The sequence below is a fragment of the Oncorhynchus kisutch genome, linkage group LG7 (genome assembly GCF_002021735.2).
Source record: "Oncorhynchus kisutch isolate 150728-3 linkage group LG7, Okis_V2, whole genome shotgun sequence".
NCBI lineage: Eukaryota > Metazoa > Chordata > Actinopteri > Salmoniformes > Salmonidae > Oncorhynchus > Oncorhynchus kisutch.
The window spans coordinates 54,685,542-54,829,720 of NC_034180.2; the positions used below are offsets into that span (position 1 = coordinate 54,685,542).

At 46.3% G+C, this 144,179-nt stretch overlaps 5 protein-coding genes across 10 annotated transcripts in view; 1 reads left to right on the forward strand and 4 right to left on the reverse strand.

Moving 5' to 3' along the window:
• Window positions 1–15,539, reverse strand: part of LOC109886951 (papilin-like) — a 94,325-nt gene extending 78,786 nt beyond the window's left edge. The window contains 3 exon segments of the mRNA XM_031828099.1: window positions 3,122–3,225; window positions 10,246–10,308; window positions 15,058–15,539. Of these exon segments, the coding sequence (XP_031683959.1) occupies window positions 3,122–3,225; window positions 10,246–10,296 (155 nt within the window). The 5' untranslated portion in view covers window positions 10,297–10,308; window positions 15,058–15,539.
• A 32,146-nt stretch (window positions 15,540–47,685) lies between these two features.
• Window positions 47,686–83,158, reverse strand: psen1 (presenilin 1). The gene is made up of 11 exons (XM_031829365.1): window positions 82,935–83,158; window positions 77,793–77,873; window positions 72,099–72,382; window positions 70,632–70,773; window positions 68,892–68,959; window positions 68,344–68,564; window positions 63,687–63,785; window positions 59,786–59,890; window positions 59,280–59,459; window positions 51,435–51,553; window positions 47,686–48,136 (listed from the first exon to the last, which is right to left on the reverse strand). The coding sequence occupies exons 2-11, from the start codon at window positions 77,826–77,828 to the stop codon at window positions 47,981–47,983; spliced, it is 1,410 nt and encodes a 469-aa protein (XP_031685225.1). The 5' UTR covers window positions 77,829–77,873; window positions 82,935–83,158; the 3' UTR covers window positions 47,686–47,980.
• A 6,377-nt stretch (window positions 83,159–89,535) lies between these two features.
• On the forward strand, window positions 89,536–96,012 carry LOC109882487 (enhancer of rudimentary homolog). 2 transcript variants are annotated; one of them, XM_031829368.1, is made up of 4 exons: window positions 89,536–89,690; window positions 91,221–91,308; window positions 92,513–92,633; window positions 95,454–96,012. In XM_031829368.1, the coding sequence occupies exons 1-4, from the start codon at window positions 89,688–89,690 to the stop codon at window positions 95,554–95,556; spliced, it is 315 nt and encodes a 104-aa protein (XP_031685228.1). In that variant the 5' UTR covers window positions 89,536–89,687; the 3' UTR covers window positions 95,557–96,012. The 2 variants fall into 2 exon arrangements, with proteins under 2 accessions (XP_031685228.1, XP_031685227.1); XM_031829367.1 differs by having other exon boundaries at window positions 89,569–89,690; window positions 91,218–91,308.
• A 12,975-nt stretch (window positions 96,013–108,987) lies between these two features.
• Window positions 108,988–122,703, reverse strand: LOC109882482 (exonuclease 3'-5' domain-containing protein 2). 4 transcript variants are annotated; one of them, XM_031829369.1, is made up of 11 exons: window positions 121,887–122,703; window positions 117,720–118,265; window positions 117,325–117,453; window positions 117,062–117,189; window positions 115,468–115,594; window positions 114,857–115,155; window positions 114,471–114,577; window positions 113,405–113,540; window positions 112,415–112,577; window positions 111,710–111,912; window positions 108,988–111,540 (listed from the first exon to the last, which is right to left on the reverse strand). In XM_031829369.1, the coding sequence occupies exons 2-11, from the start codon at window positions 118,104–118,106 to the stop codon at window positions 111,324–111,326; spliced, it is 1,896 nt and encodes a 631-aa protein (XP_031685229.1). In that variant the 5' UTR covers window positions 118,107–118,265; window positions 121,887–122,703; the 3' UTR covers window positions 108,988–111,323. The 4 variants fall into 4 exon arrangements, with proteins under 4 accessions (XP_031685229.1, XP_031685232.1, XP_031685231.1 ...); XM_031829372.1 differs by lacking the exon at window positions 121,887–122,703 and having other exon boundaries at window positions 117,325–117,621; window positions 117,720–117,836; XM_031829371.1 differs by lacking the exon at window positions 121,887–122,703 and having other exon boundaries at window positions 117,325–117,565; window positions 117,720–117,831.
• Window positions 122,704–127,662: 4,959 nt separating this feature from the next.
• LOC116374726 (protein numb homolog) overlaps window positions 127,663–144,179 on the reverse strand; it is a 113,907-nt gene continuing 97,390 nt past the window's right edge. For both annotated transcript variants that reach the window (XM_031829374.1, XM_031829373.1), the window contains 5 exons: window positions 134,020–134,221; window positions 133,578–133,868; window positions 131,982–132,140; window positions 131,266–131,367; window positions 127,663–130,363 (listed from right to left, as the gene is read on the reverse strand). In XM_031829374.1, the coding sequence (XP_031685234.1) occupies window positions 129,426–130,363; window positions 131,266–131,367; window positions 131,982–132,140; window positions 133,578–133,868; window positions 134,020–134,221 (1,692 nt within the window). In that variant the 3' untranslated portion in view covers window positions 127,663–129,425. The remainder of the gene's footprint in view (window positions 130,364–131,265; window positions 131,368–131,981; window positions 132,141–133,577; window positions 133,869–134,019; window positions 134,222–144,179) is intronic.

A 144,179-nucleotide genomic window follows, 5' to 3' on the forward strand; every position in this document is an offset into this window, starting at 1 on the left:
TATCCCTCCTCTCTCTATCCCTCCTCTCTCTATCCCTCCTCTCTATCCCTCCTCTCTCTATCCCTCCTCTCTCTATCCCTCCTCTCTCTATCCCTCCTCTCTCTATCCCTCCTCTCTCTATCCCTCCTCTCTCTATCCCTCCTCTCTATCCCTCCTCTCTCTATCCCTCCTCTCTCTATCCCTCCTCTCTCTATCCCTCCTCTCTCTATCCCTCCTCTCTCTATCCCTCCTCTCTCTATCCCTCCTCTCTCTATCCCTCCTCTCTATCCCTCCTCTCTCTATCCCTCCTCTCTCTATCCCTCCTCTCTATCCCTCCTCTCTATCCCTCCTCTCTCTATCCCTCCTCTCTCTATCCCTCCTCTCTCTATCCCTCCTCTCTATCCCTCCTCTCTATCCCTCCTCTCTATCCCTCCTCTCTCTAACCAGCTCACTCACATAATCATATTGGTTATAGACCATCATAGTCATCGTCAATACTCCATCACAACAAGCCACAACCACATGAGAACACAAGACAACACCCAACTTAAAAGATAGAGATCCTATTCAAAGTTAAAGTGCCACTCCCTACAATCTTGCCTGGACACAGTACAATCATAACCACATCCATAACACCTGGGTGTTCTATATAACCTGATACCATCATAACCACATCCATAACTCCTGGGTGTTCTATATAACCTGATACCATCATAACCACATCCATAACTCCTGGGTGTTCTATATAACCTGATATCATCATAACCACATCCATAACTCCTGGGTGTTCTATATAACCTGATATCATCATAACCACATCCATAACTCCTGGGTGTTCTATATAACCTGATATCATCAAAACCACATCCATAACTCCTGGGTGTTCTGTATAACCTGATATCATCATAACCACATCCATAACTCCTGGGTGTTGTATATAACCTGATATCATCATAACCACATCCATAACTCCTGGGTGTTCTATATAACCTGATATCATCATAACCACATCCATAACACCTGGGTGTTCTGTATAACCTGATATCATCATAACCACATACATAACTCCTGGGTGTTCTATATAACCTGATACCATCATAACCACATCCATAACTCCTGGGTGTTGTATATAACCTGATATCATCATAACCACATCCATAACTCCAGGGTGTTTTATAGAACCATATAGAACCAAGAAATGTGATCATATTACTCCAGTGCTAGCCTCCCTACACTGGCTTCCTGTCAAGGCAAGGGCTGATTTCAAGGTTTTACTGCTAACCTACAAAGCATTACATGGGCATGCTCCTACCTATCTCTCTGATTTTGTCCTGCCGTACATACCTACACGTACGCTACGGTCACAAGATGCAGGCCTCCTAATTGTCCCTAGAATTTCTAAGCAAACAGCTGGAGGCAGGGCTTTCTCCTATAGAGCTCCATTTTTATGGAACGGTCTGCCTACCGATGTGAGAGACGCAGACTTGGTCTCAACCTTTAAGTCTTTATTGAAGACTCATCTCTTCAGTGGGTCATATGATTGAGTGTAGTCTGGCCCAGGAGTGGGAAGGTGAACGGAAAGGCTCTGGAGCAACGAACCGCCCTTGCTGTCTCTGCCTGGCCGGTTCCCCTCGCTCCACTGGGATTCTCTGCCTCTAACCCTATTACAGGGGCTGAGTCACTGGCTTACTGGGGCTCTCTCATACCGTCCCTGGAGGGGGTGCGTCACCTGAGTGGGTTGATTCACTGATGTGGTCATCCTGTCTGGGTTGGCGCTCCCCCCTTGGGTTGTGCCGTGGCGGAGATCTTTGTGGGCTATACTCGGCCTTGTCTCAGGATGGTAAGTTGGTGGTTGAAGATATCCCTCTAGTGGTGTGGGGGCTGTGCTTTGGCAAAGTGGGTGGTGTTATATCCTGCCTGTTTGGCCCTCTCCGGGGGTGTCGTCGGACGGGGCCACAGTGTCTCCTGACCCCTCCTGTCTTAGCCTCCAGTATTTATGCCGCAGTAGTTTGTGTCGGGGGGCTAGGGTCAGTTTGTTATATCTAGAGTACTTCTCCTGTCTTATCCGGTGTCCTGTGTGAATTTAAGTATGCTCTCTCTAATTCTCTCTTTCTCTCTTTCTTTCTCTCGAAGGACCTGAGGACCATGCCTCAGGACTACCTGGCATGATGACTCCTTGCTGTCCCCAGTCCACCTGGCCGTGCTGCTGCTCCAGTTTCAACTGTTCTGCCTGTGGCTATGGAATCCTGAACTGTTCACCGGACGTGCTACCTGTCCCAGACCTGCTGTTTTCAACTCTCTAGAGACAGCAGGAGTGGTAGAGATCTTAATGACCGGCTATGAAAAGCCAACTGACATTTATTCCTGAGGTGCTGACTTAATGTACCCTCGACAACTACTGTGATGATTATTATATATAACCTGATATCATCATAACCACATCCATAACTCCTGGGTGTTCTATATAACCTGATATCATCATAACCACATCCATAACTCCTGGGTGTTCTATATAACCTGATATCATCATAACCACATCCATAACTCCTGGGTGTTCTATATAACCTGATATCATCATAACCACATCCATAACACCTGGGTGTTCTATATAACCTGATATCATCATAACCACATCCATAACTCCTGGGTGTTCTATATAACCTGATACCATCATAACACCATCCATAACTCCTGGGTGTTCTATATAACCTGATATCATCATAACCACATCCATAACACCTGGGTGTTCTATATAACCTGATATCATCATAACCACATCCATAACACCTGGGTGTTCTATATAACCTGATATCATCATAACCACATCCATAACTCCTGGGTGTTCTATATAACCTGATATCATCATAACCACATCCATAACTCCTGGGTGTTCTATATAACCTGATATCATCATAACCACATCCATAACTCCTGGGTGTTCTATATAACCTGATATCATCATAACCACATCCATAACTCCTGGGTGTTCTATATAACATTGGCCATCTCACTATGTGACTTTCTGTCAAGCTAAACATTTTGGTCCTTGTAAAACACAGCTAAGCTCTGTTGGAAAGACTATAGTGCAAGAGTAGAGTCACGTCCAACAAAGAAAGAAAGAAAGAAAGAACCAATCTCTTACCTCTGGGTAACACATCTCCTGGTTCTCATGGTAACCCCACTGCCACAGCTCCTGCTACATTCTCCATAGGGACTCCATTCCTCCCAGTGGTCCCCACTAGGCAGCTGGACATTTAAAACAACACATAGTGGTCGGAGTCTCAAATGGTACCCTATTCCCTATGTAGTGCACTACTTTAAATGGTACCCTAGTCCATATATAGTTCACTACTTTAAATGGTACCCTATTCCCTATGTAGTGCACTACTTTAAATGGTACCCTAGTCCATATATAGTTCACTACTTTAAATGGTACCCTATTCCCTATGTAGTGCACTACTTTAAATGGTACCCTATTCCCTATATGGTTCACTACTTTAAATGGTACCCTATTCCCTATATAGTGCACTACTTTAAATGGAACCCTATTCCCTATATAGTGCACTACTTTAAATGGTACCCTATTCCCTATATAGTTCACTACTTTAAATGGTACCTTATTCCCTATGTAGTGCACTACTTTAAATGGTACCCTATTCCCTATATAGTGCACTACTTTAAATTGTACCCTATTCCCTATATAGTTCACTACTTCAAAAGGTACCCTATTCCCTATATAGTTCACCACTTCAAATGGTACCCTATTCCCTATATAGTTTACTACTTTAAATGGTACCATATTCCCTATATAGTTCACTACTTGAAAAGGTACCCTATTCCCCATATAGTTCACTACTTTAAATGGCACCCTATTCCTTATATAGTGTACTACTTTTGACAAGAGGCCATAGGGCTCTATAGGACTAGGTTGCCATGTGCCGGACTGGTGTAGTGGTAAAAGCTTCTGACTCCAGATCCCATATACCCCCCCCCCCCCCCCCCCCCGTCACCTCTCTCACCACTGTCCTGTCATCCACCTCACCACTATCCTGTCATCTACCTCACCACTGTCCTGTCATCCACCTCACCACTGTCCTGTCATCCACCTCACCACTATCCTGTCACCACTGTCCTGTCACCACTGTCCTGTCATCTACCTCACCACTGTCCTGTCATCCACCTCACCACTATCCTGTCATCTACCTCACCACTATCCTGTCATCTACCTCACCACTATCCTGTCATCTACCTCAACACTGTCCTGTCATCTACCTCACCACTGTCCTGTCATCCCTATCCTGTCATCTACCTCAACACTATCCTGTCATCTACCTCAACACTATCCTGTCATCTACCTCAACACTATCCTGTCATCTACCTCAACACTATCCTGTCACCACTATCCTGTCATCTACCTCACTACTATCCTGTCACCACTATCCTGTCATCTACCTCAACACTATCCTGTCATCTACCTCACTACTATCCTGTCACCACTATCCTGTCACCACTGTCCTGTCACCACTGTCCTGTCACCACTATCCTGTCACCACTGTCCTGTCATCTACCTCACCACTATCCTGTCATCTACCTCACCACTATCCTGCCATCTACCTCACTACTATCCTGTCATCTACCTCACTACTATCCTGTCATCTACCTCACCACTATCCTGTCATCTACCTCACCACTATCCTGTCATCTACCTCACCCCTCTCCTGTCACCACTATCCTGTCATCTACCTCACCCCTCTCCTGTCACCACTATCCTGTCATCTACCTCACCCCTCTCCTGTCACCACTATCCTGTCATCTACCTCACCACTGTCCTGTCATCTACCTCACCACTATCCTGTCACTACTATCCTGTCATCTAACTCACCACTATCCTGTCATCTACCTCACCACTATCCTGTCACCACTATCCTGTCACCACTATCCTGTCATCTACCTCACCACTATCCTGTCACCACTATCCTGTCATCTACCTCACCACTGTCCTGTCATCTACCTCACCACTATCCTGTCACTACTATCCTGTCATCTAACTCACCACTATCCTGTCATCTACCTCACCACTATCCTGTCATCTACCTCACCACTATCCTGTCATCTACCTCACCACTATCCTGTCACCACTATCCTGTCATCTACCTCACTACTATCCTGTCACCACTATCCAGTCATCTACCTCACCACTATCCTGTCACCACTATCCTGTCATCTACCTCACCACTATCCTGTCATCTACCTCACCACTATCCTGTCACCACTATCCTGTCACCACTGTCCTGTCATCCACCTCACCACTATCCTGTCATCTACCTCACCACTATCCTGTCATCTACCTCACCACTATCCTGTCACCACTATCCTGTCATCTACCTCACCCCTCTCCTGTCACCACTATCCTGTCATCTACCTCACCCCTCTCCTGTCACTACTATCCTGTCATCTAACTCACCACTATCCTGTCATCTACCTCACCACTATCCTGTCATCTACCTCACCACTATCCTGTCATCTACCTCACCACTATCCTGTCACCACTATCCTGTCATCTACCTCACTACTATCCTGTCACCACTATCCAGTCATCTACCTCACCACTATCCTGTCACCACTATCCTGTCATCTACCTCACCACTATCCTGTCATCTACCTCACCACTATCCTGTCACCACTATCCTGTCATCTACCTCACCACTATCCTGTCACCACTGTCCTGTCATCTACCTCACCACTATCCTGTCATCTACCTCACCACTATCCTGTCACCACTGTCCTGTCATCCACCTCACCACTATCCTGTCATCTACCTCACCACTATGCTGTCACCACTATCCTGTCATCACTATCCTGTCATCTACCTCACTACTATCCTGTCACCACTATCCTGTCATCTACCTCACCACTATCCTGTCATCTACCTCACCACTATCCTGTCACCACTATCCTGTCATCTACCTCACCACTATCCTGTCACCACTGTCCTGTCATCTACCTCACCACTATCCTGTCATCTACCTCACCACTATCCTGTCACCACTGTCCTGTCATCCACCTCACCACTATCCTGTCATCTACCTCACCACTATCCTGTCACCACTATCCTGTCATCACTATCCTGTCATCACTATCCTGTCATCTACCTCACTACTATCCTGTCACCACTATCCTGTCACCACTGTCCTGTCACCACTGTCCTGTCACCACTATCCTGTCACCACTGTCCTGTCATCTACCTCACCACTATCCTGTCATCTACCTCACTACTATCCTGTCATCTACCTCACCACTATCCTTCATCTACCTCACCACTATCCTGTCATCTACCTCACCCCTCTCCTGTCACCACTATCCTGTCATCTACCTCACCCCTCTCCTGTCACCACTATCCTGTCATCTACCTCACCCCTCTCCTGTCACCACTATCCTGTCATCTACCTCACCCCTCTCCTGTCACCACTATCCTGTCATCTACCTCACCACTATCCTGTCATCTACCTCACCACTATCCTGTCACCACTATCCTGTCATCTACCTCACTACTATCCTGTCATCTACCTCACCACTATCCTGTCATCTACCTCACCACTATCCTGTCACCACTATCCTGTCATCTACCTCACCACTATCCTGTCATCTACCTCACCACTATCCTGTCACCACTATCCTGTCATCTACCTCACTACTATCCTGTCATCTACCTCACCACTATCCTGTCATCTACCTCACCACTACCCTGTCACCACTATCCTGTCATCTACCTCACCACTATCCTGTCACCACTGTCCTGTCAACACTGTCCTGTCACCACTATCCTGTCACCACTATCCTGTCACCACTGTCCTGCCACCACTGTCCTGTCACCACTGTCCTGTCACCACTATCCTGCCACCACTGTCCTGTCACCACTATCCTGTCACCACTATCCTGTCACCACTGTCCTGTCACCACTGTCCTGCCACCACTGTCCTGTCACCATTATCCTGTCACCTACCTCACCACTATCCTGTCACCACTGTCCTGTCACCACTGTCCTGTCACCACTATCCTGTCACCACTTTCCTGCCACCACAGTCCTGTCACCACTGTCCTGCCACCATTGTCTGCCACCACTGTCCTGCCACCACTGTCCTGCCACCACTGTCCTGCCACCACTGTCCTGCCACCACTGTTCTGTCACCACTATCCTGCCACCACTGTCCTGTCACCACTGTCCTGCCACCACAGTCCTGTCACCACTGTCCTGCCACCACTGTCCTGCCACCACTGTCCTGCCACCACTGTCCTGTCACCACTGTCCTGCCACCACTGTCCTGCCACCACTGTCCTGCCACCACTGTTCTGTCACCACTGTCCTGCCACCACTGTTCTGTCACCACTGTCCTGCCACCACTGTCCTGTCACCACTGTCCTGCCACCACTGTCCTGCCACCACTGTCCTGCCACCTACCTCACCACTATCCTGCCACCACTGTCCTGCCACCACTGTCCTGCCACCACTGTCCTGCCACCACTGTCCTGCCACCACTGTCCTGCCACCACTGTCCTGCCACCACTGTTCTGTCACCACTGTCCTGCCACCACTGTTCTGTCACCACTGTTCTGCCACCACTGTCCTGTCACCACTGTCCTGCCACCACTGTTCTGTCACCACTGTCCTGCCACCACTGTTCTGTCACCACTGTTCTGCCACCACTGTCCTGCCACCACTGTCCTGCCACCACTGTCCTGCCACCACTGTCCTGCCACCACTGTCCTGTCACCACTGTCCTGTCACCACTGTCCTGCCACCACTGTCCTGCCACCACTGTCCTGCCACCACTGTCCTGCCACCACTGTCCTGCCACCACTGTCCTGTCACCACTGTCCTGCCACCACTGTCCTGCCACCACTGTCCTGTCACCACTGTCCTGCCACCACTGTCCTGCCACCACTGTCCTGCCACCACTGTCCTGTCACCACTGTCCTGCCACCACTGTCCTGCCACCACTGTCCTGCCACCACTGTCCTGTCACCACTGTCCTGCCACCACTGTCCTGTCACCACTGTCCTGCCACCACTGTCCTGCCACCACTGTCCTATCACCACTGTCCTGCCACCACTGTCCTGTCACCACTGTCCTGCCACCACTGTCCTGCCACCACTGTCCTGCCACCACTGTCCTGCCACCACTGTCCTGCCACCACTGTCCTGCCACCACTGTCCTGTCACCACTGTCCTGCCACCACTGTCCTGTCACCACTGTCCTGCCACCACTATCCTGCCACCACTGTCCTGTCACCACTGTCCTGCCACCACTGTCCTGCCACCACTGTCCTGTCACCACTGTCCTGCCACCACTGTCCTGCCACCACTGTCCTGCCACCACTGTCCTGCCACCACTGTCCTGTCACCACTGTCCTGTCACCACTGTCCTGCCACCACTATCCTGTCACCACTGTCCTGCCACCACTGTCCTGCCACCACTGTCCTGCCACCACTGTCCTGCCACCACTGTCCTGCCACCACTGTCCTGCCACCACTGTCCTGCCACCACTGTTCTGTCACCACTATCCTGTCACCACTGTTCTGCCACCACTGTCCTGCCACCACTGTCCTGCCACCACTGTCCTGCCACCACTGTCCTGCCACCACTGTCCTGCCACCACTGTCCTGCCACCACTGTCCTGCCACCACTGTCCTGTCACCACTGTCCTGCCACCACTATCCTGTCACCACTGTCCTGTCACCACTGTCCTGTCACCACTGTCCTGCCACCACTGTCCTGCCACCACTGTCCTGTCACCACTATCCTACCACCATAATACATGTTCAGCAGACATCCTAAGTATTGTACAGCTAGTGTCTACATGTTTACTGTGTGGTCTCTGTGGGGACCTATATAACACAGTACTGTAACACATACACTACATGGCCAATAGTATGTGGACACCTGCTCGTCCAACATCTGATTCCAAAATCATTGGTGTTAATCTGGAGTTGGTCCCCCCTTTGCTGCTATAACAGCCTCCACTCTTCTAGGAAGGCGTTCTACTAGATGTTGGAACATTGCTGCTATAACAGCCTCCACTCTTCTGGGAAGGCTTTCCACTAGATGTTGGAACATTGCTGTGGGGGGACTTGCTTCCATTCAGCCACATGTGCATTAGTGAGGTCAGGGACTGATGTTGGGCTATTAGGCCTGGCATGCAATCAGCGTTCCAATTCATCCCGAAGGTGTTCGATGGGGTTGAGGTCAAGGTTCTGTGCAAGCCAGTCCAGTTCTTCCACACCAATTTCTACAAACCATTGACCTCTCTTTCTGCAAGGGGACATTGTCATGCTGAACAGAAAAGGGCCCAGATAAGTCCGTAGGACTGCCAGATGGACTGCAAGTGTGACTGCAAGTGTGATTCATCACTCCAGAGAATGCGTTTCAACTGCTCCAGAGTCCAATAGCAGCGAGCTTTACACCACTCCAGCCAACGCTTGGCATTGCGCATGGTGATCTTAGGCTTGTGTGCGGCTGCTCAGCCATGGAAACCCATTTCATGAAGCTCCCGACCAACAGTTCTTGTGCTGATGTTGCTTCCAGAGGCCGTTTGGAACTCAGTAGAGTGTTGCAACCGAGGACAGACGTTTTCTAAGCGCTATACACTACAGCACTCGGCGGTCCCGTTCTGTGAGATTGTGTGGCCTACCACTTCACGGCTGAGCCATTGTTGCTCCTAGACGTTTCCACTTCACAATAACAGCACTTACACTTGACCGGGGGCAGTCCCAGCAGGGGTGGCTGGTGAAGCAGGGGAGGCTGGTGAAGCAGGGGTGGCTGGTGAAGCAGGGGAGGCTGGTAGAGCAGGGGTGGCTGGTGAAGCAGGGGTGGCTGGTAGAGCAGGGGTGGCTGGTGAAGCAGGGGAGGCTGGTGAAGCAGGGGAGGCTGGTGAAGCAGGGGTGGCTGGTGAGCCCCAGCAGGGCAGACATTTGACATACTGTCTTGATAGAAAGGTGACATCCTATGACAGTACCATGTTGAAAGTCACTGAGCTCTTCAGTATGGGGCCATTCTACTGCTACTGTTTGTCTATGGAGATTGCATGGTGGTGTGCTCGATTTTATAAACCTGTCAGCAACGGTTGTCCACATACTTTTGATAGTGTAGTGTAGGTTGGATGTGTTACCTGTGCCACACTGCTTTTTCCCCCACGTAACAATTTGTCTTCACTGAATACAATAACAACGTAATGCAACACTATTCATATGGACATCATGTCTGCTTACCAGGAGAGCTGGCACCAAGAACAGCTGCACAGCAACCAGACACCACAGCATCTTCCTCTTTCACTGATGGGGACGACAAAACCAGTTAGTCTGATAAAGGCGATTATAATAACTATGTTTACTTACATTTACAAAATGTGAGAGCAATGATTAGTAAATGGTGGGAAGATGTTTTTGTAAAATGCCTTTATAAATGGTTTATTTACCGAACGTTATGATAAAAGTGTTAGCTTCTAGTAGTTCTACAATCATTATTATAAAGTGATTTTCAAATCCTATGTGTCTTGTGAGATGTTTAAGTTAATGGTGTTATTAAAAAAAATTACAAAACAGAAATAATTATTATTCATTTGTCTATGTTTTTTCTACGTTTGTTTTTTTTCTCAACACTCTGAGAACGGAGGTGTTCTGTTCTGAGAATGGAGGTGTTCTGTTCTGAGAACGGAGGTGTTCTGTTCTGAGAACGGAGGTGTTCTGTTCTGAACGGAGGTGTTCTGTTCTGAGAATGGAGGTGTTCTGTTCTGAGAACGGAGGTGTTCTGTTCTGAGAACGGAGGTGTTCTGTTCTGAACGGAGGTGTTCTGTTCTGAAGGGGGGTGTTCTGTTCTGAAGGGAGGTGTTCTGTTCTGAACGGAGGTGTTCTGTTCTGAAGGGAGGTGTTCTGTTCTGAAGGGGGGTGTTCTGTTCTGAAGGGAGGTGTTCTGTTCTGAGAAGGGAGGTGTTCTGTTCTGAACGGAGGTGTTCTGTTCTGAGAACGGAGGTGTTCTGTTCTGAACGGAGGTGTTCTGTTCTGAACGGAGGTGTTCTGTTCTGAGAACGGAGGTGTTCTGTTCTGAACGGAGGTGTTCTGTTCTGAACGGAGGTGTTCTGTTCTGAACGGAGGTGTTCTGTTCTGAGAACGGAGGTGTTCTGTTCTGAACGGAGGTGTTCTGTTCTGAACGGAGGTGTTCTGTTCTGAACGGAGGTGTTCTGTTCTGAGAACGGAAGTGTTCTGTTCTGAGAACGGAGGTGTTCTGTTCTGAGAACGGAGATGTTCTGTTCTGAGAACGGAGGTGTTCTGTTCTGAGAACGGAGGAGTTCTGTTCTGAACGGAAGTGTTCTGTTCTGAGAACGGAGGTGTTCTGTTCTGAGAAGGGAGGTGTTCTGTTCTGAGAAGGGAGGTGTTCTGTTCTGAGAAGGGAGGTGTTCTGTTCTGAGAAGGGAGGTGTTCTGTTCTGAGAAGGGAGGTGTTCTGTTCTGAGAACGGAGGTGTTCTGTTCTGAGAACGGAGGAGTTCTGTTCTGAACGGAGGTGTTCTGTTCTGAGAAGGGAGGTGTTCTGTTCTGAGACGGGAGGTGTTCTGTTCTGAGACGGGAGGTGTTCTGTTCTGAGACGGGAGGTGTTCTGTTCTGAGAACGGAGGTGTTCTGTTCTGAGAACGGAGGTGTTCTGTTCTGAGAACGGAGGTGTTCTGTTCTGAGAACGGAGGTGTTCTGTTCTGAGAACGGAGGTGTTCTGTTCTGAACGGAGGTGTTCTGTTCTGAGAACGGAGGAGTTCTGTTCTGAACGGAGGTGTTCTGTTCTGAACGGAGGTGTTCTGTTCTGAGACGGGAGGTGTTCTGTTCTGAGACGGGAGGTGTTCTGTTCTGAGACGGGAGGTGTTCTGTTCTGAGACGGGAGGTGTTCTGTTCTGAGACGGGAGGTGTTCTGTTCTGAGAACGGAGGTGTTCTGTTCTGAGAACGGAGGTGTTCTGTTCTGAGAACGGAGGTGTTCTGTTCTGAGCGGAGAGGTTCTGTTCTGAGAAGGGAGGTGTTCTGTTCTGAGAACGGAGATGTTCTGTTCTGAGAACGGAGGTGTTCTGTTCTGAACGGAAGTGTTCTGTTCTGAGAAGGGAGGTGTTCTGTTCTGAGAAGGGAGGTGTTCTGTTCTGAGAAGGGAGGTGTTCTGTTCTGAGAACGGAGGTGTCCTGTTCTGAGAACGGAGGTGTTCTGTTCTGAACGGAGGTGTTCTGTTCTGAACGGAGGTGTTCTGTTCTCTGAACGGAGGTGTTCTGTTCTGAACGGAGGTGTTCTGTTCTGAACGGAGGTGTTCTGTTCTGAACGGAGGTGTTCTGTTCTGAACGGAGGTGTTCTGTTCTGAACGGAGGTGTTCTGTTCTCTGAACGGAGGTATTCTGTTCTGAGAACGGAGTTGTTCTGTTCTGAGAACGGAGTTGTTCTGTTCTGAACGGAGATGTTCTGTTCTGAGAACGGAGTTGTTCTGTTCTGAACGGAGGTGTTCTGTTCTGAGAAGGGAGAGGTTCTGTTCTGAGAACGGAGGAGTTCTGTTCTGAACGGAGGAGTTCTGTTCTGAGAACGGAGGTGTTCTGTTCTGAGACGGGAGGTGTTCTGTTCTGAGAACGGAGGTGTTCTGTTCTGAGAACGGAGGTGTTCTGTTCTGAGAACGGAGGTGTTCTGTTCTGAGAACGGAGGTGTTCTGTTCTGAGAACGGAGGTGTTCTGTTCTGAGAACGGAGGTGTTCTGTTCTGAGAACGGAGGAGTTCTGTTCTGAGAAGGGAGGTGTTCTGTTCTGAGACGGGAAGTGTTCTGTTCTGAGACGGGAGGTGTTCTGTTCTGAGAACGGAGTTGTTCTGTTCTGAGACGGGAGGTGTTCTGTTCTGAGAACGGAGGAGTTCTGTTCTGAGACGGGAGGTGTTCTGTTCTGAGACGGGAGGTGTTCTGTTCTGAGAACGGAGGAGTTCTGTTCTGAGACGGGAGGTGTTCTGTTCTGAGACGGGAGGTGTTCTGTTCTGAGAACGGAGGAGTTCTGTTCTGAGACGGGAGGTGTTCTGTTCTGAGAACGGAGGAGTTCTGTTCTGAGACGGGAGGTGTTCTGTTCTGAGACGGGAGGTGTTCTGTTCTGAGAACGGAGGAGTTCTGTTCTGAGAACATAGGAGAATGTTTTACTATGGTTCCCTGAACGAGGGGGGGCAAGGCAGCCCAACAGGCAGTGGACACTCTGGTCTGGACTGATCTGACTGTCCGTAATTGCACTCACTTGAAGGTTGTTAATGGAGTCAGTGGCTCTATGAGCCTATTGTCCTCAACTTATTACCGGAACTGTCAGAGTTAGGGGGTCAGGACAGAGCCCCAGTCACAGGATTCAACTCTCACTAACACCGTCAATAGACTGGTCAGCAAAAAGAACTCTTTGCACTCAAGAGTCCCATTCCTTGACCACATGTACAAACACACAAACACACATGCATACACACCTACTGAATACACAAATAAACACACGTGCACGCACACAAACACATGCACACACCTACTGAATACACAAATAAACACGTGCACGCACACAAACACACATGCACACACACAAACACACATGCACACACACCTACTGAATACACAAATAAACACACGTGCACGCACACAAACACACATGCCGGCACACAAACACACACACCTACTGAATAAACAAACAAACACACATGCATACACACCTACTGAATACACAAACAAACACACGTGCACGCACTGTATAATACACAGAGCACACATTGTGAAGGAATGGCCCATCAATAAAGTTATCCATATTTTATTAATAACTTATTTATTCAATATTGTGCTAACAGAATAAAGCGTAACGTTAACGTGTGTTTGTGTGTATTCTCAACACGTAACTATTCATTTAATAGAAAATAGTAGAATAGAATAACAGGGAATCATTTGGAGTGAAATAAAGTGACTCCCATAGTCTCACAACCTCAAACCCTGTTAGGGGGAAAAAAACAGCAATAAGTAACCTCGGTCTATCCTGAGTTGGCGGGGCGCCTTGACGGTAGACAGGGTTCATGGAAGGTGACAAAAGAGGATGTCCCTCAGTGATGGAAAAAGTACTCAATCGTCATACCTGAGTAAAAGTAAAGATATCCTTAATAGAAAATAAGGATAGTGGAAAGTCACCCAGTAAAATACTACTTGAGTAAAAAGTCAAAAAGTATTTGGTTTTACATGTACTTAAGTCTCAAAAATAAAAGCATAAATAATTTTAAATTCCTTATAATTAAATGAACCAGATGCCCGGACTTTCTTGTTTTTATTGTATTTACAGAAAGTCAGTGGCTCCAACACTCAGACATTCATTTACAAATGAAGTATTTGTGTCCATTATTTTCTTTAAGGAATGTAGTGGAGTAAAAGTAAATAGTAAAGTACAGATACCCCCCCAAAAACTACTTAGGTAGTACTTTAAAGTACTTTACACCACTTGTGTCACTAGCCTACAACTCCATATGACATCACAGGCTGATCAGGCAGGACCCACTGGGAACAGACATAACTAATATGAATTCCAAGTTGATAAAAAAAAATATATTATTCACCATGGTCATGAGATTCAGGTTATAAATTGTGTGAAAAAAAAGACTAAAATGTCCTTATGTTGATGACTTTTTGCTAATCTAATCCGTTTTAACACATTGATCTTTTGTTTGAAATTACCTGGGGAAAAGGTTGATTTAATACGTTTTTTTTGCCCAGTGGAGATGCATTATATTCTCCAACCGGAGAGGGTACGCTCTGTTCTGCTCTGCAAAACATTAAGACTATGTTGAAAAAAAATGTTTTTAAATGACTTTGGCTGAACTGGATGTAGTATACGTTAATTAAAAGTAGAAATGAATAGTCTATTAGTAGCTGGTAGCCTACAAATCAGAAATATGTGAAAGGTATCTCCTGTCAACGCTTAATATTGTGCGCAAGAATGTTGGCTTTCCAGAAATTTCCCACGAAACTATTCTTACTAAAGACAAAATGCCAGAAATCCTAACAAAAGTTGTCAGAACTTACCCTTTGTGCGTTTCTGCGTCCCTTCAACTATCCAAAATACCTGATGAATCCGTGCTGCGCGGTTTCACTGTGTTGTAGTACCTCCGCAGCTGCGGTTCTAATATTACCTGCTGGCTTCGTGTCTCTCTGCCGGGGAGGGTTTTAGTTATTAACCCCTGTGCCCAACTGCTGTTCTGATGAGGTTATCAAGCTGCAAGACCCTTTTCCTTTCTCTTTCCAGTTGAAATTGAAAAGAGGAGAAAGAGTCCCGTTGGTGTTAAAACCTCTGTGTGCGTCACTCGGGCTAACCCCATCGTGCCCGGGATCTGCGCGCTGGTGATTACAGTGTGTCAATGTACAGAACTCAACCGGGGAGAAATATTGTGAGGCTATAATTTCAGATTGTAAAAATAACTGTTAATTAACGTTTGTAGATTTTAAGATCCTTCTTCTCAGAATGAATGTGCAAGACACACTTTTAATGAGTAATTCTCGTTTTTACAAACCAGTGGCCCTCTAATCTTGGTTACCTCAGAACAAAATTTATTTCGCGAAAGTTTGTCATTTCCTGTTCATGAGAATCTGTCCACGAGAGATTAGTGGCTCACACCCGGTACTGTTATTATAGCATTACGGTATGGGCTATTTGAGTTGAGCGGTGTCAGATTATTATAGTGTAATAATGTGTTATGATGTTTAATAACAGCTTCGTTAATACCAGGGTTTAACAATTATATATATATATGAGCAGGTTTATAATAAGGTGACCACACGTCCCGGATTGATGAGAGCTGGTGACGAATCGATTGGACGGAGCGTTTGATTTTACGTTTCTTCAAGGTAGCTCCTAGGTGTACCTTCACCGTTTTTTTGGGGGGGGGGGGGTGTTATGGTGAAGACGTTAGATCTCCACAGTGGAGGTGTCATAATACCCATAAAACCTAGTGGTCAAACAAGGGAAATGGTTCCAATTGTTTTTCCACCATTCATTTTTCCAACGGGGGATTTTTTTAGAAACGTTTGAAAATAAGGACTGTGTTTAGTCTAGGCTTACCCTGTCGTGATGTTTTGATAACCTGTCAAATCTCCCTCGGACAAGGTGGCATTTATCACTATATTCGGGGCTCTATTTACTCTCATATTAAAAAAATGCTAATTCACATGGTTGTGTATTGATGTGACGTCCTGATATATGACGTCACCACGACAGTAAAGGCGTACTGAAATGTGAATACGGGGCTTGTTACTTGGACAGTGATGGAGTAAAAACAAGTTGACGTTTACCTCCGAGTCTGGTTGATTTCATTCAGTATAATATCTTAACTTAGCACAAGTTGTACGTATAAGATCGAACTATGTTGACGAGGATAACGTTTTGAAAACGATAGTTAATTAAATCTGAAAAGTTAGTTTCATCAAGATGGGAAAACAATGTGCCAACGTTTGACTGCTAACAGTGAGCCTGCTACGCTAGGTCCATGCTGGACCGGGTGGTTGATGACGCTGGACCGGGTGGTCCATGCTGGACCGGGTGGTTGATGACGCTGGACCGGGTGGTCCATGCTGGACCGGGTGGTTGATGACGCTGGACCGGGTGGTCCATGCTAGACCGGGTGGTTGATGACGCTGGACCGGGTGGTTGATGGCGCTGGACCGGGTGGTCCATGCTGGACCGGATGGTTGATGACGCTGGACCGGGTGGTTGATGACGCTAGACCGGGTGGTTCATGACGCTGGACCGGGTGGTTCATGACGCTGGACCGGGTGGTTGATGACGCTGGACCGGGTGGTTGATGACGCTGGACCGGGTGGTCCATGCTGGACCAGGTGGTTGATGACGCTGGACCGGGTGGTCCATGCTAGACCGGGTGGTCCATGCTAGACCGGGTGGTTGATGATGCTGGACCGGGTGGTCCATGCTAGACCGGGTGGTTGATGACGCTGGACCGGGTGGTCCATGCTAGACCGGGTGGTTGATGACGCTGGACCGGGTGGTCCATGCTAGACCGGGTGGTTGATGACGCTGGACCGGGTGGTTGATGACGCTGGACCGGGTGGTCCATGCTGGACCAGGTGGTTGATGACGCTGGACCGGGTGGTCCATGCTGGACCGGGTGGTTGATGATGCTGGACTGGGTGGTCCATGCTGGACCGGGTGGTTGATGACGCTGGACCGGGTGGTCCATGCTAGACCGGGTGGTTGATGATGCTGGACCGGGTGGTCCATGCTAGACCGGGTGGTTGATGACGCTGGACCGGGTGGTCCATGCTAGACCGGGTGGTTGATGATGCTGGACCGGGTGGTTCATGACGCTGGACCGGGTGGTTCATGACGCTGGACCAGGTGGTTCATGACGCTGGACCGGGTGGTTGATGACGCTGGCCCCGGGTGGTTCATGACGCTGGACCGGGTGGATGATGACGCTGGACCGGGTGGATGATGACGCTGGACCGGGTGGTTTATGACGTTGGACCGGGTGGTTGATGCCGCTGGACCGGGTGGTTGATGACGCTGGACCGGGTGGTTGATGACGCTGGACTGGGTGGTTGATGACACCGAACCGGGTGGTTGATGATGCTGGACCGGGTGGATGATGACACCGAACCGGGTGGTTGATGACGCTGGACCGGGTGGATGATGATGCTGGACCGGGTGGATGAATACCATTCGGTTAGGTTGATGCGGTTGCATAACAACAGAGGAGAGCTTTGCTTCTACATCATGCTGGGACAGATGTGCAAGACATTTTCTTTGCCGACACCGGAGAACTAACGGACTACGGCAGGGCTGTGGCTGTGTTAAATGCATGCTTCGTGCCACAGGTGAACACAGACAGACTTTTTATCAACTGACACAGAAAACTGCTGAGACAGAAATGTGTTACTCGTCTTAGACAAGCAGCTAAAGACTGTGACATTGGAGATAAGAACAATCAGATTAGAGATGCCAATCAGATTAGAGATGCCAATCAGATTAGAGATGCCAATCAGATTAGAGATGACATACTGGAGATAAAGGCAATCAGATTAGAGATGCCAATCAGATTAGAGATGACATACTGGAGTTAAGAACAATCAGATTAGAGATGCCATACTGGAGATAAAGGCAATCAGATTAGAGATGCCAATCAGATTAGAGATGACATACTGGAGATAAAGACAATCAGATTAGAGATGACATACTGGAGATAAAGACATTCAGATTAGAGATGCCAATCAGATTAGAGATGACATACTGGAGATAAGGACATTCAGATTAGAGATGACATACTGGAGATAAAGACATTCAGATTAGAGATGCCAATCAGATTAGAGATGACAAATCAGATTAAAGATGTCAAATCAGATTAGAGATGACAAATCAGATTAGAGATGACAATCAGATTAGAGATGACAAATCAGATTAGAGATGCTATACTGAGAAAGTGTAATAGGGAATACGTGCGCTGAAAACTATTGGAGGAGGCCCGTGGGCTAACATTAGCGCTGTCCCTCGAGCTGTCCGCACAATGTAAAAGAACTGAAGCGCAAATGTCCGCTATGCATGAGAGTACAGATGCTAAATATAACAAGACAGTGCATCGTGTTTTCAAAAAGGAAGGTGTAACGGCGTTCTTCGTTTGTTGAAAGAGAGGACCGAAATGCAGCGTGGTGGTTACTCATGTCTTTAATGAAAAAAGTGACGATACATGAACTATAATAAATACAAAACAACAAACGGAACGTGAAACCTAATACAGCCTATCTGGTGAACACTACACAGAGACAGGAACAATCACCCACGAACCTAATACAGCCTATCTGGTGAAACTACACAGAGACAGGAACAATCACCCACCAACCTAATACAGCCTATCTGGTGAAACTACACAGAGACAGGAACAATCACCCACCAACCTAATACAGCCTATCTGGTGAACACTACACAGAGACAGGAACAATCACCCACGAACCTAATACAGCCTATCTGGTGAAACTACACAGAGACAGGAACAATCACCCACCAACCTAATACAGCCTATCTGGTGAACACTACACAGAGACAGGAACAATCACCCACCAACCTAATACAGCCTATCTGGTGAAACTACACAGAGACAGGAACAATCACCCACCAACCTAATACAGCCTATCTGGTGAACACTACACAGAGACAGGAACAATCACCCACCAACCTAATACAGCCTATCTGGTGAAACTACACAGAGACAGGAACAATCACCCACCAACCTAATACAGCCTATCTGGTGAAACTACACAGAGACAGGAACAATCACCCACCAACCTAATACAGCCTATCTGGTGAAACTACACAGAGACAGGAACAATCACCCACCAACCTAATACAGCCTATCTGGTGAAACTACACAGAGACAGGAACAATCACCCACCAACCTAATGCAGCCTATCTGGTGAACACTACACAGAGACAGGAACAATCACCCACCAACCTAATACAGCCTATCTGGTGAAACTACACAGAGACAGGAACAATCACCCACCAACCTAATACAGCCTATCTGGTGAAACTACACAGAGACAGGAACAATCACCCACCAACCTAATACAGCCTATCTGGTGAAACTACACAGAGACAGGAACAATCACCCACCAACCTAATTACAGCCTATCTGGTGAACACTACACAGAGACAGGAACAATCACCCACCAACCTAATACAGCCTATCTGGTGAACACTACACAGAGACAGGAACAATCACCCACCAACCTAATACAGCCTATCTGGTGAAACTACACAGAGACAGGAACAATCACCCACCAACCTAATACAGCCTATCTGGTGAAACTACACAGAGACAGGAACAATCACCCACCAACCTAATACAGCCTATCTGGTGAAACTACACAGAGACAGGAACAATCACCCACCAACCTAATACAGCCTATCTGGTGAACACTACACAGAGACAGGAACAATCACCCACCAACCTAATACAGCCTATCTGGTGAAACTACACAGAGACAGGAACAATCACCCACCAACCTAATACAGCCTATCTGGTGAAACTACACAGAGACAGGAACAATCACCCACCAACCTAATACAGCCTATCTGGTGAAACTACACAGAGACAGGAACAATCACCCACGAAATACAAAGTGAAACTCAGGCTACCTAAATACGGTTCCCAATCAGAGGCAACGAGAACTGCTGATTGAGAACCGCCTCAGGCAGCCAAGCCTATACAACACCCCTAATCAGCCGCGATCCCAAATACTACAAACCCCAATACGAAATACAACAACATAAACCCCTGTCACACCCTGGCCTGACCAAATATATAACGAAAACACAAAACACTAAGACCAAGGCGTGACAGAAGGGAAATATCACTAAAAGGGAGACAGAATGCAGAAGGACAAGACCAATCGGAGAAGGTGTGCTATCGTTGCGGACATTTTTTATTTATTTTTATTTAACCAGGCAAGTCAGTTAAGAAACAAATTCTGATTTTTCAATGACGGCCTAGGAACAGTGGGTTAACTGCCTTGTTCAGGGGCAGAACGACAGATTTGTACCTTGTCAGCTCGGGGGTTTGAACTTGCAACCTTCCGGTTACGCCCTTAGGTGTGCTCCATTCCACCTCAGAGAAGCTGTGGGGAAAAAAGATAGAGAAACTACTAAACATGGACCAATGGAGAGAGTGGATGGTGCCACACCATGGGTGAATACTGTAGTGTGTGGTACCACACCATGGGTGAATCCTGTAGTGGGTGGTGCCACACCATGGGTGAATACTGTAGTGGGTGGTACCACACCATGGGTGAATCCTGTAGTGGGTGGTGCCACACCATGGGTGAATCCTGTAGTGGGTGGTGCCACACCATGGGTGAATCCTGTAGTGGGTGGTGCCACACCATGGATGAATCCGGTAGTGGGTGGTGCCACACCAAGGATGAATCCTGTAGTGGGTGGTACCACACCATGGATGAATCCTGTAGTGGGTGGTGCCACACCATGGATGAATCCTGTAGTGGGTGGTACCACACCATGGGTGAATACTGTAGTGGGTGGTGCCACACCATGGATGAATCCTGTAGTGGATGCTATACCATGGGTGAATCCTGTAGTGGGTGGTGCCACACCATGGGTGAATCCTGTAGTGGGTGGTACCACACCATGGGTGAATCCTGTAGTGGATGGTGCCACACCATGGGTGAATCCGGTAGTGGATGGTGCCACGCCATGGGTGAATCCGGTAGTGGATGGTGACACATCATGGGTGAATCATGTAGTGGATGGTGACACATCATGGGTGAATCATGTAGTGGGTGGTGCCACACCATGGGTGAATCCTGTAGTGGATAGTGCCACACCATGGGTGAATCCGGTAGTGGATGGTGACACATCATGGGTGAATCCTGTAGTGGATGGTGCCACACCATGGGTGAATCCGGTAGTGGATGGTGCCACGCCATGGGTGAATCCGGTAGTGGATGGTGACACATCATGGGTGAATCATGTAGTGGATGGTGACACATCATGGGTGAATCATATAGTGGGTGGTGCCACACCATGGGTGAATTCTGTAGTGGATAGTGCCACACCATGGGTGAATCCGGTAGTGGATGGTACCAAAACCGGACGGCGACATGAGATTGTGTCTGTACAAGCGAACACAGAAATCATACGTGGCAGATACCCACAGTAGATTAACTTTTGCAAGGAATTACTGGGTCTGTCATGCTCAGTAAACTGGATCTTAAATGGGTCTGTCATCAATTGGAACTAACACAAGAGTCGAGAGGCATAACGACATTTGCAGTGCATAGTGGGATATAAAAGACTAATATTCAGAGTTTCATCGCAGAGTGAGCAGTATCAACACAAAATCAAAACAGCACCGGCAGGTATCGAGTGGGTGGAGAACATATCGGACGACATCATCGTCCACGCCCCAGTCAAGGAGACCCATGACCAGTGGCTATATGCTGTCCTCAACAGGCTGGACAGCTGTGGGCTGACTCTCAACTCAGAGAAATGTCCGTTCAACATGGACAAATTGGTGTTTATGGGCATGTTACTCTCAGAGAAGAGTTATTATTATTATGCTGGTCATCTATGAACATTTGAACATCTTGGCCATGTTCTGTTATAATCTCCTATTGGTCATCTATGAACATTTGAACATCTTGGCCATGTTCTGTTATAATCTCCTGTTGGTCATCTATGAACATTTGAACATCTTGGCCATGTTCTGTTATAATCTCCTGTTGGTCATCTATGAACATTTTAACATCTTGGCCATGTTCTGTTATAATCTCCTGTTGGTCATCTATGAACATTTTAACATCTTGGCCATGTTCTGTTATAATCTCCTGTTGGTCATCTATGAACATTTGAACATCTTGGCCATGTTCTGTTATAATCTCCTGTTGGTCATCTATGAACATTTGAACATCTTGGCCATGTTCTGTTATAATCTCCTGTTGGTCATCTATGAACATTTGAACATCTTGGCCATGTTCTGTTATAATCTCCTGTTGGTCATCTATGAACATTTTAACATCTTGGCCATGTTCTGTTATAATCTCCTGTTGGTCATCTATGAACATTTTAACATCTTGGCCATGTTCTGTTATAATCTCCTGTTGGTCATCTATGAACATTTTAACATCTTGGCCATGTTCCACCCGGCATAGCCAGAAGAGGACTGGCCACCCCTCAGAGCCTGGTTCCTCTCTAGGTTTATAATCTCCACCCGGCACAGCCAGAAGAGGACTGGCCACCCCACATAGCCTGGTTCCTCTCTAGGTTTCTCCCTAGGTTTTGGCCTTTCTAGGGAGTTTTTCCTAGCCACCGTGCTTCTTAACCTGCATTGCTTGCTGTTTGGGGTTTTAGGCTGGGTTTCTGTACAGCACTTTGAGATATCAGCTGATGTACGAAGGGCTTTATACATACATTTGATTTGATTTGATTTATTCCACATCAGGTAACTCATGCCAGCTGTAAAATTAGATTAGATTTTTTATTTTTTTTATAATAAATTAAAACACCTTATTGGACAGCGGGGAAGCAACACAAACATTGGCACAGACACACACACACACACACACACACACACACACACACACACACACACACACACACACACACACACACTTAGTACTGTATATATGTGGTAGTGGAGGAGGGGCCTGAGGGCACACAGTCAATGTATTGTAATGTTTTAAAATTGTATAAACTGCCTTCATTTTGCTGGACCCCAGGAAGAGTAGCTGCTGCCTTGGCAGGAACTAATGGGGATCCATAATAAACCCCAGGAAGAGTAGCTGCTGCCTTGACAGGAACTAATGGGGATCCATAATAAACCCCAGGAAGAGTAGCTGCTGCCTTGACAGGAACTAATGGGGATCCATAATAAACCCCAGGAAGAGTAGCTGCTGCTTTGGCAGGAACTAATGGGGATCCATAATAAACCCCAGGAAGAGTAGCTGCTGCCTTGGCAGGAACTAATGGGGATCCATAATAAACCCCAGGAAGAGTAGCTGCTGCTTTGGCAGGAACTAATGGGGATCCATAATAAACCCCAGGAAGAGTAGCTGCTGCCTTGACAGGAACTAATGGGGATCCATAATAAACCCCAGGAAGAGTAGCTGCTGCCTTGGCAGGAACTAATGGGGATCCATAATAAACCCCAGGAAGAGTAGCTGCTGCCTTGGCAGGAACTAATGGGGATCCATAATAAACCCCAGGAAGAGTAGCTGCTGCCTTGGCAGGAACTAATGGGGATCCATAATAAACCCCAGGAAGAGTAGCTGCTGCCTTGGCAGGAACTATAGGGGATCCATAATAAACCCCAGGAAGAGTAGCTGCTGCCTTGGCAGGAACTAATGGGGATCCATAATAAACCCCAGGAAGAGTAGCTGCTGCCTTGACAGGAACTAATGGGGATCCATAATAAACCCCAGGAAGAGTAGCTGCTGCCTTGGCAGGAACTAATGGGGATCCATAATAAACCCCAGGAAGAGTAGCTGCTGCCTTGGCAGGAACTAATGGGGATCCATAATAAACCCCAGGAAGAGTAGCTGCTGCCTTGACAGGAACTAATGGGGATCCATAATAAACCCCAGGAAGAGTAGCTGCTGCCTTGGCAGGAACTAATGGGGATCCATAATAAACCCCAGGAAGAGTAGCTGCTGCCTTGGCAGGAACTAATGGGGATCCATAATAAACCCCAGGAAGAGTGGCAGGGGTGTACGTGCTATCGCTGCTGCCTTGGCAGGAACTAATGGGGATCCGTAATAAACCCCAGGAAGAGTAGCTGCTGCCTTGGCAGGAACTAATGGGGATCCATAATAAACCCCAGGAAGAGTAGCTGCTGCCTTGGCAGGAACTAATGGGGATCCATAATAAACCCCAGGAAGAGTAGCTGCTGCCTTGACAGGAACTAATGGGGATCCATAATAAACCCCAGGAAGAGTAGCTGCTGCCTTGACAGGAACTAATGGGGATCCATAATAAACCCCAGGAAGAGTAGCTGCTGCCTTGGCAGGAACTAATGGGGATCCATAATAAACCCCAGGAAGAGTAGCTGCTGCCTTGACAGGAACTAATGGGGATCCATAATAAACCACAGGAAGAGTAGCTGCTGCCTTGACAGGAACTAATGGGGATCCATAATAAATCCCAGGAAGAGTAGCTGCTGCCTTGGCAGGAACTAATGGGGATCCATAATAAACCCCAGGAAGAGTAGCTGCTGCCTTGACAGGAACTAATGGGGATCCATAATAAACCCCAGGAAGAATAGCTGCTGCCTTGGCAGGAACTAATGGGGATCCATAATAAACCCCAGGAAGAGTAGCTGCTGCCTTGACAGGAACTAATGGGGATCCATAATAAACCCCAGGAAGAGTAGCTGCTGCCTTGGCAGGAACTAATGTGGATCCATAATAAACCCCAGGAAGAGTAGCTGCTGCCTTGGCAGGAACTAATGGGGATCCATAATAAACCCCAGGAAGAGTAGCTGCTGCCTTGACAGAAACTAATGGGGATCCGTAATAAACCCCAGGAAGAGTAGCTGCTGCCTTGGCAGGAACTAATGGGGATCCATAATAAACGTTGAGCCAAACACTCTGACGTGGACGTCGGAGACCAAATCCTCCTAAAAACAGGACAAAACAGACAAGTTCACAATAACCTTCAACGAGACACCACACACTGTGATCAATAACTACAACATTCAACGAGACACCACACACTGTGATCAATAACTACAACATTCAACGAGACACCACACACTGTGATCAATAAGGAGGGGAACAATGTGGTTGTTCAATCTCCAACCGGAGCCAGGTATTCCAGGAATAGAATATTCATCAAGGGGTATCCAACCGGAGCCAGCCACCGTGCTTCTTCACCTGCATTGTTTGCTGTTTGGGGTTTTAGGCTGGGTTTCTGTACAGCACTTTGAGATATCAGCTGATGTACGAAGGGCTATATAAATACATTTGATTTGATTCGATTTGATTTATTCCACATCAGGTAACTCATGCCAGCTGTAAAATTAGATTACATTTTTAGTTTTTTTTATAATAAATTAAAACACCTTATTGGACAAGCGGGGAAGCAACACAAACATTGGCACAGACACACACACACACACACACACACACACATGCCCTGACTGTCACGTCCTGACCTTACTTCCTTGTTTATGTCTCTGTTTTAGTTTGGTCAGGGCGTGAGTTGGGGTGGGCATTCTATGTTTTGTATTTCTATGTTTTGTATTTCTATGTGTTTGGCCTGGTATGGTTCCCAATCAGAGGCAGCTGTCTATCGTTGTGTCTGATTGAGAATCATACTTAGGCAGCTTTTTCCCACCTGTGTTTGGTTGGGTAGTTGTTTTCAGACAGAACTGTTTCCGTCGTTGCTGATGCTATGTTTCGTGATTATCGAGGCAGGGAGAGTGTTGGAAAGATTTGTCAAATACTGTGAAGAACTACTTTTATTCACAATGATGTGAATGATTTTTTTTGTTTTAACACAGACTTTGTAAAGGTGAAGAAAAAATTTATGAGAAGCTCATTTTATTAGTGGTGGGTGTACTGAGTTAAGGAAATCAGATATCCCGAATGGGCACTTTCCTAGATTTGCACGCGGCAGACCAGATAGGTCTTCATCTATGCATGTTCAGGCACGCTATCTCCTGCTCTACATTCCTAGAGAGGAACCAGACACATGCTCATCGCTCACGTGGAGTACTCCAAACAGAAGACAATAAAAAAAAAAAAATATCTTTTGACAGATCTCATAAATTATGGTTATGAAATAAACCTAATCTTGTCTCCCACAAGTGTAGCAGGTTGTGAACATCGCAAACAAATTGTCCACTTTGATAATGACAACGATAAGCTAAACGACTGTAATTAATATATGCATTAACAGAGATTAATGTAACCGAATGAGGGGAAATGAACAGTACATTTACTAGGCCAACCGGCGACATGTGTAATGGGGTAATTGGTTAAAGGGAAAACAGTTCACACAATGAATGCGCGGTAAGACAGCATTCTGTAGATCTGTGTGCATGTCTTCAAGAGAGAGAGAGAGATGACCCCTATCTTCCTCACACGCTCCTCCTCTTCTTCGTGTCTCAACATTTTAAATGATACTTAAGCCACATTATCTTTACATACAGTGAGCACCATAATTCATTGGACAGTGACCATTGTTTTGTTATTTTGGTTCTGTAATCTAGCACTTTGAGTTTGAAAGGATACAATGACAATGAGGGTTGAAGTGCAGACTGTCAGCTTTAATTTGAGGGTATTTTCATACATATCGGATGAACCGTTTAGAAATGAACCGTTTAGAAATGAACCTTTTAGAAATGAACCGTTTAGAAATGAACCTTTTAGAAATGAACCATTTAGAAATGAACCGTTTAGAAATTAACCTTTTAGAAATGAACCGTTTAGAAATTAACCGTTTAGAAATTAACCGTTTAGAAATTAACCGTTTAGAAATTAACCATTTAGAAATTAACCGTTTAGAAATTAACCTTTTAGAAATTAACCATTTAGAAATTAACCTTTTAGAAATGAACCGTTTAGAAATGAACCTTTTAGAAATGAACCGTTTAGAAATGAACCATTTAGAAATGAACCGTTTAGAAATGAACCGTTTAGAAATGAACCGTTTAGAAATTATAGAAGCTTTTGTACATGGTCCCCCCCCATTTTCAGCCATCAAAAATAAATTGGACAGTGTAACATAATGTAGAATAAAGTCATCATTGTTAATATTTAGTCGCATATCCTTTGCATGCAATGACCGCTTGAAGTCTGCGATGCATCGACATCACCAGACGCTGGGTATCTTCCCTGGTGATGCTCTGCCAGGCCTGTAACATCACCAGACGCTGGGTATCTTCCCTGGTGATGCTCTGCCAGGCCTGTAACATCACCAGACGCTGGGTATCTTCCCTGGTGATGCTCTGCCAGGCCTGTAACATCACCAGACGCTGGGTATCTTCCCTGGTGATGCTCTGCCTGGCCTGTACTGCAGCCATCTTCAGTTCCTGCCAGTTTCGGGGACTTATTGCCTTCAGTTTCCTCTTCAGCATGTAAAATGCATGTTCAATTGGATTCAGATCCAGTGACTGTCTCGGCCAGTCAAGGATTTTCCACTTTTTGGCCATCAAAAACCCCTTTGTTGCTCTAGCAGTATGTTTAGGGTCATTGTCTTGTTGCATGATGAAGTGCCATCCAATGAGTTTGGAGGCATTTGGTTTTATCTGAGCAGATAAAATATTTCTGTAGACTTCAGAATTCATTGTTCTACTTCTGTCTGCAGTCACATCATCGATGAAGACAAGTGAGCCTGTTTCCCTGGCAGCTATAGCCTGTTCCCCTGGCAGCTATAGCCTGTTCCCCTGGCAACCATACCCTGTTCCCCTGGCAGCCATATCCTGTTTTCCCCTGGCAGCTATACCCTGTTTCCCTGGCAGCCATATCCTGTTTTCCCCTGGCAGCTATAGCCTGTTTTCCCCTGGCAGCCATACCCTGTTCCCCTGGCAGCTATACCCTGTTCCCCTGGCAACTATACCCTGTTCCCCTGGCAGCTATACCCTGTTCCCCTGGCAACTATAGCCTGTTCCCCTGGCAGCTATAGCCTGTTCCCTTGGCAGCCATACCCTGTTCCCCTGGCAGCTATACCCTGTTCCCCTGGCAGCCATACCCTGTTCCCCTGGCAGCCATACAGGCCCAAGCCATAACACCCCCTCAACCATGTTTCACAGATGAGGTGGTATGCTTTGGATCATGGGCATGTCTTTGTTATTCTCCACACTTTCCTCTTTCCATCACTCTTGGTACATGTTCATCTTTTGTCTCATCTGTCCACAATTTTTTTTTTTATCCCAGAACTCTTGAGGCTCTTTTAGGTGCTTTTCTAGCAAACTATAAACACGCCTTTCTGTTCTTCAGGCTTAGAGGTTTGCATCTGGTAGTGGTCCCTCTGTTGGTGTAGTCTTCTACGTATGGAAACATCTACACCAGCATCCAGGAGAGTGTTTTTTATCTGTTGTCAGGGGGGTTTTCTTCACCATAGAGAGTATTCTCCGGTCATCCACTACAGTGGTCTTCCTCAGTCTACCGGGTCTTTTGACATAATTGCGTTCACCGGCTGTTGTTTTTTCTTGTTAATGATGAACCATGTTGCAATGTTCCTGATTGATACATTTTCATTTCTGAGCCTTATGACGGCCAGCTTCATTTGCATCAACACTGCTGTCTTCCTCATGTTGTCACACCCCAACAACAACCTCCAAAGGCAACAGCAAAGTCTAGAATCAATACTCTTCATCAACAGCTCTCCTGCATTCACTAACGACACAAATGAACACACTTGTCTAACGACACACATCTGTGTAGCCAATTCAACAAATACTTGTAGTACCTGAAAATGGAGGGGACCATGTACAAAAGGTGCTGTCATTTCTAAACGGTTCATCCGATATGTATGAAAATACCCTCAAATTAAAGCTGACAGTCTGCACTTCAACCCTCATTGTCATTGTGAGGGTTGGCCAAAATAACAAAAAAATGGTCACCGTCCAATTAATTATGGTGCCCACTGTATATTGGATGCTTATCACTGACAGTCCAACTCAGTAATCAGCTAGGCCTGTTGCCAAGCACACTGCCCAAATTGAAATGCTAATTACTGACAGTCCAACTCAGTAATCAGCTAGGCCTGTTGCCAAGCACACTGCCCAAATTGAAATGCTTATCACTGACAGTCCAACTCAGTAATCAGCTAGGCCTGTTGCCACATGTGCTGGCTTCCCCAATAGGCATAGGCCTACTCACTTGTGATTTGAAACAATACACAGCAAAAACCATTTTTTATAAAGAAGCTAATGATCCTCTGTGGCCAAGTCATGTTCTGTGGTGGAGTATGGAGGTTATATACAGGGTGTTACGGTACAGAGTCAATGTGGAGGTTATATACAGGGTATTACGGTACAGAGTCAATGTGGAGGCTATATACAGGGTGTTACGGTACAGAGTCAATGTGGAGGCTATATACAGGGTGTTACGGTACAGAGTCAATGTGGAGGCTATATACAGGGTGTTACGGTACAGAGTCAATGTGGAGACTATATACAGGGTGTTACGGTACAGAGTCAATGTGGAGGCTATATACAGGGTGTTACGGTACAGAGTCAATGTGGAGGCTATATACAGGGTGTTACGGTACAGAGTCAATGTGGAGGCTATATACAGGGTGTTACGGTACAGAGTCAATGTGGAGACTATATACAGGGTGTTACGGTACAGAGTCAATGTGGAGGCTATATACAGGGTGTTACGGTACAGAGTCAATGTGGAGGCTATATACAGGGTGTTACGGTACAGAGTCAATGTGGAGGCTATATACAGGGTGTTACGGTACAGAGTCAATGTGGAGGCTATATACAGGGTGTACCGGTACAGAGTCAATGTGGAGGCTATATACAGGGTGTTACGGTACAGAGTCAATGTGGAGGTTATATACAGGGGGTACCGGTACAGAGTCAATGTGGAGGCTATATACAGGGGGTACCGGTACAGAGTCAATGTGGAGGTTATATACAGGGGGTACCGGTACAGAGTCAATGTGGAGGCTACATACAGGGGGTACCGGTACAGAGTCAATGTGGAGGTTATATACAGGGTGTTACGGTACAGAGTCAATGTGGAGGTTATATACAGGGTGTTACGGTACAGAGTCAATGTGGAGGCTATATACAGGGTGTTACGGTACAGAGTCAATGTGGAGGTTATATACAGGGTGTTACGGTACAGAGTCAATGTGGAGGCTATATACAGGGTGTTACGGTACAGAGTCAATGTGGAGGCTATATACAGGGGGTACCGGTACAGAGTCAATGTGGAGGTTATATACAGGGTGTTACGGTACAGAGTCAATGTGGAGGCTATATACAGGGTGTTACGGTACAGAGTCAATGTGGAGGCTATATACAGGGGGTACCAGTACAGAGTCAATGTGGAGGCTATATACAGGGTGTTACGGTACAGAGTCAATGTGGAGGCTATATACAGGGGTTACGGTACAGAGTCAATGTGGAGGCTATATACAGGGTGTTACGGTACAGAGTCAATGTGGAGGCTATATACAGGGTGTTACGGTACAGAGTCAATGTGGAGGCTATATACAGGGGGTACCGGTACAGAGTCAATGTGGAGGTTATATACAGGGGGTACCGGTACAGAGTCAATGTGGAGGCTACATACAGGGGGTACCGGTACAGAGTCAATGTGGAGGTTATATACAGGGTGTTACGGTACAGAGTCAATGTGGAGGTTATATACAGGGGGTACCAGTACAGAGTCAATGTGGACGCTATATACAGGGTGTTACGGTACAGAGTCAATGTGGAGACTATATACAGGGGGTTACGGTACAGAGTCAATGTGGAGACTATATACAGGGTGTTACGGTACAGAGTCAATGTGGAAACTATATACAGGGGGTGCTGGTACAGAGTCAATGTGGAGGCTATATACAGGGGATACCAGTACAGAGTCAATGTGGAAGGGGCACCGGTTAATTGAGGTAGTATCTACATGTAGGTAGAGTTATTAAAGTGACTATGCATAGATGACAACAGAGAGTGACAGTGGGGTGGAGGGGGGGGGGGGCAATGCAAATAGTCTGGGTAGCCATTTGTTTAGATGTTCAGGAGCCTTATGGCTTGGGGGTAGAAGCTGGTTAGAAGCCTCTTGGACCTAGACTTGGTGCTCCGGTACCACTTGCTGTGCGGTAGCAGGGGAAACAGTCTATGACTTGGACCTAGACTTGGCGCTCCGGTACCACTTGCCGTGCGGTAGCAGAGAGAGCAGTCTATGACTTGGATGGCTGGAGTCTTTGACAATTTGTATTCCTGTAAAAACACGTTGGGCATATTCTGGACAGATTTTGTCGATAGTGAGCCCTCTCGCGTCGCCTCTTCCTCTCTGGACCGCCTGGTACGGCAACTGCTCCGCCCACAACCGTAAGGCTCTCCAGAGGGTAGTGAGGTCTGCACAACGCATCACTGGGGGCAAACTACCTGCCCTCCAGGACACCTACACCACCCGATGTCACAGGAAGGCCATAAAGATCATCAAGGACAACAACCACCCGAGCCACTGCCTGTTCACCCCGCTATCATCCAGAAGGCGAGGTCAGTACAGGTGCATCAAAGCTGGGACTGAGAGACTGAAAAACAGCTTCTATCTCAAGGCCATCAGACTGTTAAACAGCCACCACTAACATTGAGTGGCTGCTGCCAACATACTGACTCAACTCTAGACACTTTAATAATGGGAATTGATGTAAAAAATGTATCACTAGCCACTTTAAATAATGTTACTTAATATAATGTTTACATACCCGACATTACTCATCTCATATGTATATACTGTACTCAATACCATCTACTGCATCTTACCTATGCCGCTCTGTACCATCACTCATTCATATATCTTTATGTACATATTCTTTATCCCTTTACACTTGTGTGTATAAGGTAGTAGTTTTGGAATTGTTAGTTAGATTACTCGTTGGTTATTACTGCATTGTCGGAACTAGAAGCACAAACATTTCGCTACACTCGCATTAACATCTGCTAACCATGTGTATTTGACAAATAAAATTTGATTTGATTTGGTAAAACCTGTCACCAGAGAAAGCATTCTGAGCGAAACAGCGCCCCTCTGTCTTTCTATGGGTAAACCATGTATCTGATGCTGTCTGGCCATAAATAGTATGACATGCCATACTCTTTTTGTCCAGACAGCATCAGATACATGGTCTACACATGCGGAGACAGAGGGACGCTGTTTTGCTCGACGGATTATCTGAGATTGATGCGTCTTTCTGTCGGTGCACGTCTCCGTCAAATAAATGATCAATATTTAAATATTTTATTTGGACGGGCAAGGAGGTACGGTAGGGCGGGCCAGGTCCCCTAAGGCCCGCCCATAACGCCGGCCTTGATTCCAACTTGTCTCTTTTGCAGTCATGTAACCGAAAGGTTGCAAGTTCAAATCCCCGAGCTGACAAGGTACAAATCTGTCGTTCTGCCGCTGAACAGGCAGTTAACCCACTGTTCCTAGGCCGTCATTGAAAATAAGAATTTGTTCTTAACTGACTTGCCTAGTAAAATAAAGGTCAAATAAATAAAAAATGTTGCGTTTACGGCAAGATATGCATTTGGAAAGTATTCAGACCCCTGGACTTGGTTGAAACATATGCTCGTGAAATACTTATTCTCTTTAAACAAATTTTACATAATTACAGTAGTCTGAAAATATTCTAAAGATCTTTGTGTAGGTTGTCTATACTAATTCATATTCATAAAAAATACATTTCCCAGAATGCATCAAATACTCCAGAATTGGAAATCTTTAACTTATAATCAAGCTAATATTTGAAATGGTATCTGTATTCTTTACAGGTAACAAGTGACTGATGATTTTCGTAAAAAGGTTTTCAAATGAATGAGACTTTCATGTTTCACGTCTCAGTTTAATTTATTTTAATTGTTTTGAATTACAATTCTACTTCCTTTCATTCCAATTCAATTCGAATTCTGCTTCCTGTGGGGTGTGTCTAATTCAAATTCTGCTTCCTGTGGGGTGTGTCTAATTCAAATTCTGCTTCCTGTGGGGTGTGTTTAATTCAAATTCAAATTTCAATTCATGGATTAAGTTGAGTTAAATCCAGAAATTCCAAATAGACCCCAACCCTGCAGTATGGGGTGTGATCAGCCTAAATCCAACCCTGCAGTATGGGGTGTGATCAGCCTAAATCCAACCCTGCAGTATGGGGTGTGATCAGCCTAAATCCAACCCTGCAGTATGGGGTGTGATCAGCCTAAATCCAACCCTGCAGTATGGGGTGTGATCAGCCTAAATCCAACCCTGCAGTATGGGGTGTGATCAGCCTAAATCCAACCCTGCAGTATGGGGTGTGATCAGCCTAAATCCAACCCTGCAGTATGGGTTGTGATCAGCCTAAATCCAACCCTGCAGTATGGGGTGTGATCAGCCTAAATCCAACCCTGCAGTATGGGGTGTGATCAGCCTAAATCCAACCCTGCAGTATGGGGTGTGATCAGCCTAAATCCAACCCTGCAGTATGGGGTGTGATCAGCCTAAATCCAACCCTGCAGTATGGGGTGTGATCAGCCTAAATCCAACCCTGCAGTATGGGGTGTGATCAGCCTAAATCCAACCCTGCAGTATGGGGTGTGATCAGCCTAAATCCAACCCTGCAGTATGGGGTGTGATCAGCCTAAATCCAACCCTGCAGTATGGGGTGTGATCAGCCTAAATCCAACCCTGCAGTATGGGTTGTGATCAGCCTAAATCCAACCCTGCAGTATGGGGTGTGATCAGCCTAAATCCAACCCTGCAGTATGGGGTGTGATCAGCCTAAATCCAACCCTGCAGTATGGGGTGTGATCAGCCTAAATCCAACCCTGCAGTATGGGGTGTGATCAGCCTAAATCCAACCCTGCAGTATGGGGTGTGATCAGCCTAAATCCAACCCTGCAGTATGGGGTGTGATCAGCCTAAATCCAACCCTGCAGTATGGGGTGTGATCAGCCTAAATCACAAATGGCTTCAAGACAGTAGTCGTCATCTGAAACACTTGGTTGTGTTTTCTACATTTTGGAGAATTTCATTGAAGGAAATGAACGATAGAAATAAAATTTAAAAAATGCAAAACAGAAAAGGAACGAAATATAAAACAAAGACCTTTACAAATGAGAATTTTAGAGATGTGGCATTGTTTGTTCTCTACCAATAAAAATCTTGCTAAACTATCACATGAGAACAACAGAGATGATCAGTTAGTAAACAGAGTGGTTATTTTGGGTGATTTTATTTTTATTTTTTTAAATGTGAACCCGCCACACAGCTGCTACGAGCACTATGTTTAGGAAACTACCACAATGTGCTTCCTGAACCCACACCATCCTCCCCCTCGTCTTCACTGGGGCACCTCTTCCGTCTATCGGGTGGTGAGGTGGTTTTAGGAACACACTGATTGTAGCTTTATCTCCTTTTAGGCAGAAACACCCAAACAGCCAGTTATTATGGACAGCCCGGTGGTTTATCTGGTCTGAGGAAATATGGATCTGAGTGGGATCATGTAATCATACACTTCCCTCGACATTGTTTGCATTCCCAAATGGCAACCTATTCCCTATATAGTGCACTACTTTAGACCAGAGCCCTATTCCCTACATAGTGCACTACTTTAGACCAGAGCCCTATTCCCTATATAGTACACTACTTTAGACCAGAGTCCTATTCCCTATATAGTGCACTACTTTAGACCAGAGCCCTATTCCCTATATAGAGCACTACTTTAGACCAGAGCCCTATTCCCTATATAGTACACTACTTTAGACCAGAGCCCTATTCCCTATATAGTGCACTACTTTAGACCAGAGCCCTATTCCCTATATAGTGCACTACTTTAGACCAGAGCCCTATTCCCTATGTAGTGCACTACTTTAGACCAGAGCCCTATTCCCTATATAGTGCACTACCTTAGACCAGGACCCTATTCCCTATGTAGTACACTACATTAGCTCAGGCCCATAGTGGGAATAGAGTGCCATTTAGGATACAGGCCTCATCTTCTGTTTACTTTGTATGAGCCGTCTTTCTGTCTGATTACATGACAGACAGAGGGGTTGGAGGGGCCTCCCAGACCCCATCATGACAGACAGAGGGGTTGGAGGGGCCTCCCAGACCCCATCATGACAGACAGAGGGTGGAGGTTGGAGGGGCCTCCCAGACCCCATCATGACATACAGAGGGGTTGGAGGGGTCTCCCAGACCCCATCATGACAGACAGAGGGGTTGGAGGGGCCTCCCAGACCCCATCATGACAGACAGAGAGGTTGGAGGGGCCTCCCAGACCCCATCATGACAGACAGAGGGGTTGGAGGGGCCTCCCAGACCCCATCATGACAGACAATGGGTGTGTCACATGCCAGAAGCCTCCCACCTGATGTCTACCGCATGGTAGCTCCGACCGGGCCTGGCCCAATGCCTATCAGTGATGTGATTCTCTGCGTGTCGGGGCATTTCCTGATCTCCTCACAGTGCAGGCTGTGTTTACAGTCGGATGAGGATGTGGTCCACCCCTTCCAGGTGTTGCTCCTCACTCCCTCTAGTCATCTCTATGCTCCTCACTCTCTCTAGTCCTCACTCCCTCTAGTCATCTCTATGGTCCTCACTCTCACTAGTCCATCTCTACGGTCCTCACTCCCACTAGTCATCTTTACGGTCCTCATTCCCTATAGTCCATCTCTACGGTCCTCACTCTCTCTAGTCCACTCTACGGTCCTCACTCCCTATAGTCCATCTCTACGGTCCCCACTCTCTCTAGTCCTCACTCCCTCTAGTCCATCTCTATGCTACAGGTCCTCACGTGTCCACTCTTTAGGGTTTGGCCAAAGTCAGGCAACAAACATATGATCATCCAATCCAGTATCAGATGCTGTTTTTAGTCAATCAACACTATGATGCTGCCCAACCAGCTTTCGTGACTATACTTTCATTAATCTGATGACTGTCAATTATCTAATTAACTAACTGTGTTTAATTGTTACCTGATTAAATGAATCATTTAACAAGTAACTCATTAGGTTCTGGTACACCACGAGAGCGGTTCTTTAAAGAGTTTCCATTTCCCAAATTAAACTCTCTAAGGTCTTTACCTATCACATCCATAAACACTTATTAATCATAACCTCGTATCATATCACCATTCTGAACAGTCGTAACCTCCTTGCATCTGCAAAAAAAAAAAACAGCCTTACTTATGATTCAGTACTACACAAATTGGTTTAATTATTTATTTACTAGCTAACAAAATGGTAACGCAGGATAAACATAGACGCATTAGAAACAGGTTACTAGCGGACTGACAACATATGGCGGCTTTTTACAAAACAGATGGAGGAGACAGAAAGGTACAGAGAAATAATACCTGGGTATATGAAGAAACTACTCTCACAGTAATGATATACTTTCCCCACGAACCACGGCCCGTTTGGAGTAAGACATTATTTATGTATCTACGTGTAAATGTCTTGATTCATCTTGTAGTCCTGAACAGAAAACCACATAGTTGATTTCCCTCCCATTCGCTCCTGAAGATGCCTCTCTGAAGATAGTCTAGCCAGCCATGTCGATGGTTCCCATTGGGTGATGAGAGTAGCATACTACATTGATTTGAGAAGAGTAGTAGAATGATCCCACTTAAGTTCATCTTTCTAGATACTTTACTTAGGACAGCTAATCAGCCGTCCCAGTGATCGTCTGGGAGGTGACTTCATCGCCTCTACCTCGTGTTGAGATTTCAGAGTTCAAACCACTTTGGATATGAGCTGCAGCTACACTCCCCTCTGGTCTAAATGTTGATTTCTTTACCAATCTTTTTATATACGCTGGTCGAAAAGGAACGGTTCCGTCAGGTTGACACGGTCTCTGACCTCACTCTGGGACGTGGCTACTTACTGTGCAAAATTACTTTCATAATTGTTTTAATTTCATACACAAGGTAAAGGATGGAAACTTCGTACATGTAGTGTACATACTTCAAGTTACAGTATTTCATCTATAACATTTTTAATGGCATCACAAAATAACAAACAATATGACATTAGTTTTCTATAGATCGCCTCTAACCATTCCCCACGCTCTATGTTAGAAATATTGTTCCAGTACTCACTTTAGAACGTGTTCGAGTTTTGGCGGGAAAACCCTCCACATTACCTTTGTGAAAACCCTCCACATTACCTTTGTGAAAACCCTCCACATTACCTTTGTGAAAACCCTCCACATTACCTTTGTGAAAACCCTCCACATTACCTTTGTGAAAACCCTCCACATTACCTTTGTGAAAACCCTCCACATTACCTTTGTGAAAACCCTCCACATTACCTTTGTGAAAACCCCCCACATTCCTTTGTGAATTTTTGACAGGGAGACCCTGGATCTCCTCTCCTTTAATTTACAACAGGGCGTGAGGTGTCAACCCACCACACCATTTCCCTTCTCCCCGCCCCTCTGCGGGTAAGAGAGGGTCTGGTTGAAATCATCCATTGCCAAGCTGATCTGACCTATTTGGATCCTCACAGGACAGTCATGACACAGACCAACCAACGTAATAAAGTCATTGGATAGATGTTCAAGCTTCGTTTGAAGATTTTCCAACCTGGCAACTATACATTTCTAACTTCTTGATTTTTCTGTAGAGCACCATGTGAACATAATTGAATACGTCCCAAATGGCACCCTATTCCTACGGCCCTGGTCTAGAGTAGTGCACTATGTAGGGAATAGGGCTCTGGTCAACAGTAGTGCACTATATAGGGAATAGGGTGCCATAGGGCTCTTGTCAAAAGTAGTAAATTAAATAGGGAATAGGGTGCCATTTGGGATGTAAACAATTCCCTTTAAATGTCTCCATTACAGTCCACCCCATATAACACATACTACACATAACTATACTACCATATAACCCATACTAGCCATGATGATGTCCCCTATTCTGGCTGTCATTGTAAATAAGCATTCTTGACTTGCCTAGTTAAATAACGGTTAAATATACTAGCCCTACATAATGTACATCCAATCCATTACCCTTGTTCACCCAGACATTTAATAACTCACCCTAACCACTACCCACCCCTCCATGTCCCCTTCCACCCCTCCATGTCCCCTTCCACCACCCCTCCATGTCCCCTTCCACCAGCCCTCCATGTCCCCTTCACCCAGCCCTCCATGTCCCCTTCCACCCCTCCATGTCCCCTTCCACCCACCCATCCATGTCCCCTCCATGTCCCCTCCACCCACCCCTCCATGTCCCCTCCATGTCCCCTTCCACCCCTCCATGTCCCCTCCATGTCCCCTTCCACCACCCCTCCATGTCCCCTTCCACCCCTCCATGTCCCCTTCACCCACCCATCCATGTCCCCTCCATGTCCCCTTCACCCACCCCTCCATGTCCCCTTCACCCACCCCTCCATGTCCCCTCCACCCACCCCTCCATGTCCCCTCCATGTCCCCTTCACCCTCCCCTCCATGTCCCCTTCACCCACCCCTCCATGTCCCCTCCACCCACCCCTCCATGTCCCCTCCACCCACCCCTCCAGGTCCCCTTCACCCACCCCTCCATGTCCCCTCCACCCTCCCCTCCATGTCCCCTTCACCCTCCCCTCCATGTCCCCTCCACCCACCCCTCCATGTTCCCTCCACCCTCCCCTCCATGTCCCCTTCACCCACCCCTCCATGTCCCCTCCATGTCCCCTTCACCCACCCATCCATGTCCCCTCCATGTCCCCTTCACCCACCCCTCCATGTCCCCTCCATGTCCCCTTCACCCACCCCTCCATGTCCCCTCCACCCACCCCTCCATGTCCCCTCCATGTCCCCTTCACCCTCCCCTCCATGTCCCCTCCACCCACCCTTCCATGTCCCCTCCACCCACCCCTCCATGTCCCCTTCACCCACCCCTCCATGTCCCCTTCACCCACCCCTCCATGTCCCCTTCACCCACCCATCCATGTCCCCTCCATGTCCCCTTCACCCACCCCTCCATGTCCCCTCCATGTCCCCTTCACCCACCCCTCCATGTCCCCTCCACCCTCCCCTCCATGTCCCCTTCACCCACCCCTCCATGTCCCCTTCACCCACCCCTCCATGTCCCCTCCACCCACCCCTCCATGTCCCCTTCACCCACCCCTCCATGTCCCCTCCACCCACCCCTCCATGTCCCCTCCACCCTCCCCTCCATGTCCCCTTCACCCACCCCTCCATGTCCCCTCCATGTCCCCTCCACCCACCCCTCCATGTCCCCTCCACCCACCCCTCCATGTCCCCTTCACCCACCCCTCCATGTCCCCACCCTCCCCTCCATGTCCCTTCACCCACCCCTCCATGTCCCCTTCACCCACCCCTCCATGTCCCCTTCACCCACCCCTCCATGTCCCCTTCACCCACCCCTCCATGTCCCCTCCCCTCCATGTCCCCTCCCCTCCATGTCCCCTTCACCCACCCCTCCATGTCCCCTCCCCTCCATGTCCCCTTCACCCACCCCTCCATGTCCCCTCCACCCACCCCTCCATGTCCCCTTCACCCACCCCTCCATGTCCCCTCCACCCTCCCCTCCATGTCCCCTCCCCTCCATGTCCCCTTCACCCACCCCTCCATGTCCCCTCCATGTCCCCTTCACCCACCCCTCCATGTCCCCTCCACCCACCCCTCCATGTCCCCTTCACCCACCCCTCCATGTCCCCTCCACCCCACCCTCCCCTCCATGTCCCCTTCACCCACCCCTCCATGTCCCCTCCATGTCCCCTCCACCCACCCCTCCATGTCCCCTTCACCCACCCCTCCATGTCCCCTCCACCCACCCCTCCATGTCCCCTTCACCCACCCCTCCATGTCCCCTTCACCCACCCCTCCATGTCCCCTCCATGTCCCCTTCACCCACCCCTCCATGTCCCCTTCACCCACCCCTCCATGTCCCCTTCACCCACCCCTCCATGTCCCCTTCACCCACCCCTCCATGTCCCCTCCATGTCCCCTTCACCCACCCCTCCATGTCCCCTTCACCCACCCCTCCATGTCCCCTTCACCCACCCCTCCATTTTTTTGGTTTCTATTTGATTGAGTTGTCAAGTAACATGAATTCAAAGTGAAATAAACAAAAATGTAACAAGTAACAAAGTTGGCTGATAAAAAAAGGGCCAAAATCCAAGAATTTCCTTTATAATGATTACGTTTTGCAAATCCAATCCAATATTTTTGTTGAAATGACGTGTAAACTTTGATTCAACCAGTTTGTGTCCAGTGGGGTTCTTCCTCTCCCAGATCCTCAGAGCCCATGTCACCGACTCTCACTGGATTCCTCTCACAGCTGCTTGCTGAGTTTGCGGGCCTGTCTCTCCTTGGCGTCGAAGGCGACCTTGGTGTCCTGTAGTTGTTCTATGATTTCCTTGGCTTCCTTCATATCCGCACCCAGCTGGTTGTATTTCTCCATCAGCTCCTGGTTCTCCCTGCGGAGGTCCACCACCAGCTGGCTAAGCTCCTCACTCTGCTTCCCACAGTGGAGCTTCAGAGCCTCCATCTCCGTCAGGGTCAACTCCATATGCTTCACCAGACCCTCTAGCTTGTCCTTCGACGACATCTTCTTCTTTAGTCAGGGTGAGGGTTTTTTAATGTCGAGCTTTACTTGTCGACTACACTCGTCTTTAGCTAGGTCGAGTTGAGCTTCTTATCTATCTTCTTGTACTCACGTGTGTAGATTGCGATCTTCTACAAGTGGTTTTCCTCCTCACTGTGTGGCTTTGGTTTGGATGGTCTGAGAGAAAGATGGAAGCTGGTCGCCCAGACGGTGTGTTATGTTACGCGTCTCGTTTCCCCTTTTCTGGTCAGCAAACGTCTGTGTTGCTTAGTTACCTGTTAGTTGTCCTGTTCCGTGCGACTATTTTAAAACCTAATACCTTAGTCCTTGCATGTCTCACGTTGGGCCGCTCCCTCTTCCATCCCTCCGTCTCTAATCCCGTTAGCGGGGAGCTATCCTGGGCCACGGCCCACGTAGGTTTACACGTAGACAGACGTGACACTCAACCGACCTATACCCACAGACCACTTTCAATCTACTGAGGCTGAGAGAGAATGACAGCTTGATTCTCCTTCTGGTGTCCTCCTAAGCCAGATCATACCCTTACTAAGGGATGAGGCAGAGGGCCATCAGTTAAAATGAATCCATGACAGCCAAGTGTAAATCAACATGTTATGGGATCCCTCCAGTACGGAGAAAAAAAACCTACACTAGAAAACACTTTCAGCAAAATATTTAGGTTTCAAGTCCCATGTATTGCCATCTGTAGAACTGATCGAGGAGGTGTCATTATGTGCAGGGCCATTACCAGATCCAAAGGCCCAGATCCACAGGCCCAGATCCACAGGCCCAGATCCACAGGCCCAGATCAACAGGCCCAGATCCACAGGCCCAGATCCACAGACACAGATCCACAGGCCCAGATCAACAGGCCCAGATCCACAGACACAGATCCACAGGCCCAGATCAACAGACACAGATCCACAGGCCCAGATCAACAGGCCCAGATCCACAGGCCCAAATCCACAGGCCCAGATCCAAAGGCCCAGATAAACAGGCCCAGATCCACAGACACAGATCCACAGGCCCAGATCCACAGGCCCAGATCCAAAGGCCCAGATCCACAGGCCCAGATCCACAGGCCCAGATCCAAAGGCCCAGATCCACAGACACAGATCCACAGGCCCAGATCAACAGGCCCAGATCCACAGGCCCAAATCGACAGGCCCAGATCCACAGGCCCAGATCCACAGGCCCAGATCAACAGGCCCAGATCCACAGACACAGATCCACAGGCCCAGATCAACAGGCCCAGATCCACAGACACAGATCCACAGGCCCAGATCCACAGGCCCAGGCCAGTTAGTCATGGGATCTTCTTGGTCCTGTTGGTTAAAGCACAATCTGAAGCTAAACTGTCACGGCATGGAGAACTGTGCCACTGTCCTGCCCTGTCCTTGCTCACTATAGGCCAAGCTGTTCCCATGGTTACAGCTAAGGCCTCCACAGATCCAGGCACGGTGCCAGTCAGGCTGGCAGCCAATTGGCAGGGGGGGGGGGGGGGTCCACACAGAATGCCAGCATACCAAATAGTCCATGGAATTCCCACCATGTTCCCACCGTTCAGAGCGGTCTGTTGAGTCAAACCAGGATAGGAATGTGTGGCAGGGGTGGCTGGTAGAGCAGGGGTGGCTGGTAGAGCAGGGGTGGCTGGTGAAGCAGGGGTGGCTGGTGAGGCTGGTAGAGCAGGGGTGGCTGGTGAAGCAGGGGTGGCTGGTGAGGCTGGTAAAGCAGGGGTGGCTGGTAGAGCAGGGGTTGCTGGTGAAGCAGGGGTGGCTGGTGAGGCTGGTAAAGCAGGGGTGGCTGGTAGAGCAGGGGTGGCTGGTAGAGCAGGGGTGGCTGGTGAAGCAGGGGTGGCTGGTGAGGCTGGTAAAGCAGGGGAGGCTGGTGAAGCAGGGGAGGCTGGTAGAGCAGGGGTGGCTGGTAGAGCATGGGTGGCTGGTGAAGCAGGGGAGGCTGGTAGAGCAGGGGTGGCTGGTGAAGCAGGGGTGGCTGGTGAGGCTGGTAAAGCAGGGGTGGCTGGTGAGGCTGGTAAAGCAGGGGTGGCTGGTAGAGCAGGGGTGGCTGGTGGAGCAGGGGTGGCTAGTAAAGCAGGGGTGGCTGGTAGAGCAGGGGTGGCTGGTGAAGCAGGGGTGGCTGGTGAGGCTGGTAAAGCAGGGGTGGCTGGTAGAGCAGGGGTGGCTGGTGAAGCAGGGGTGGCTGGTGAAGCAGGGGTGGCTGGTGATATCCCCTTAACTCCACCCTTCAGCTACTCTCAGCCCACCTATCCCCTTAACCCCACCCCTCAGCTACTCTCAGTCCACCTCACCTATCACCTTAACCCCACCCCTCAGCTTCTCTCAGTCCACCCCACCTATCACCTTAACCCCTGCCTATCTGCCTGCTCGGAGAAGTCTGCATGGTCCTAAAGCACACAGTTGCCTCGTTTTGTGTCACAATGCAATTTCAGAATGTGTGTGTGGGGGGGGGGGGGGGGGGAAGACATGTCCTCCTCAGTGAAAGTTGCACCCTTGATTATATTATTGGACTACGGCTTTCCAAATCTTCCAAAAAAGTGCTATTTGCAGGGTTAACTTTAAATCAATTCGATTTTTCAGCCATTCCTGAACCCGTGACCAGAAACAAGCTACATAGGGACAATACCAAAATAAGTCATGTCATGATTCTGTCGCTTTGTAGCAAAATCTCCAGAGCTGAGTTGGTTGTATCCCCCATATATATATATAACATTGTATTAGTTGCCAGAAATTTGTATAATCATTTAAATGTATTTAAATGTAAAGTTTTTGAATCAAGCATTGTTTTACGTATCAGTTCATAAACCATGTGCCATGGAATCAGTACATCCAAAAATCTCTTCCCAACCTGTATGGAAAGCTGTCAACATTTGTCCTCAAGTAAAGCTGGTATATACAGTGGGGCAAAAAAGTATTTAGTCAGCCACCAGTTGTGCAAGTTCTCCCACTTAAAAAGATGAGAGAGGCCTGTAATTTTCATCATAGTTAACACTTCAACTATGACAGGCAAAATGAGAAAAAAAATCTAGAAAATCACATTGTAGGATTTTTTATTAATTTATTTGCAAATTGTGGTGGAAAATAAGTCTGAGCACTGATGGAGGGATTGTGTATTCCTGGTGTAACTCTGGCAGTTGTTGTTGCCATCCTGTACCTGTCCCGCAGGTGTGATGTTCGCATGTACCGATCCTGTGCAGGTGTTGTTACATGTGGTTTGCCAATGTGAGGACGATCAGCTGTCCGTCCTGTCTCCCTGTAGCGCTGTCTTAGGCGTCTCACAGTACGGACATTGCAATTTATTGCCTAGGCCACATCTGCAGTCATCATGCCTCCTTGCAGCATGCCTAAGGCACGTTCACGCAGATGAGCAGGGACCATGGGCATCTTTCTTTTGGTGTTTTTCAGAGTCAGTAGAAAGGCCTCTTTAGTGTCCTAAGTTTTCATAACTGTGACCTTAATTGCCTACCGTCTGTAAGCTGTTAGTGTGTTAACGACCGTTCCACAGGTGCATGTTCATTACTTGTTTATGGTTCATTGAACAAGCATGGGAAACAGTGTTTAAACCCTTTACAATGAAGATCTGTGAAGTTATTTGGATTCTGACTAATTATCTTTGAAAGACGGCGTCCTGAAGTTTAGATAGATTCCTCTATCTATATTTATTTTTTATTAGTGTGGATCATTATTATTTGGACCAAACAGATTAGCCAAATCTGTTTAATGTTCAATAGCATTTTTTTTTAAAATGATCCACCTTCCTTTCAGGTGATTTCACTTTTCTTTCACGTTAGTTGACAACTCAAAATGAAAACTTGATGGGTTTTTTTCCCCCGTGGTACAACTTTTACACTTCAGGACCTGCTGCCATGCAAACAGAACAAGCCTTGACTGGTGCACCAAGCAATTAACATCATATACTACAAATGTGTCCAAACATATTCCACATGTTGAATCTTCCAGCTGACTTGTTGACAGGCTGAGGTTTCTGTTGTAACAGTAAGAAAATGCTAAACTTAACACTACAAAAAGGACAACAATGCTGTAACCTAGGGAATGTTGTAACCTAGGGAATGCTGTAACCTAGGGAATGCTGTAACTAAAGGAATGCTGTAACCAAGGGAATGCTGTAACCTAGGGAATGCTGTAACCTAGGGAATGCTGTAACCTAGGGAATGCTGTAACCTAGGGAATGTTGTAACCTAGGGAATGCTGTAACTAAAGGAATGCTGTAACCAAGGGAATGCTGTAACTAAAGGAATGCTGTAACCAAGGGAATGCTGTAACTAAAGGAATGCTGTAACCAAGGGAATGCTGTAACCAAGGGAAATGCTGTAACCAAGGGAATGCTGTAACCAAGGGAAATGCTGTAACCAAGGGAAATGCTGTAACCAAGGGAAATGCTGTAACCAATGGAATGCTGTAACCAAGGGAATGCTGTAACAAAGGAATGTTGTAACTAAGGGAATGCTGTAACTAAAAGGAATGCTGTAACTAAAGGAATGCTGTAACTACAAGGAATGTTGTAACCAAGGGAATGCTGTAACCAAGGGAATGCTGTAACTAAAAGGAATGTTGTAACTAAGGGAATGCTGTAACCTAGGGAATGTTGTAACCTAGGGAATGCTGTAACTAAAGGAATGCTGTAACCAAGGGAATGCTGTAACTAAAGGAATGCTGTAACCAAGGGAATGCTGTAACCAAGGGAAATGCTGTAACCAAGGGAAATGCTGTAACCAAGGGAAATGCTGTAACCAATGGAATGCTGTAACCAAGGGAATGCTGTAACAAAGGAATGTTGTAACTAAGGGAATGCTGTAACTAAAAGGAATGCTGTAACTAAAGGAATGCTGTAACTAAAAGGAATGTTGTAACCAAGGGAATGCTGTAACCAAGGGAATGCTGTAACTAAAAGGAATGTTGTAACTAAGGGAATGCTGTAACTAAAAGGAATGTTGTAACTAAGGGAATGCTGTAACAAAGGGAAATGCTGTAACTAAGGGAATGCTGTAACTAAAAGGAATGTTGTAACTAAGGGAATGCTGTAACTAAAAGGAATGTTGTAACTAAGGGAATGCTGTAACTAAAAGGAATGTTGTAACTAAGGGAATGGGTTCCCACTTATTTATGAATCTGTTGAATCATTTTCAATAAATTACTGATATGCCATTTGTATTTTATTCTTGATTCATTTATTTTAAACCGGAACATTTGAAAGGAACAACCTTGCATAATGCACATGGCCAGTTGCCCAACATAATCTTTACAAAAGTAAGAAAAACAACAATCTCAAGTCATTGCTCCATGGGCAGGTTACTCTGCAGCAAAGAGTTTAAATTGGAGAGCAACACTAGGTTTTCTGTCTCCTAGACACAGATTAAGCAAAGCCCTGGACTAAAATAATGATTTTAAAATGGGTGTTTTTAGTTCTAGGACTAAGCCTAATGTGTGTCCACGAAAAGAAAAGAACCCCTTAAAGAACTAGTTTGGCCTAACAGAGTTTAAACGTCAGCCATGATCAACTTTTTGCTCGTCTTGAAAGCAGAACAGAGGAAAACTCCTGGTCAAATGTATTGTCATGCCGCTCCGTCATTGTTTCCATGAGGAGAAACCGACTGTTAGACAGAACCAGGTGACACGCTGATGATTCTAGTGTGGATCAATCAACATAATCTGGTCCCAGATATGTTTGTGCTATTGTGTCAACTTCCTGTCACTTCCTGTCGTTACGGTTGGGGTCAATTCCATTCCAAACCCAATCAAATCAGAGAGTAATTCCACATTGTCCTCATTGAAAAGCATTGGAGATAATTGGAATTTCGGTACACTTCCTGAACTGACTGGAATTGACCCCCCCCCCCACAGACAAACACTGGAATCAGGCTAGAATTAACAACACATTTAGACATCGCTCTGAGAGGGAACAGAACATGGTCAACCAAACCGTGGTGGTGTTTTATGATGCCGTGTGGTGGGGACACAACTCAAAGCTGGTTTATGATAAACGCGTTGTTAGGCGTTGTTAGGCGTCGTTTCAAACCATCCCGTTCCTGTTGGGCCAGCAACACTGTGTAAAACCTCACAGGCCTTTGTGGTTTCACGGTCTGAATGTCTGACTGAGTGGGGGGGGGGAGAAAAACAAAAACATGGAAATTAATCCTGGAATGCAGGATGAATAGCACCCTTTCCCCTAATATAGTGCACTACTTTTGACTAGAGCCCTATTGACTCTAGTGCCCTATACAGGGAATAAGGTGCTGTTTGGAACACAGACCAGGAGCTGGATGGACAAAGCAAAGCTCTTGACGAGTTCAATTCCAAGAAGCACAACAATCAAAGTAGAATTCATCAACAACCAAAAAAAACATTTTTACCGGTATCACCAGTGACATCATCATGCCACGTGACAGTCCGTCCCGTTAGTGAGAGTGTTAAAGTCCTAAACCCCCAGATGGGTTTATTAAAAGCCCCTCTGAAGTACTTTTCTCAGGAGGTCAACCAGGCTTCTTCTCCTTTCGGGGTCGTGTGTGTGACTCCCCAAAACAACAACAACAGAATCATCAACTACATCCTAGCTCTGTGGCAGTACCCACTGCAGTACCCACTGCAGTACCCACCTTAAACTCACCGTGACCTTTAGACGGCGTATCAATCACTTTTTGGGAAAACGAGGAAAGTATGAACAAATCAAAAGACATCATGGTTATGAACCCCCCCCCCATCCCACCCCCATCTCCCCCCCCCCATCCCCCCCCCCCCCACCCCCCCATCCCATCCCACCCCACCCCCCATCCCACCCCACCCCCCCCACCCCACCCCACCCCCCCCACCAAGCCCAGAAATAAAAAGCAGATCCAAAAACGACCACTGAACTTCAGTCAGGGGGCTGGACTGGAGATGCCCCTGGTCCCCTTGTTAGAGGTTGAACTCTGGCACAGCAAAACAGGACAAAAAAGGGGGAGGGAACCTACCGGATTTAGTAAAAAAAAAAAAAAATGTTTTCGTTGCAAAAACATTTCTCTATGTTGTGTACTAATGAATACACCCCTGGTGTTGATGATGGCAGCTCCCGTGGGGTGGCGAGAGCAGGGGAACGGAGGGAGTGCACTAATGAATACACCCCTGGTGTTGATGATGGCAGCTCCCGTGGGGTGGCGAGAGCAGGGGAACGGAGGGAGTGCACTAAGGGAACATCCTGCTAAATGTAGAACTGGTGCAGAGCCAGCTGGTCCATAAAAGGCCTGACCAGGTTGTCTGTAGCGAAGTAGAACACCAAGCCAAAGAAGATGGAGATGGGAAGGGCAGGGAGGGCCTTCTTAAAGATGGCCAGGAGAAGAAGAGTCAAACACAGGCCCTGTGGAGAGAGGGAGAGAGGGGGGGAGGGAGGGATAGAGAGAGGGGGGAGGGTGGGATAGAGAGAGGGGGGAGGGTGGGATAGAGAGAGAGAGAAGGGGGAGGGTGGGAGGGAGGGAGAGAGAGAGAAGGGGGAGGGTGGGATAGAGAGAGAGAGGGGGGGAGGGAGGGATAGAGAGAGAAAGGGGGGAGGGAGGGAGAGAGAGAGGGGGGGGGAGGGAGGGAGAGAGAGAAGGGGGAGGGTGGGATAGAGAGAGAGAGGGGGGGAGGGAGGGATAGAGAGAAGGGGGAGGGTGGGATAGAGAGAGAGAGGGGGGGAGGGAGGGAGAGAGGGGGGATAGAGAGAGAGAGAGGGGGAGGGAGGGATAGAGAGAGGGGGGGAGGGAGGGAGGGTGGGAGAGAGAGAGAGAGAGAGAGAGAGAGAGAGAGAGAGAGAGAGAGAGAGAGAGAGAGAGAGAGAGAGAGGGGGGGGGGGATAGAGAGATGGGGAGAGCGAGAGAGAAAGAGAGAGAGAGGGATAGAGAGAGAGGGAGAGAGAGAGAGAGAGAGGGGGAGAGAGGGAGGGATAGAGAGAGGGGGGAGGGTGGGATAGAGAGAGGGGGGAGGGTGGGGATAGAGAGAGAGAGGGGGGGAGGGAGGGGAGAGAGAAGGGGGAGGGTGGGATAGAGAGAGAGGGGGGGGGGAGGGGATAGAGAGAAGGGGGAGGGTGGGATAGAGAGAGAGGGGGGAGGGAGAGAGAGAGAGAGAGAGAGAGAGAGAGAGAGAGAGAGGGGAGGGGATAGAGAGATGGGGGAGAGCGAGAGAGAGAGAGAGAGAGAGAGAGAGAGAGAGAGAGAGAGGGATAGAGAGAGAGGGAGAGAGAGAGAGAGGGGGAGAGAGGGAGGGATAGAGAGAGGGGGAGGGATAGAGAGAGAGAGATAGAGAGAGAGGGGGAGGGTGGATAGAGAGAGGGGGGAAGGAGAGAGGGGAGGGAGGGATGGGAGAGAGGAGAGAGAAGAGAGGAGAGAGGGAGGGAGGGATGGAGAGAGGAGAGAGAAGAGAGGGAGGGATGGAGAGAGGAGAGAGAAGAGAGGAGAGAGGGAGGGAGGGATGGAGAGAGGAGAGAGAAGAGAGGAGAGAGGGAGGGAGGGATGGAGAGAGGGGGAGGGAGTGAGGGATAGAGAGAGAGAGGAGAGAGGGAGGGAGGGATAGAGAGAGAGAGGAGAGAGGAGAGAGAGGGGGGGAAGGAGGGATAGAGAGAGAGAGGAGAGAGGGGGGAGGGAGGGATAGAGAGAGGGGGAGGGAGTGAGGGTTAGAGAGAGAGAGGAGAGAGGGAGGGAGGGATAGAGAGAGAGAGGAGAGAGGGAGGGAGGGGATAGAGAGAGAGAGGAGAGAGAGAGAGAGAGGGAAGGAGGGATAGAGAGAGAGAGGAGAGAGAGAGGAGAGAGGGAGAGATAGAGAGGGGGAAGGAGGGATAGAGAGGGGGAAGGAGGGATAGAGAGAGAGAGGAGAGAGAGAGAGAGGGGGAAGGAGGGAAGAGAGAGAGAGAGGGGGAAGGAGGGATAGAGAGGGGGAAGGAGGGATAGAGAGGGGGAAGGAGGGATAGAGAGAGAGAGAGAGGGGGAAGGAGGGATAGAGAGGGGGAAGGAGGGATAGAGAGAGAGAGGAGAGAGAGAGAGAGAGGGGGAAGGAGGGATAGAGAGGGGAGGGGAAGGAGGGATAGAGAGGGGGAGGGGGAAGGAGGGATAGAGAGGGGGAGGGGGAAGGAGGGATAGAGAGGGGGAGGGGGAAGGAGGGATAGAGAGAGAGAGGAGAGAGCAGAGAGAGGGGGAAGGAGGGATAGAGAGAGAGAGAGGGGGAAGGAGGGATAGGAGAGAGAAGGAGAGAGAGAGAGAGGGGGAAGGAGGGATAGAGAGGGGGAAGGGGGAAGGAGGGATAGAGAGAGAGAGGAGAAGAGAGAGAGAGGGGGAAGGAGGGATATAGAGAGAGAGAGGGAAGGAGGATAGAAGAGGGGGGGGGGGGGAAGAGGATAGAGAGGGGAAGGAGGGGGAAGGAGGGATAGAGAGGGGGAAGGAGGGATAGAGGAGGGAAGAGGAGAGAGAGAGAGAGAGAGGAGAGAGAGGGGAAGGAGGGATAGAGAGGGGGAGGGGGAAGGAGGGATAGAGAGGGGGAGGGGGAAGGAGGGATAGAGAGGGGGAGGGGGAAGGAGGGATAGAGAGGGGGAGGGGAAGGAGGGATAGAGAGAGGGGGAGGGGGAAGGAGGGATAGAGAGAGAGAGAGAGGGGGAAGGAGGGATAGAGAGAGAGAGAGGGGGAAGGAGGGATAGAGAGAGAGAGAGGGGGAAGGAGGGATAGAGAGAGAGAGAGGGGGAAGGAGGGATAGAGAGAGAGAGGGAGAGAGAGAGAGAGAGAGGGGGAGGGTGGGATAGAGAGAGGGGGGGAAGGAGAGAGGGGAAGGAGGGATAGAGAGAGAGAGGGGGAAGGAGGGATAGAGAGGGGGAGGGGATATGTAAATAAAACCCATATTAATGTTTATTATTTTCCATTTTGTACTTTCACTATTTGTACATCGTTACAACACCGTATACAGACATAATATGACATTTGAAATGTCTTTATTCTTTTGGAACTTCTGTATGTGTAATGTTTACTGTTCACTGTTGTTTATACATTGCACTTGCTTTGGCAATGCTAACATATGTTTCCCATGACAATAAACACCTTGAATTGAATTGACAGATAGAGAGACAGCGAGAGACAAAGAGAGAGAGCAGCCAGACAGAGAGAGAGAGAGCAGCCAGACAGAGACAGAGAGAGTAGCCAGACAGAGACAGAGAGAGTAGCCAGACAGAGACAGAGAGAGTAGCCAGACAGAGACAGAGAGAGAGCAGCCAGACAGAGAGAGAGCAGCCAGACAGAGAGAGAGAGAGAAGCCAGACAGAGACAGAGAGAGAGCAGCCAGACAGAGACAGAGAGAGAGCAGCCAGACAGAGACAGAGAGAGTAGCCAGACAGAGACAGAGAGAGAGCAGCCAGACAGAGACAGAGAGAGTAGCCAGACAGAGACAGAGAGAGAGCAGCCAGACAGAGACAGAGAGAGTAGCCAGACAGAGACAGAGCAGCCAGACAGAGACAGAGAGAGTAGCCAGACAGAGACAGAGAGAGAGCAGCCAGACAGAGAGAGAGCAGCCAGACAGAGAGAGAGAGAGAAGCCAAACAGAGACAGAGAGAGAGCCGCCAGACAGAGAGAAAGCAGAGCGAGGGAATGTGTAACAGACCATCATAAAGAACAAGAGAATATAATGAGTAGCTGTGTACTCACGATGAGTATGGCAACGAAGCTGGCCAGGGTGGTGTTCCAGTCTCCACTAGCTGCAGCAGAGGCCTTCCCCACCAGCATGCTGTAGAAGATGAAGTCTCCTAGACCCAGCTTCACTCCCCCTGGGGAACACAACCATGTTATACCCCACTGATCCTAATTCTATAACCCCAACTCTATCCTCAACTGTTACAACACGTTCACCGGACCCGGTAACCCTAACCCTAACCCTGACCCGGTAACCCTGACCCGGTAACCCTGACCCGGTAACCCTAACCCGGTAACCCTAACCCTGACCCTAACCCGGTAACCCTGACCCTAACCCTGACCCAGTAACCCTAACCCTGACCCTAACCCGGTAACCCTGACCCTAACCCTGACCCAGTAACCCTAACCCTGACCCTAACCCGGTAACCCTGACCCTAACCCAGTAACCCTAACCCTGGTAACCCTAACCCTGGTAACCCTAACCTGGTAACCCTGTAACCCTAACCTGGTAACCCTGTAACCCGGTAACCCTAACCCTGTAATCCTAACCCTGTAACCCTGTAACCCTAACCTGGTAACCCTGTAACCCTAACCCTGTAACCCTGTAACCCTAACCTGGTAACCCTAACCCTGTAACCCTGACCCGGTAACCCTAACCCTGTAACCCTAACCCTGTAACCCTAACTCTGTAACCCTGTAACCCTAACCCTGTAACCCTGTAATCCTAACCCTGTAACCCTGTAATCCTAATCTGGTAACCCTAACCTGGTAACCCTAACCCTGTAACCCTAATCTGGTAACCCTAACCCTGTAACCCTAACCCTGTAACCCTAATCTGGTAACCCTAACCCTGTAACCCTAACCTGGTAACCCTAACCCTGTAACCCTAACCCGGTAACCCTAACCCGGTAACCCTAACCCTGTAACCCTAATCTGGTAACCCTAACCCTGTAACCCTAACCTGGTAACCCTAACCCTGTAACCCTAACCCTGTAACCCTAATCTGGTAACCCTAACCCTGTAACCCTAACCCTGTAACCCTGTAACCTTAATCTGGTAACCCTAACCCTGTAACCTTAATCTGGTAACCCTAACCCTGTAACCCTAATCTGGTAACCCTAACCCTGTAACCCTAACCCGGTAACCCTAACCTGGTAACCCTAATCTGGTAACCCTAACCCTCTAACCCTAACCCGGTAACCCTAACCTGGTAACCCTAATCCTGTAACCCTGTAACCTGGTAACCCTGACCCAGTAACCCTGACCCTGTAACCCTGACTCTGTAACCCTAACCCTGACCCTGTAACCCTAACCCGGTAACCCAGTAACCCTAACCCGGTAACCCTGTCCCAGTAACCCTGTTGTCCTATAACCCTGTAACCCTGACCCGGTAACCCTAACCCGGTAACCCGGTAACCCTAACCCAGTAACCCTAAACCAGTAACCCTGTCCCGGTAACCCTGTAGAGGGAGAGAGAGAGAGAGGGGGAGGGAGGGAGGGATAGAGAGAGGGGGAGGGATAGAGAGAGAGAGATAGAGAGAGAGCGGGAGGGATAGAGAGAGAGAGGGGGGAGGGAGGGATAGAGAGAGGGGGAGGGTGGGATAGAGAGAGAGGGGGGGAAGGAGAGAGGGTGGGATAGAGAGAGGGGGGGGAAGGAGAGAGGGTGGGATAGAGAGAGGGGGGGAAGGAGAGAGGGGGAGGGAGGGATGGAGAGAGGAGAGAGAAGAGAGGAGAGAGGGAGGGAGGGATGGAGAGAGGGGGAGGGACCTTAATCTGGTAACCCTGTAATCCTATAACCCTGACCCGGTAATCCTAACCTGGTAACCCTAACCCGGTAACCCTGTCCCGGTAACCCTGTTATCCTATAACCCTGTAACCCTGACCCAGTGACCCTAACCCTGTAACCCTAACCCGGTAACCCTGAAACCCGGTAACCCTAACCCTGTAACCCTAACCCGGTAACCCTGTAACCCTAACCCTGTAACCCTAACCTTGTTACCCTGTTATCCTGTAACCCTCTAACCCTGTTACCCTCTAACCCTGTTACCCTCTAACCCTCTAACCCTGTTACCCTCTAACCCTGTTACCCTATAACCCTGTTACCCTCTAACCCTGTTACCCTCTAACCCTGTTACCCTCTAACCCTGTTACCCTCTAACCCTGTTACCCTCTAACCCTCTAACCCTGTTACCCTCTAACCCTGTTACCCTCTAACCCTGTTACCCTCTAACCCTATAACCCTGATTCAACCCTGTAACCAATTAGACCTCATATACCAGTCTGCATTGAACCCTCCTTCACACCCCCTGGGAAACACAGGACAAACCCATCCTGAAAACTGGATGACAGATTCTTGTTCAATCGTGTCCGTCGTGATGACGGATTCAAATTATTTTTGCTGGCAGAACCTCTGTGTAAACATGGCTGTTTCCCACGTGGGACCACAGGATGCCACAATATCCTAAAACATTCACAATACCTTAGACACACAGAGCCTTCAGAAACTTTTTCCAATTTTTGTTGTTGTTACCGCCTGAATTAAAAATTGGATTCAATTGAGATTGTTTTGTCACCGATCTACACACAATGCCCCATAATGTCAAAGTGGAATTATGTTTTTAGAAATTTGTACAAATTAATTCAAAATGAAAAGCTGATATGTCTTGAATACATCTTTCAACCCCTTTGTCAAAATAAGTTCACGAGAAACATTCTGCAAGTGACATAAATTGCATAGACTCACTCTGTGTGCAATAATAGTGTTTAACATGATTTTTGAGTGATTACCTCATCTTCGTACCCCCACACATACAATTATCTGTAAGTTCCCTCAGTCGAGCAGTGAATAAAATAAAAGACCAGGGAGGTTTTCCAATGCCTCGCATAGAAGGGCTCCTATTGGTAGATGGGTCAAAAATTTAAAAAAAGCAGACATTGAATATCCCTTTGAGGAAGTTATTAATTACACTTTGAATGGTGTATCAATACACCCAGTCAATACAAATATACAGGCATCCTTCCTATCCTTCCTAGAGGAAAGAAACATCTTAGACATTTCACCACGAGGCCAATGGGGACTTAAAAACAGTTACAGAGTTTAATGGCTGTGATAGGATAAAACTGAGGATGGATCAATAACATTGTAGTTACTCCACAATACTAACCTAAATGACAGAGTGAAAAGGAAGCCTTTAGAGAACATAAAATATTCCAAAACATGCATCCTGTTTCCAACAAGTCACTAAAGTAATACTGCAAACAATGTGGAAAAGCAATTCACTTTTTGTCCTGAACACAAAGTGTGATGTTTGGGGCAAATCCAATACAAACACATTACTGAGTACCACTCGTCATATTTTCAAGCATAGTGGTGGCTGCATCATGTTATGGGTATGCTTGTAATCCTTCAGGAGTTTTTCAGGATAAAAATCAAACGGAGCCAAGTACAGGTAATCTCATAGGGGAAAACCTGGTTCAGTCTGTTTTCCACCAGACACAGAGATGAATTCACCTTTCATCAGGACAATAACCTAAAACACAAGGCCAAATCTAGACTGGAGTTTTTTACCAAGACAGTAAAATGTTCCTGAGTGGCCGAGTTTCAGTTTTGTCTTAAATCTGCTTGAAAAAAATCTATGGCAAGACCTGAAAATGGTTGTCTAGCAATGATCAACAATGGTTGTCTAGCAATGATCAACAATGGTTGTCTAGCAACGATCAACAACTAATTTGAAGAATTTTTTAAAAAGAATAAAATGTGCAAATGTTGCACAATCCAGGTGTGGAAAGCTCTTAGAGACTCACCCAGAAAGACTCACAGCTCTTAGAGACTCACCCAGAAAGACTCACAGCTCTTAGAGACTCACCCAGAAAGACTCACAGCTCTTAGAGACTCACCCAGAAATGCTTACAACTGTAAACACTGCCTAAGGTGATTCTAACAAGTATTGCCTAAGAGGCTTGAATACTTATGTAATCAAGATAGTGTTTTAAATTTCATAAATATTTCTTTACAAAAAGGTTATGATTTTTCTTCCATTTTGATATGAGTATTTTGATCGTTGACAAAAAAAACAATTACAATACACAAACATAAAGTCCAGGGGTATGAATACTTTCTGAAGGTACTGTATGTGGGAATGCTGTTGATTGGCTACAGCTCAGCGTTCAACACCACAGTGCCCTCCCAGCTCATCACTAAGCTAAGGACCCTGTGAACACCTCTCTCTGCAACTGGATCCTGGACTTTAACGGGCAGGTGGTGAGGGAATGCAACAAAACATTCACCACGCTGATCCTCAACAAGGGGGCCCCTCAGGGGTGCGTGCTTAGTCCCCTCCTGTACTGCCTGTTCACCCATGACGAGTGGCCATGCACAACTCCAAAACACACCATTAAGTTTGTTGACGACACGACGGTGGTTGGCTTGATCACCGACGACGATGAGGGAGGAGGTCAGTGACTCGGAAGTGTAGTGCCAGGACAACAACCTCCCCTTCAACATCAGCAAGACAAAGTTGTTTGTGGACTACAGGAAATGAAGACTACAGACACCGAAGTCATAGTGCCGATGCACCGAGTCTGGAACCAACAGGACCCTAAACACCTTCCACCACCAAGCCATAAGACTGCTGAAGAGTTAACCAATAGCTACCTGGACTGACTGATAAAGAGTTAACCAATAGCTACCTGGACCAATAGCTACCTGGGTCAATAGCTCCCTGGGCCAATAGCTACCTGGACTGACTGATAAAGAGTTAACCAAAAGCTACCTGGACCAAAAGCTACCTGGACTGACTGATAAAGAGTTAACCAATAGCTACCTGGACTGACTGATAAAGAGTTAACCAAAAGCTACCTGGACTGACTGATAAAGAGTTAACCAATAGCTACCTGGACCAATAGCTACCTGGACCAATAGCTACCTGGACCAATAGCTACCTGGACTGACTGATAAAGAGTTAACCAATAGCTACCTGGACCAATAGCTACCTGGACCAATAGCTACCTGGACCAATAGCTACCTGGACTGAATGATAAAGAGTTAACCAAAAGCTACCTGGACTGACTGATAAAGAGTTAACCAAAAGCTACCTGAACTGACTGATAGAGTTAACCAAAAGCTACCTAAACTATCTGCATTTACTCTTTTGACCCATCACATACGCTGCTGCTGTTTATTATCTATCCTGTTGCCTAGTCACTGTATAGATCTACCTCGTACCCCTGCACATTGACTCAGTACCGGTACCCCCTGCACATCGACTCAGTACTGGTACCCTGTGTATATAGCCAAGTTATGACCTCGTACCCCTGCACATCGACTCAGTACTGGTACCCTGTGTATATAGCCAAGTTATGACCTCGTACCCCTGCACACTGACTCAGTACTGGTACCCCCTCTATATTGCCAAGTTATGACCTCATACCCCTGCACATCGACTCAGTACTGGTACCTTCTGCATATTGACTCAGTAACTGGTACCCCCTCTATATAGCCAAGTTATGACCTCGTACCCCTGCACATTGACTCAGTACTGGTACCCTGTGTATATAGCCAAGTTATGACCTCGTACCCCTGCACATTGACTCAGACCGGTACCCTCTGCATATTGACTCAGTACTAGTACCCCCTGTATATTGACTCAGTACCGGTACCCCCTGTATATTGACTCAGTACCGGTACCCCCTGTATATTGACTCAGTACCGGTACCCCCTGTATATTGACTCAGTACCGGTACCCCCTGTATATTGACTCAGTACTGGCACCCCCTGTATATTGACTCAGTACCGGTACCCCCTGCATATTGACTCAGTACCGGTACCCCCTGCACATTGACTCAGTACCGGTACCCCCTGCACATTGACTCAGTACCGGTACCCCCTGTATATTGACTCAGTACCGGTACCCTCTGCATATTGACTCAGTACTGGGACCCCCTGTATATTGACTCAGTACCGGTACCCCCCGTATATTAACTCAGTACTGGTACCCCGTATATTGACTCAGTACTGGTACCCCGTATATTGACTCAGTACTGGTACCCCCTGTATATTAACTCAGTACTGGTACCCCCTGTATATTGACTCAGTACTGGTACCCCCTGCATATCGACTCAGTACCGGTACCCCCTGTATATTGACTCAGTACCGGTACCCCTTGTGTATTGACTCAGTACCGGTACCCCCTGTATATTGACTCAGTACTGGTACCCCCTGCACATTGACTCAGTACTAGTACCCCCTGTATATTGACTCAGTACCGGTACCCTCTGCATATTGACTCAGTACTGGTACCCCCTGCATATTGACTCAGTACTGGTACCCCCTGTATATTGACTCAGTACCGGTACCCCCTGTATATTAACTCAGTACTGGTACCCCCTGTATATTGACTCAGTACCGGTACCCCTGTATATTGACTCAGTACCGGTACCCCCTGCACATTGACTCAGTACTGGTACCCCTGTATATTGACTCAGTACCGGTACCCCCTGCATATTGACTCAGTACTGGTACCCCCCGCATATTGACTCAGTACTGGTACCCCCTGCATATTGACTCAGTACTGGTACCCCCTGCATATTGACTCAGTTCCTGTACCCCCTGCACATTGACTCAGTACTGGTACCCCCTGCATATTGACTCAGTACTGGTACCCCCCGCATATTGACTCAGTACTGGTACCCCCTGCATATTGACTCAGTACTGGTACCCCCTGCATATTGACTCAGTTCCTGTACCCCCTGCACATTGACTCAGTACTGGTACCCCCCGTATATTGACTCAGTACTGGTACCCCCTGTATATTGACTCAGTACTGGTACCCCCTGCATATTGACTCAGTACTGGTACCCCCTGCATATTGACTCAGTACTGGTACCCCCTGCATATTGACTCAGTACTGGTACCCCCTGCATATTGACTCAGTACTGGTACCCCCTGTATATTGACTCAGTTATCATTACTCATAGGTGTATTTATTCCTTGTGTTATAGAAAAAAAATATATATTTTTTTCTCTGCACTGTTGGGAAGGGCGTAAGTAAGCATTTGTTGTTATGCCGGGGTGTACACTACACCGCTATTAAAATCTTAACTTCGCTGAGCCTCACATTTAAACGACAGTCTTTGACTCTCTACGATCTGGCACACACTACCAATATTCTGATATGGTGTAATTAGCTAGAACAGACTGTAACTCAAAGCTGCCTCCTAAAATTGTTCACTCACGCTTGCCATACAGTTGACATTTTTCCCCAACATGTTGAATTGAATAACATGTAGGTTGAGTTATTAAAGGACTGGTGAACTTCAGAGCTGTAAAGATTTTTACACTTTGGTTAAAAAGGCAAGTAGAAACACATACTAGTAGTCGTCATGGCTCCTGCTGGAGAGTCCACACGTTCCGGGCGATGTGAAACAACGTTGTCATGACGCTGGCTTCTTCTCTGCCGAGCTCTCATTGGCTATTGCTGATGACCGCTCTCAAAGCTTGTCACATCTCACACTTCAACAGCATCGCAGATTTTGTGCCGGTCATTTTCATTTATTTATTTTTTATTATTTTTTTAATATCAGGACATCGGACTGCTCAAAGATGGGATCGGTAGTCCTCAGATTGCGTCTCTGGACCGCTCACATTAAACGAGTGTTGGTAACGGCCGTGCGCCATGATTAGGAAACGACATGGCGATTGTTTTAACGAAATGGCACAGGAATTGTTTTAACGAAATGGCACGGAAATTGTTTTAACGAAATGGCACGGAAATTGTTTTAACGAAATGGCACGGGAATTGTTTTAACGAAATGTGACAAATACAATTGTATTTTTTTATTACTGTTCAGTTCTGTACTCACTCTCCTCGTCATCATCGTCCATTACGGGTGGTCTAGCAGAGGGGAGTTGTTGGATCTCCCGTCGGGTCTCGTCTGTGGACTGAAGGGGTCCCAGCTGATGCTCCTGATGCCCCATCCAGTTAGGGGTGAACCCTCCGTCATCCTCCGGGGGGCTGAGAGGGGCCGGGCCTAGAGCCAGGGCTGGGGGGGGGAGCATGTAGAAGTCAAATATTATACATGAGGGGGCGGTGAGCCCAGGGCTAGATAGGGCTGCTGCAGGGGCGGGAGAGAAGAATTGAGATGTTCTTAAAAACCACTGGAGATGCCATAGAAAGAGGCATGTTTTGGTGTTCAATTGTGGCCTAGAGATGGAGGAGCTGCTGATGGGAGGGTAGAAAATAACTATGATATTACAAAAACACTTAAGAAAATAATCCTCATTTTGGGGTGCAAGCGAGGCCAGGGCCTAAAGGAGGCCAAAGGAGAAGGTAGAGAGGAATTTAAACGACCAGACACTACAGACTCACATTGACTCTCGACCTGAGTGATGGGGGCCTCTGTTGAGTTCTTCCTGGTCATTGGTCTGTGTCCGAGGCCAGTGTCTGCCATGTTGACCAGCCACACCATGGTCGCTGGGAATGGAGGGACAGGATGGTACAGTAGACATTACATTACTCGGCAGCTATGGGCATTCATGTTTAAGGCAAACAACAACATCAACATCTTAACTGTATACCAGATTCACTGCCTGTGCTAGCTAGTGAAAACATATAGCATAGATAATACTAACAGGCAACACATGAGTTTCCAATCAATGACATATCATAATACCATATCCATCAACATATCATAATACCATATCCATCAACATATCATAATACCATATCCATCAACATATCCTAATACCATATCCTAATATCATCTCATAATACCATATCCATCAACATATCATAATACCATATCCATCAACATATCATAATACCATATCCATCAACATATCAAAATATCATATCATAATACCATATCCTAATATCATCTCATAATACCATATCCATCAACATATCATAATACCATATCCTAATATAATATCCATCAACATATCATAATACCATATCCATCACCATATCATAATACCATATCCATCAACCCGCTAACTAGCCAGCCATTTCACATTGGTTACACCAGCCTCATCTCAGGAGTTGATAGGCTTGAAGTCATAAACAGCTGCTGTCATAAGCAGTAAAGTGCTGTTTGAATGAATGCTTACAAGCCTGCTGGTGCCTACCATCGCTCAGTCAGACTGCTCTATTAAATCATAGACTTAGTTATAACATAATAACACACAGAAATACGAGCCTTTGGTCATTAATATGGTCAAATCCGGAAACTATCATCTCGAAAACAAGATATTTATTCTTTCAGTGAAATACGGAACATGACCACGATCGACCTTGGCCTGTCACCTGGGCCGGTGGTGAGTTTTCCGTCCTGTGGGCGCGCTCCACCTCAATCTTCCTGTGGTCCATCTTCAATTTCTCAGAGATCATTTCCCTCACTTTGTCCTCAGACTCCGTCCAGGTCTCATGTGGAGATTCTGCAATTCTGTCCACAACCATATTGTTCCACCTTGATTGGTAAATCTCGAGGGACAATCATTGTTATCATGGATTCACTCACAGAACTGATGTCCTCTCTCAATGACTTACAGATTGCTGTCATCTTGCCTGTTCTCCTGGTTCGACTCGTCGTGCTGACCCTGGGAGAACTGCAAACTGTTCTTCAGGTTCTGGACCTCTCTGGTCAGGTCGTCCATTCTTTTATTAGTTGAATCCAGCAGTATTTGGACAAAACACTCATTTTCTTATTTTTGAAACAACTGCTTGGAGAAATATTTTTGTTTGTTAAAAAAAAAGCTAAAGTGTTCTCCTGTGATAGAGAGACACCACTGTCCTCAACCGCACTCCCACCGGCATTGGTCTTTGTCATGGTAGCTAGCAGCATTGGTTACGCTGTTACTCCTCACAGTTCCAGACAGGGCAGGTCATAGGATACATTGTTGTTTTTCAAATCAGCAGGGATCTGGACAGCCACAAACCCGGAACAATCCACGGTCCCGGCCACAATGGCTAAACATGTCGCAGGCTGCGTTCAAGGCTACGCCAAAAATCTCCTCAGACCCGGCCTTGGTCGGCACGATCACTGGACAGAGTATTGCAGTCCCCAGCAACTGATGCCAACGGCGTCACGGGATCCAAACTAAAATGTTAGCTAGCTAATAAGAAACTTTCCAACACACTTTTATAAACAACAAAAAACTTTCCAAAACAACAAACCGAGCTCTCCAAACCGAGCTCTCCAAACCGAGCTCTCCAAACCGAGCTCTCCAAACCGAGCTCTCCAAACCGAGCTCTCCAAAACGAGCTCTCCAAACCGAGCTCTCCAAACCGAGCTCTCCAAACCGAGCTCTCCAAACCGAGCTCTCCAAACCGAGCTCTCCAAACCGAGCTCTCCAAACCGAGCTCTCCAAACCGAGCTCTCCAAACCGAGCTCTCCAAACCGAGCTCTCCAAACCGAGCTCTCCAAAACGAGCTCTCCAAAACGAGCTCTCCAAACCGAGCTCTCCAAAACGAGCTCTCCAAACCGAGCTCTCCAAACCGAGCTCTCCAAACCGAGCTCTCCAAACCGAGCTCTCCAAACCGAGCTCTCCAAACCGAGCTCTCCAAACCGAGCTCTCCAAACCGAGCTCTCCAAACCGAGCTCTCCAAACCGAGCTCTCCAAACCGAGCTCTCCAAACCGAGCTCTCCAAACCGAGCTCTCCAAACCGAGCTCTCCAAACCGAGCTCTCCAAACCGAGCTCTCCAAACCGAGCTCTCCAAACCGAGCTCTCCAAACCGAGCTCTCCAAACCGAGCTCTCCAAACCGAGCTCTCCAAACCGAGCTCTCCAAACCGAGCTCTCCAAACCGAGCTCTCCAAACCGAGCTCTCCAAACCGAGCTCTCCTGAAAAACAGCCCCAGACCATGTTTCCTCCACCAAATTCTACAGTTGGCACAATGCAGTTGTGCAGGTAGCATTCTCTTGGAATCCGTCAAACCCAGATTCGTCCGTCGGACTGCCAGATGGTGACGCGTGATTCATCACTCCAGAGAACGTGTTTCCACTGCTCCAGAGTCCAATGTTGATGAGATTTACACCACTCCAGCCGACGCTTGGCATTGCACATGGTGATCTGAGGCTTGTGTGCGGCTGCTCGGCCACGGAAACCCAATTCATGAAGCTCCCGATGAACAGTTATTGTACTAGCGTTGCTTCCAGAGGCAGTTTGTAACTCAGTAGTGAGTGTTGCAACCGAGGACAGACAATATTTATGCACTACTCGCTTCAGCGCTCAGCGGTTCCTTCCACTTCACGGCTGAGCCGTCGTTGCTCCTAGAAGTTTATACTTTACAATAACATCACTTACAGTTGACCGCTCTAGCAGGGCAGAAATTGGATATACTAACTTGTTGGAAAGGTGACATCCTATGACGGTGCCACGTTGAAAGTCACTGAGTTCTTCAGTAAGGGCCATTCTACTGCCAATGTTTGTCCATGGAGATTGCATGGCTGTGTGCTCGATTTTCTAACCCCCGTCAGCAACGGGTGCGGCCGAAATAGCAGAATTCACTCATTTGAAGGGGTGTCCACATACTTTTGTATTTATAGTGTACTCCATAAATGTTTTTAAACTGGAACCGGTTGGGGATCTTCAGACGACTCATGAGCCGTCCTAGAGCAAAACTACTCACATGTACGTTTTAGTGAGGGTCTCACCTTTCCACAGAGGGGTCATGTTAGAGTGGAGGCCAAATTGTTCGGTTGCTACAGACAGAAGGTGGCAGAAGAGGATGTACAAACTTCAGACGAGTCTTGTGACGCTTTTGTGGGGGTCGTAGAGCAAAACGGAGAACACCATCGTGTTTGTGAGGGTGATCTTTCCATAATAGTTTTGTAGGCCAAACCGTTTGTGAGATCCCAAAAATCACATTTCACTGCAGATGTAGGAAGGGCGACATTAAACTGACGGGGATTTCTTTATCATGCTAATAAAGTTTCTGTGGGGGGCTCGAACATCGACTCATGGATCGTGTGAACGGGCAAGAAAACATATATAAGTGCCTTTGAACGGGGGTATGGTAGTAAGGTGCCAGGCGCACCGGTTTGAGTCAAGAACTGCAACGCTGCTGGGTTTTTCCACACAACCGTTTCCTGTGTGTATCAAGACCGGTCCATCACCCAAAGGACATCCAGACAAACTGACACAATCCTAGATTTCACCTGGTCAGTTGACGCCATGGAAACACCAGGTGTTCCTAATGTTTTGTCCACTCTGTGTATATGTAATACAGGTTACAGGTGTTGATGTACGAGGGGTGACGTGCGTCTTACAGGAGTAGATGAGAGCAGGGAAGATGGGTTCGTTCCTCTCCTGAGCTGTCTCCACGAGGATACGTAGAGGACCTTTGGGGCAGAGCACTGCTAGCAGATCTATGGAGGGAGAAACAGGGGTCGTATTCATTAGGGCACCTCTAGCAGATCTATGGAGGGAGAAACAGGGGTCGTATTCATTAGGGCACCTCTAGCAGATCTATGGAGGGAAAAACAGGGTCGTATTCATTAGGGCACCTCTAGCAGATCTATGGAGGGAGAAACAGGGTCGTATTCATTAGGGCACCTCTAGCAGATCTATGGAGGGAGAAACAGGGGTCGTATTCATTAGGGCACCTCTAGCAGATCTATGGAGGGAGAAACAGGGTCGTATTCATTAGGGCACCTCTAGCAGATCTATGGAGGGAGAAACAGGGGTCGTATTCATTAGGGCACCTCTAGCAGATCTATGGAGGGAAAAACAGGGTCGTATTCATTAGGGCACCTCTAGCAGATCTATGGAGGGAGAAACAGGGTCGTATTCATTAGGGCACCTCTAGCAGATCTATGGAGGGAGAAACAGGGGTCGTATTCATTAGGGCACCTCTAGCAGATCTATGGAGGGAGAAACAGGGTCGTATTCATTAGGGCACCTCTAGCAGATCTATGGAGGGAGAAACAGGGGTCGTATTCATTAGGGCACCTCTAGCAGATCTATGGAGGGAGAAACACGGGTCGTATTCATTAGGGCACCTCTAGCAGATCTATGGAGGGAGAAACACGGGTCGTATTCATTAGGGCACCTCTAGCAGATCTATGGAGGGAGAAACAGGGGTCGTATTCATTAGGGCACCTCTAGCAGATCTATGGAGGGAGAAACAGGGGTTGTATTCATTAGGGCACCTCTAGCAGATCTATGGAGGGAGAAACAGGGGTTGTATTCATTAGGGCACCTCGTGGCAAAATGTTTTGTAACAGAAAATGTAAACAGGCATTTGTTATTGTACAGTTCAGATAACACACTGAAACAAGGAGAAGCTTTCTTCCATTTGGTGCCTAATGAATATGACGCAGAGCTTTGAGTCAGGACAGAATAGTGTTGGAGACAGAACAGAGGGTGCTTTGAGAGAGAGAGACCCAGTAGAAATGTTATTAAAGAATGTCTGAGACTGACTGGGTGTAAACTCTTTATCAACACCAACTAAAAGGGAGAACACAGATGGAATCAGGACAAATAGTGTTGGACCCAAAACACAAGGCTCTTTGGGACCGAGACCAAGTAAAAAATATTTTATCTGATTTAAAAGACATTTCTGAGGCTGGGTGGGTGAAAACTCTGACCACCAGCGCTGTTACCCCCACCAAACCAAACCTAAACGGACCACTGTTACCCCCACCAAACCAAACCTAAACGGACCACTGTTACCCCCACCAACCCAAAACAGACCACTATTACCCCCACCAAACCAAAACGGACCACTGTTACCCCCACCAAACCAAACCTAAACGGACCACTGTTACCCCCACCAACCCAAACCTAAACGGACCACTGTTACCCCCACCAAACCAAACCTAAACAGACCACAGTTACCCCCACCAACCCAAAACAGACCACTGTTACCCCCAATATACTAAACCTAAACGGACCAGTTACTTACCCCCACCAAACCTAAACAGACCACTGTTACCCCCAATATACTAAACCTAAACGGACCACCATTACCCCCACCAAACCTAAACAGACCACTGTTACCCCCAATATACTAAACCTAAACGGACCACCATTACCCCCACCAAACCTAAACAGACCACTGTTACCCCCAATATACTAAACCTAAACGGACCAGTTACTTACCCCCACCAAACCTAAACAGACCACTGTTACCCCCAATATACTAAACCTAAACGGACCACCATTACCCCCACCAAACCTAAACAGACCACTGTTACCCCCAATATACTAAACCTAAACGGACCACCATTACCCCCACCAAACCTAAACAGACCACTGTTACCCCCAATATACTAAACCTAAACGGACCACCATTACCCCCACCAAACCTAAACAGACCACTGTTACCCCCAATATACTAAACCTAAACGGACCACCATTACCCCCACCAAACCTAAACGGACCACCATTACCCCCAACAAACGTAAACCGACCACTGTTCTACCTCAAGCTAAATACTTTTAGGTTAAATAAATCTACAATGACCACTATTCTGTCGTGGCCGTTATTCTCCGACAGTGGTTGTGTCCCAACTGGCCCCCTATTCCCTATATAGTGCACTACTTTAGACCAGAGCCCTATTCCCTATATAGTGCACTACTTTAGACCAGAGCCCTATTCCCTATATAGTGCACTACTATAGACCAGAGCCCTATTCCCTATATAGTGCACTACTTTAGACCAGAGCCCTATGGCACCCTATTCCCTATATAGTGCACTACTTTAGACCAGAGCCCTATTCCCTATATAGTGCACTACTATAGACCAGAGCCCTATTCCCTATATAGTGCACTACTATAGACCAGAGCCCTATTCCCTATATAGTGCACTACTTTAGACCAGAGCCCTATTCCCTATATAGTGCACTACTTTAGACCAGAGCCCTATTCCCTATATAGTGCACTACTATAGACCAGAGCCCTATTCCCTACATAGTGCACTACTTTAGACCAGAGCCCTATTCCCTATATAGTGCACTACTTTAGACCAGAGCCCTATTCCCTATATAGTGCACTACTATAGACCAGAGCCCTATTCCCTATATAGTGCACTACTTTAGACCAGAGCCCTATTCCCTATATAGTGCACTACTATAGACCAGAGCCCTATTCCCTATATAGTGCACTACTTTAGACCAGAGCCCTATGGCACCCTATTCCCTATATAGTGCACTACTTTAGACCAGAGCCCTATTCCCTATATAGTGCACTACTTTAGACCAGAGCCCTATTCCCTATATAGTGCACTACTATAGACCAGAGCCCTATTCCCTATATAGTGCACTACTTTAGACCAGAGCCCTATTCCCTATATAGTGCACTACTTTAGACCAGAGCCCTATTCCCTATATAGTGCACTACTATAGACCAGAGCCCTATTCCCTATATAGTGCACTACTTTAGACCAGAGCCCTATTCCCTATATAGTGCACTACTATAGACCAGAGCCCTATTCCCTATATAGTGCACTACTATAGACCAGAGCCCTATTCCCTATATAGTGCACTACTATAGACCAGAGCCCTATTCCCTATATAGTGCACTACTTTAGACCAGAGCCCTATTCCCTATATAGTGCACAACTTTAGACCAGAGCCCTATTCCCTATATAGTGCACTACTATAGACCAGAGCCCTATTCCCTATATAGTGCACTACTTTAGACCAGAGCCCTATTCCCTATATAGTGCACTACTATAGACCAGAGCCCTATTCCCTATATAGTGCACTACTATAGACCAGAGCCCTATTCCCTATATAGTGCACTACTATAGACCAGAGCCCTATTCCCTATATAGTGCACTACTTTAGACCAGAGCCCTATTCCCTATATAGTGCACTACTTTAGACCAGAGCCCTATTCCCTATATAGTGCACTACTATAGACCAGAGCCCTATTCCCTATATAGTGCACTACTTTAGACCAGAGCCCTATTCCCTATATAGTGCACTACTATAGACCAGAGCCCTATTCCCTATATAGTGCACTACTTTAGACCAGAGCCCTATTCCCTATATAGTGCACTACTATAGACCAGAGCCCTATTCCCTATATAGTGCACTACTTTAGACCAGAGCCCTATTCCCTATATAGTGCACTACTTTAGACCAGAGCCCTATTCCCTATATAGTGCACTACTTTAGACCAGAGCCCTATTCCCTATATAGTGCACTACTTTAGACCAGAGCCCTATTCCCTATATAGTGCACTACTTTAGACCAGAGCCCTATTCCCTATATAGTGCACTACTATAGACCAGAGCCCTATTCCCTATATAGTGCACTACTATAGACCAGAGCCCTATTCCCTATATAGTGCACTACTTTAGACCAGACCTCTATGGTGCCTGGTCAGAAGTAGTGCACTAGATAGGGAATAGGGGGCCATTTGGGAGAACGCTTCAGGAAGGGGCAGCTTTAAGAGGAAATCTGGTCCTATCTAAGGATGTCTAAATTAAGAATGTCTTAACCTCAGCTGTCATGACTCTCTCTGCCCCCCCTACTTCCTGTCTCAGATGGGTGTTTCCTGTTTGTCGACCAGTCAGATCCTTCCTTTCAACAACAACAACGGTCAGGAAATCTAGGTGCTGCCCTGAGTCTCGTCTGAAGAGGACTTGAGATCGATAGAGAGCAGTAAAATAGAGCAACTAGAGAGATAGGTCATCTTCACAAAGAGAAACATGGGAGGGGCTGTGTCCCTATCTCCTTTGTCCTGAAGTGTACACTCATTCACTACATTCCACATGTCTAAAACTATTGTATCGGTAGAGGCATGGGCTAGAGGGAGTTTCCACCATGTTTCTTAGACCAGTCTTTTCCTTTCGAGTCAAAGAAGGGAAGTGAACATGTGTACACTTTGGGCAGAAGGAGAGATAATTGGGGCCGTGGCTACAGCCTCACAGTGAGAGACCTGTATGCAAGCCAAAGACTCAAGCAGGAAGTCTCACCATAGACAGATATAACGGCCAGGATGAGCCAGGCGGTCCACTCAGGAAGGTACTTGATGAAGACCAGAGCCATGAGAGCAGAGATCATGATGAGGTAGGCCTGCTGCAGGCGGAGAGGCCCCTTCCAGTGGATACAGATCATCCCTACCACCCCGAAGTTCCAGACGATCACAGCCAAGGTGATCCAGTCCATCGCCACGTTGTACGTCTTGAACACTTCTCTGGGGGAGAACAAGAGTGAGCCTGTTACGTTTAGGAGTACAGAGGACAGAGGGCGGCAGGGTAGCCGAGTGGTTAGAGCGTTGGACTAGTAACCGGAAGGCTGCAAGTTCAAATCCCCGAGCTGACAAGGTACAAATCTGTTGTTCTGCCCCTGAACAGGCAGAAAATAAGAATTTGTTCTTAACTGACTAGCCTAGTTAAATAAAGGTTAAAAAAAAAATATCTGCCCAGTCACACTCTTACACAGCAGATTCACCGATGACTTGAAATATATGTGATTGAAAAGAGAGAGAGAGAATAAGATATCGAAGAATGAAGGGACTCACTTGAGGTATATGAAGGAGAAGAAGAACAGGAGGAGTAGTGAGGAGAGGAACAGCCACCCTTGGATCACCTGAAGGGACACACAGAGATCAATAACAGCCAACTGTCTGTATAACATGTATCTAGACACACACAGGAGAGGACTGGGTAAGAGATGCTACAGCGATGAGTGACACCAGGGTTGTGTTCATCAGCCAACAAGAGGAAGAAAACAGACTGAAAAAGGGACGACTTCCTGGACTTGTCCATCAAGTTATGAACGTTATGATACGTTGGTTGCAAACTGATTTACTTTGTGTGCCCTAATGAATACGACCCTAATGAATACGACCCTAATGAATACGACCCTAATGGATACGACCCTAATGAATACGACCCTAATGGATACGACCCTAATGAATACGACCCTAATGAATACGACCCTAATGGCATTGTCAGAGCAGCATCGCTTACCCTGTAGCATCTCTCTTACCCTGTAGCATCTCTCTTACCCTGTTGCATCTCTTACCCTGTACCATCTCTTACCTTGTTGCATCTCTTACCCTGTTGCATCTCTTACCCTCTGTAGCATCTCTTACCCTGTACCATCTCTTACCCTGTACCATCTCTTACCCTGTACCATCTCTTACCCTCTGTACCATCTCTTACCCTGTACCATCTCTTACCCTGTACCATCTCTTACCCTCTGTACCATCTCTTACCCTCTATACCATCTCTTACCCTCTGTACCATCTCTTACCCTCTGTACCATCTCTTACCCTCTGTAGCATCTCTTACCCTGTAGCAGTGGTACTTGTATAGCATCTCTTACCCTGTACCATCTCTTACCCTGTACCATCTCTTACCCTGTAGCATCTCTTACCCTGTAGCATCTCTTACCCTGTAGCATCTCTTACCCTCTGTAGCATCTCTTACCCTCTGTAGCATCTCTTACCCTCTGTAGCAGTGGTGCTTGTATAGCGTCTCTTACCCTGTACCATCTCTTATCCTGTACCATCTCTTACCCTGTAGCATCTCTTACCCTGTAGCAGTGGTACTTGTATAGCATCTCTTACCCTGTACCATCTCTTACCCTGTAGCATCTCTCTTACCCTGTAGCATCTCTCTTACCCTGTAGCATCTCTCTTACCCTGTAGCATCTCTTACCCTGCAGCATCTCTCTTAACCTGCAGCATCTCTCTTACCCTGTAGCATCTCTCTTACCCTGTAGCATCTCTCTTACCCTGTACCATCTCTTACCCTGCAGCATCTCTTACCCTGTAGCATCTCTCTTACCCTGTACCATCTCTTACCCTGCAGCATCTCTTACCCTGTAGCATCTCTCTTACCCTGTACCATCTCTTACCCTGCAGCATCTCTTACCCTGTAGCATCTCTCTTACCCTGTAGCATCTCTTACCCTCTGTAGCATCTCTTACCCTCTGTAGCATCTCTTACCCTGTAGCAGTGGTACTTGTATAGCATCTCTTACCCTGTACCATCTCTTACCCTGTACCATCTCTTACCCTGCAGCATCTCTTACCCTGCAGCATCTCTTACCCTGCAGCATCTCTTACCCTGTACCATCTCTTACCCTGTACCATCTCTTACCCTGTACCATCTCTTACTCTGTAGCAGTGGTAATTGTATAGCATCTCTTACCCTGTAGCATCTCTTACCCTGTACCATCTCTTACCCTGTAGCATCTCTTACCCTGTAGCAGCGGTACTTGTATAGCATCTCTTACCCTGCAGCATCTCTTACCCTGTAGCAGCGGTACTTGTATAGCAGCACCAGCACCATGGTCATGACTATGATGACACTGATCATGATGGTGGCGTTGAGGACTGAGTTGAGGGCTCGCTGCCCTATTGTGTCTGTGTCCTCGGGGAACGGGGTGTATATCCTGGAAAACATATCACATGTCAGACGGGTATCAACATCCTGGACAACTCATAACAGAAGATTAGACTCATCACATTGGACTCATCACATTAGATAATTTCAGAATATGTTAGTGTCAGACAACCATCAGAAATACTCAAACACCATCCTTTGTAAATCCTCACTTTGCTGCTACTGTTATTGTAATAATCTTGTCTGTGTTTCTCCAGCTGCTTGATTATCTTGTCTGTTTTTCTCCAGCTGGTTGATTATCTTGTCTGTTTTTCTCCAGCTGGTTGATTATCTTGTCTGTTTTTCTCCAGCTGGTTGATTATCTTGTCTGTGTTTCCAACTGATTAATGATGAACAGCCCATAGGCAAACAAACTGAACAATGTATCTTCTTCGTTAGCAGGCCAGCCACATTTCCTGTACTTCTGTTAGTAAATACTGTATGCTGATATTTCGTCATCAAGGTGTTGTGTGTCGCATTATCGCCATCTAGTGGCTCTGCTAGACAACTGCATCAACAACCCTAACCCCAGAGACAACATGATGCCCCGTCTCAGGGTTCCAACAACCCTAACCCCGGGGACAACCTGGATCCCCGTCTCAGGGTTCCAACAACCCTAACCCCGGGGACAACCTGGAGCCTCATCTCAGGGTTCCAACAACCCTAACCCCGGGGACAACCTGGAGCCTCGTCTCAGGGTTCCAACAACCTGGAGCCTCGTCTCAGGGTTCCAACAACCCTAACCCCAGAGACAACATGAAGCCTCGTCTCAGGGTTCCAACAACCCTAACCCCAGAGACAACATGAAGCCTCGTCTCAGGGTTCCAACAACCCTAACCCCAGAGACAACATGAAGCCTCGTCTCAGGGTTCCAACAACCCTAACCCCAGAGACAACATGAAGCCTCGTCTCAGGGTTCCAACAACCCTAACCCCAGAGACAACATGAAGCCTCGTCTCAGGGTTCCAACAACCCTAACCCCAGAGACAACATGAAGCCTTGTCTCAGGGTTCCAACAACCCTAACCCCAGAGACAACATGAAGCCTCGTCTCAGGGTTCCAACAACCCTAACCCCGGGGACAACCTGGAGCCTCGTCTCAGGGTTCCAACAACCCTAACCCCAGAGACAACCTGGAGACGCGTCTCAGGGTTCCAACAACCCTAAAACCCCGAGGCAACATGAAGCCTCGTCTCAGGGTTCCAACAACCTGGAGCCTCGTCTCAGGGTTCCAACAACCCTAACCCCGGGGACAACCTGGAGCCTCGTCTCAGGGTTCCAACAACCCTAACCCCGGGGACAACATGAGGGTCACCAGAACGTCGTCGGTACTTACAGCCTCTGTCCATCGTTCTGGGTGTAGAAGCTGACGGACTTGATGGTTGCCACGACGACCACCATGCAGAGCGTGACAGGGACGAACAGCATGATGACGTGTTTGGCCCCGTACTTCAGCGTCAGCTCCTCATCTTCGTCTTCCTCACTCTCTACCACCTGGGGGGTGCGTTGTGGGGGAGCCTGTCCGTTCTGTTCCACCCCACCCCCTCCACCCCTGGACCGCACCCCCGTCACCCCAGGCTCAGGGTGCTGATTCTGGGTTGGTACTGGAGCCTCAGTCACCTGGAGGAGGAACAGAAGGGGACATAAATACACACCTCTATGGTCAGTCTGCAGAACAAGGAAACATTTACATTTTAGTCATTTAACAGACTCTCTGATCCAGAGCCACTACAGTAGTGAGTCATTTAGCAGACTCTCTGATCCAGAGCCACTACAGTAGTGAGTCATTTAGCAGACTCTCTGATCCAGAGCCACTACAGTAGTGAGTCATTTAACAGACTCTCTGAGCCAGAGCCACTACAGTAGTGAGTCATTTAACAGACTCTCTGATCCAGAGCCACTACAGTAGTGAGTCATTTAACAGACTCTCTGATCCAGAGCCACTACAGTAGTGAGTCATTTAACAGACTCTCTGATCCAGAGCCACATACAGGACCAAGTATGGTTAAGTGCCTTGCTCAAGGGCACAGGGGATTTGAACTAGCAAGTTTTCGGGTCACTGGCCCAACGGAACAGCTAGACTACCTACCACCAGAGTGTAAAAGCTTTAAAATGACAAAAATAAACGCAATTAAGAAAAAACACACACGGATCAATATAACTGTAATGTTTCATCTGCACACACACTCCTGTGGGGACAGTCTGCTCTGTATCAGCCTATAGCAATAAGAGTTAGGGTTAGCCTAACCCACACACACTCCTGTGGGGACAGTCTGCTCTGTATCAGCCTATAGCAATAAGAGTTAGGGTTAGCCTAACCCACACACACTCCTGTGGGGACAGTCTGCTCTGTATCAGCCTATAGCAATAAGAGTTAGGGTTAGCCTAACCCACACACACTCCTGTGGGGACAGTCTGCTCTGTATCAGCCTATAGCAATAAGAGTTAGGGTTAGCCTAACCCACACACACTCCTGTGGGGACAGTCTGCTCTGTATCAGCCTATAGCAATAAGAGTTAGGGTTAGCCTAACCCACACACACTCCTATGGGGACAGTCTGCTCTGTATCAGCCTATAGCAATAAGAGTTAGGGTTAGCCTAACCCACACACACTCCTGTGGGGACAGTCTGCTCTGTATCAGCCTATAGCAATAAGAGTTAGGGTTAGCCTAACCCACACACACTCCTGTGGGGACAGTCTGCTCTGTATCAGCCTATAGCAATAAGAGTTAGGGTTAGCCTAACCCACACACACTCCTGTGGGGACAGTCTGCTCTGTATCAGCCTATAGCAATAAGAGTTAGGGTTAGCCTAACCCACACACACTCCTGTGGGGACAGTCTGCTCTGTATCAGCCTATAGCAATAAGAGTTAGGGTTAGCCTAACCCACACACACTCCTGTGGGGACAGTCTGCTCTGTATCAGCCTATAGCAATAAGAGTTAGGGTTAGCCTAACCCACACACACTCCTGTGGGGACAGTCTGCTCTGTATCAGCCTATAGCAATAAGAGTTAGAGTTAGCCTAACCCACACACACTCCTGTGGGGACAGTCTGCTCTGTATCAGCCTATAGCAATAAGAGTTAGGGTTAGCCTAACCCACACACACTCCTGTGGGGACAGTCTGCTCTGTATCAGCCTATAGCAATAAGAGTTAGGGTTAGCCTAACCCACACACACTCCTGTGGGGACAGTCTGCTCTGTATCAGCCTATAGCAATAAGAGTTAGGGTTAGCCTAACCCACACACACTCCTGTGGGGACAGTCTGCTCTGTATCAGCCTATAGCAATAAGAGTTACGGTTAGCCTAACCCACACACACTCCTGTGGGGACAGTCTGCTCTGTATCAGCCTATAGCAATAAGAGTTAGGGTTAGCCTAACCCACACACACTCCTGTGGGGACAGTCTGCTCTGTATCAGCCTATAGCAATAAGAGTTAGAGTTAGCCTAACCCACACACACTCCTGTGGGGACAGTCTGCTCTGTATCAGCCTATAGCAATAAGAGTTAGGGTTAGCCTAACCCACACACACCCCTGTGGGGACAGTCTGCTCTGTATCAGCGGTTACATAAGAACAAGGTTGGTCTATAGCAATAAGAGTTAGGGTTAGCCTAACCCACACACACTCCTGTGGGGACAGTCTGCTCTGTATCAGCGGTTACATAAGAACAAGGTTGGTCTATAGCAATAAGAGTTAGGGTTAGCCTAACCCACACACACTCCTGTGGGGACAGTCTGCTCTGTATCAGCGGTTACATGAGAACAAGGTTGGTCTATAGCAATAAGAGTTGGTGACACGGCAATAACAGACCTGGAACCAGGATAAATCTCCTTCACGGGTTAGGGTTAGGGGTTAGGGGTTAGGGGTTAGGGGTTAAATCTCCTTCACGGGTTAGGGGTTTGGGTTAGGGTTGGGGTTAGGGGTTAAATCTCCTTCACGGGTTAGGGGTTAGGGTTAGGGTTGGGGGTTAAATCTCCTTCACGGGTTAGGGGTTAGGGTTAGGGTTGAGGATTGAGGAAGGTTAGGGTTAGGATTGAGGAAGGTTAGGGTTAGGGTTAGGGTTGAGGATTGAGGAAGGTTAGGGTTAGGGATTGAGGAAGGTTAGGGTTAGGGATTGAGGAAGGTTAGGGTTAGGGATGAGGATTGAGGAAGGTTAGGGTTAGGGATTGAGGAAGGTTAGGGTTAAGATTTGAGGAAGGTTAAGGTTGAGAATTGAGGAAGGTTAGGGTTAGGGATTGAGGAAGGTTAGGGTTGAGGAAGGTTAGGGTTAGGGATTGAGGAAGGTTAGGGATAGGGTTGGGGTTGAGGGTTGAGGTTTGAGGAAAATTAGGGTTAGGGTTGAGGGATTGAGGAAGATTAGGGTTGAGGATTGAGGAAGGTTAGGGTTAGGGTTGAGGGTTGAGGATTGAGGAAGGTTAGGGTTGAGGGTTGAGGAAGGTTAGGGTTAGGGATTGAGGAAGGTTAGGGTTAGAGATGAGGGTTGAGGAAGGTTAGGGTTAGGGTTGAGGTTGAGGAAGGTTAGGGTTAGGGTTGAGGGTTGAGGAAGGTTAGGGTTAGGGTTGAGGGAGGTTAGGGTTAGGGTTGAGGGTTGAGGAAGGTTAGGGTTGAGGGTTGAGGGATTGAGGAAGGTTAGGGTTGAGGAAGGTTAGGGTTAGGGATTGAGGAAGGTTAGGGTTAGGGATTGAGGAAGGTTAGGGTTAGGGTTGGGGTTGAGGTTTGAGGAAGGTTAGGGTTAGGGTTGGGGTTGAGGTTTGAGGAAGGTTAGGGTTAGGGTTGAGGGATTGAGGAAGGTTAGGGTTGAGGGTTGAGGATTGAGGAAGGTTAGGGTTAGGGTTGAGGGTTGAGGGTTGAGGAAGGTTAGGGTTAAGGTTGAGGGATTGAGGAAGGTTAGGGTTAGGATTGAGGGTTGATGGATTGAAGAAGGTTAGGGTTAGGGTTGAGGGTTGAGGGATTGAGGAAGGTTAGGGTTACGGTTAGGTTTAGGGTTGAGGGTTGAGGAAGGTTAGGGTTAGGGTTGAGGGATTGAGGAAGGTTAGGGTTAGGATTGAGGGTTGAGGGATTGAAGAAGGTTAGGATTAGGGTTGAGGGTTGAGGGATTGAGGAAGGTTAGGGTTAAGGTTTGGGTTAGGGTTAGGGTTGAGGGATTGAGGAAAGTAGTCACCAATGGTGACATTTACTCCAGTAACAATAACAGTATTACTGTGTCACACTTATCAGGCCAGCCACGTTAGTGAATGCAGAGCCATTTGGACCACCACAGAACTAAAGAGACCACCACAGAACTAAAGAGACCACCACAGAACTAAAGAGACTACCACAGAACTAAAGAGACCACCACAGAACTAAAGAGACCACCACAGAACTAAAGAGACCACCACAGAACTAAAGAGACTACCACAGAACTAAAGAGACCACCACAGAACTAAATATAACTAGAGACCACCACAGAACTAAAGACCACCACAGAACTATAGACCACCACAGAACTAAAGACCACCACAGAACTAAAGAGACCACCACAGAACTAAAGACCACCACAGAACTAAAGACCACCACAGAACTAAATATAACTAAAGAGACCAGCACAGAACTAAAGAGACCACCACAGAACTATAGACCACCACAGAACTAAATAGAACTAAAGAGACCACCACAGAACTAAAGACCACCACAGAACTAGAGACCACTACAGAACTAACGACCACCACAGAACTATAGACCACCACAGAACTAAATAGAACTAAAGAGACCACCACAGAACTAAAGAGACCACCACAGAACTAGACCACCACAGAACTAAAGACCACCACAGAACTATAGACCACCACAGAACTAAAGACCACCACAGAACTAAATATAACTAAAGAGACCACCACAGAACTAAAGACCACCACAGAACTAAAGACCACCACATAACTATAGACCACCACAGAACTATAGACCACCACAGAACTAAATAGAATTAAAGAGACCACCACAGAACTAAAGACCACCACAGAACTAAAGACCACCACAGAACTAAAGACCACCACAGAACTATAGACCACCACAGAACTAAATAGAACGAAAGAGACCACCACAGAACTAAATAGACCACCACAGAACTAAATAGACCACCACAGAACTAAATAGACCACCACAGAACAAAAATTTCACGCTACTTGATATTCACTTCCGGATTTGGAGAGCGCTCAAAGCGTTGTAGAACGTCTCTCTGAATGACGTGAGAGTGTTTCTCTCTCTCTTTCTCCAAGGCTGTCAGGACAGACAGGCCCATCTAGGGAGAGTGTTGAGGTGCCAAGGCTGTCAGGACAGACAGGCCCATCTAGGGAGAGTGTTGAGGTGCCAAGGCTGTCAGGACAGACAGGCCCATCTAGGGAGAGTGTTGAGGTGCCAAGGCTGTCAGGACAGTTTAGACATGAGCCTTAACTTACTCCTGATCTTCTGAATAAAAACAGGATATGCGATTTCTAAAAAAGGGGGGTTTCCTGGTTGAATAACTTCAATAAATCACCAGGAAGAATTGGCTCCATCGAACCGGTCACAGCCCCTATCCTTCACTGAACGTGTTTATTAAGAACTGAGGCTGAGAAGGCAGGCATGTCAAATAAAATACTATGTTATTGGTCACATGCCCATGTTTAGCAGATGTTATTGCGGGTGTAGCGAAACGCTTGGTGTTTCTAGCTCCAACAGTGCAGTGATATAAACCGTCTTTCATCGGTGTTATTTACATGTTGGAAGTTGAGCGGCTTCGTGTGGTTTAAGGGTCAGCAGAGAAACAGCCTAGAAGGACTTTGCCTCCTGTAATGGCCAGCCAACACTCTTCAAATCTTCAGGAGCAGAACGAATGACGGCACGAAAGAGCATGTGAAATATATTCCATAACATATGACTAATGATTTACTTTTTAACTGCAAATGTCACCGCCATGAATGTGCCTTTACTATAGGTTACAATCTGCAAGTGACAAAACACACATTATTTCCTTGTCATAATTCTGCTGTGATTTAGAAGTAACTCACCGTGTTGTTCTCGATATCCTCCCCGTTGTTGGCCATGGTATAAGAACAGACTCACATACAAGCCCAGTTGTTCAGTTTGGCCTGGTATAAGAACAGAATCCTGGTTAATACACGCCATATAATAAACAGAACCATATAATAACAGAACCATATAATAACAGAACCATTTAATAACAGAACCATATAATAACAGAACCATTTAATAACAGAACCATATAATAACAGAACCATATAATAACAGAACCATTTAATAACAGAACCATTTAATAACAGAACCATTTAATAACAGAACCATTTAATAACAGAACCACAGCATATAATAACAGAACCATTTAATAACAGAACCATATAATAACAGAACCACAGCATATAATAACAGAACCATATGATAACAGAACCATATAATAACAGAACCACATAATGGTGTTTTTGGGGCGGCAGGTAGCTTAGTGGTTAGAGCGTTGGGCCAGTAACCGAAAGGTTAATGGATCGAATCCCGAGCTGGCGGTGGGACACTGTCGATAAAGGGCTTGTAGATAAAGGGCTTAATTGTCAAAATCCTGAAGTATCCCTTTAAGGTTTAGGGTAGGGTTCTCCCAAACATACCGGATAGCTTCCGGAGAGGAAACACGGCACCGACCGGAGAGGAAACACGGCACCGACCAGAGAGGATGCACGGCACCGACCCAGAGAGGAAGCACAGCACCGACCGGTGTAAGCTCCTGCTGGTAAGCTCCTCCGGTTAGTTCACTCCTGCGGGTAAGCTCCTCCGGGTTAGTTCACTCCTGTGGGTAAGCTCCTCTGGTTAGTTCACTCCTGCGGGTAAGCTCCTCTGGTTAGTTCACTCCTGTGGGTAAGCTCCTCCGGTTAGTTCACTCCTCCGGTTAGTTCACTCCTGTGGGTAAGCTCTTGCGGGTAAGCTCCTCCGGTTATTTCTCTCCTGTGGGTAAACTCCTCCGGTTAGTTCACTCCTGTGGGTAAGCTCTTGCGGGTAAGCTCCTCCGGTTATTTCTCTCCTGTGGGTAAGCTCCTCCGGTTAGTTCTCTCCTGTGGGTAAGCTCCTCCGGGTTAGTTCACTCCTGTGGGTAAGCTCCTCTGGTTAGTTCACTCCTGCGGGTAAGCTCCTCCGGTTAGTTCACTCCTGTGGGTAAGCTCCTCCGGTTAGTTCACTCCTCCGGTTAGTTCACTCCTGTGGGTAAGCTCTTGCGGGTAAGCTCCTCCGGTTATTTCTCTCCTGTGGGTAAGCTCCTCCGGTTAGTTCTCTCCTGTGGGTAAGCTCCTCCGGTTAGTTCACTCCTGTGGGTAAGCTCCTCCGGTTAGTTCACTCCTGTGGGTAAGCTCCTCCGGTTAGTTCTCTCCTGTGGGTAAGCTCCTCCGGTTAGTTCACTCCTCCGGGTAAGCTCCTCCGGTTAGTTCACTCCTGTGGGTAAGCTCCTCCGGTTAGTTCACTCCTCCGGTTAGTTCACTCCTGTGGGTAAGCTCTTGCGGGTAAGCTCCTCCGGTTATTTCTCTCCTGTGGGTAAGCTCCTCCGGTTAGTTCTCTCCTGTGGGTAAGCTCCTCCGGTTAGTTCACTCCTGTGGGTAAGCTCCTCTGGTTAGTTCACTCCTGCGGGTAAGCTCCTCCGGTTAGTTCACTCCTGTGGGTAAGCTCCTCCGGTTAGTTCACTCCTCCGGTTAGTTCACTCCTGTGGGTAAGCTCTTGCGGGTAAGCTCCTCCGGTTATTTCTCTCCTGTGGGTAAGCTCCTCCGGTTAGTTCACTCCTGTGGGTAAGCTCCTCCGGTTAGTTCACTCCTGCGGGTAAGCTCCTCCGGTTAGTTCACTCCTGTGGGTAAGCTCCTCCGGTTAGTTCTCTCCTGTGGGTAAGCTCCTCCGGTTAGTTCACTCCTCCGGGTAAGCTCCTCCGGTTAGTTCACTCCTGCGGGTAAGCTCCTCCGGTTAGTTCACTCCTGTGGGTAAGCTCCTCCGGTTAGTTCACTCCTGCGGGTAAGCTCCTCCGGTTAGTTCACTCCTGCGGGTAAGCTCCTCCGGTTAGTTCACTCCTGTGGGTAAGCTCCTCCGGTTAGTTCACTCCTGCGGGTAAGCTCCTCCGGTTAGTTCACTCCTGTGGGTAAGCTCCTCCGGTTAGTTCACTCCTGCGGGTAAGCTCCTCCGGTTAGTTCACTCCTGTGGGTAAGCTCCTCCGGTTAGTTCACTCCTGTGGGTAAGCTCCTCCGGTTAGTTCACTCCTGTGGGTAAGCTCCTCCGGTTAGTTCACTCCTGTGGGTAAGCTCCTCCGGTTAGTTCACTCCACACCTCAACCACTGTTTGAGAAGCATGCGGCCTCTTGCTGCAGCGTAACAGCTGATATTCTGCACAGACTCTGTATGCCATGGGCTCTGAGCCAACCCTGTTTCCTGTGGCTAACCATTTGGCTTAATTTGGGAAGTCAAGTTAAATCTGTTCAGGAACATCAATAGTAACATGTTCGCAACAAAAAAAAACATATATTTAATTTCAACTGTTGACAGCCCGCGTGCTGGAGAAAGGAATGAAGAAGAGAAGTGACGAGGTGGAACCGCATGGTGGTGACACATTCTGTAGCTAGAGGTAATGTTGTAGGCCTATTAGGGAACATGTCAAATGTTCTAATTATTACGAGGCTATTCAAAATCCAATACCAAATCACTAATAATTGTAGGCCAACTGATTGTGTTTAATTTTGGAGTAGAGACTAGAGCATCTGTACCATCTGACATCTTCATTTTGAATTGCCATACATGATACGTGGGAAGACTATACAGTACATCGTTCTCCTCATTACAAAACCAAGTAATGACTTACAGGTCTTCATGCTCTCTTGAGAATCTGGAAATGGTGTCAGACGGCAGTAGTGAGCGCTCTGAGGTAGAGCCATTCCAGGATAAACTGGGTCTATTTGTGGCGACAGGTGTAATTTGAGGTAGAGCCATTCCAGGATAAACTGGGTCTATTTGTGGCAACAGGTGTAATGGAGTCTTCCAACGCCCTGAGAATGCTACCAGAGAAGATTTTGGACCGGTTGGAGTAAGATTTTTTGGAAAGACTTGGATTGCTGCTCTTTGGCCGACCCATTGACGCATACATTGTGTCAGGCTGGGTAAAGGACAAACTGGGAATGGTTTCGCATCTGTGAAAGTTTAGAGAAGTGGAATCGTTTATGTTTTTTGTTGTATCGGGCGATTCGAGTCGCGCTGCTTGGGGCTCAGCCTACGGTGCTAAAAGGGGTCAGTGGAGCAGCGTTGAGTGTAAAGGTGGATCAAATCAAAACGAATATTCCTCGTTTCTGTGACGCCCACTGTGAGACGTAGACCCGGTGGCGAGTCTGAGAATACCCGGTCTGTCTTGTTGAGCTTTGGCACGGAGTTTCTTCCTAATAAGGTCCCGGTTAGGTTATATTTGCCATTCTGTGAGGGCATATGTTCCGAACCCGCTTCAGTGCTTTAGGTGCCAAGGACTCTTACATGTTGCAGCTGTGTGTAGAAATGAGATTCCCACGATGTGAGAAACATGCAGGCGGGTATAATCAGAAGGGGTGTACAGTTGGGATAGAGAAAGCACTGTGTCAACTGTGGGGGTCCCCCATGCAGCTGGGGCAGAAAATGTCCTATGCTGAGACAGTGAAGAGAGTAGAGGACAGCCCATGGGTGAGTGAGTTGACTGGGAGGCCCCGCCATTGAGTAGGCCTGATGAGACAGCCAGAGAGGATGAGTTTTAGAAAGGTGGAAATCACACAAGATATGTGGTAGTTGCAGCAGCAGAGAAATGTTGGGAGATTTCTGTCCAGAAGATCTACAGTAGGTTATGAGAGAAGGGGGTTCCATCCTCCCAGGCCCATGGCCTGGTGTAGGATCGTTTAGGTCCGAGTAGTGGGATTGGAAAGTGGTGGATTTAGGCATAGGTGACATGGGCAGCCACCCAGCGTGGCATCTTGTCAGGGGGGCGAAACAGAACAACCGCACAACAACAAGAAAAATAAAATCGGAATGGTGATATTTTGCGTGATCGGTTTTCTATTGTTCATTTGCCTTGTCACATCAATAATATCTTGTCACCGTTTGGGACTGTGGGTCAATTAACCTTGTCGGAGTGGGCGCCCTGATTCTAGTTTGTGAGCTAGGGAGGCTACTGCCTGGGAAGGTCTCTCACTCAGAAGTACGAGATGGGGAGGGGGTAGGTTGACCTCAGGTCTCCCCACTGGAAGCCCAGGGTAGGGGGAGCGGGGGAATCTATCAAATAGCACACCTCTAACTTTGTACAGTACTAATGCAATTAGTCAAATCAGTCACACTAGGAAATGCTACCAAATAAACCACACTTCAGTCATAATATGGTGAATATATAGTTTCACAGACATATTGTTGACTTTTTTTCCTGGTTTGTGTGAAATCGTTAAGAATAATATAAAACGAGTCTACACAGCACCAAGGTGAATTGGTTTAGTCTTGCCTCTTGGTTGAGTGTTGGGGGATGGGTAATGTACTGACGCTCGAGTGCCAAATCAACACAAATTTGTTTCTATTTGTCTTTGCTACTTCTTTTTGATATTTACGAGTCTTATTTTTGTATACATATTTTTTATATAGTGTTAAATGTTATGATTATTTATTTGTGTTGTTCCAAAATGTCTGAATAGAAATGACAGGTAGTGCAGAACCGAAGGCAGGGTTCGCCCAGGGAGCCACTGGGATCGTTTTTTTTTGGGGGGGGGGGGGGGGGGGGGGGATAGTGTATAAGTGCAGGGTTAGATGGTACTGCCTTAATTTATTTGTTTGTTTTGTCACAAGGTGGAATGTACATTGCGATCGGAGACAATACGCCAAAAAAAAGCGTCTGGTCGAGGAATTCACCAGTCGTCCCTCCTCCTGTCTATCTAGTAACTAGCATAATGCATGGTATAACAAACGAGCTATATTAGCCCCAAATACTCCAATCCGCATTGAATTCAACAATTTCCTTTCCATAACAAAGGCGTGGTCAGTAGCTAACGTTACTGTTAGGTAAATAATTCACTTTTCCTCTTCCCGATTCCCAGCTATTTTAGCTTAGCTTGACTAACATCCATTTCTGCTTTGTTTAGAGAAGGTCGAGTTTACTGACAAGCACATTTTGCTGCTGTTTCTTACCTACTATCACAAGGCGGTACTGGCTTGCTTGCTTCAATGATTTAATTTTAAAAGAAAAAGGTTGAATGTGTTGAAATTCTGCGGTTGAAACCCGGTAATTGTCTTCCTTGTTGTTCCTTTCTATGTTCAAGACACCATTAGGCTGCCGTACTTTCCCCTATGGTCAGTGCTATCTGGGATGTTTGGGAAGTTCATACCTAAAAACCCCGAACCTTAATAAAGGGTTACTTCGGGAATCGGGATTTTTAGAAATTAAACTTTTTTTTTGTCTACATCCCCAGAGTCAGACTCGTGGATACATTTGTTATGTTGTGTGTAGTTTTAAGGAAGTTTCTAACTAGAGGAAATAACTGATCCCAGTCATGAAAGCTGCCAGAGCGCGTGGGGACATTGCTTACATCCGCTATGACAGGCTCATTGTCCACCCTCCCTCCCGGAAGCCTGGAAGGGATGAGAGAGCCAAGCCTGTGGGGTCGTTGCTTCAACCCTACAGCACACACATACACCAATTGATGAGTGGCCTGCTGAATTAATATTTTGTTTCTCTTGCTTTGTTGGTTCTTTTCCAAATTATGTCTCTCTCTGATCAGCTACCCAGGAAAGGACCGAAAACAGACCATATTAATACATGTAGCCTTAGAAATAAGGTTCATGAAATCAATAACTTGCTCACATCGGATAACGTTCATATATTAGCCATTTCTGAGACTCACTTGGATAATTCATTTGATGAAACAGCAGTAGCAATACAAGGATATAACATCTATAGAAGAGACAGGAATGCTTATGGGGGAGGTGTTGTATATATTCAGAGCCATATCCCTGTAATGTTTATAGGGGAGGTGTTGTATATATTCAGAGCCATATCCCTGTAATGTTTATAGGGGAGGTGTTACTGTATATATTCAGAGCCATATCCCTGTAATGTTTATAGGGGAGGTGTTGTATATATTCAGAGCCATATCCCTGTAATGTTTATAGGGGAGGTGTTGTATATATTCAGAGCCATATCCCTGTAATGTTTATAGGGGAGGTGTTGTTGTATATATTCAGAGCCATATTCCCTGTAATGTTTATAGGGGAGGTGTTGTTATATATATTCAGAGCCATATCCCTGTAATGTTTATAGGGGAGGTGTTGTTATATATATTCAGAGCCATATCCCTGTAATGTTTATAGGGGAGGTGTTACTGTATATATTCAGAGCCATATCCCTGTAATGTTTATAGGGGAGGTGTTGTATATATTCAGAGCCATATCCCTGTAATGTTTATAGGGGAGGTGTTACTGTATATATTCAGAGCCATATCCCTGTAATGTTTATAGGGGAGGTGTTGTATATATTCAGAGCCATATCCCTGTAATGTTTATAGGGGAGGTGTTGTTGTATATATTCAGAGCCATATTCCCTGTAATGTTTATAGGGGAGGTGTTGTTATATATATTCAGAGCCATATCCCTGTAATGTTTATAGGGGAGGTGTTGTTATATATATTCAGAGCCATATCCCTGTAATGTTTATAGGGGAGGTGTTACTGTATATATTCAGAGCCATATCCCTGTAATGTTTATAGGGGAGGTGTTGTATATATTCAGAGCCGTATCCCTGTAATGTTTATAGGGGAGGTGTTGTATATATTCAGAGCCGTATCCCTGTAATGTTTATAGGGGAGGTGTTGTATATATTCAGAGCCATATCCCTGTAATGTTTATAGGGGATGTGTTGTATATATTCAGAGTCATATCCCTGTAATGTTTATAGGGGAGGTGTTACTGTATATATTCAGAGCCATATCCCTGTAATGTTTATAGGGGAGGTGTTGTATATATTCAGGGCCATATCCCTGTAATGTTTATAGGGGAGGTGTTGCTGTATATATTCAGAGCCATATCCCTGTAATGTTTATAGGGGAGGTGTTGTATATATTCAGAGCCATATCCCTGTAATGTTTATAGGGGAGGTGTTGCTGTATATATTCAGAGCCATATCCCTGTAATGTTTATAGGGGAGGTGTTGCTGTATATATTCAGAGCCATATCCCTGTAATGTTTATAGGGGAGGTGTTGCTGTATATATTCAGAGCCATATCCCTGTAATGTTTATAGGGGAGGTGTTGTATATATTCAGAGCCATATCCCTGTAATGTTTATAGGGGAGGTGTTGCTGTATATATTCAGAGCCATATCCCTGTAATGTTTATAGGGGAGGTGTTGCTGTATATATTCAGAGCCATATCCCTGTAATGTTTATAGGGGAGGTGTTGTATATATTCAGAGCCATATCCCTGTAATGTTTATAGGGGAGGTGTTACTGTATATATTCAGAGCCATATCCCTGTAATGTTTATAGGGGAGGTGTTGTATATATTCAGAGCCATATCCCTGTAATGTTTATAGGGGAGGTGTTGTATATATTCAGAGCCATATCCCTGTAATGTTTATAGGGGAGGTGTTGTATATATTCAGAGCCATATCCCTGTAATGTTTATAGGGGAGGTGTTATATATATTCAGAGCCATATCCCTGTAATGTTTATATGGAAGGTGTTGTTATATATATTCAGAGCCATATCCCTGTAATGCTTAGAGAAGATCTTAAGTGTTATTGAAGTGTTCCCCTGGTACTTCATTTAAAGCCTTTTCTTTTGGGGTGTTGCTATAGGCCACCAAGTGCTAACAGTCAGTATCTAAATAATGTGTGTGAAATGCTTGATAGTGTATGTGTAACACCCTGATCTGTTTCACCTGTCCTTGTGATTGTCTCCACCCCCTCCAGGTGTCGCTTATTTTCCACAGTGTATTTATCCCTGTGTTTCCTGTCTCTCTGTACCAGTGTATTTATCCCTGTGTTTCCTGTCTCTCTGTACCAGTGTATTTATCCCTGTGTTTCCTGTCTCTCTGTACCAGTGTATTTATCCCTGTGTTTCCTGTCTCTCTGTACCAGTGTATTTATCCCTGTTTCCTGTCTCTCTCTGCCAGTGTATTTATCCCTGTGTTTCCTGTCTCTCTGTGCAAGTGTATTTATCCCTGTGTTTCCTGTCTCTCTGTGTCAGTGTATTTATCCCTGTGTTTCCTGTCTCTCTGTACCAGTGTATTTATCCCTGTGTTTCCTGTCTCTCTGTACCAGTGTATTTATCCCTGTGTTTCCTGTCTCTCTGTACCAGTGTATTTATCCCTGTGTTTCCTGTCTCTCTGTGCCAGTTCGTCTTGTATGTTTTTCAAGTCAACCAGTGTTTTTCCCGTACTCCTGCTTCTATTCTCTTTTGTTAGTCCTCCTAATTTTGACCCTGACCTGTTTTCTGGACTCCGTACCTGCCTGCCTGACCAGTCTGCCTGCCCTGACCTCGAGCCTGCCTGTCACTCTGTACCTCCTGGTCTCTGAACTGGTTTTGACCTTTGACCTGTCCACGACCATTCTCTTGCCTCCCCCTTTTGGATTGTTTAATAGATATCAAGACTCAAACCATCTGCCTCCCGTGTCTGGGTCTCTCTTATAGTATGTTCTGGAAACAGAGAGGTCTTACTTTTTGGGGACCTGAATATATTCAGTGGTGTAAAGTACTTCAGTAAAAATACTTTCAAGTACTACTTCAGTTGTTTTTTGGGGGGTATCTGTACTTTACTTTACTATTTATGTTTTTACCAACTTTTACTTTTTGTTCACTACATTACCTAAAGAAAATTATGTACTTTTTACTCCATAAATTTTTCTTGACACACAAAAGGAAAATGGTCCAATTCACGCACTTATCGAGAGAACATCCCTGGTCATCCCTACTGCCTCTGATCTGGAGGACTCACTAAACAGAGAACATCCCTGGTCATCCCTACTGCCTCTGATCAGGACTCACTAAACAGAGAACATCCCTGGTCATCCCTACTGCCTCTGATCAGGACTCACTAAACAGAGAACATCCCTGGTCATCCCTACTGCCTCTGATCAGGACTCACTAAACAGAGAACATCCCTGGTCATCCCTACTGCCTCTGATCAGGACTCACTAAACAGAGAACATCCCTGGTTATCCCTACTGCCTCTGATCTGGAGGACTCACTAAACATATAAAATATTTGTTGGTCTGATGTGATTAATGAGGAGCATCCAGACGCTGCACTTGATGAACTTATGAAATTGCTTCTTCCAGTTATTGATAAACATGAACCTGTTAAGAAACTGACTGTTAGAACTGTTAAGGCTCCATGGATTGATGAGGAATTGCAAAACTATATGGTTGAAAGAGATAGGGGCAAAAGGAGTGGCTAATATGTCCGGCTGCACTTCTGACTGGCTGACTTACTGCAAACTGAGAAATGATGTGACTAAACTCAACAAGAAGAACAAGAAACTGTATTATGAGGCCAAGATCAATGACATAAAGAATGATGGGGGAAAAAATGTTGGTGTACTTTAAATGCAGTGGCGATTTTAGCATGTAAATCTTGATGGGGAAAAATAGATGCGCTGCTTTTTTGACACCACTCTCCAAAAAGGAAGTCCTGCAGGCTCTAGTTTTATCTAATCTTGATTATTGTCCAGTCGTGTGGTCCAGTGCTGCAAGGAAAGACCTAGTTAAGTTGCAGGTGGCCCAGAACAGAGCTGCACGTCTTGCTCTTCATTGTAATCAGAGGGCTGATATAAATACTATGCTGCCAGTCTCTCTTGGCTGAGACTTGTGGAGAGACTGCTTGAATAACTTCTTCTTTTTTAATAAGAAACATTAATGTGTTGGAAATCCCAAATTGTTTGCATAGTTAACTTACACACAGCTCTGACACACACTTACCCCACCAGACATGCCACCAGGGGTCTTTTCACAGTCCCCAAATCCAGAACATATTCAAGAAAGTGTACAGGATTATAGAGAGCCCTTATTGCATGGAACTCTGTTCCATCTCATATTGCTCAAATTAACAGCAAACCTGGTTTAAAAAAACTGAGAAAGCAACACTTCAAGGCACAAGGCCTCTCCCCTATTGGACCTAGATAGTTTGTATGCATTGATATGAGGGCAGATAAAACAACACTTCAAGGCACAAGGCCTCTCCTTAATATGTATTGATATGTATGTATGTAGGCTATATGTGCCTTTAAAAGAATGTACATCATAATGTCCTTGAGCTGTTCTTGTTTATTATGTCCTGTATGATGTCATGTTTCATGTTTTGTGTTTTGACCCAATTGCTAATTAGCGTTAGCGCAATGACTGGAAGTGTATGGTATCAGCTAGCATAATAGTAGATCATATAGACTCGCATACATTGCGCTAACGCTAGTTAGCATTGGCTCGTGAAAGTACCTCTAACTTCCTTCATACTGGATGGTATCCATGAGTTCATCTGACTCTGGGGAAGTAGATAAACAGCTTCATTGCCAGAATCTCGAAGTATCCCTTTTAACCACCTACCTTAACCATTAACCCTTACCTAACCCTCACCGTAACCTTTTAATATTTTCTTAACTTCAATGGGATAGGGATGTCTTCCACAAGTCCCTGAGATGCCTTATTGCTATTATATACTGGTTACCAACGTAATTAGAACAGTAAAAAGGCGTGTTTTGTCATACCTGTGGTATATGGTCTGTTATAAACTGGGTGGTTCGAAACCTGAATGCTGATTGGCTGACAGCCGTAGTATATCAGACCGTATAACACTGGTAGGACAAAACATGCATTTTTACTGCTCTAAGTAGGTTGGTAACCAGTTTATATTAGCAATAAGGAACCTCTGGGATTTTGGATATATGACCAATATACCACAACTAAGGGCTGTATCCAGCCACTCCGCTTTGCGTCGAGCTTAAGAACAGACCTTAGCTGTGGTATATTGTCCATATATCACACCCCCCTCGGGCTTTAATTCTTAAATATACCACGGCTTTCAGCCAATCAGTATTCAAGGCTCGAACCAGGTTTATAATTGTAAATAAATCCCCTTTGCACATATGCATAACTATAGTACATCTGACAGAAGAGTTTGAGTGATGAAAGTTGGGCAGTGGATCTCAATCTCTGAGCAAGAAACACTTAGATGAACACTTGGCAATTGTGCTGTTATTATGTGCCAGATGTTCAGACTAAAAAACGTTATAAATGGCCCTTTTCAGAGATTGACTTGTAATTTGAATAGGCATAGGCTACTAACAAAAATAAGGGTTTATGATTGTCATTCAATTTTGCCATCGTTTGCTTAGATAAAAGGTAGGTAGCCTACAGCCCCTGATAGGCCTACATCTCATTTCAGATAGTATACAGTAGACTTGACAAGATGTAAACTGAACGATTTAGCAGCTTTCTTAGCTAAAATTAACAGACTAATTTATTCAACATGAATAGCGAGGCGATTTCGAGATAAGAAGTGCTTGTGTTTCCCAATGGCCTACTGGAATGGGCTACTGAGGAACAGCGTGCCTGACAGTCAGCAGCAGGTCACACACAAATATATGTGTATATTTAAGAAAAATGCCATGGCGACCGCGGTGCAAGTTAGAAATAGCCACAAAACCAGCAGACAGCCACCAATACATTTTCACCCGCGACATCGTTTTCAAAGCAGTCCAATTTTAGCTTGAATAGCGCAAACATGGTAACACTTGTTTAGGAACGTCCCAAGGATCGAAAATAGCACTAACCCTTCTTGCGTTCCGAAAGTATTTCTTCCGGTATCAAAAGTCACTTCCGGTCTTGTTGTGCCATCAAATCTAAATCGTGTAGCACGAGAAATCTTACTTACTTCAAGAGCACGGTGAAGGAATTATGGTTAGTTGTATTTTTTTTAAAATAACATCAATAGATTTGCATTCGAGTAGTTTACCTGGGGAAAATTGAGTAGATTACCAGCTAGCCTTGTTTTAAAACTGTGCACGCATGTCAATCAACGAACGGATGAACGTTAACTAGTTTGCTAATGAAGTGAGTCGTTTTTAAACATATGACTGTCGTATACCAGCTTCTTATATTACATCGTGTTATAATAATGTTCAGCTATATATTTCAGTCTGCGTGTTAATTGACCAGTCATTGTCATCCTGTGTTGTATTCCGAGTTACTGTAGCCCTTTGTCATCACTCTGTTCCACATTACATTCGTCATTGGACAATGGCGTCTCATGTAAGGGGGAGGTTTAGTTAAAAATCCCGAAACTCAATCTGAACATTAAAACGCGTCGCTTGCGGTACGGGTTTGGAGGCATAAGGACCTTCTCTTTCATATCAGCGAGAAATAATAAAAAGGTGAAAAAGATACTCACCTTGTTTCCACACGGCCATATATCCATGTTACAGCGCATGTTTTATAGAAGACAGACAGCGGCGGCCACCTGTGTAATGGAGCATGCACTGAACACAAGCCTAATTCGGGAGAAAGTGTGGTTCCTCAACTGGAGGCAGCTTGTGGATCTGTGTGAAACTGCTACAGTGTCTGGGCTGTGTGTTCTACTGCTCGACGGGGCAGTGTGTTCTACTGCTCGACGGGGCAGTGTGTTCTACTGCTCGACGGGGCAGTGTGTTCTACTGCTCGACGGGGCAGTGTGTTCTACTGCTCGACGGGGCAGTGTGTTCTACTGCTCGACGGGGCAGTGTGTTCTACTGCTCGACGGGGCAGTGTGTTCTACTGCTCGACGGGGCAGTGTGTTCTACTGCTCGACGGGGCAGTGTGTTCTACTGCTCGACGGGGCAGTGTGTTCTACTGCTCGACGGGGCAGTGTGTTCTACTGCTCGACGGGGCAGTGTGTTCTACTGCTCGACGGGGCAGTGTGTTCTACTGCTCGACGGGGCAGTGTGTTCTACTGCTCGACGGGGCAGTGTGTTCTACTGCTCGACGGGGCAGTGTGTTCTACTGCTCGACGGGGCAGTGTGTTCTACTGCTCGACGGGGCAGTGTGTTCTACTGCTCGACGGGGCAGTGTGTTCTACTGCTCGACGGGGCAGTGTGTTCTACTGCTCGACGGGGCAGTGTGTTCTACTGCTTGAACGGGGCAGTGTGTTCTACTGCTTGAACGGGGCAGTGTGTTCTACTGCTTGAACGGGGCAGTGTGTTCTACTGCTTGAACGGGGCAGTGTGTTCTACTGCTTGAACGGGGCAGTGTGTTCTACTGCTTGAACGGGGCAGTGTGTTCTACTGCTTGAACGGGGCTGTGTGTTCTACTGCTTGAACGGGGCTGTGTGTTCTACTGCTTGACTGAGATGCTATAAAATACCACTAACCTGGTATTTGAGTTGTATTAATCTTACTGAAACTGAAAAGTTGATTTGAGAACTGACATGTCTACTGCGTTCTGTTATTGTTGCAGTCTCATACGATCCTGTTGGTCCAGCCCACCAAGAGACCAGAGGGACGGACATATGCTGACTATGAATCAGTCAACGAGTGCATGGAAGGTAATTTGACAGGGAACAGGGTTGAAGTGAACCTATAGGACGGTAGTTCTCTGGGAACAGGGTTGGAGTGAACCTATAGGACGGTAGTTCTCTGGGAACAGGGTTGGAGTGAACCTATAGGACGGTAGCTCTACGGGAACAGGCTTGGAGTGAACCTATAGGACGGTAGCTCTCCGGGAACAGCCTTGGAGTGAACCTATAGGACGGTAGCTCTCCGGGAACAGGGTTGGAGTGAACCTATAGGACGGTAGCTCTCTGGGAACAGGCTTGGAGTGAACCTATAGGACGGTAGCTCTACGGGAACAGGCTTGGAGTGAACCTATAGGAGGGTAGCTCTACGGGAACAGGCTTGGAGTGAACCTATAGGAGGGTAGCTCTACGGGAACAGGCTTGGAGTGAACCTATAGGAGGGTAGCTCTACGAGAACAGGCTTGGAGTGAACCTAGAGGACGGTAGCTCTCCGGGAACAGGCTTGGAGTGAACCTATAGGAGGGTAGCTCTACGAGAACAGGCATGGAGTGAACCTATAGGACGGTAGCTCTCCGGGAACAGGCTTGGAGTGAACCTATAGGAGGGTAGCTCTACGAGAACAGGCTTGGAGTGAACCTATAGGAGGGTAGCTCTACGAGAACAGGCTTGGAGTGAACCTATAGGACGGTAGCTCTCCGGGAACAGGCTTGGAGTGAACCTATAGGAGGGTAGCTCTACGAGAACAGGCTTGGAGTGAACCTATAGGAGGGTAGCTCTACGGGAACAGGCTTGGAGTGAACCTATAGGACGGTAGCTCTCCGGGAACAGGCTTGGAGTGAACCTATAGGACGGTAGCTCTCCGGGAACAGGCTTGGAGTGAACCTATAGGAGGGTAGCTCTACGAGAACAGGCTTGGAGTGAACCTATAGGACGGCAGCTCTACAGGAACAGGGTTGAGAGCTCCACCCCATAGGCTAAATACCCAGTCCTTGTCCCAACTGAATGCTTGGGGGTGCGTTATCTTAAAGTAGTGGTTTACTATTTCAACAGGAATAGACTTGATTATCGTGCACTGTGGGGTATCTAAAAGGCTAACAATCCTCTTTTTAATGGCGCTGCATGTACGCTGTGCAATTCAGAAAATGACCTAATCACTTTCTCAATTATGCCTAGACCTGTTGTCAGTTGTGGGTGAATTTTGATGCCTGTGACGGATGTATGACTCTCCTTCCAGGCGTGTGTAAGATGTACGAGGAGCACCTGAAGAGAATGAACCCCAACACACCATCCATCACCTATGACATCAGTCAACTGTTTGACTTCATCCATGACCTGGCTGACCTCAGCTGCTTGGTGTAAGTCAAACTGCGGTACTTGGTTTTTCACACGGATTTCGGTGTGCCTGGATTTTCCAACCTTTTCCTGAAGTACACCGTCCCTGTCAAAGATTTAAAAGTGTAAATTGGTGTATGCATTTTGGCTGGAGGGACTTTCCACCACAACAGGTGGAAGGAGGCAGGTAGCCTAGTGGTTAGAGTGTAGAGGTGGCAGGTAGCCTAGTGGTTGGAGGGAGGCAGGTAGCCTGGTGGTTGGAGGGAGGCAGGTAGCCTGGTGGTTGGAGGGAGGCAGGTAGCCTGGTGGTTGGAGGGAGGCAGGTAGCCTGGTGGTTGGAGGGAGGCAGGTAGCCTGGTGGTTGGAGGGAGGCAGGTAGCCTGGTGGTTGGAGGGAGGGAGGGACACTACCACTACTACTATAACCAGACACTACCACTACTACTATAACCAGACACTACCACTACTACTATAACCAGACACTACCACTACTACTATAACCAGACACTACCACTACTACTATAACCAGACACTACCACTACTACTATAACCAGACACTACCACTACTACTCTAACCAGACACTACTACTATAACCAGTCACTACCACTACTACTACTATAACCAGTCACTACCACTACTACTACTATAACCAGTCACTACCACTACTACTATAACCAGACACTACCACTACTACTATAACCAGACACTACCACTACTACTATAACCAGACACTACCACTACTACTCTAACCAGACACTACTACTATAACCAGTCACTACCACTACTACTACTATAACCAGTCACTACCACTACTACTACTATAACCAGTCACTACCACTACTACTATAACCAGACACTACCACTACTACTATAACCAGACACTACTACTCTAACCAGACACTACTACTATAACCAGTCACTACCACTACTACTACTATAACCAGTCACTACCACTACTACTACTATAACCAGTCACTACCACTACTACTACTATAACCAGTCACTACCACTACTACTACTATAACCAGTCACTACCACTACTACTACTATAACCAGTCACTACCACTACTACTACTATAACCAGTCACTACCACTACTACTACTATAACCAGTCACTACCACTACTACTACTATAACCAGTCACTACCACTACTACTACTATAACCAGTCACTACCACTACTATAACCAGTCACTACCACTACTACTACTATAACCAGTCACTACCACTACTACTACTACTACTATAACCAGTCACTACCACTACTACTACTATAACCAGTCACTACCACTACTACTACTACTACTATAACCAGTCACTACCACTACTACTACTATAACCAGTCACTACTACTACTACTATAACCAGTCACTACTACTACTATAACCAGTCACTACCACTACTATAACCAGTCACTACCACTACTACTACTACTACTATAACCAGTCACTACCACTACTACTACTACTATAACCAGTCACTACCACTACTACTACTACTATAACCAGTCACTACTACTACTACTATAACCAGTCACTACTACTACTACTATAACCAGTCACTACCACTACTACTACAATAACCAGTCACTACCACTACTACTACAATAACCAGTCACTACCACTACTACTACTATAACCAGTCACTACCACTACTACTATAACCAGTCACTACCACTACTACTATAACCAGTCACTACCACTACTACTACTACTATAACCAGTCACTACCACTACTACTACTACTATAACCAGTCACTACCACTACTACTACTATAACCAGTCACTACCACTACTACTACTACTACTACTACTACTATAACCAGTCACTACCACTACTACTACTACTACTATAACCAGTCACTACTACTACTATAACCAGTCACTACCACTACTACTACTATAACCAGTCACTACCACTACTACTACTATAACCAGTCACTACTACTACTATAACCAGTCACTACCACTACTACTACTACTATAACCAGTCACTACCACTACTACTACTACTATAACCAGTCACTACCACTACTACTATAACCAGTCACTACCACTACTACTACTACTATAACCAGTCACTACCACTACTACTACTACTATAACCAGTCACTACCACTACTACTACTACTATAACCAGTCACTACCACTGCTACTACTATAACCAGTCACTACCGCTGCTACTACTATAACCAGTCACTACCGCTACTACTACTACTATAACCAGTCACTACCGCTACTACTACTATAACCAGTCACTACCACTACTACTACTATAACCAGTCACTACCACTACTACTACTATAACCAGTCACTACCACTACTACTACTATAACCAGTCACTACCACTACTACTACTATAACCAGTCACTACCACTACTACTACTATAACCAGTCACTACCACTACTACTACTATAACCAGTCACTACCACTACTACTACTATAACCAGTCACTACCACTACTACTACTATAACCAGTCACTACCACTACTACTACTATAACCAGTCACTACTACTACTATAACCAGTCACTACCACTATAACCAGTCACTACTACTACTACTACTACTACTATAACCAGTCACTACTACTACTACTACTACTACTATAACCAGTCACTACCACTACTACTACTACTACTATAACCAGTCACTACCACTACTAATGTTTGTATTCATTTGGGGATCTATCGCATCCCACAACTGTCCCAGACTATGTTTGGGATATTTAGTTCTCACACAGAATAGGTCAACTTTTGTACTATGGGGGATAGTAGATTGACGTGGGGACTCACAGACGTACCAGCCCATGTTTTAATATATCGTTCCGTCTGTCTCCTCCTAGGTACCGTGCGGACTCACAGACGTACCAGCCGTACAACAAGGACTGGATCAAGGAGAAGATTTACGTGCTGCTGCGGCGCCAGGCCCAACAGGCTGGGAAATGAGACCTACAGCCCAGTTCCAGAATGACTGCACTGCAGACGCCTGATCTCACAACAACCTGGATAGGTGTTTATCATGTCCGCTAAGCACATCTTATGATATAGAAATCTGTTGCCCAACCATTGGTGGATGCAACATCTGCAATGTAGGCTGCCTGGAATGCGACCATCAGGGGAATTTGCCCCTAGATGCTTGGGTCAGTTTTGCGTTTTCCCTACTAATGGTTTATTTTTTGGGGGGGGGGGGGGTGGGCTTGGATCTGTACATAAGGGAACCTTCACTCCGGATATTTTGGAAAGGGAGGGTTGAATGATGCTATGAATCCAGGATATTTTAGTTTTCTAGAGGGAAGGGGGGTAAGGCAGCTTACATTTTGTTAAAATGTTTGTATTTAAAGAATTTCCCCTTTTACTAAAAAAGTGTCTTTTACTTTTCAAATAAAAAATGATTATTTGTTACTGTTCGTGGTTGTGTTAAACACAGTGGACAAAACATTAGGAACACCTGCTCTTTCTATGCTGCAGACTGACCCTGACCATTCAGTGTAGATGAAGGTGAGGAGACAAGTTTTTAAAGAAGGCTTTTTAAGCCTGGAGACAGATTGTGTATGGGTGCAATTGAGAGGGTAAATGATCAAGACAAAAGATTTAAGTGCCTTTGAACGGGGATATGATAGTAAGTGGCAGGCACACAGGTTGTGTCAAGAACTGCAACGCTGCTCTTTTTTTGTTTTTTTGACACTCAACAGTTTCCCGCGTGTATCAAGAATGGTCCACCACACAAAGGACATCCAGCCAACTTGACACAACTGTGAGAAGCATTGGAGTCAACATGGGCCAGCATCCCTGTGGAACGCTTTGGACACCTTGTAGAGTCCATGTCCTGATGAATTGAGGCTGTTCTGAGGGCAAAAGGGGGTGCAACTCAATATTAGGAAGGTGTTCTTAATGTTTTGTTCACTGTGTCCATTCCTAATGCACTGTGCCCCTTTTATTTAGTGTGTGTGTGTATAAACAGTGCCTTGCGAAAGTATTCAGCCCCCTTGAACTTTGCGACCTTTTGCCACATTTCAGGCTTCAAACATAAAGATATAAAACTGTATTTTTTTGTGAAGAATCAACAACAAGTGGGACACAATCATGAAGTGGAACGACATTTATTGGATATTTCAAACTTTTTTAACAAACCAAAAACTGAAATTTTTTATAATAAATAATAATTTTGTCTGAAGCCTGAAATGTGGCAAAAGGACGCAAAGTTCAAGGGGGCCGAATACTTTCGCAAGGCACTGTGTGTATATATATATATCGTGCTCAAAAAAATAAAGGGAACACTTAAACAACACAATGTGACTCCAAGTCCATCACACTTCTGTGAAATCAAACTGTCCGCTTAGGAAGCAATACTGATTGATAAATTTCACATGCTGTTGTGCAAATGGAATAGACAACAGGTGGAAATTATAGGCAATTAGCAAGACACCCCCAATAAAGGAGTGGTTCTGCAGGTGGTGACCACAGACCACTTCTCAGTTCCTATGCTTCCTGGCTGATGTTTTGGTCACTTTTGAATGCTGGCGGTGCTTTCACTCTAGTGGTAGCATGAGACGGAGTCTACAACCCACACAAGTGGCTCAGGTAGTGCAGCTCATCCAGGATGGCACAGACCATCCGCCACCTCATCAGGAGCATGCCCAGGCGTTGTAGGGAGGTCATACACACTACTGAGCCTCATTTTAAGGACATTACATCAAAGTTGGATCAGCCTGTAATGTGGTTTTCCACTTTAATTTTGAGTGTGACTCCAAATCCAGACCTCCATGGGTTGATAAATTTGATTTCCATTGATAATTTTTGTGTGATTTTGTTGTCAGCACATTCAACTATGTAAAGAAAAAAGTATTTAATAAGAATATTTAATTCATTCAGATCTAGGATGTGTTATTTTAGTGTTCCCTTTATTTTTTTGAGCAGTGTATATTTCCACACTATGAAGTTGAAGTAATACTGTGAAATCATGAACATTATGATAATGCCCATTTAGGGTAAGAGAAAAGAACGCCTGAAATGCCAGCGTGTTTTGGTGGGATGGAGTTTTGGCGTTCCACTGTGACATCACCGTGCGGTAAATGAGTTAAAAGACCAATCTGAAAGAGAGCTCCAAACCTCTCTGTCAATAACAGTTAGTTTTCAGTTTTCCCATCCACTCAGACCACTCCCAGAGAGTCCTAGCAAAATTATTTCTTGTGAAATTGCTCTTTGCTAAGAAGCTATTTTTTATTAGAATTTTTGACCATTTTAATTGAGAACAATTACAGTAAGGTACTTATTTTCAGGGGCACAACTTTCAATGGGGACAGGGGGACATCCCCCCCCCCACACACATTCTGAAACCAAAGCTGCTTATTTTTTTAGAAATAATTAGAAAGCGATACAAAACGAGGCAACGGTGTGCTTTAGGACCATGTGGACACCTCTGAGTGGTCGGGTCAGCTGTTTGGAGTGTTTAAGTAATAGTAATTAAAAAGTTATGCCCCCCCCCCCACCACCATTTCTAAAACCAAAGCTGCTTATTTTTTTTTACCCAGAAATGATTTGGTATTGAGATAACTCACCACCCACCTACCATCATTTACCCATCCTGTAAAAGCCTCCTCAGACTCCTGCTCAATGACTTCCATGTTCCAAGTGTAACGGATGTGAAATAGCTAGCTAGTTAGCGGAGGTACGCGCTAAATAGCGTTTCATTCGGTGACGTCACTTGTTAACTTGGTAACGATGCTTCGTGGGTGACTGTTGTTGATGTGTGCAGAGGGTCCCTGGTTCGCGCCCGGGTATGGGCGAGGGGACGGTCTAAAGTTATACTGTTACACAAATACTCTACTTCTCCAAAACCCCTGAATCTAAGGCCGTCACTGCCATTGGAAGGAAGGATGTTTCTTAGTTTTATGTTCATGATGCAGCAGGATTATTCTTTGTTTATTTTGAACACACAAAAAAAATAGTTTTGGATGGACTGAAGGACCTTAACGATGTGTCGACACGCCCCCATCGCAAGACACACACATCTGCACACAAGAATACCCCCTGTTTGATTTGTTACCTTATAATTACCAGTAACACACACAGTCTTGTATAACTAAACCTTGTTGGGACACACAATTCAGTCACATTCAAAATCCTATTTTTCCTAACCTTAACCCCAAACCTAAACTTAAGCCTAAAACTAATCCTAGCTCCTAATCCTAAACATAACTTTAACCCCAAACCCTCTAGTAATAGCATTTGACCTTGTTGGGACTAATACATTTTTGTTTGTTTACTATTCTTGTACACACACACACACACACATGCCTTGTTTGCAGGACAACTTGCCTTCATGATGCAACTTTCATGTATGTTTCCATATGTCTTTAATTAAACATGTACTCTATTGCTAGTTTTCCATCCGATTCGCGACAGATTTTCATTAGAATATTATAGAATCCACATTAAAAAAAATGTGATCCTTTTCCGGATAAAAATATGCGTGATGACGTAGTGCATACGAAATGTACTTTTCCGCTTAAGGTTTCATGTACCGAATAAAACGAAAGTTTGACGTGTTTTCATCGCATTTTCAACTCACAAAAACTGTTGCATTAAATATCAAAATGTGCCTACTCTGGTCTTGGCATCTGCGCTCTATCATCAGCTAGCAGGTACAGTGCAGGTACTAGTCTGGATAAGAGCGAAAATATTTTCAGTTGTCTAAAGGCAGTCGATCATCTCGTCACCAGAATAAGAACCTCAATATTTATTGTTAAGGAGCATCAAGCTCATCACCGTGCACTTTCACCACCCTGTGAGGTTCATCGTAATTTATTACACCTGTCGCCTAATAAAGTGCATGGTTTCCTGAGTCGTAGTGGGATGACAACTCACCATATCATCACGTGACTCTACACGTCTGTATGATGGTTATTATATCCGCATTTGCGCATAAAGGCGTTTCCACCGATATTTCTCTCATAATTAATTTTACAGACACAAAAAGATCCCACCGTGTCGGGTGAACAAATAATCTGTCGGCATTTTATAAAATTACACAGAAACGTCCTGTTTCCATCACAGCTGTCTTTAAAAACTGTGGATGGAAACGTGTTTATAGAGACGTATAAATGCGTTGTATTTGAAACTTCATGTCTTGCAGAGAACAATCTGTGTACATGCACCAGTTCTCATCGCCAGGGAGTTTTATTCCAGTCTCATGCATGGCAGACATGCTTGAGACATAGTTAGTATTTCATACCAAATGAAGGGCATCTACTGACGTCATAGCTCCACTCTTAAGTAAAAAAAATATATAGAATTTGACAGATTTTAATTTAAGAGGACGGAATTGGAGGAACCTTCAGATACATTATGATATTCTGAGAAAACATCTGACTGTATATGGACACCCCTTCAAATGAGTAGATTTGGCTATTTCAGCCACACCTGTTACTGACAGGTGTATAAAATCGGGTACACAGCCATGCAATCTCCATAGACAAACATTAGCAGTAGAAGGGCCTTACTGAAGAGCTTAGTGACTTTCAACGTGGCACCGTCATAGGACACCACCTTTCCAACAAGTCAGTTCGTCAAATGTCTGCTTTGCTAGAGCTGCCCCCTGGTCAACTCTAAGTGGTATTATTGTGACGTGGAAACATCTAGGAACCACAACAACTCAGACACAAAATGTTAGGTGACACAAGTTCACAGAACCGGACCGCCGGGTGCTGAAGGGCGTAGCACATAAAAATGTTCTGTCCTCGGTTGCAACACTCACTACCGAGTTACAAACTGCCTCTGGAAGCAACGTCGGCACAATAATGGCCTGGGGCTGTTCTTCATGTTTCGGGCCCTTAGATCCAGTGAAGGGAAATCTTAACGCTACAGCATACAATTACATTCTAGATGATTCTTTGCTTCCTACTTTGTGGCAACAGTTTGGGGAAGGCCCTTTCCTGTTCCAACATGACAATGCCTCGGTGCACAAAGTGAGGTCCATTCAGAAATGGTTTGTTGAGATATATGTGGAAGAACTTGACTGGCCTGTACAGAGCCCTGACCTCAACCCCAGCAAACACCTTTGGGATGAATTGGAACGCTGACTGCGAGCCAGGCCTAATAGCCCATCATCAGTGCCAGACCTCACTATTGCTCGTGGCTGAATGGATGCAAGTCCCTCAAGCAATGTTCCAACATCTAGTGGAAAGCCTTCCCAGAAGAGTGGAGGCTGTTATAGCAGCAATGTTCCTACATCTAGTGGAAAGCCTTCCCAGAAGAGTGGGGGCTGTTATAGCAGCAATGTTCCGACATCTAGTGGAAAGCCTTCCCAGAAGAGTGGAGGCTGTTATAGCAGCAATGTTCCTACATCTAGTGGAAAGCCTTCCCAGAAGAGTGGGGGCTGTTATAGCAGCAATGTTCCAACATCTAGTGGAAAGCCTTCCTAGAAGAGTGGGGGCTGTTATAGCAGCAATGTTCCAACATCTAGTGGAAAGCCTTCCTAGAAGAGTGGGGGCTGTTATAGCAGCAATGTTCCAACATCTAGTGGAAAGCCTTCCTAGAAGAGTGGAGGCTGTTATAGCAGCAATGTTCCAACATCTAGTGGAAAGCCTTCCCAGAAGAGTGGAGGCTGTTATAGCAGCAATGTTCCAACATCTAGTAGAAAGCCTTCCCAGAAGAGTGGAGGCTGTTATAGCAGCAATGTTCCAACATCTAGTGGAAAGCCTTCCCAGAAGAGTAGAGGCTGTTATAGCAGCAATGTTCCAACAACTAGTGGAAAGCCTTCCCAGGAGAGTGGAGGAGGCTGTTATAGCAGCAAAGGGGGACCGACTCCATATTAATGCCCATGAATTTGGAATGAGATGTTGGACGAGCAGGTGTCCACATACTTTTGGTCATGTAGCGTATATTATGGAATATGAGATTAAACTAACCCAGGAATTACTTGTATTGGCAATCGATTTGAAATATCTGTTCAATTAAAATCATAACCAGTCAAACATTATACATGATCATATTTGACAATAGATTATATAATCATTATAAAAACCAAATCATGGCTTTATTTATCAGAATGTTATTTTAATCAGATCTTTTGATAAAGTTCTTAGATGTTTCTTTGCTGCTAGACTGTATTTCTGATCTACCTCCCAGGAGGGTCTAACCCGGGAGGGTATAACCGATCTACCGCCCAGGAGGGTCTAACCCGGGAGGGTCTAACCGATCTACCACCCGGGAGGGTCTAACCGATCTACCACCCGGGAGGGTCTAACCGATCTACCACCCGGGAGGGTCTAACCGATCTACCACCCGGGAGGGTCTAACCGATCTACCGCCCGGGAGGGTCTAACCGATCTACCACCCGGGAGGGTCTAACCGATCTACCACCCGGGAGGGTCTAACCGATCTACCACCCGGGAGGGTCTAACCGATCTACCACCCGGGAGGTTCTAACCGATCTACCACCCGGGAGGGTCTAACCGATCTACCACCCGGGAGGGTCTAACCGATCTACCGCCCAGGAGGGTCTAACCGATCTACCGCCCAGGAGGGTCTAACCGATCTACCGCCCAGGAGGGTCTAACCGATCTACCGCCCAGGAGGGTCTAACCGATCTACCGCCCAGGAGGGTCTAACCGATCTACCACCCAGGAGGGTCTAACCGATCTACCACCCAGGAGGGTCTAACCGATTTATAACCGATCTACCACCCGGGAGGTTCTAACCGATCTACCACCCGGGAGGTTCTAACCGATCTACCACCCGGGAGGGTCTAACCGATCTACCACCTGGGAGGGTCTAACCGATCTACCACCTGGGAGGGTCTAACCGATCTACCACCTGGGAGGGTCTAACCGATCTACCACCTGGGAGGGTCTAACCGATCTACCACCTGGGAGGGTCTAACCGATCTACCACCTGGGAGGGTCTAACCGATCTACCGCCCGGGAGGGTCTAATCGATCTACCACCCGGGAGGGTCTAAACGATCTACCACCCGGGAGGGTCTAACCGATCTACCACCCGGGAGGGTCTAACCGATCTACCGCCCAGGAGGGTCTAACCGATCTACCGCCCGGGAGGGTCTAACCGATCTACCGCCCGGGAGGGTCTAATCGATCTACCGCCCGGGAGGGTCTAACCGATCTACCACCCAGGAGGGTCTAACCGATCTACCGCCCGGGAGGGTCTAACCGATCTACCGCCCGGGAGGGTCTAACCGATCTACCACCCGGGGAAGGGCCTAACCGATCTACCGCCCGGGAGGATCTAACCGATCTACCACCCGGGAGGAATGTGCTTCCGGGTGCTACTGAACCAAAACAAAAGAGTTGAGTTGGCAGATTGCGTGATTAACACACAATTATTCAGAGATTTGACACACACACGGACACACACACACTTACTGATTCGTTAGAAGAGAGGTCAGGAGAGGACTCAGCGCAGACCGTTTTGCATAACAGACAAAACCCTACAACAGAGGACATGTGCTGTCAATCTAGTAGATCCTTAAATGACCTCTCCGCATACATTGTTGTGCCTAGTCCTCTCCGTTGAGAGACCCTAGTGATGCCCCTTCAGACCGAGGACCAGCCCCAGAGTCCTGCCTCCTCACCTGGGCACAGCTCTGCTGCCTGCCCCTGAAACCATGGAACTCAGGTCTCATGTGGAGATTCTGCAATTCCATCCACAACCATGTTGTTCCGCCTTCATGGATAAATCTCGAGGGACAATCATTGTTATCATGGATTCACACACAGAACTGATGTCCTCTCTCAATGACTTACAGATTGCTGTCATCTTGCCTGTTCTCCTGTTTCACCTCATCGTGCTGACCCTGGGAGAACTGCTGTTCTGTTTCAACTCATCGTGCTGACCCTGGGAGAACTGCTGTTCTGTTTCAACTCACCGAGCTGACCCTGGGAGAACTGCTGTTCTGTTTCAACTCATCGTGCTGACCCTGGGAGAACTGCTGTTCTGTTTCAACTCATCGTGCTGACCCTGGGAGAACTGCTGTTCTGTTTCAACTCACCGAGCTGACCCTGGGAGAACTGCTGTTCTGTTTCAACTCATCGTGCTGACCCTGGGAGAACTGCTGTTCTGTTTCACCTCATCGTGCTGACCCTGGGAGAACTGCTGTTCTGTTTCACCTCATCGTGCTGACCCTGGGAGAACTGCTGTTCTCCTGTTTCACCTCATCGTGCTGACCCTGGGAGAACTGCTGTTCAGTTTCACCTCATCGTGCTGACCCTGGGAGAACTGCTGTTCTGTTTCAACTCACCGTGCTGACCCTGGGAGAACTGCTGTTCTGTTTCAACTCACCGTGCTGACCCTGGGAGAACTGCAAACTGTTCTTCAGGTTCTGGACCTCTCTGGTCAGGTCGTCCATTATCTTATTAGTTGACTCCAGCAGTATTTGGACTAAACACTTTAAGATATTTTCTTGTTATTGTAAAAACTGCTTTCGTTCATTTAAAAAGACCTGCGATGGAGAGACATTACTGTCCTCATGGTCGTTGTCATGGTAGCAACGTCGGCTACGCTGTTACTCATCGCAGTTCCTGACAGGTCGCAGGGAAGATGGAAACGGCGATGAACGGCATGGCGTAAAAGCAACACAGCTCATCACCCTGAACACACCATCCCCACTGTCAAACATGGTGGTGGCAGCATCATGGTTTGGGCCTGCTTTTCTTCAGCAGGGACAGGGAAGATGGTTAAAATTGATGGGAAGATGGATGGAGCCAAATACAGGACCATTCTGGAAGAAAACTTGATGGAGTCTGCAAAAGACCTGAGACTGGGACGGAGATTTGTCTTCCAACAAGACAATGATCCAAAACATAAAGCAAAATCTACAATGGAATGGTTCAAAAATAAACATATCCAGGTGTTAGAATGGCCAAGTCAAAGTCCAGACCTGAATCCAATCGAGAATCTGTGGAAAGAACTGAAAACTGCTGTTCACAAATGCTCTCCATCCAACCTCACTGAGCTCGAGCAGTTTTGCAAGGAGGAATGGGAAAGAATTTCAGTCTCTCGATGTGCAAAACTGATAGAGACATACCCCAAGTGACTTACAGCTGTAATCGCAGCAAAAGGTGGCGCTACAAAGTATTAACTTAAGGGGGCAGAATAATTTTGCACGCCCAATTTTTCAGTTTTTGATTTGTTAAAAATGTTTGAAATATCCAATAAATGTCGTTCCACTTCATGATTGTGTCCCACTTGTTGTTGATTCTTCACAAAAAAATACAGTTTTATATCTTTATGTTTGAAGCCTGAAATGTGGCAAAAGGTCGCAAAGTTCAAGGGGGCCGAATACTTTCGCAAGGCACTGTATATAGTGCACTACTTTAGACCAGAGCCCTATTTCCTATACATAGTGCACTACTTTAGACCAGAGCCCTATGGCACCCTATTCCCTATATAGTGCACTACTTTAGACCAGAGCCCTGTGGCACCCTATTCCCTATTATAGTGCACAACTTTTTTTTTTACCAGGACCCAGAAGAAGTGCATCTATAAGTTTGTGATTTGAGACAGCCTGTGTTATATACTGATTCCACTAGACAGACAGAAACCATTTGACTGACAGATTGTTCCAAAGGCTAAATCAAGAGGCCTCCGCCAAAATAAGGGTCTGGATTCAATCCGTACCGCTGAAGTTCAAGGTAAAGGTTATTTCAGATTGAGTCTACATACGCAGCACCGTTTACCGTGAATACAGTCGTGGCCAAAAGCTCTGAGAATGACACAAATACTAATTTGTGGAGTACATGCAAATTGCCATCATACAAACTGAGGCAGCAAACTTTGTGAAAATTAATATTTGTGTCATTCTCAAAACTTTTGGCCACGACTGTACAGTCATCGATAACACAAGAGCATTGCCTTTGAACTTCCATCGTGCCGTAGATCAGCGCTACGGATTGAATCCAGCCCTTAGATTGTAAAAACTTAAATTAAATGTGAAAAAAAACCATTCCCTCGGAGCTGAACGTCATGTGTGAAATGTAAAGAACAACGGTTTTTGTATTTTTTTTTTTTACACACTTGATTAAAAACTGTGATTTTTTACAAATAAATCAAAAATGAATAATGTAGTCCATAGTGTGTTTGTGGTGAAGAGGATCATTAAAACAGTGATTTGTTTTGAAATGGCTTCTCTTTCAACTGAACTGTGTCTGGTTGGAACAATCAATATCTCCAATCAGGAACAAGCTAAACTCATGTGAGTCACTGCGTACACTCAGGCCTGTCAGTTACGAACAAATTCTTTATTACAATGACAGCCTAGGAACAGTGGGTTAACTGCCTTGTTCAGGGGGAAAAGGACAGATGTTTACCTTGTCAACTCAGGGATTCGATCTAGCAACCTTTCGGTTACTGGCCCGGTTACTGCTCTAACCACTAGTCCACCTGCCTCCTCCAACCACTAGGCCACCTGCCTCCTCCAACCACTAGGCCACCTGCCTCCTCCAACCACTAGGCCACCTGCCTCCTCCAACCACTAGGCCACCTGCCTCCTCCAACCACTAGGCCACCTGCCTCCTCCAACCACTAGGCCACCTGCCTCCTCCAACCACTAGGCCACCTGCCTCCTCCAACCACTAGGCCACCTGCCTCCTCCAACCACTAGGCCACCTGCCTCCTCCAACCACTAGGCCACCTGCCTCCTCCAACCACTAGGCCACCTGCCTCCTCCAACCACTAGGCCACCTGCCTCCTCCAACCACTAGGCCACCTGCCTCCTCCAACCACTAGGCCACCTGCCTCCTCCAACCACTAGGCCACCTGCCTCCTCCAACCACTAGGCCACCTGCCTCCTCCAACCACTAGGCCACCTGCCTCCTCCAACCACTAGGCCACCTGCCTCCTCCAACCACTAGGCCACCTGCCTCCTCCAACCACTAGGCTACCTGCCTCCTCCAACCACTAGGCTACCTGCCTCCCCCATCCACTAGGCTACCTGCCTCCCCCATCCACTAGGCTACCTGCCTCCCCCATCCACTAGGCTACCTGCCTCCCCCATCCACTAGGCCACCTGCCTCCTTTTTCTTTATCTTTGTAGACGTTTTACCCATTTTGAGTCACACAACATCGTGTGTTCTCTACTCCGACAACTAATCCACAGATAAAAGGGGAAACTGAGTTCGTTTCTAGTGATCTCTCCTCCAGACTTCTTTATATGGAGGTTGGCAACCAACTTTAAGGTGTTTTACCACCACCAACTGGACTGGAGTATTCCCTATATAAATCAAATCAAATCAAATGTATTTATATAGCCCTTCGTACATCAGCTGATATCTCAAAGTGCTGTACAGAAACCCAGCCCAAAACACCAAACAGCAAGCAATGCAGGTGTAGAAGCACGGTGGCTAGGAAAAACTCCCTAGAAAGGCCAATACCTAGGAAGAAACCTAGAGAGGAACCAGGCTATGTGGGGTGGCCAGTCCTCTTCTGGCTGTGCCGGGTGGAGATTATAACAGAACATGGTCAAGATGTTCAATGTTCATAAATGACCAGCATGGTCGAATAATAATAAGGCAGAACAGTTGAAACTAGAGCAGCAGCACAGTCAGGTGGAAGTTGAAACTGGAGCAGCAGCATGGCCAGGTAGACTGGGGACAGCAAGGAGTCATCATGTCAGGTAGTCCTGGGGCATGGTCCTAGGGCTCAGGTCAGTTGAAACTGGAACAGCAGCATGGCCAGGTGGACTGGGGACAGCAAGGAGTCATCATGTCAGGTAGTCCTGGGGCATGGTCCTAGGGCTCAGGTCCTCCGAGAGAGAGAAAGAAAGAGAGAAGGAGAGAATTAGAGAACGCACACTTAGATTCACACAGGACACCGAATAGGACAGGAGAAGTACTCCAGATATAACACACTGACCCCAGCCCCCCGACATATAAACTACTGCAGCATAAATACTGGAGGCTGAGACAGGAGGGGTCAGGAGACACTGTGGCCCCATCCGAGGACACCCCCGGACAGGGCCAAACAGGAAGGATATAACCCCACCCACTTTGCCAAAGCACAGCCCCCACACCACTAGAGGGATATCTTCAACCACCAACTTACCATCCTGAGACAAGGCTGAGTATAGCCCACAAAGATCTCCGCCACGGCACAACCCAAGGGGGGGGGGGGGCGCCAACCCAGACAGGATGACCACAACAGTGAATCAACCCACTCAGGTGACGCACCCCCTCCAGGGACGGCATGAGAGAGCCCCAGCAAGCCAGTGACTCAGCCCCTGTAATAGGGTTAGAGGCAGAGAATCCCAGTGGAAAGAGGGGAACCGGCCAGGCAGAGACAGCAAGGGCGGTTCGTTGCTCCAGAGCCTTTCCGTTCACCTTCCCACTCCTGGGCCAGTAGTAGACTACTTTAGACCAGAGCCCTATTCCCTATATAGTGCACTACTTTAGACCAGAGCCCTATTCCCTATATAGAGCACTACTTTAGACCAGAGCCCTATGGCACCCTATTCCCTATATAGTACACTACTTTAGACCAGGGACCCTATATAGTGCACTACATTAGACCAGAGCCCTATGGTTCCTATGTGCCCTGGTCAGAAGTAGTGCACTATGTAGGGAATAGGGTACCAATGGGGCGTATCCATACAGTACAGGAGGAAGTGAGGTCACAACCAGGAAATACATCCAGTATATGAGGGACTTCGGGCTCATTGAACCTGAGAGACAGGCCGTGTCTGAAATAGCATCCTGTTCACGATACTGGTATCATCACAGCCCTAATTCATAGGGGTCAAATGTCGTGCAATACAGAGCCTTCAGGAAGTATTGAATAGGGTTTGGGGCGTCTCCATACAGGACAGGAGGAAGTGAGGCCTTCAGGAAGTATTGAATAGGGTACCATTTGGGGCGTATCCATACAGTACAGGAGGAAGTGAGGCCTTCAGGAAGTATTGAATAGGGTTTGGGGCGTATCCATACAGGACAGGAGGAAGTGAGGCCTTCAGGAAGTATTGAATAGGGTATCATTTGGGGCGTCTCCATACAGTACAGGAGGAAGTGAGGCCTTCAGGAAGTATTGAATAGGGTTTGGGGCGTATCCATACAGGACAGGAGGAAGTGAGGCCTTCAGGAAGTATTGAATAGGGTATCATTTGGGGCGTCTCCATACAGTACAGGAGGAAGTGAGGCCTTCAGGAAGTATTGACCGTTTAACATTGTGTTACAAAGTGGGATAAAAAAAGAAAATCTATCTACATAAAATACTCTGTCAAAGGGGTATAAAAATATATTGATTAGTTAAGTAGGAACAGTGATGAGGTAGTCAATGCTGAACACTATTATTACAGAGTGAGTCCATGCAACTTGTTAAGCACATTGAACTTAGTTGGGTCATAAAGGGATTGAATAATTGATGCAAGACATTTCAGCTTTTCAATTTTAATTCAATTCATTTGTAAAAAATAACTTTAAAAAATAATTCCACTTTGACATTGTGTGTCAGGTCAGTGACAAATAAAACTAATAAGTAACACATTTAACAAAAATAAATCAGGCTGAAACAGAATGTGTAAACAGGGTGGTGAATACTCTGAAGGCACCGTACAGGGAGCCATTTCAGACATTCAATGTCTGGTCGTCATTTGGCATCAATTCATAACGGCTGATCAGTTACTGAATTTATAGCTTTGTCCGATCCATAAAAAAATTAAACGACAAAATGAAGTCTGTCGTGTTAAAAACATTATTTTTAAAGCTACCGTCGCCAAGCAAACTTGAATCCTGTACAAATGCCAAGTAATTATCTTTAGAACTGAAAACCCGCAGGGGAAATTATAACTCATATTTAATGATAACTAAGAGCAGGTTCCAGCTTAGTCTAAAATACATGATTTTCTGAAACGGGTCAATATTCAGACCCCATGACTTGTTACAACTTTAATCTAAAATTGATTAAATTAATAAATCAGTCTACACACAATATCCCATAATGACAAAGTGGTTTTTAGAACTGTTAAGAAATGCATAAAACGAAAACAGATACCCTATTTACACAAGTATTCAGACACTTTGCTATGAGACTCTAAATTGAGCTCAGGTGCATCCTGTTTCCCATTGATCATCCTTGAGATGTTTCTACAACTTGATTGGACATGATTTGGAAAGACACCGTCTATATAAGATCCCACAGTTGACAGGACATATCAGAACAAAAACCAAGCCATGAGGTCGAAGGAATTGTCCGTAGAGCTCAGAGACAGGATTGTGTCGAGACACAGTGGTGGCAGCATCAAGCTGTGGGGAGGTTTTTCAGCGGCAAGGACTGGGAGACTAGTCAGGATCGAGGGAAAGAACAAAAAGTACAGAGAGATGAAAACCTTCATATCGCTCAGGACCTCAGACTGGGGTGAAGGTTCCCCTTCAAAACAGGACAACGACCCTAAGCAATGACAACACAGGAGAGCTTGAGGGGATCTGCAGAGAGGAAATGGGAGAAACTCCCCAAATACAGGTGTGCCAAGCTCATATAGCATCATACCCAGGAAGACTTGAGGCTGTAATCACTACCAAAAAAGGTACTTCAACAAAGTAGAGGGTCTGAATACTTATGTAAATGTGATATTTAAAAATGTCAAATAAATCAATCCATTTGCAACAAAAACAAAGTCTAAAAACAAGTTTTGCTTTAGTCATTATGAGAAAGGAAAGGGGGGGGGGGAGACACACACACCTAGTCAGTTGTACAATTAGAGATGTGTGGGGTGCTTCCTAAATCGACGGCAACATCATATGTTGATGAGGGGGAAAAAAAAAAAAAAAACACAATTTAATCCATTGTAGAATAAGACTAACAAAATATGGAAAAAGTCAAGGGGTCTGAATACTTTCCTAAAATGCACTGTATGGGGCACGTTTCCTGGGCCTAGATGAAGTCTAGTCTCCTACGCTATTTTCTGGCTAGGACTAGTTTTAACTCTGGGAAACCGAACCATAGCAGGGATCGTCACAATACCACTACGGTGAGAGTACGATACCTGGTATTTCCATGGCAACAAGGAAAACACAAAGCAGACTGAACTATTGCGTCATTAAAATCTACTGGATGTAAAATATTGTCTGTTGTAGGAAAATAAACATGTGATTCTGGTTGACAGCATTAGGACTGTTTACTCTCAGGAAATTAAGTCTGTTTCAGGTTCTTTTCCTTGCCACGATACCTCAGAGTCTTGGGATACTGGTATCGTTACGATCCTAAACCAGTGTTTTTTTTAGGTTTTTATTCAATAGGATTTCATCATGAATTCTGCACCATCGTCTCCAGTTAGTGTTCTTGACACAGAATTATATGACCTCGGTCAGAACAACAAGGCAGTCTCTCTCCTCAGGCTCTAGATCTCAAAATGTACTGCACTATATAAAAGAACAGGGTGCCAATTTGTCAGTAAGGCAGCCAATACGTCCTGCTGGGCCCACGAGCACAGTCTGTCTGGCATTTAACATGTAAGGCACCACAATCAGATCAGAGCAACAGATGTCCTCGTCCAGCCAGACTGAGGAGGATCACAGGCACTGAACACACAGAATCCAACCCTTCACCTGTAGGCATTAGTCGGTTCTCTGGGATACTGTGTAATCCCCAGGTAGAGGCTGCTGCAACAGCTGATGAGATCAGCCTGGTACCAGACAAACCGAGACAGATGTAGCCTGGGAACCAGACAGATCCAGCCTGAGAACCAGACTGTGGTATGGTGACTGTAGGTCAGTTAAGCTGGATGGGAAGGTCCTCTCCGTACTTGCGTAGTAACTTGTTGTGGTTGTGGTTGACAGACCAGAGAGAAGGAAGGTAGCGAGGTGTCATGGTAGACAGGAAGTGTTGCCTCCAGCAGCGTTCCAGCTCCATTAATCCCTTCAGGCCCTGCTCGGCGGTCGCCTTCACCACCTTCAGCCCGTGGGGAACGTAGCTCTCATTGAAGATCCTGGGAGAGGGCAGGGTAATCAAATCAATTTCTTCATTATTAAAACTCAGATACCTGGATACCAAAGAGCAAGAAGAAGCAGGGCAAACGTCCAAGAACTAAACATCTCGATAGGAACCGGCTCAGAGAGGAGGCCCATGCTCGTCAGGTTAACAGAGCAGACCCTCACCTGGTCTCCAGGTCTGCAGCACTCTGAAGTGTCTCAGGAGTCAGCTCCACGTCAGTGTCGTTGAAGAAGCACCTTATGACCTTCTGTAGCTCATCTCTCCTGGCCTCTGGAAGCCCAGCCCCCACGGTGAGCAGGGCTCGGGCTGCAGAACGAACCCTCCTGCGGTCAGAGTCCTCCAGGAGACATACGCCCTCCTCACACCCCTAGGGAGGGGAGGATAAATATCCACACAGTTGAATATCTCAACAATATATTGATACTCTGAGCCAACATGGTTTTAACACTTTTATTTTCATGACTGATTGAAAGTTAGTCTCAACTTCTCTTGTCCCTCTGCAGCAGACAAGGTTTGGAACATAAAATCAATATATCAAATCACAATAAAATGACTAAATATAGAATAGCGATGCATATAAATTCACACAGAATCAGAATACATGACAACGCCTCAGTATGGTGATAATATCCTATGGTGAGGTGCCTCGCAATTCCCAACCCTCTCACACACTTCCCAGCCCTACCTGGGGCGCGCCATACTCATCACTCTCACACACTTCCCAGCCCTACCTGGGGCGCACCATACTCATCACTCTCACACACTTCCCAGCCCTACCTGGGGCGCGCCATACTCATCACTCTCACACACTTCCCAGCCCTACCTGGGGCGCGCCATACTCATCACTCTCACACACTTCCCAGCCCTACCTGGGGCGCGCCATACTCATCAGCCAGCTGCTGCTTCAGGAAGCCGTCGTGCACGTTGGAGGCCGCGTGACAGGAAGTGCACAGCAGCAAGATGTCATGGGAGTTGTGGTCCTTCATCTCCGAGGGGAAGTGACGTTTGTATTCTTGAGGAACGATGTTCTTCCTGTAGGGGGGTAAGATGAGACGGCAACCAGTCGGCCCTCAACGCAGAGGGCAACCAGTCGGCCCTCAACGCAGAGGGCAACCAGTCGGCCCTCAACGCAGAGGGCAACCAGTCGGCCCTCAACGCAGAGGGCAACCAGTCGGCCCTCAACGCAGAGGGGAACAAGTTCACACTACAGGCCCTCAACGCAGAGGGGAACCAGTCGGCCCTCAACGCAGAGGGAACTACCACCGCTAAATAGTCACGTCCACTTCCTACCCCACTAGGATGGACTGTCATGGCTGCAACATAAAGGTCTTCTTTGGCCAAGTCCCGATTCTCCACCTTTAACGACGGTGGGAACTCCTCCAGCTAATGCCTAAACCAATCCCATCATCGCAACTTCACCACGGGGATGGTGCAAGTACACTGAGAAAAGGGTGGTGAATCGGGACAAACCTCTTATTAGTTATATTAACAATGTCTAACCCACCTGATACGAGGCCCCGTCCCGCCTGATACGAGGCCCCGTCCCGCCTGATACGAGGCCCCGTCCCGCCTGATACGAGGCCCCGTCCCGCCTGATACGAGGCCCCGTCCCGCCTGATACGAGGCCCCGTCCCGCCTGATACGAGGCCCCGTCCCGCCTGATACGAGGCCCCGTCCCGCCTGATACGAGGCCCCGTCCCGCCTGATACGAGGCCCCGTCCCGCCTGATACGAGGCCCCGTCCCGCCTGATACGAGGCCCCGTCCCGCCTGATACGAGGCCCCGTCCCGCCTGATACGAGGCCCCGTCCCGCCTGATACGAGGCCCCGTCCCGCCTGATACGAGACAGGTTCTCCTCACCTGATATAAGAGTTGTTCTTGCCACACACCACACACAGGTTCTCCTTGGCAGTCAGGTAGTAGTCTTGCTGGGAGTCTGGACGTCCAGAAGGCTCAAACAGCAGACGCACGATGAAGGGCTCCTCACTCTGCACCACTAGAGGAAGACAGGAGAAGAGTCAACTTGAACTGAAATTGGCCCACGTGGATAGGGGGCCTAAATTTAAATGTTTCTCACAGAATAAATATGAAAAGTATGAACATAAAAATGTAAAGGGAAAAGTTTGGAACTTAGGGGAAAATTATATGACCAAAAGGTGAGAACAGTTTACACGACAAGACAATATAATCATTACACTTCTGATTTTAGCCTGACCTGATGCGTTACTGGACAGCCTGACCTGATGCGTTACTGGACAGCCTGACCTGATGCGTTACTGGACAGCCTGACCTGATGCGTTACTGGACAGCCTGACCTGATGCGTTACTGGACAGCCTGACCTGATGCGTTACTGGACAGCCTGACCTGATGCGTTACTGGACAGCCTGACCTGATGCGTTACTGGACAGCCTGACCTGATGCGTTACTGGACAGCCTGACCTGATGCGTTACTGGACAGCCTGACCTGATGCGTTACTGGACAGCCTGACCTGATGCGTTACTGGACAGCCTGACCTGATGCGTTACTGGACAGCCTGACCTGATGTGTTACTGGACAGCCTGACCTGATGTGTTACTGGACAGCCTGACCTGATGCGTTACTGGACAGCCTGACCTGATGTGTTACTGGACAGCCTGACCTGATGTGTTACTGGACAGCCTGACCTGATGTGTTACTGGACAGCCTGACCTGATGTGTTACTGGACAGCCTGACCTGATGCATTACTGGACAGCCACTACGTTCCAACTTTAGGAGCTTATTAGTGCCCAAATGAGCCATTTTCAACCTGTGTACAAGTGTAAGAGGCTACCTGCTCATTTTACAGTATGAACCCACCAATACTACAACGGTCCCATTGACTGTACATATGAAACCACGGTCAGTGTTGGCACTGCCAGCAGGGTAAAAGGCGGTGTATGTCTACCTCCTAATCCTTTATCCAGGTACCACTGGGCCTTCTTCTTGTCGCAGGTACAGAGGGGTTGTCCATCCGGGGCATAGAGGAAGCAGTTGTCATAAAGAGGAGACTTCCTGCAACACGCAGAGCGAACAGAACCTCAGGGGATCAGACTAGTGACTAACACAGGAAAATGTAATGAACCAGTCTAAAATGAAGGCCAGAATCACACTACTTTTACACCAAAGGTTTACCCAAATGTGGGTGATGATTGTTACTATGAAAGGCAGGCAAATTGTTCGGTATTACGACCCTGAAAACTGGCATTTTGCAGAGATCAGTAACAAATGTCTGCTCCATGGGCTTGTGCTTTGGAAGATCCCTGATCCCTGGACAGACAAACCACCACTAACCTAGCAGCGTAGCCCACGCCGAGCGGTTTTCTCTTGTTGTTCCTTCTGGGGTCTGGTACTTGCTGGTCCCCAGGGCTTTCCAAAGTAGGCTGCTGCCGCTTCTTACTCTTCCTCTTACCGTCCTCTCCCTCTCCTCCACCCCTCTCCCTGAAGGGTGTGTCTACCAGGCCCTGGCAGCGATTGGCCAGCTGGGTATAGCCACTCCCACTGTCAGGTGAGGGCGTGGTGTCTGAGTTGAGGCCCAGCAGGTGGATGAACAGGGCGATGGATACCTGGGCGTCTCGGGCTGCGTAAGTTATCTTGGGGTCACAAGACAGAGAGATTGGGGTTAAAATCAGAGACAACGTGTTTGATCCCTGAGCAAATAAAAGAAACGTCAGAGGATCGCACATCTTCACAACATAGTAGTTCCTTATATTTGGGATGCAAGGAGATTTGTCGATCAGTTATTCGTCGCAGTCCGACTGCACTGTAGTTGATCTCAAACAGTAACGATCTTTCCATACCACAAGATCCCTGTATTAATTAGCACCAGTAGTGTAGTTTACCTGTTCTAGGATCAGCCACTATGGATCCATCCTGTATTAATTAGCACCAGTAGTGTAGTTTACCTGTTCTGGGGTCAGCTGGTCAGCCTCCCAGTTACTGCATCGTAGAGCCAAGGATTTATCCAGAGACACATTGAGCAGGTCAGCAGCCAGAGACTTGAGGCTCAAACCATTGTTCAGCACTACCTTCCTGCACAGAAAAACACAGGTTCAGAACCACAGTTGAAGTGGGAAGTTTACATTCACTTAAGTTGGAGTTATTAAAACTCATTTTTCAACCACTCCACAAATTTCTAGTTAAACTATAGTTTTGTCAAGTCGGTTAGGACATCTACTTTGTGCATGACACTAGTAAAGTTTTCCAACAATAGTTTACAGACAGATTTCTTTATCACAATTCCAGTGGGTCAGAAGTTTACATACACTAAGTTGACTGTGCCTTTATTTCTTTGGATATTTCGATGATGTCAATCGGAGGCACTGAGTTTGAAGGTAAGCCTTGAAATACATCCACAGGTACACCTCCAATTTACTCAAATGATGTCAATTAGCCTATCAGAAGCTTCTAAAGCCATGACATTTAAAATTACTTGTCATACACAAATTAGATGTCCTAACTCACTTGCCAAAACTATAGTTTATTAACAAGAAAGTTGTGGAGTGGTTGAAAAACTAGTTTTAATGACTCCAACCTAAGTATGTAAACTTCCGACTTCAACTGTAGATCTTCTGCACATTCTGTCAGACCTGAGCCAATTAAGGAAAGCTGTGACTATGTACAGACTCAGTGAGCATAGCCTTGCTATTTGAGAAAGGCCGCCTGTAGGCAGACATGGCTCTCAAGAGAAGACAGGCTATGTGCTCACTGCCCACAAAATGAGGTGGAAACTGAGCTGTACTTCCTAACCTCCTGCCCAATGTATGACCATATTAGAGACACATATTTCCCTCAGATTACACAAATCCACACAAAGAATTTCAAAAACTAATCAAATTTTTGTTTCAACTCCCATATCTATAGAGTGAAATACCACAGTGTGCCATGTTTTCATTTTTAATTTTTAATATGAATTATTATCCATTTCACTTGCTTTGGCAATGTTTCCCATGCCAATAAAGCCCCTTGAATTGAGAGAGAATCTGGAGGGTAAACGGTTGATCAAAACAGAATCTCGTGATGCCTTTGTTCTTTAGGAGGTACATATTTCGTATTGTAGATAGAACCTACAATCTATCAATGTAATTGTGTGTATAATTTCCAATCCCCCCGTATATTTAAAAAAATATATATATATTTTCCTTTATATTGTCCCTTAACCTTAACACCCCTCGACTAATTGGAGTAAACTAATGGACAACAGATACACTTCTACTTCCAGTTTCCACATTTCACAGACACGGTATATTTTACATTAGTCATCTATGTTATTTGTATTTAGTCCCAACCTTCAGCTCCACTCAGACCCGCCATCTCTGAAAATTCATTTCTATTTGCCATATATTTCAACTGTGCTGTAATGTTTAAGAAAAAAAAGAAGTCTAAAACCTTTATATTCTCATAGTTTCTACAGATTGTAAATTAAAAAAGATTAAAATTTGTACTCAGTTGTATTATATAAAAGATGGGCTTTTGTTGATAGTCAATCTCTATTAGTACCTTTGTCGTAGTGCGAGATATCTCAGGTCCACGGTACTCCCCAGAGACAGACCGTAGTCTCGGGTCAGACGTTTCCCGTCCTCATAACAGCCCACGCCCACCTTCAGGACATGGGGGTCCCGGAGGACCTATATAATAATACAACAGAATATATGCCATCCACCCATAATTGTAATATTGGTGTCCCCAGTGGGAATCGAACCCACTATACTGGCATTAAAAAGCATAATTCTCTACCAACTGAGCCACAGAGGACCATATACCTCCTTCAAGCTCAGGGGAAAGTCCTGCTGGCTTCCTCGGAGCAGCTGTAGCCTCACCACCACACACAGGCCAGAGTAGGAAGTCATCTGGAGGAGGGAGACAGCTGACGACTTACCATTCACTGACACCTGGGGAGGGAGAGGAAGGTGGATGAGGAGGGAGACGGCTGACCCTTCACTGACACCTGGGGAGGGAGAGGAAGGTGGATGAGGAGGGAGACGGCTGACGCTTCACTGACACCTGGGGAGGGAGAGGAAGGAGGATGAGGAGGGAGACGGCTGACCCTTCACTGACACCTGGGAAGGAGGGGAATACGGAGAGGGTGGATGAGGGAGACTACGACAGGAAATAGACTTTTTACATGCAAAATGAACTCGTACGCCCAGGCCCTTACCCATTCGCAGTCCAGCCCGAGGACGGGGTAGACTGATAGCTCCTTTTGCAGCGACGGCCACAGCTGCTCCCAATCCTCCTCAGAGCTCACCATCACAGACTGCACTGCCCAGAGCTGGTCAGCAGGGGGCAGTGAAACAGGCAGGAGGAGGTCCAGGCTCTGACCAGGGGTTAGCTGGGACTCGACTGGCTCCACAACCACAGGCTCTGCTTTCACAGGACCCAGCTGTTCCACTGATACGGGACCAGTGCTGACGCCTATCTGACCCGGAGCTAGACGCTTCTTCTTTGTCCTCAGGGTTGGCTGTCGCCATAGTAACAGGCCTCCCAAGGTCACCCCCAACAGGGTGACCACCGTAGCCATCAGGGCATTAAATCTAGTAGCCATCTTGGGTTTCAGAGGTGCCGATTTGGTTAGAGCTGGTTGGTTGTGTGGTGTGTAGAGGGGTGTAGGTAGACCTTCACAGATCGAATTGAAGTTTGTTCAGAGATACTGGTGATGTCAGCATTGGGGAACAGCAAGATTTGTCCTGTCCAACGTCGGCGCCTGTGAAGAGAAATGACTATTGGTTAGTAGAAGACAACTATCCCCTGGGAAATAATCTGCTATAGTCAAATGTCAACATCACACTACAGGGCAACTCAATCTGCTATAGTCACATGTCCTGTAGTGTGATGTTGACATGTGACTATAGCAGATGGAGTTGTCCTGTAGTGTGATGTTGACAACTCCATCTGCTATAGTCACATGTCAGCATCACACTACAGGACAACTCAATCTGCTATAGTCACATGTCAACATCACACTACAGACCAACTCAATCTGCTATAGTCACATGTCAACATCACACTACAGGACAACTCAATCTGCTATAGTCACATGTCAACATCACACTACAGGAAAACTCAATCTGCTATAGTCACATGTCAACATCACACTACAGGACAACTCAATCTGCTATAGTCACATGTCAACATCACACTACAGACCAACTCCATCTGCTATAGTCACATGTCAACACATGAATATCTGGCATCTTTGTGGGAAGTTGATGTTGCAGAGATTCCTGGAGTGATTGATGCTCGTCGGATGAATCATGTGAATAATGAAAAAGTCAAGAGTATCTGTTCTTTTGTTGATATGGAGTCTCTCCCTAGTCAAGTGCAGTTGGGATAATATCAACTACAGAGTCAGAGCATTTGTTCCAAGACCAAAACAGTTTGATCAAGGGAGGGAGAAGCAGAGATGTCCAAGTTGTAGAAAAGATCATGATGCGTTTGTTTGTTTTTTTTAAGTGAAGAAAATGTGACATGTTCCAACTGTGGTAGGAACCATGAAGCCACATCTTTGGAAATGCCCAGCAAGGGTGAACGAGAACGAGGAGGCCAAAGTCAGGGCTGTCCAGAGCATTTCATATGAAACACCTGTTAAAAGGGTTGAGGGTTTGAATGGCGGTCCTTAAGCAGGGCCGGCCCTTCCGTTAGGCAAGATTAGGCCACAATTCCATCTACTGAAAGAGCCACAAGATGGAGTTTCAACATTTCATTACTACAAAATCCTACATTCTGTGCTTAATTTGAAGTTTAACTAATTAAATTTCATATGATCTATTCATTTAAAAAAAAATGTTGATGCCCCCCAGATTCTATAGGATGCCACCAAAGCTTTTATAAAAAAGAATTAAACAGCATTTGTATCTTGGTTGAAGAAAACAAGCAAAAACAATTAAAGATGCCAGAATTGGAAATGTTAACTGCATTAGAGTTTAACTAAACTCTTTTCAGACACACTTCACACCACTTCAATACGGCAGGGTAGCAGGGTAGCCTAGTGGTTAGAGCGTTGGACTAGTAACCGGAAGGTTGCAAGTTCGAATCCCCGAGCTGACAAGGTACAAATCTGCCGTTCTGCCCCTGAACAGGCAGTTAACCCACTGTTCCTAGGCCGTCATTGAAAATAAGAATTTGTTCTTAACTGACTTGCCTGGTTAAATAAAGGTAAAGTAAAAAAATATAAAAAAATACCAAAATGACGAAGCAGGTTAGGAGACTGAGGTTAAAGGTTAGGACAAGGAAAGCAGTTTGTTGGAGCCAAGCGGTGTCAAGAGGAAGGCCTCAGGTCAAAACCCACGGTCTGGTCCTTGATATCGCCTCAGGTCAAAACCCACAGTCTGGTCCTTGATATCGCCTCAGGTCAAAACCCACGGTCTGGTCCTTGATATCGCCTCAGGTCAAAACACACGGTCTGGTCCTTGATATCGCCTCAGGTCAAAACCCACGGTCTGGTCCTTGATATCGCCTCAGGTCAAAACCCACGGTCTGGTCCTTGATATCGCCTCAGGTCAAAACCCACGGTCTGGTCCTTGATATCGCCTCAGGTCAAAACCCACAGTCTGGTCCTTGATATCGCCTCAGGTCAAAACCCACAGTCTGGTCCTTGATATCGCCTCAGGTCAAAACCCACGGTCTGGTCCTTGATATCGCCTCAGGTCAAAACCCACGGTCTGGTCCTTGATATCGCCTCAGGTCAAAACCCACAGTCTGGTCCTTGATATCGCCTCAGGTCAAAACCCACAGTCTGGTCCTTGATATCACCTCAGGTCAAAACCCACAGTCTGGTCCTTGATATCGCCTCAGGTCAAAACCCACAGTCTGGTCCTTGATATCACCTCAGGTCAAAACCCACAGTCTGGTCCTTGATATCACCTCAGGTCAAAACCCACAGTCTGGTCCTTGATATCACCTCAGGTCAAAACCCACAGTCTGGTCCTTGATATCACCTCAGGTCAAAACCCACAGTCTGGTCCTTGATATCGCCTCAGGTCAAAACCCACAGTCTGGTCCTTGATATCGCCTCAGGTCAAAACCCAGTCTGGTCCTTGATATCACCTCAGGTCAAAACCCACAGTCTGGTCCTTGATATCACCTCAGGTCAAAACCCACAGTCTGGTCCTTGATATCGCCTCAGGTCAAAACCCAGTCTGGTCCTTGATATCGCCTCAGGTCAAAACCCAGTCTGGTCCTTGATATCACCTCAGGTCAAAACCCAGTCTGGTCCTTGATATCTGGCATCCTTGGGACATCAACTCTGATGTTACCCCATTGAAGTTGACATTTTGTACTGGTTAAGGTAAGGGTTAAGGACACCGTGCGCTAGTTAACTCGCTAATTAAGGACACCGTGCGCTAGTTAACTAGGTAGTTATTAACAAGTACATGGTGTCGCTCCTGCCCTCACCCTCGTTGGGGGAAACCAGTGGCCGACAGACCGGGGACGAAGGACACGGTGTAGATGCCGTTGTTGCCCCAGTCCTTTGATAATATTTATCAAGGGTTTTCTATGTTGAGATGTGTTGTCTGCGCTGTAAACTGAGCGATTAGTAGATTGTTTTCTACACTGTGTTCATACAAAAAATATATATATAATTAACGGGGGCTGTCATGTAATACCAGACTGCACTGAGCCTCACCTCCCCCAGTTTAAACACTATCAAGTGGGGTTCCTGCAGATGTGTGAACGCCCTGAATTTCAGCCTTCTGTTTTTAATGCTTATTTGATAGTAAATGACACATTCAACCCGGCGACTGGTTAGTGTTTCTAGAGATGATGGAAATGCCTCTGTTGATAAATGCTTTTGATGGTGAATCCGACCCTTGGGACTGCAAACAGCAGGGTATATAATAGCGGAGACAACATTGTGTAATTCACTGTCGTTTACAAGTGTAGCTAGTTAGCTGGTACAAACTAGTCCGGTCGCTGGACAAGTTTGATTAACAGCTACCGGTACTAATAAGCGTTGCTAAAATAAATCCGGATGTTTCTAAAGACTGGATGACTGATGTCGCTAGATAATGAAGTGTGTCAGTCAGCTAACCTATTAGCTAATGTGGTTTCCACAATTATAAACGAGTTAGTCAGAGACCTAATCTAAATGTAAAATAGCAATTAGTTTGTCATGTTGCGGTGGTTGTCACAAACTAACAGGAGCGTGCGAGACAGGAGCATGCGAGACCTTTTCATAGTGAAGCTTAGCTTGCTAACGTTAAACTACTGTACTAACTAGCACAGACAACCTTAGGTGAATCTACTAGACAAGATACATCAGTTACCAACTTTAATGTCCTTCTCTGGACTGACATTTGATGCTTGTTTATTTACGTTCACCTACCTTCAGTGTTTCACGTCCGCACCATAACGCAGCGCTGCCTTCCTGCACATGGCCACTGGTTTGTGGTGGTGTTGAGGTTCTTCTTCCGGGTCCATTTATTATGACGGACACATTATCCATGACATTATCCAGATAATGTAGTGACCGTTCTAACAACCAAAATAAACGTCTTCGAAAATAGAAGCCATTTGGGAGGAGCAAAAATCAGGTGGAACCCATTCTAGCCAATCAGAGGGCAGATATCACTGAACAACAGGCACAACTGTTTCCACTAGTTACCACAGCCACAAAGACGACAGTCTACATCGTAGGAATTCATGAAAACTAAAATTCGCTTTGTGGTTTTCATTTAAGGTTAGGGATAAGTTTAACACTGTGGTTAAGGTTTCACATCACATTTTATGAAGATAAATTGTAGAAATTGGTGGGGTTAATGACTTTGTGGCTGTGCGAACTAGTGACGACCAACTCCAATATATCATACTTATATCAGTAACATAACAACCTAATAATTACGAAACTTATATTCGATCAAAAGAGCCACACGTAGAAAATATGCCATACATTAAAAAAACAACAACAACAACAACAACAATAATAATGGACCCCCCATGGACCTCCATGCGAAAAAACGGCACCTGCTGGAGAAGACAGATGTTGGTCCCAGTTATCCCTCTCGCTTCCATGTGATGGACAAGGGGACGTTGTCATGACAACGGCCCCACGCAGTCAGAGGAGGTGAGGAACAGAATAACACATATCTTAGAGATTTTCCAGTTGTTCTGAAAGTAGCATTCAAGTGCCCAAACAGGTCCCTGAAAATGGTGTACTACGTCATATGTGTGCAGATATGTGCAGGACGTCAATGATCTCTCTCTCTGCTGTGTGCGAGTCTTGCTAATGCTAGCTGTCAATCAAATGGCTAGGGGCCGAAGGCCATTGGCTGGACCTCAAATTGCTCGGTGGGTGCTGGCCAATGTGTCAAAAATGTCGGAACATGACACTGCACAGCTTCCAGAAAAGTCGATTTCAAGGCTAATTTAGGTAAACAGTAATTCTGCTCATAGATTATGTATGAACATCCAGCCCAAAGCAGGAGGTTTAAAAAATACATCTTACACAATTACCTACATGGCATCAAATTGACTTGGAAGTCAGAAAAATATGAACACATGGCAATTTCCAATTGATTACTTTCATGTTTCATGAAGACTTGAATTAATAACTGTCTTCTGGAAGAAAAAAAACTCCTATTACAAATACCTGTTAATCTCACTTAATTTAGCAGTGTGCAGGTAAAGTTACTTTTTAAAATATATGTAAATCACTAGTAGCAGAGTCAAAGAAAGGCATCGTGAACACAGTGAACACACAGAACACACGGAACACAGGGAACTCACGGAACACAGGGAACTCACGGAACACAGGGAACTCACGGAACTCACGGAACACAGGGAACTCACGGAACACACGGAACTCACAGAACACACGGAACACAGGGAACTCACGGAACACACAGAACACACGGAACACAGGGAACTCACGGAACACACAGAACACACGGAACACAGGGAACTCACGGAACACAGGGAACACAGGGAACTCACGGAACACACCGAACACAGGGAACTCACGGAACACAGGGAACTCACGGAACACAGGGAACTCACGGAACACAGGGAACTCATGGAACACAGGGAACTCATGGAACACAGGGAACTCACGGAACACAGGGAACTCACAGAACACACGGAACACACAGAACTAACGTAACACACAGAACACACGGAACTCACAGAACATACGGAACACAGGGAACACACAGAACACAGGGAACACACGGAACACAGGGAACTCACGGAACACAGGGAACACACGGAACACAGGGAACACACGGAACACAGGGAACTCACGGAATACAGGGAACACACAGAACACACGGAACACAGGGAACACACGGAACATAGGGAACTCACGGAACACACAGAACACAGGGAACACAGGGAACTCAGGGAACACACGGAATACAGGGAACACAGGGAACACACGGAACACAGGGAACACACGGAACTCACGGAATACAGGGAACACAGGGAACTCACGGAACACACGGAACACAGGGAACACACGGAACTCACGGAACACAGGGAACTCACGGAACACACAGAACACAGGGAACACACGGAACACAGGGAACACACGGAACACAGGGAACTCACGGAACACAGGGAACTCACGTTACTCACGGAATACAGGGAACACAGGGAACTCACGGAACACACGGAACACAGGGAACACACGGAATACAGGGAACTCACGTAACACAGGGAACTCACGGAACACACGGAACACAGGGAACTCACGGAACACACGGAACTCACGGAACACAGGGAACTAACTCACGGAACACAGGGAACTCACGGAACACAGGGAACACGGGGAACTCACGGAACACAGGGAACTCACGGAACACAGGGAACACGGGGAACTCAGGGAACACAGGGAACTCACGGAACACAGGGAACACAGGGAACTCACGGAACACAGGGAACTCACGGAACACAGGGAACTCAGGGAACACAGGGAACTCACGGAACTCATAAACACCCAGAAGCTTGTTTTTCTTCTTCCACCATCAATTTATTACATATTTTTAGCTTAAATTGTTCTGGAAAGAAGTGGAATAAACTAATGAAATCAGAGAACACTTGATCAGAGACCAGATCATATTCACTAGATCAGAGAACTGATCATATTCACTAGATCAGAGAACTGATCAGAGACCAGATCATGTTCACGAGATCAGAGAACTTATCGTATTCACAGGCTTGATAAAACTGGTTTGATTAAAAAGGCCTGATAAAACAAGTATGTCAGACCAGAGTGAGGGACAGAGTGTACATCCCAAATGGCTCCCTATTCCCTATATAGTGCACTACTATAGACCAGAGCCCTATGGCACCCTATTCCCTATATAGTGCATTTCTCCTGGTCAAAAGTAGTGCACTATATACAGTGCCTTTGGAAAGTAGTCAGACCCCTGGACTTTTCTCACATTTTGTTACGTTACAGCCTTATTCTACAATGTATTAAATACAACAACAAATCCACATCTATCTACACACAATACCCCATAATGACATCACAATACCCCATAATGACATCACAATACCCCATAATGACAAAGTGAAAACAACAGAAATAGCTTATTTACATAAGTATTCAGACCCTTTGCTGTGAGACTCGAAACTGAGTTCAGGTGAATCCTGTTTCCATTGATCATCCTTGAGATGTTTCTACAACTTGATTGGAGTTCACCTGTGGTAAATTCAATTGATTGGACATGATTTGGAAAGACACACACCTTTCTATATAAGGTCCCAAGGCTGACAGGGCATGTCAGAGCAAAAACCAAGCAATGAGGTCGAAGGAATTGTCCGTAGAGCGCCGAGACAGGATTGTGTCGAGGCACAGATCTGGGGAAGGGTACCAAAAAATGTCTGCAGCATTGAAGGTCCTCAAGAACATAGTGGCCTCCATCATTCTTAAATGGAAGAAGTTTGGAACCACCAAGACTCTTCCTAGAGCTGGCCGTCCGGCCAAACTGAGCAATCTGAAGAGAAGGGCCTTGGTCAGGGAGGTTACCAAGAATCCGATGGTCAGTGAAAGAGCTCCAGAGTTCCTCTGTGGAGATTGGAGATCCTTCCACAAGGACAACCATCTCTGCAGCACTCCACCAATCAGGCCTTATGGTAGAGTGGCCAGACAGAAGCCACTCCTCAGTAAAAGGCACATGGCAGCCCACTTGGAGTTGGTCAAAAGGCAGCTAAAGACTCTCAGACCGAGAAACACGGTTCCCTGGTCTGATGAAACCAAGATTGAACTCTTTGGCCTGAATGCCAAGCCTCACGTCTGGAGGAAACCTGGCACCATCCCTATGGTGAAGCATGGTGGTGGCAGCATCCTGCTGTGGGGATGTTTTTCAGCTGCAGGGACTGGGAGATTAGTCAGGATCGAGGGAAAGATGAACAGAGAAAAGTACAGAGAGATCCTTGATGAAAACCTGCTCCATAGCGCTCAGGACCTCAGACTGGGGTGAAAGTTCACCTTCCAACAGGATAATGACCCTAAGCACACAGACAAGACAATGCAGGAGAGGCTTCAGGACAAGTTTCTGAATGTCCTTGAGGGGCTCAGCCAGAGCCCGGACTTGAACCAGATCGAACATCTCTGGAGAGACCTGAAAACAGCTGTGCAGTGACGCTCCCCATCCAACCTGACAGAGCTTGAGAGGATCTGTACAGAAGAACAGGAGAAACTCCCCAAATACAGGTACGGCAAACTTGTAGCATCCTACCCAAGAAGACCTGAGGCTGTAATCGCTGCCAAAGGTGCATCAACAAAGTACTGAGTAAAGGGTCTGAATACTTATGTAAATGTGATAACCACTAGGCTACCTGCCTCCTCTAACCACTAGGCTACCTGCCTCCTCTAACCACTAGGCTACCTGCCTCCTCTAACCACTAGGCTACCTGCCTCCTCTAACCACTAGGCTACCTGCCGCCCTAAATTGAATCAATTGTAGAATAAGGCTGAAACGTAACAACATGGGGGAAAAAGTTAAGGGGTCTGAGTACTTTCCAAATGCACTGTACACACACTACCGCTCCTTACTCCTGGTCAAAAGTAGTGCACTATGTAGGGAATAGTGTTCCATTTAGGACTCAAACCAGAGAAAGAGAAACAGGTTCACTGTCTCTTTCCACTGCAAACAGCTGGACTCACTGTCAGGCCCCCCGTCAGATTAAAGAGGTCAGGCCAGATTAGAGGTCAGGCCCCCCGTCAGATTAAAGAGTTCAGGCCCCCCGTCAGATTAAAGAGGTCAGGCCTGCCAGATTAAAGAGGTCAGGCCCCCCGCCAGATTAAAGAGGTCAGGCCCCCCGCCAGATTAAAGAGGTCAGCCCCTGTCCGTCCGTCCGGTTAAAGAGGTCAGGCCCCCCGCCAGATTAAAGAGATCAGGCCCCCCGCCAGATTAGAGATCAGGACCACCATCAGATTAAAGAGGTCAGGCCCCCCCGCCAGATTAGAGGTCAGGACCACCGCCAGATTAGAGGTCAGGACCACCGTCAGATTAAAGAGGTCAGGCCCCCCGTCAGATTAAAGAGGTCAGGCCCCCTGCCAGATTAAAGAGGTCAGCCCCCGTCCGTCCGTCCGGTTAAAGAGGTCAGGCCCCCCGCCAGATTAAAGAGGTCAGGCCCCCCGCCAGATTAGAGGTCAGGACCACCGTCAGATTAAAGAGGTCAGGCCCCCCCCGCCAGATTAGAGGTCAGGACCACCGTCAGATTAAAGAGGTCAGGCCCCCCCATCAGATTAAAGAGGTCAGGCCCGTCCGTCCGGTCAGATTAAAGAGGTCAGGCCCCCCGTCAGATTAAAAAGGTCAGGCCCCCCCATCAGATTAAAGAGGTCAGGCCCCTCCATCAGATCAAAGAGGTCAGGCCCCTCCATCAGATCAAAGAGGTCAGGCCCCCCGTCAGATCATTGAGGTCAGGACACCCTGTCCTTCTGACACCGATAGGGTTGCATGTTTCCCGCTAACTCTACCAAAAGGTTTTCCAGAATTCCTGGGAATTTGTGTAAAGTTACTGGAATTTTGCACCCCCACAGATATCAGTTATGGCGAAAACATACATTACCCACAGCCATGAACTGATGACCATCATTCACTAAAGCCCTGAAGTGATGAACTACTGTACTATAGTGCCTTGTGCAAATAATATGGGGAAATCAATCATTTTTATTTAAAAAATAATATCATTGAAGGATAAATAAAATTGGGAGATGACACTGTCCTTAGTGTCAAAATACAACAACAAAGTACGAACATTACCACAAAAAAATTAAAAGAATGACAATGAAGATGGAAGTCAAATGTAGTTAAGTCCTAACGAATAGTACTATCGAGTACTAGATGAGTACTAATTACTAGTACTATCGAGTACTAGACTAGTACTATCATAGTAAGGAGACTTGAGAGGGCAGATCAGTGGTAGCAGAGGCAGCCTGGGGGTGTATTCATTAGTCGCACACCGTAGCAAAACGTTACGCAATGGGAAACAAGGGTTTCTATTTGGAAAATTCAAGTAGGTCCCTCACCCCGTTTGGTTCTTAACGAATACACCCCCAGGGTACCCCATACTGCCGACCACACTGCTGCCCGCTGGAACCACATCGATTGTTTCTGCAATGATGATTGAACTATTTACAGTGAGAAGAACATCCAATCACAGGATGCAAACAGCGAACGGCAAAATGAGACAGAATACTAAATAAAACACCAGCTGTCCTTTCAACATGTTCTCTCTTCAAGTCATCACAGAAATCAGTTGCCGTGAGCTGTGTACACTAATATATTCTTAATAGATATAGATTTGTAATACATGATAGTTTCTTGTATACAGGTTGCACATCCCCTCATTGTAGCTAGCTATCCTCTGTGCCCTTGGCAGAGATTACTTTACAACTCTTCTGTTAGATTTCCAAAGCTATTTTTTAAAATATACCTTAATGCATAAAAATAAATATTTTGGCATTCTCTCACTTTTTCTGATTTTTTAAAAATGTTTTTTAGATGAGAACCTCTGGTCTGGAAGCTCAGTTCTCTTTCAGTGCTGCAGTCCTTCTGCCTGACAGGTGGTCGGGAGAGCAGATCATACTCCAGCCACCTGGGGGCGCTGTGAGCTGGACCAGGAGAGGGAGGAAGGGGTAGCAACCCCTGGTAAAGTTGTTTGAGTGTGTCTCGAGAGCTGGGAGGGCTCGGGTCGGGGTTGGGGCTGGGGTTGGGGCTGGGTTGGGGTCGGGGCTCGGGTCAGGGTTGGGTTGGGGTCGGGGCTGGGGTTGGGGCTAGGGTCGGGGTTGGGGTTGGGGCTGGGGTCGGGGCTGGGGTCGGGGCTGGGGTCGGGTCGGGGTTGGGGCTCGGGTCGGGGTCGGGGCTGGGGTTGGGGCTCGGGTCGGGGCTGGGGTTGGTGTTGGGGCTCGGGTCGGGGTTGGGGCTAGGGTCGGTGTTGGGGCTAGGGTCGGTGTTGGGGTTGGGGTCGGTGTTGGGGCTCGGGTCGGGGTTGGGGGTCGGGGGTTGGGGTCGGGGTTGGGGCTCGGGTCGGGGTTGGGAGTCGGGGCTGTGTGTTCTCAGATCCACCACTCCACAGGGTCATCATGTCCACTTCCACGTCATCCAAAGCAACAACACAACTAAACCCACAATACAAATGAAATGTCTGGTAAGCAGCGGCAGCACCTCCATACCTCCAACTCTCCTTCCTGTCCTACTGTTTCCATCCTTCATCCACCCACCCATCCATCTCCTCCACTCAGGTCCTCCACTAAGCCAATCCAGGCAGATGTAGAGACTGAGAGAAAGGCTAGTCTGCTCCTCTTCCGTCCCTCACCAACCTGCAAATTCATTAAAAAAGTATCCTCTCCCCCATCATCACCACCTCCTCCTCAGTCCCAGTCCACCACCTCCTCCTCCCAGCTTCTCAGTCTCTAGAGTTGGATCTCAAAGGTCTTGTGCAGCTCGGAGGAGAAGGGGTTAGTGGGCGATGGCGTGGTGCGCTGGCGGGAGTGGGTCTCCAGGGCGGCCCACTTGGCCTCGAAGGGATCGGCCGTCGCCAGGGGTTGCGGGGGAAGGGGAGGGGCCGGGGAGGACGGAGGGGGCAGGGAGGGAGGGGCCCAGCTGTCGGCCCCACCCCCGTTGAAGGCTACACTCCCATTGGGTGCCTGGAAGGGAAGGGGCTGCTGGTGGGGGTTGCTGAAGGGGATACACACAGTGTGCTGATCAGGGTCATACTGGGGGGTGGGGTACGCCTGGGGCTGAGTGGCTGAACCAAACACATTGGCCACCATCTGAGAGGGTGTGATGCCCATCACGGGCACACTGGGATGGGCATAGGGCAGCCCGTTGGACATGGGGTAGGAGGCTGGGGCCTGGGTGTGGTAGGCAGGTTGGCGAGGGGCCAGCATGGGAATCGCAGGGGGCAGGGAGGACATGAAGGCCACAGGGGCAACTGCCTGGGTTGGGGGGGTAGAGAAGGGCTGGTTAGGGGCTAGTGTGGCAGGGAAGGCCTTGTTAGGGGGTAGGGTAGCAGGGAAGGCCTGGTTAGGGGGTAGGGTAGCAGGGAAGGCCTGGTTAGGGGGTAGGGTAGCAGGGAAGGCCTGGTTAGGGGGTAGGGTAGCAGGGAAGGCCTGGGTGGAAGGCATGGGGACAATGAAAGCCTGGGTTGGGGGGATGGAGAAGGCTGGTGGGTTGGGGGTGAGGAACGGTTGGGAGGGGGGTGTGGACCCGAGTTGCGGAGCGCGGACAGACTTGGTGACCTCCTCGAGCCAACGGTCAGCCTCCGACGGCGTGCGGCGGTGGGAGTGGTGAGACGGAGACGATGTGGCGGAGGGAGGAGCTACAATCACTGGTGTCGTCCAATCACCTCCTAGTAGAGAAAACATCATGGAATGTTTAGACATTTCAGAGTAAATCCTAATAATTGAACCTGAAAGCATCTTAAAACTGAACAATAACACCGACAACAGATGATGTAGAAAGAGCATTATCAATAGATTTGATTGATTGATGACAATCATGACGTTGCTAACTTGCTAAGCACTTTTCCCATGTCAGACTTGCTGTGGAATCAATTTAGTTGAATCCAGCCTGTCTGTGTTCTGGTCTGGTGTCTCAGTCCATAGAAACAGAACCAGCCTGTCTGTGTTCTGGTCTGGTGTCTCAGTCCATAGAAACAGAACCAGCCTGTCTGTGTTCTGGTCTGGTGTCTCAGTCCATAGAAACAGAACCAGCCTGTCTGTGTTCTGGTCTGGTGTCTCAGTCCATAGAAACAGAACCAGCCTGTCTGTGTTCTGGTCTGGTGTCTCAGTCCATAGAAACAGAACCAGCCTGTCTGTGTTCTGGTCTGGTGTCTCAGTCCAGAGAAACAGAACCAGCCTGTCTGTGTTCTGGTCTGGTGTCTCAGTCCAGAGAAACAGAACCAGCCTGTCTGTGTTCTGGTCTGGTGTCTCAGTCCATAGAAACAGAACCAGCCTGTCTGTGTTCTGGTCTGGTGTCTCAGTCCATAGAAACAGAACCAGCCTGTCTGTGTTCTGGTCTGGTGTCTCAGTCCATAGAAACAGAACCAGCCTGTCTGTGTTCTGGTCTGGTGTCTCAGTCCATAGAAACAGAACCAGCCTGTGTTCTGGTCTGGTGTCTCAGTCCATAGAAACAGAACCAGCCTGTGTTCTGGTCTGGTGTCTCAGTCCATAGAAACAGAACAACCACAGTAGTTGCCAAACACCAAGGGGCCCGAGGCTCCTAAATCTATTTCTATGCTCTAGTCCTTACCTGGGTGTGCTGAGGTGGAGGTCGGGGGGGTATGGTGCCCTGCGTGGCCAGGAGTCTTGGCCCAGGGGTTAGTGTCTCGGGCAGGAAGTGGAGGGGGCAGTGCTGGAGAGTTAGACAAATATTAGATGATACATACAGACACCATGTTGTAATATTAGATGATACATACAGACACCATGTGGTAATATTAGATGATACATACAGACACCATGTGGTAATATTAGATGATACATACAGACACCATGTGGTAATATTAGATGATACATACAGACACCATGTGGTATATAGACATGGTAATATTAGATGATACATACAGACACCATGTGGTAATATTAGATGATACATACAGACACCATGTGGTAATATTAGATGATACATACAGACACCATGTTGTAATATTAGATGATACATACAGACACCATGTGGTATATAGACATGGTAATATTAGATGATACATACAGACACCATGTTGTAATATTAGATGATACATACAGACACCATGTGGTAATATTAGATGATACATACAGACACCACGTGGTATATAGACATGGTAATATTAGATGGATATGAAAGATATGAACAACTGAAGCATCATAAGCACTTCATAACGTGTTATTCAAAATGCAGGGAGACGAGGCCTAGAAAAAGGCACGTGAACTTGTGTTATTGTGTGTGTGTCGGCTGTCTTGGTTTGTGTTGCAGTGGAGTGTAGTTACCTGGCTGAGCCCCCGGGGGCGCTACAGGTGACTGTGGGGTGGAGGTTGGTCGGGGCATGGGGGCTTGGGAGAAGGGGTCTTCAGGAGGCCCACTGAAGGCTGAGGCGATCTGGGTACACAACGAGCTGATGCTGTCCCCCTCTCCCTCCACCTCTGGGACTGGAGGAATGGGACATGGACATTTTTCAGACATTCAGCCATGAGGTACCCTCACAAAAAAACACTGTTTATGATGTGTGCTGTCTGGGGGCGCTGAGGACGGAGCAGAAGACACATTTCTGTTGTATTGTATTGGACAGAAACATTATGGACAATACTGTTGTATTGTATTGGACAGAATCATTATGGACAATACTGTTGTATTGTAGTGGACAGAATCATTATGGACAATACTGTTGTATTGTAGTGGACAGAATCATTATGGACAATACTGTTGTATTGTAGTGGACAGAATCATTATGGACAATACTGTTGTATTGTAGTGGACAGAATCATTATGGACAATACTGTTGTATTGTAGTGGACAGAATCATTATGGACAATACTGTTGTAGTGGACAGAATCATTATGGACAATACTGTTGTATTGTAGTGGACAGAATCATTATGGACAATACTGTTGTATTGTAGTGGACAGAAACATTATGGACAATACTGTTGTAGTGGACAGAATCATTATGGACAATACTGTTATATTGTAGTGGACAGAATCATTATGGACAATACTGTTGTATTGTAGTGGACAGAAACATTATGGACAATACTGTTGTAGTGGACAGAATCATTATGGACAATACTGTTGTAGTGGACAGAATCATTATGGACAATACTGTTCTATTGTAGTGGACAGAAACATTATGGACAATACTGTTGTAGTGGACAGAATCATTATGGACAAAAACATTCTGAAAACCAAAGCTCACATAGCAAGCCACTGATGCCTAATATTGTTTCATACATGGTTACAAAGTGATGTACTGATCTATCGTAGGTGAATGAGACAAGAGTGTACCCACATCTGACCTGTGTTGTTCATGGTGAGGTCAGACTAGCTACAGACTGACCTGTGTTGTTCATGGTGAGGTCAGACTAGCTACAGACTGACCTGTGTTGTTCATGGTGAGGTCAGACTAGCTACAGACTGACCTGTGTTGTTCATGGTGAGGTCAGACTAGCTACAGACTGACCTGTGTTGTTCATGGTGAGGTCAGACTAGCTACAGACTGACCTGTGTTGTTCATGGTGAGGTCAGACTAGCTACAGACTGACCTGTGTTGTTCAAGGTGAGGTCAGACTAGCTACAGACTGACCTGTGTTGTTCATGGTGAGGTCAGACTAGCTACAGACTGACCTGTGTTGTTCATGGTGAGGTCAGACTAGCTACAGACTGACCTGTGTTGTTCAAGGTGAGGTCAGACTAGCTACAGACTGACCTGTGTTGTTCATGGTGAGGTCAGACTAGCTACAGACTGACCTGTGTTGTTCATGGTGAGGTCAGACTAGCTACAGACTGACCTGTGTTGTTCATGGGGAAGTCAGACTAGCTACAGACTGACCTGTGTTGTTCATGGTGAGGTCAGACTAGCTACAGACTGACCTGTGTTGTTCATGGGGAAGTCAGACTGCATGGTAGGGGGCAGATCGTTGATCCTGAGAGACAGCTGCCGTTTGAAGGGAGAGGAGTTGTTGTTGAGGGCAGGGAACCCTCTGAAGGAACCCTGTCTGGCCAGGACCTCCACTGGGGCGTGTCTGCGGGGGATAACCTGGGGGCCCAGGGGAGGGGAGGAGGAGGGGGACGGTGGCCCTGGTAGAGGGGCCACAGCCTGGTTCACCACACCCTCACTGGGGCCTGAGGAGAGAGGGATGGGGGGCCTGACATCGCCCTCCGCTGTAGGAAACATCAGGGGATGGCAGACCACCAGATAGATACATCATGTAAAGAACGGGTCACAAGAACACACACACACACACACACACACACACACACACACACACACACACACACACACACACACACACACACACACACACACACACACCTTTCTTGTCCTGTAACTGCCTCATGACCTCCTCTCGCTCAGCGGCTTCCGTCGCCGTGGTAACTCGGAACGAGCCCTCCCTGGTGAAGGTGGTTCTGTTGGAGTCGAAGGTTGCTGTGACACCACACTCCTTCTCTCTCTTCTGTTTCCTCTCCAGACAGGCAGCGAAGGCACAGCCCACCGAGTGGCTCAGACGCTCTCCCTTTACACATTACCACATAACTCATTACCACATAACACATTACTACATTACCACATAACTCCTTAACACAATACCACATAACACCTTAACACAATACCACATAACACATTACCACATAACACCTTAACACAATACCACATAACACATTACCACATAACACCTTAACACATTACCACATAACTCCTTAACACAATACCACATAACACCTTAACACAATACCACATAACACATTACCACATAACACCTTAACACAATACCACATAACACCTTAACACAATACCACATAACACCTTAACACATTACCACATAACACCTTAATAACACCTGAATAACATCCTAATAACACCTTAATAACAGCCATTCTCCCTGAGACAACACTTCAGTAATAGTATTTGGTATTATCTGTTGTGAAAGCAGCAGCTACTCTTCCTGGGGTCAACACAAAACATGAAACTCAGAACACAGAACATGAAACACAGAACATGAAACACAGAACATGAAACACAAAACACAGAACATGAAACACAGAACACAGAACATGAAACTCAGAACACAGAACACAGAACATGAAACTCAGAACACAAAACATGAAACACAGAACACAGAACATGAAACACAGAACACAGAACATGAAACACAGAACATGAAACACAGTGATTTCACTAGTGAGACTAGCTTAAGGTCTTATCATTTCACTAGTGAGGCTAGCTTAAGGTCTTATCATTTCACTAGTGAGACTAGCTTAAGGTCTTATCATTTCACTAGTGAGACTAGCTTAAGGTCTTATCATTTCACTAGTGAGACTAGCTTAAGGTCTTATCATCTCACTAGTGAGGCTAGCTTAAGGTCTTATCATTTCACTAGTGAGACTAGCTTAAGGTCTTATCATTTCACTAGTGAGACTAGCTTAAGGTCTTATCATTTCACTAGTGAGGCTAGCTTAAGGTCTTATCATTTCACTAGTGAGACTAGCTTAAGGTCTTATCATTTCACTAGTGAGACTAGCTTAAGGTCTTATCATTTCACTAGTGAGACTAGCTTAAGGTCTTATCATTTCACTAGTGAGAATAGCTTAAGGTCTTCCTTATCATTTCACTAGTGAGAATAGCTTAAGGTCTTATCATTTCACTAGTGAGGCTAGCTTAAGGTCTTCCTTATCATTTCACTAGTGAGTCTAGCTTAAGGTCGTATCATTTCACTAGTGAGACTAGCTTAAGGTCTTCCTTATCATTTCACTAGTGAGGCTAGCTTAAGGTCTTCCTTATCAGTTCACTAGTGAGGCTAGCTTAAGGTCTTCCTTATCAGTTCACTAGTGAGAATAGCTTAAGGTCTTATCATTTCACTAGTGAGGCTAGCTTAAGGTCTTCCTTATCATTTCACTAGTGAGACTAGCTTAAGGTCGTATCATTTCACTAGTGAGACTAGCTTAAGGTCTTCCTTATCATTTCACTAGTGAGGCTAGCTTAAGGTCTTATCATTTCACTAGTGAGGCTAGCTTAAGGTCTTCCTTAACATTTCACTAGTGAGACTAGCTTAAGGTCTTCCTTATCATTTCACGAGTGAGGCTAGCTTAAGGTCTTCCTTATCATTTCACTAGTGAGGCTAGCTTAAGGTCTTCCTTATCATTTCACTAGTGAGGCTAGCTTAAGGTCTTATCATTTCACGAGTGAGGCTAGCTTAAGGTCTTCCTTATCATTTCACTAGTGAGACTAGCTTAAGGTCTTCCTTATCATTTCACTAGTGAGACTAGCTTAAGGTCTTCCTTATCATTTCACTAGTGAGGCTAGCTTAAGGTCTTCCTTATCATTTCACTAGTGAGGCTAGCTTAAGGCCTTCCTTATCATTTCACTAGTGAGGCTAGCTTAAGGTCTTCCTTATCATTTCACTAGTGAGGCTAACTTAAGGTCTTCCTTATCATTTCACCAGTGAGACTAGCTTAAGGTCTTACTTATCATTTCACTAGTGAGGCTAGCTTAAGGTCTTACTTATCATTTCACTAGTGAGACTAGCTTAAGGTCTTACTTATCATTTCACTAGTGAGGCTAGCTTAAGGTCTTACTTATCATTTCACTAGTGAGACTAGCTTAAGGTCTTACTTATCATTTCACTAGTGAGGCTAGCTTAAGGTCTTATCATTTCACTAGTGAGACTAGCTTAAGGTCTTATCATTTCACTAGTGAGAATAGCTTAAGGTCTTATCATTTCACTAGTGAGACTAGCTTAAGGTCTTATCATTTCACTAGTGAGAATAGCTTAAGGTCTTCCTTATCATTTCACTAGTGAGGCTAGCTTAAGGTCTTCCTTATCATTTCACTAGTGAGGCTAGCTTAAGGCCTTCCTTATCATTTCACTAGTGAGACTAGCTTAAGGTCTTCCTTATCATTTCACTAGTGAGACTAGCTTAAGGTCTTCCTTATCATTTCACCAGTGAGACTAGCTTAAGGTCTTCCTTATCATTTCACTAGTGAGGCTAGCTTAAGGTCTTACTTATCATTTCACTAGTGAGGCTAGCTTAAGGTCTTACTTATCATTTCACTAGTGAGACTAGCTTAAGGTCTTACTTATCATTTCACTAGTGAGGCTAGCTTAAGATCTTCCTTATCATTTCACTAGTGAGGCTAGCTTAAGGTCTTATCATTTCACTAGTGAGACTAGCTTAAGGTCTTCCTTATCATTTCACTAGTGAGGCTAGCTTAAGGTCTTATCATTTCACTAGTGAGGCTAGCTTAAGGTCTTATCATTTCACTAGTGAGGCTAGCTTAAGGTCTTCCTTATCATTTCACTAGTGAGAATAGCTTAAGGTCTTATCATTTCACTAGTGAGGCTAGCTTAAGGTCTTCCTTATCATTTCACTAGTGAGACTAGCTTAAGGTCGTATCATTTCACAAGTGAGACTAGCTTAAGGTCTTCCTTATCATTTCACTAGTGAGGCTAGCTTAAGGTCTTATCATTTCACTAGTGAGGCTAGCTTAAGGTCTTCCTTAACATTTCACTAGTGAGACTAGCTTAAGGTCTTCCTTATCATTTCACGAGTGAGGCTAGCTTAAGGTCTTCCTTATCATTTCACTAGTGAGGCTAGCTTAAGGTCTTCCTTATCATTTCACTAGTGAGGCTAGCTTAAGGTCTTATCATTTCACGAGTGAGGCTAGCTTAAGGTCTTCCTTATCAGTTCACTAGTGAGACTAGCTTAAGGTCTTCCTTATCATTTCACGAGTGAGGCTAGCTTAAGGTCTTCCTTATCATTTCACTAGTGAGGCTAGCTTAAGGTCTTATCATTTCACGAGTGAGGCTAGCTTAAGGTCTTCCTTATCAGTTCACTAGTGAGACTAGCTTAAGGTCTTCCTTATCATTTCACTAGTGAGACTAGCTTAAGGTCTTCCTTATCATTTCACTAGTGAGGCTAGCTTAAGGTCTTCCTTATCATTTCACTAGTGAGGCTAGCTTAAGGCCTTCCTTATCATTTCACTAGTGAGACTAGCTTAAGGTCTTCCTTATCATTTCACTAGTGAGGCTAGCTTAAGGTCTTCCTTATCATTTCACCAGTGAGACTAGCTTAAGGTCTTACTTATCATTTCACTAGTGAGGCTAGCTTAAGGTCTTACTTATCATTTCACTAGTGAGACTAGCTTAAGGTCTTACTTATCATTTCACTAGTGAGGCTAGCTTAAGGTCTTACTTATCATTTCACTAGTGAGACTAGCTTAAGGTCTTACTTATCATTTCACTAGTGAGGCTAGCTTAAGATCTTCCTTATCATTTCACTAGTGAGGCTAGCTTAAGGTCTTATCATTTCACTAGTGAGACTAGCTTAAGGTCTTCCTTATCATTTCACTAGTGAGGCTAGCTTAAGGTCTTATCATTTCACTAGTGAGACTAGCTTAAGGTCTTATCATTTCACTAGTGAGACTAGCTTAAGGTCTTCCTTATCATTTCACTAGTGAGGCTAGCTTAAGGTCTTACTTATCATTTCACTAGTGAGACTAGCTTAAGGTCTTACTTATCATTTCACTAGTGAGGCTAGCTTAAGGTCTTACTTATCATTTCACTAGTGAGACTAGCTTAAGGTCTTACTTATCATTTCACTAGTGAGGCTAGCTTAAGGTCTTATCATTTCACTAGTGAGACTAGCTTAAGGTCTTATCATTTCACTAGTGAGAATAGCTTAAGGTCTTATCATTTCACTAGTGAGACTAGCTTAAGGTCTTCCTTATCATTTCACTAGTGAGACTAGCTTAAGGTCTTCCTTATCATTTCACTAGTGAGACTAGCTTAAGGTCTTCCTTATCATTTCACTAGTGAGACTAGTTTAAGGTCTTCCTTATCATTTCACTAGTGAGGCTAGCTTAAGGTCTTATCATTTCACTAGTGAGAATAGCTTAAGTTCTTCCTTATCATTTCACTAGTGAGACTAGCTTAAGGTCTTCCTTATCATTTCACTAGTGAGACTAGCTTAAGGTCTTCCTTATCATTTCACTAGTGAGGCTAGCTTAAGGTCTTCCTTATCATTTCACTAGTGAGACTAGCTTAAGGTCGTATCATTTCACTAGTGAGAATAGCTTAAGGTCTTCCTTATCATTTCACTAGTGAGGCTAGCTTAAGGTCTTATCATTTCACTAGTGAGACTAGCTTAAGGTCTTATCATTTCACTAGTGAGGCTAGCTTAAGGTCTTATCATTTCACTAGTGAGAATAGCTTAAGTTCTTCCTTATCATTTCACTAGTGAGGCTAGCTTAAGGTCTTATCATTTCACTAGTGAGACTAGCTTAAGGTCTTCCTTATCATTTCACTAGTGAGAATAGCTTAAGGTCTTCCTTATCATTTCACTAGTGAGGCTAGCTTAAGGTCTTCCTTATCATTTCACTAGTGAGGCTAGCTTAAGGCCTTCCTTATCATTTCACTAGTGAGACTAGCTTAAGGTCTTCCTTATCATTTCACTAGTGAGACTAGCTTAAGGTCTTCCTTATCATTTCACTAGTGAGGCTAGCTTAAGGTCTTCCTTATCATTTCACTAGTGAGGCTAGCTTAAGGCCTTCCTTATCATTTCACTAGTGAGACTAGCTTAAGGTCTTCCTTATCATTTCACTAGTGAGGCTAGCTTAAGGTCTTCCTTATCATTTCACCAGTGAGACTAGCTTAAGGTCTTACTTATCATTTCACTAGTGAGGCTAGCTTAAGGTCTTACTTATCATTTCACTAGTGAGACTAGCTTAAGGTCTTACTTATCATTTCACTAGTGAGGCTAGCTTAAGGTCTTACTTATCATTTCACTAGTGAGACTAGCTTAAGGTCTTACTTATCATTTCACTAGTGAGGCTAGCTTAAGATCTTCCTTATCATTTCACTAGTGAGGCTAGCTTAAGGTCTTATCATTTCACTAGTGAGACTAGCTTAAGGTCTTCCTTATCATTTCACTAGTGAGGCTAGCTTAAGGTCTTATCATTTCACTAGTGAGACTAGCTTAAGGTCTTATCATTTCACTAGTGAGACTAGCTTAAGGTCTTCCTTATCATTTCACTAGTGAGGCTAGCTTAAGGTCTTACTTATCATTTCACTAGTGAGACTAGCTTAAGGTCTTACTTATCATTTCACTAGTGAGGCTAGCTTAAGGTCTTACTTATCATTTCACTAGTGAGACTAGCTTAAGGTCTTACTTATCATTTCACTAGTGAGGCTAGCTTAAGGTCTTATCATTTCACTAGTGAGACTAGCTTAAGGTCTTATCATTTCACTAGTGAGAATAGCTTAAGGTCTTATCATTTCACTAGTGAGACTAGCTTAAGGTCTTCCTTATCATTTCACTAGTGAGACTAGCTTAAGGTCTTCCTTATCATTTCACTAGTGAGACTAGCTTAAGGTCTTCCTTATCATTTCACTAGTGAGACTAGTTTAAGGTCTTCCTTATCATTTCACTAGTGAGGCTAGCTTAAGGTCTTATCATTTCACTAGTGAGAATAGCTTAAGTTCTTCCTTATCATTTCACTAGTGAGACTAGCTTAAGGTCTTCCTTATCATTTCACTAGTGAGACTAGCTTAAGGTCTTCCTTATCATTTCACTAGTGAGGCTAGCTTAAGGTCTTCCTTATCATTTCACTAGTGAGACTAGCTTAAGGTCGTATCATTTCACTAGTGAGAATAGCTTAAGGTCTTCCTTATCATTTCACTAGTGAGGCTAGCTTAAGGTCTTATCATTTCACTAGTGAGACTAGCTTAAGGTCTTATCATTTCACTAGTGAGGCTAGCTTAAGGTCTTATCATTTCACTAGTGAGAATAGCTTAAGTTCTTCCTTATCATTTCACTAGTGAGGCTAGCTTAAGGTCTTATCATTTCACTAGTGAGACTAGCTTAAGGTCTTCCTTATCATTTCACTAGTGAGAATAGCTTAAGGTCTTCCTTATCATTTCACTAGTGAGGCTAGCTTAAGGTCTTCCTTATCATTTCACTAGTGAGGCTAGCTTAAGGCCTTCCTTATCATTTCACTAGTGAGACTAGCTTAAGGTCTTCCTTATCATTTCACTAGTGAGACTAGCTTAAGGTCTTCCTTATCATTTCACCAGTGAGACTAGCTTAAGGTCTTCCTTATCATTTCACTAGTGAGGCTAGCTTAAGGTCTTACTTATCATTTCACTAGTGAGGCTAGCTTAAGGTCTTACTTATCATTTCACTAGTGAGACTAGCTTAAGGTCTTACTTATCATTTCACTAGTGAGGCTAGCTTAAGATCTTCCTTATCATTTCACTAGTGAGGCTAGCTTAAGGTCTTATCATTTCACTAGTGAGACTAGCTTAAGGTCTTCCTTATCATTTCACTAGTGAGGCTAGCTTAAGGTCTTATCATTTCACTAGTGAGGCTAGCTTAAGGTCTTATCATTTCACTAGTGAGGCTAGCTTAAGGTCTTCCTTATCATTTCACTAGTGAGAATAGCTTAAGGTCTTATCATTTCACTAGTGAGGCTAGCTTAAGGTCTTCCTTATCATTTCACTAGTGAGACTAGCTTAAGGTCGTATCATTTCACTAGTGAGACTAGCTTAAGGTCTTCCTTATCATTTCACTAGTGAGGCTAGCTTAAGGTCTTATCATTTCACTAGTGAGGCTAGCTTAAGGTCTTCCTTAACATTTCACTAGTGAGACTAGCTTAAGGTCTTCCTTATCATTTCACGAGTGAGGCTAGCTTAAGGTCTTCCTTATCATTTCACTAGTGAGGCTAGCTTAAGGTCTTCCTTATCATTTCACTAGTGAGGCTAGCTTAAGGTCTTATCATTTCACGAGTGAGGCTAGCTTAAGGTCTTCCTTATCAGTTCACTAGTGAGACTAGCTTAAGGTCTTCCTTATCATTTCACGAGTGAGGCTAGCTTAAGGTCTTCCTTATCATTTCACTAGTGAGGCTAGCTTAAGGTCTTCCTTATCATTTCACTAGTGAGGCTAGCTTAAGGTCTTATCATTTCACGAGTGAGGCTAGCTTAAGGTCTTCCTTATCAGTTCACTAGTGAGACTAGCTTAAGGTCTTCCTTATCATTTCACTAGTGAGACTAGCTTAAGGTCTTCCTTATCATTTCACTAGTGAGGCTAGCTTAAGGTCTTCCTTATCATTTCACTAGTGAGGCTAGCTTAAGGCCTTCCTTATCATTTCACTAGTGAGACTAGCTTAAGGTCTTCCTTATCATTTCACTAGTGAGGCTAGCTTAAGGTCTTCCTTATCATTTCACCAGTGAGACTAGCTTAAGGTCTTACTTATCATTTCACTAGTGAGGCTAGCTTAAGGTCTTACTTATCATTTCACTAGTGAGACTAGCTTAAGGTCTTACTTATCATTTCACTAGTGAGGCTAGCTTAAGGTCTTACTTATCATTTCACTAGTGAGACTAGCTTAAGGTCTTACTTATCATTTCACTAGTGAGGCTAGCTTAAGATCTTCCTTATCATTTCACTAGTGAGGCTAGCTTAAGGTCTTATCATTTCACTAGTGAGACTAGCTTAAGGTCTTCCTTATCATTTCACTAGTGAGGCTAGCTTAAGGTCTTATCATTTCACTAGTGAGACTAGCTTAAGGTCTTCCTTATCATTTCACTAGTGAGACTAGCTTAAGGTCTTCCTTATCATTTCACTAGTGAGACTAGTTTAAGGTCTTCCTTATCATTTCACTAGTGAGACTAGTTTAAGGTCTTCCTTATCATTTCACTAGTGAGGCTAGCTTAAGGTCTTATCATTTCACTAGTGAGAATAGCTTAAGTTCTTCCTTATCATTTCACTAGTGAGACTAGCTTAAGGTCTTCCTTATCATTTCACTAGTGAGACTAGCTTAAGGTCTTCCTTATCATTTCACTAGTGAGGCTAGCTTAAGGTCTTCCTTATCATTTCACTAGTGAGGCTAGCTTAAGGTCTTATCATTTCACTAGTGAGACTAGCTTAAGGTCTTCCTTATCATTTCACTAGTGAGACTAGCTTAAGGTCTTCCTTATCATTTCACTAGTGAGACTAGCTTAAGGTCTTCCTTATCATTTCACTAGTGAGGCTAGCTTAAGGTCTTCCTTATCATTTCACTAGTGAGACTAGCTTAAGGTCGTATCATTTCACTAGTGAGAATAGCTTAAGGTCTTCCTTATCATTTCACTAGTGAGGCTAGCTTAAGGTCTTATCATTTCACTAGTGAGACTAGCTTAAGGTCTTATCATTTCACTAGTGAGGCTAGCTTAAGGTCTTATCATTTCACTAGTGAGAATAGCTTAAGTTCTTCCTTATCATTTCACTAGTGAGGCTAGCTTAAGGTCTTATCATTTCACTAGTGAGACTAGCTTAAGGTCTTCCTTATCATTTCACTAGTGAGAATAGCTTAAGGTCTTCCTTATCATTTCACTAGTGAGGCTAGCTTAAGGTCTTCCTTATCATTTCACTAGTGAGGCTAGCTTAAGGCCTTCCTTATCATTTCACTAGTGAGACTAGCTTAAGGTCTTCCTTATCATTTCACTAGTGAGACTAGCTTAAGGTCTTCCTTATCATTTCACCAGTGAGACTAGCTAAAGGTCTTACTTATCATTTCACTAGTGAGGCTAGCTTAAGGTCTTACTTATCATTTCACTAGTGAGGCTAGCTTAAGGTCTTACTTATCATTTCACTAGTGAGACTAGCTTAAGGTCTTACTTATCATTTCACTAGTGAGGCTAGCTTAAGGTCTTATCATTTCACTAGTGAGACTAGCTTAAGGTCTTCCTTATCATTTCACTAGTGAGGCTAGCTTAAGGTCTTATCATTTCACTAGTGAGACTAGCTTAAGGTCTTATCATTTCACTAGTGAGAATAGCTTAAGGTCTTATCATTTCACTAGTGAGACTAGCTTAAGGTCTTCCTTATCATTTCACTAGTGAGACTAGCTTAAGGTCTTCCTTATCATTTCACTAGTGAGACTAGCTTAAGGTCTTCCTTTTCATTTCACTAGTGAGACTAGTTTAAGGTCTTCCTTATCATTTCCCTAGTGAGGCTAGCTTAAGGTCTTATCATTTCACTAGTGAGAATAGCTTAAGTTCTTCCTTATCATTTCACTAGTGAGACTAGCTTAAGGTCTTCCTTATCATTTCACTAGTGAGACTAGCTTAAGGTCTTCCTTATCATTTCACTAGTGAGGCTAGCTTAAGGTCTTCCTTATCATTTCACTAGTGAGGCTAGCTTAAGGTCTTATCATTTCACTAGTGAGACTAGCTTAAGGTCTTCCTTATCATTTCACTAGTGAGACTAGCTTAAGGTCTTCCTTATCATTTCACTAGTGAGACTAGCTTAAGGTCTTCCTTATCATTTCACTAGTGAGGCTAGCTTAAGGTCTTCCTTATCATTTCACTAGTGAGACTAGCTTAAGGTCGTATCATTTCACTAGTGAGAATAGCTTAAGGTCTTCCTTATCATTTCACTAGTGAGGCTAGCTTAAGGTCTTATCATTTCACTAGTGAGACTAGCTTAAGGTCTTATCAT

Bases quoted from the DNA above. Each gene is read 5' to 3' on its own strand.
- psen1 (XM_031829365.1), bottom strand. From the start codon at position 77,828: ATGGCCAACAACGGGGAGGATATCGAGAACAACACG. The intron at 72,383-77,792 runs GTGAGTTACTTC...TTCCTCCTCCAG, and splicing joins AGGATATCGAGAACAACACG to GTGACTGAGGCTCCAGTACC. The intron at 59,891-63,686 runs GTAAGACGCACG...CTCCATTCCCAG, and splicing joins CCCTGCTCTCATCTACTCCT to CGACCATGGTGTGGCTGGTC.
- LOC109882487 (XM_031829367.1), top strand. The intron at 91,309-92,512 runs GTAATTTGACAG...CTCTCCTTCCAG, and splicing joins AGTCAACGAGTGCATGGAAG to GCGTGTGTAAGATGTACGAG. The intron at 92,634-95,453 runs GTAAGTCAAACT...GTCTCCTCCTAG, and splicing joins GCTGACCTCAGCTGCTTGGT to GTACCGTGCGGACTCACAGA.
- LOC109882482 (XM_031829369.1), bottom strand. From the start codon at position 118,106: ATGGCTACTAGATTTAATGCCCTGATGGCTACGGTGGTCACCCTGTTG. The intron at 111,913-112,414 runs GTAGGGCTGGGA...TCCCCTCCCTAG, and splicing joins ATGAGTATGGCGCGCCCCAG to GGGTGTGAGGAGGGCGTATG. The intron at 111,541-111,709 runs GTGAGGGTCTGC...GCCCTCTCCCAG, and splicing joins GCTGCAGACCTGGAGACCAG to GATCTTCAATGAGAGCTACG.